The 140,677-nt window shown below is 43.3% G+C and overlaps 12 protein-coding genes across 15 annotated transcripts; 9 read left to right on the plus strand and 3 right to left on the minus strand.

The window, feature by feature from the left end:
* The first annotated feature begins 12,783 nt into the window (after positions 1-12,783).
* Positions 12,784-13,817, plus strand: LOC137894184 (parathyroid hormone-related protein-like). Its single transcript, XM_068739662.1, has 2 exons — positions 12,784-12,887; positions 13,427-13,817. The coding sequence occupies exons 1-2, from the start codon at positions 12,784-12,786 to the stop codon at positions 13,815-13,817; spliced, it is 495 nt and encodes a 164-aa protein (XP_068595763.1).
* A 2,698-nt stretch (positions 13,818-16,515) lies between these two features.
* LOC137894392 (galanin receptor 2a) lies at positions 16,516-17,439 on the plus strand. The gene has a single exon (XM_068739873.1). The coding sequence runs from the start codon at positions 16,516-16,518 to the stop codon at positions 17,437-17,439; it is 924 nt and encodes a 307-aa protein (XP_068595974.1).
* Positions 17,440-26,531: 9,092 nt separating this feature from the next.
* Positions 26,532-29,499, plus strand: LOC137893486 (shaker-related potassium channel tsha2-like). Of its 3 annotated transcripts, XR_011105456.1 has the most exons (3): positions 26,532-28,020; positions 29,127-29,177; positions 29,374-29,499. XR_011105456.1 is itself a non-coding variant. In XM_068738893.1 (2 exons), the coding sequence occupies exon 1, from the start codon at positions 26,557-26,559 to the stop codon at positions 27,988-27,990; it is 1,434 nt and encodes a 477-aa protein (XP_068594994.1). In that variant the 5' UTR covers positions 26,532-26,556; the 3' UTR covers positions 27,991-28,020; positions 29,127-29,499. The 3 variants fall into 3 exon arrangements, 2 of the variants coding, with proteins under 2 accessions (XP_068594994.1, XP_068594995.1); XM_068738893.1 differs by having other exon boundaries at positions 29,127-29,499; XM_068738894.1 differs by lacking the exons at positions 29,127-29,177; positions 29,374-29,499 and having other exon boundaries at positions 26,532-27,423; positions 27,786-28,012.
* Positions 29,500-31,963: 2,464 nt separating this feature from the next.
* Positions 31,964-33,439, plus strand: LOC137893618 (potassium voltage-gated channel subfamily A member 1-like). Its single transcript, XM_068739031.1, has one exon. The coding sequence runs from the start codon at positions 31,964-31,966 to the stop codon at positions 33,437-33,439; it is 1,476 nt and encodes a 491-aa protein (XP_068595132.1).
* Positions 33,440-43,783: 10,344 nt separating this feature from the next.
* Positions 43,784-53,949, minus strand: cnot4a (CCR4-NOT transcription complex, subunit 4a). The gene is made up of 14 exons (XM_068739213.1): positions 53,882-53,949; positions 52,183-52,405; positions 51,715-51,912; positions 51,471-51,557; positions 51,016-51,117; positions 50,733-50,858; positions 49,950-50,074; positions 49,182-49,388; positions 49,033-49,090; positions 48,699-48,954; positions 47,738-48,220; positions 47,322-47,555; positions 45,812-45,814; positions 43,784-45,644 (listed from the first exon to the last, which is right to left on the minus strand). The coding sequence occupies exons 2-14, from the start codon at positions 52,354-52,356 to the stop codon at positions 45,316-45,318; spliced, it is 2,382 nt and encodes a 793-aa protein (XP_068595314.1). The 5' UTR covers positions 52,357-52,405; positions 53,882-53,949; the 3' UTR covers positions 43,784-45,315.
* An 896-nt stretch (positions 53,950-54,845) lies between these two features.
* Positions 54,846-59,044, minus strand: zgc:136858 (uncharacterized protein LOC678543 homolog). Its single transcript, XM_068738901.1, has 18 exons — positions 58,966-59,044; positions 58,783-58,897; positions 58,538-58,712; positions 58,313-58,424; positions 57,968-58,074; positions 57,511-57,637; positions 57,291-57,411; positions 57,122-57,207; positions 56,830-56,969; positions 56,688-56,747; positions 56,531-56,594; positions 56,325-56,419; positions 56,108-56,236; positions 55,860-55,974; positions 55,636-55,773; positions 55,345-55,511; positions 55,183-55,265; positions 54,846-55,041 (listed from the first exon to the last, which is right to left on the minus strand). Exons 1-18 carry the CDS (start codon positions 59,042-59,044, stop codon positions 54,846-54,848), a joined length of 2,109 nt encoding a protein of 702 aa, XP_068595002.1.
* Positions 59,045-63,246: 4,202 nt separating this feature from the next.
* LOC137893491 (troponin I, slow skeletal muscle-like) lies at positions 63,247-65,193 on the plus strand. The gene is made up of 5 exons (XM_068738902.1): positions 63,247-63,294; positions 63,384-63,515; positions 64,076-64,165; positions 64,314-64,487; positions 64,875-65,193. Exons 2-5 carry the CDS (start codon positions 63,405-63,407, stop codon positions 64,959-64,961), a joined length of 462 nt encoding a protein of 153 aa, XP_068595003.1. The 5' UTR covers positions 63,247-63,294; positions 63,384-63,404; the 3' UTR covers positions 64,962-65,193.
* A 464-nt stretch (positions 65,194-65,657) lies between these two features.
* bpgm (2,3-bisphosphoglycerate mutase) lies at positions 65,658-68,477 on the plus strand. The gene is made up of 3 exons (XM_068739189.1): positions 65,658-65,715; positions 66,117-66,740; positions 67,187-68,477. Exons 2-3 carry the CDS (start codon positions 66,140-66,142, stop codon positions 67,360-67,362), a joined length of 777 nt encoding a protein of 258 aa, XP_068595290.1. The 5' UTR covers positions 65,658-65,715; positions 66,117-66,139; the 3' UTR covers positions 67,363-68,477.
* A 6,109-nt stretch (positions 68,478-74,586) lies between these two features.
* cald1b (caldesmon 1b) lies at positions 74,587-85,430 on the plus strand. 2 transcript variants are annotated; one of them, XM_068739245.1, is made up of 17 exons: positions 74,587-74,730; positions 75,004-75,097; positions 76,599-76,724; positions 77,074-77,368; positions 77,450-77,491; positions 77,571-78,296; positions 78,568-78,603; positions 78,689-78,756; positions 79,029-79,275; positions 79,362-79,487; positions 80,522-80,565; positions 80,661-80,739; positions 81,318-81,449; positions 81,537-81,683; positions 82,869-82,940; positions 83,092-83,128; positions 84,162-85,430. In XM_068739245.1, exons 2-17 carry the CDS (start codon positions 75,024-75,026, stop codon positions 84,176-84,178), a joined length of 2,268 nt encoding a protein of 755 aa, XP_068595346.1. In that variant the 5' UTR covers positions 74,587-74,730; positions 75,004-75,023; the 3' UTR covers positions 84,179-85,430. The 2 variants fall into 2 exon arrangements, with proteins under 2 accessions (XP_068595346.1, XP_068595347.1); XM_068739246.1 differs by having other exon boundaries at positions 77,074-77,362.
* A 209-nt stretch (positions 85,431-85,639) lies between these two features.
* tnnt2d (troponin T2d, cardiac) lies at positions 85,640-88,879 on the plus strand. Its single transcript, XM_068739249.1, has 12 exons — positions 85,640-85,748; positions 86,180-86,240; positions 86,479-86,504; positions 86,599-86,620; positions 86,701-86,758; positions 86,874-86,990; positions 87,064-87,141; positions 87,225-87,335; positions 87,686-87,798; positions 87,882-87,972; positions 88,134-88,171; positions 88,726-88,879. Exons 2-12 carry the CDS (start codon positions 86,197-86,199, stop codon positions 88,769-88,771), a joined length of 744 nt encoding a protein of 247 aa, XP_068595350.1. The 5' UTR covers positions 85,640-85,748; positions 86,180-86,196; the 3' UTR covers positions 88,772-88,879.
* Positions 88,880-89,224: 345 nt separating this feature from the next.
* Positions 89,225-96,505, minus strand: dnm1l (dynamin 1-like). The gene is made up of 19 exons (XM_068739247.1): positions 96,350-96,505; positions 95,405-95,549; positions 94,575-94,621; positions 93,983-94,054; positions 93,781-93,867; positions 93,501-93,663; positions 93,242-93,362; positions 92,936-93,067; positions 92,618-92,824; positions 92,370-92,490; positions 92,141-92,296; positions 91,962-92,051; positions 91,792-91,884; positions 91,560-91,613; positions 91,380-91,451; positions 90,780-90,956; positions 90,545-90,654; positions 90,278-90,437; positions 89,225-89,499 (listed from the first exon to the last, which is right to left on the minus strand). The coding sequence occupies exons 1-19, from the start codon at positions 96,449-96,451 to the stop codon at positions 89,443-89,445; spliced, it is 2,166 nt and encodes a 721-aa protein (XP_068595348.1). The 5' UTR covers positions 96,452-96,505; the 3' UTR covers positions 89,225-89,442.
* Positions 96,506-97,618: 1,113 nt separating this feature from the next.
* LOC137893909 (calcium-independent phospholipase A2-gamma-like) lies at positions 97,619-110,640 on the plus strand. The gene is made up of 9 exons (XM_068739362.1): positions 97,619-98,551; positions 99,081-99,230; positions 99,810-99,961; positions 100,199-100,293; positions 100,984-101,155; positions 101,544-101,601; positions 101,788-101,982; positions 108,594-108,789; positions 109,057-110,640. Exons 1-9 carry the CDS (start codon positions 97,634-97,636, stop codon positions 109,320-109,322), a joined length of 2,202 nt encoding a protein of 733 aa, XP_068595463.1. The 5' UTR covers positions 97,619-97,633; the 3' UTR covers positions 109,323-110,640.
* The last annotated feature ends 30,037 nt before the right edge of the window (positions 110,641-140,677 follow it).

Here is a 140,677-nt window from a genome sequence, read left to right on the forward strand (position 1 = left end):
TTTTGCTCATTGGCTTCCTCTCAGTCGCAGTCGGGATTAAAACATCTTCAACAATGTCATAATAATTGAATTGTATTAATTTTCTGATTATGCCATGACTGAACGTGAGGTCAAAGAAGATGTCACTGAGCCGAACGGTCCAACCGCCACCCTGGATGAAAAAAAAAGGACATGGTGCTAATATTAGGGGGGAAGACAGATTGCAGTGCTACTATTAGGTTTTGGCGTTGATTTGAGTCCAAAGTAGGAACGCCCTCAGCACTTCATGCCCTCAATCCTCAATGGCACACTACATGATATTATGAAGAGCCAGACCAAACATGCCGAAGCAGACCACAGGGTTACTCACAGCCCCTGCACATTCTTTTGAGGCTGAAATGTGACCCGGTCTTATTTTTCAGCAGCTTGTCAGACTCAGTGTGGTGCAGGGAGGTAAACTCGGAGGGAAAACTGTTGTCACCTTTCTCTAACTCTTACTTTTTTTTTTCCTGACTTACAAGATGGCAGACTCTGGAATTAAAATGAGACCAGATGGGTGGGGTTCCTTGAGCCCTGGCAGTCACCATGGATATGAAAATGTAATTGCAACATCACCACTGGACAGTAAATGGAAATTAGTTTATTGGTGAAGCTTTTAAAAGTGATGGACACATTTCGGTAAGGTAATAAGTGCGGCAACCGCATGCATTAAGCCATATAATGCCATATGTAAGACTGGAACTGAAGTGACAACATAATGATTTGGGGTGAATTCAATGAAAATCTCTGTAACAGCACGAGGAAGTCTTGCATACCAAATTGTGCACAAGTTATTTAATACATCGCTGTCCAGCTCCATTTCCAAAAACATATTTTACCGTTTCCTGCCTCTATACAGTTGGGAGCAAAGTCTTTGTTCGGCAGCGTCATAAGAAACCCGGACCGGAAGAAACTGTCGGGCATTGAATATGGCATATACCGAGCTTGTCATCGGGTGAAGTTCATTTTGAAAAATGCTTGTTATGAATGCTCAGAACCATATCCACCCAGTCTGTGCCCATGCAGACAGACAGCAAACAGGAAGTCTTTCACTCATCTGGGCCATACTTCACCGACAGCAGGCTATTGACCTAAAAGGTTATGACTACATTAGAGATTTTGACCTGCAGTTCTTTGGGGTTTTTTTTTCCAGATGTTTCCTTTATTGTCTACTTTTTAAAAGCACTTTGAAAATAAATGTTGTTAGGGTTAGGGTTTAGTGTTACTGAGAGCCAACTTACCCAGTTAAATGTTGTTAGGGTTAGGGTTTAGTGTTACTGAGAGCCAACTTACCCAGTTAAATCTTTGCTTTGTTGGGATAACGATGTCAACATCATCTTCCTGCGCCAGAAAAATGGCAACTAATGAGAATTAATGAGATTGGTGCAGCTAGCTGTGCAGGTTGAAAGAGCAATAACGTTAAAATCAGTTGATGGCTTCTGGAAACTGTCACCATTAAAGCAGAATAACCCCACAGCGCATTGTGAACCACTGAGGTCACGGTTAAAAGAACATGAAGAAAATGGAAATTCCTGATAGATTTCTCCCTGTAACTCAAATAAAAGTCAGAAAAATACAATCCTGGCGGGTTTATTAGTACTGAGGCCTTTGATGAATCTATTTTGTGCTGATATTACACCATTCTCTAGTCAAATTGATCACAAATGGATGCTCGGTTGACTTTTTAGCCACTTACTGCGGTAATGAGAATGTAAGTATTTTCATTTGAAACATGAAAGACCTCGAATCATTCCATACCTTCCCACCGGCCACAAACCTACACATTCCTCCTGGTGAGCACAGCCACAAAAACAGTTCACCTCCTCATTGACCGAGACTCACCGTGCAAGGCTTGACTCCCCCCAACACAGCCAACTCTACCGCTCTGATGTATTTCAATAAATGTTAATTTCCGCAGTCACTTCTGCCGGGTGTTGAGAACATAATTAATTAGCAAACAAAAGCCTGAGAAGAAGCACCCGCCCTGTTCCTATCTGCTCACTGATTTACCATCGGCCGCAAAAGGAAAACACAAAATGGCCAGTTTATTTTCCTGTGGTAAGCTCATTTCAACAGATCAATTATTCACTGAGACCATCTTCAAAGTTTCCCCAGTTAAAGGCTTCACAGTGGGAACATTCCTGTATAATACACTGCGAGATAATAAGTATAGTTAGCAACTGTACATGGGGTGTTTTGCTTTTTCCTTCTTCAGCAACATTTAAATGAATTAGAAAGGCCATGCACGCGATGAGCCGGCGACTCATCCCAGGTGTACCCTGCCTCTCGCCCGTGGCCAGCTGAGATAAGCTCCCACAAGGCCACATGAAACGCTGCATACAACTGATTGGTCAATGCATGCATGGAATCTCCTGCAAGCCACTTTAATGGCAGTAACAGTTTAATTGCAGCCACTATATTGAGGAGGTGCAGCCTGTGGAAGAGAAGATCACAAGAGGTGTTTGTCGCACTGAAGACTAGGTCACAGACGTTTGTTCGTCTACTCTGAGGACGCACTGACCTGTAGTGGAAAATAACCTGCAGACAAGTACCTGATACCAAGGTGAGTTCTGCACTGAGCGGAATCGCTACTATGCTGTGGAAATGAGGCTAAAGTCAACCATTCACACTCACATTCACACCTGCAGGCGGTAGGGGGGGATGGGAGACAGAACACCTGGAGGGAACCCACACACACTGGGAGAACATGCAAACTCATGCACAGAGATTTGCACAGGGTCGGGAATTGATCCCACAACCTTCGTGTTTTGAGACAACAGTGCTATCATCACACCTTTTCATGTAGTAAAAAACAAACAATGGATGTGTACTTTGTGCAGTCTAAATACGTACATATATACAGTATACATACTTGCGTGTGTGTGTGTGTGTGTCTGCGTGCGTATAAGTGGCCTGTGTGTGGCCAGACTTGCTGGGCTGATCTTGGCCCCTGGCTGCTGCTGGCGTTCAGCATGTCTGTAAAGAAACAGCTGGAGGCAAAGCCAACACCAGTCCCGTTCAGGTGCTCGGGGGCCTGCCAGCAGCGACAGATTCCAGAACTTTCCATGGTCCCACGTCTTGGCACGGCAGCGCTGTCCTGATCTGTACACCTGGCCCACCATGAGTCCAGAATCACCCTCTCCTGTCACCGTGTGATGAACAGGTCATTTACAACCCAAGTGTTTGTGTGTTTTTAAGCGCTACGGGCCCAGGTAAAGAAAACACCGTGGCAGCAGACCTCCTTGTGTGTTGCACTAATCAAACAGAGCGGAGAACCTCAGCGCCGTAGAACAGCCGGAGTTTGAATTTGTTCTGACGTATAGCACGGAAAACACACTTGGAGAAGACATCCAAAAAGAAATTGCATTGTAGAAATGGAGTTAAAAATATTTGTTTTTTTTGGTTTGTCTTTGATAGTCTAACAAATGGACTTTAGGGAAACCAGGGGAGCTTTTGGAAATTCAGTCCTCACAAATGATGCGACGTTAGAAAGTGATGAAAAAGTCAATATATGTTTTATTGAATATTTGTATTCATAAACTCTTGTTAGTTGTGAAAAGCACACATTTGAAGCTCTATCCTAAATGCAGGTCGCATTATTTCAGTTGAGGGATAGGATTACCCCAAAGGTACTTGTAAAATATGTCATTTTATCTTTAAAATAAGATCATGCCATCTGCACTACCACTTCTATTATGATAGGAGATTGGTGTTTAAAAAAAAAAAAAAATTCAGAACGAGATAATGAACTAAAACTGTACTTAAAGTGTAGAGCACTTGAGTAAAAGTGTTGTTACCTTAAAAAAAGAGAATCTTTGATATGTCCAGGGATGAAAGTCTCTTCTTATATCTGTGTTGAACATCAAGAGGAAACATAATCTCAGTCACTGTTTGTCCTGCATCTGTAGTGAAGAGAACACGAAGACCAGATGATAGGAAAACAAAGATTCACTGGTTTCTGCTGAGTCTTGCTGGTATAAACTCCCTAAAGTAAGAAGTGAACACGGAGGTTTTTTTTTAAGAGGGAATATTTTTTTTGCTCCGTCTCCCAGGATACAGTTTGCTTCCCACAATATCATACTCTGAGCTCTTACCTCAGACACACTCTCGCACGTCGGGAGTGGAGTGCGGGGAGAAAACGGATGTGAATAGATGAATGGCATGCGAACATTCTGATTGATGGGTGGCTCCAGAACACGGGCCGATCCTTATTAGTCTGGAGCCTGCCAGCCCTGGGATGCGTGGGCAATGTCTTTCTTGGTAAGTGATCAGTTGTTTGACTCTGTCTGGTAGGAAGGAAGTCCTTATTAATGTTGAGGAGAAGGCCGAGGCCCAGCAACCTCAGGCATGCCCTCACACACACACACACACACACACACACACCTACACACGCGCACGCACACACACACGCACACACACAGTGAATGAATGCTCCCACTCTGGTCCATTACTAAAGAGCAGGCCTGCTTTTACATGAGAAATGCAGCAGACAGTGGCGTGTTTGGATGTCAATGAGATGAGCAGCTACATCAACATCCACCTGAAGTCGTGTGTTTTTTTTTAATCATTATTTTTAAATCCAGCGTCCACATGTCTAAGAATAGCTCCACATATGCTACATTTATTTTCTTGCCATGAGTTATATATACATAGTTCACCACCTTCATGGCTTCAAATTAAACAGGAAACTGAAAATACACATCTTCATCTTATCATTACATAATAAGAAATAGTGTTTATTCGTGAGCTACAGAGGTGCAGACGGGCGGATTTTGTGGATATCGGCTAGTCTTAGTTAAATGGTTGCTTCATATTTATGACCGTGGAGGTCAGTGGGATAAATCCTTTCATCCCATTCTCTTCAGAAAGGGATTCAGACATGCCACACATTTTTTTTGTTTAAAAGAAACTATCTGCCACGTTAGCTGCTTAGATGCGTCTGCCTGCTGTGTCTGTAAAAAGGTCAATGAGGCAGCCCAAAATGAACCAAAACGGTAAAGCAGACAGCAGAAAGATACCGAAGGCTCTGCAGAACTGAGAGATGTCGAGTCAGGGATAATTCTGGGTTCAGTGAGCAACACATTCTACACACAATCTGCCACGTTGTGAGCGTAGCTTTAAATTCCCAATCATTGCATAAACAGCACTTTTTGGGCTGGTGTGGGGTCCCCCCCCCCCCGTCTCCCTCCATCACCAGGGAAAAGCCAGCTACCTGTGAAACGAACACATCACACCTACGCAGCCACTTCACTCCCACCATTAACACTGAACCTTTAAAGGTCTACAACAACTCCCCCCCCCCCCCCCCTGTAATCCATCTACACCACAGAGCTCAACTCTCCTTGGGGGACAGTGTAATACAAACATATGCCGCATGCCTCACTCTTTCCGAAGCCACCTACACGAGCCGTGTAGGGGATGTGAGTCTGAATCAGTGCCGCTTTATTTACTTTTAAAAAACACACTTTCAAAAACTAATTCTTTTTTGCTCATGCAGTGCAGAGGCAATGAAAGCCTGGCCTTATGTTGCAGGGCTGTGAGAGCGTAGGCAGCACAAAGCAAACAGTTCTGAGCTCAGCCTTCCGTCCTTTGCTTTACAAGGGGATGCAGATTGGAGAAATATGTTGGCTGTTGTGAGCAAATCCGCTTCATGGATTTAGACTGTTGGAAAACCACAGTCGGACAGAAAACAAGATGCCCGGCCAAAAAACGCATGTTTAAATTACACTCAGTGTTGATTTATCTCCTGCCCAGAGTAGGTAATCGAATGTCCTAATGGACTCACTGTTCATTAGTGAATTAACACTTGCAAACACTTACATCATCAACGGCAAGCATGTGTTTCCAATTTATGAAAGAGAAAGTTATTAGATGTAGTTTTTTTTTGCTTCAGGGTGGGGATATTTTTCTGTGTAGCAACCATTGTGAAAAACATGGAATTACACAACCAGCTTCATCAACTAAATGTCAATGCAATACCAGCACACCTCTAGAAAATATAACATAAACAATCATAAATGTGGCTCTGAGGTCTCTGTTGAAACACCCAAACTGATCAGAGCACAAAACTTTACTGTGTCTTTTTACTGTTTAGCTAGAAACTAGTTTATGCACAATTCACTTAAATACATTTTTCATGGAGAGTATTGAGTTGAAATTAATTTTTATTTTCCATTTCAGCATCAGTTGAATTTTATTCACCTCCCCCCCCCCCCCCGTGTTTCTTTCAAGAGACAGTTTATCATGTTTGCTTTAACATTGAGTTATTTCAGTCAATTTGCATGCAGAAAATAATTGGAGAATATTTGTGGCATGATTTTAACAGTGAAATTCTCCCTTGTGCTTCCTTTTCTTTTGCTGCTCCTCTTTGTTTCTTTCTTGTGCTTGACCCCAATTCAGCAAAGCGAAAATTATTCATAAACATCTTAAATGTTGCAGATGACAACAATTTTCAGTTCTGATTCCTGATCTATAATATATATTTTTTAATGAACTGATCTATAAATGGTCAGACTGGTAAACAGTGTGAATGCAAATAAATACAATTTGCTGTCACCTCACAGTAAGACAAAGAAAAAGACCTTTGTGGAAATAGAACTGCGACGGAGGATGACCTCAACAGATGGGATGATGAAATCGTCACATATTTAAACATGACTTTGACATTAAATAAATTGTATTTGAAACAACATATTATTAATAGCCCCATGGTGCACCAGAATTATTATTTTTTTCTTGTTGAATAACATATTCTATTGATTTTGAGACTTCCTGTTCTTCCTTTGGCCTTGATGCCCTTTCATGCCGCTTTTAAGCGTGAACAGTGTTCTCTTCTCTAGTTCTCCTGGAGAAGCAGAAAACTGAGAGGTTAAAAACGGAGGCCAGGGAAAATGCCGTGCCAGTCACTTTGCCCTGGCGAGCTCGAGGCGGGTGGCCTCGTTCGACGAAGGATAAAGTTGTCCAGAGGCTGCCTTCAGCATCCGTGTCTGCCTGCCAAGCGTTGCGAGCATGTCCCAGGGTAGGCTGGGAGGACAAGACCGCTCAACAAGGCCGCTGCATTGAGTGCAGTCCATTTAAAATAACCTATGGATAAATAAATACAGGACCTAAGTTCACTGTACAGTAATTGGTCAGGAAACCAACAGAGACAAGCTCATTTACGGTAAATGGATCAGCTTTGAGTTGGTGAAGTGCACTTGGCTCACACCGTGCATTATAACGATTTGGAAATTTCGAGTGAAGCATTTTTCTTCGGTGTTTAAATATTCACTGAAATGTCTCATAGATATATGGAAATACAAACAAGCTGTGTGTCGGAGCAGGGGTAAATATAAAGTGACGTTAAATATAGAAGCATTCGTGCTTATGGATGATGTAAGAGCAAATTAACACAAGTGAGGAAAAAAAGTCTGACATATTCTGATAATGTTATTTCAGTTTCTCTGTGTGTGTGTGTTTTTTAAAAGTTTTCAAGGACATGCAGAGCATGAAGACATACTCTCTCTCTCTCTCTCTTTATCACACACACACAGACACACACGCGCAGCGGTTAGTCTGGCCAACCTTGTTTACTTACTGGCTTAGCTGTGGTTACACACTTGGACGCGAAACACTCATTAAGGATTTGAGCCTGCTCTTCACTTATGCAAACAAACAGCACCGGCCCGTTATTACCGTAACACCGTGCGTGTGTGGTCTTCTCAATCAGACCCCTATTGATTCTTTAATTCTCAAGGCCGAGGCAGAGCAAAAAGTGGCACGATTTGTCAAATGAGTAACAGACTGCCAGCACACGGACCTTTGGCATGGGTGAGAAAGGTTCACGAGACGGAGGACGCATTTTTGGTTGGTCAGACAGAAACACTGCACAGTAGTCGCTGCAGCGGTGAGGAGTCTGCACCACAGGCGAATGCCACGGCATCACCACAAGCCACAAAACATAAAACACCACGGGGGGGGGGCATGTCGCGTGTAAAATGACATCATAAGCGAGGACGCGTAGCCCTTTCCACCAGCTTTAACGTTCCGCCTCAGAGCTGTTCTGTAGTCTGACTGGAAACGTAAATTTATGGTAATGTTTTAGGGCAGGAGGGTGGCAGGCGGTGGCGGTGGCTGTGTGGTGACTCTGTGGGGTTTTTAGCTTGTCCAGCTGTGCCTGGGGTCTGCCGCTGAGGTCAGGAGAGTGAGAGGGGGGCATCAGTCAGGGGGCAGCTTGTGGTTTTGGTTTCAGGGAGGGGGGGTTAAGTAAGGAGTATGTAGCCCCCTCCCCTGCAGACAGACACATAACCCAGAGCCTGGAGCACAGGGCCACCACAGAGAGGCCGGCTACTGTCAGACAGCCCACCGCCTACAGCATGGCTGCCAACAGAAAAATGCTAATGTGGCGAGCGCCTCTAAGACTCGAGCCTCGCTTTGGGCTTTTTTATTTTAACCTCCAAGGAGTTATATTTTCACCTCCGTCTATTTTTTAATCAGTTTGTTTGTTTGTTTGTCAGCAGGATTACTCAAAAATTTGAATACCACATTGCACAAAATTGAGTAGAAGGGTAGACATGGAACCTGGGACAGCCCCAGTTTTATTTTGAATTAGGATCCTGACCCAGATCCAGGGATTGGGGGGTGGGGGGCATTTCCAAGATTGTGCAACTGGAGTCATCAGTCTACCACATGAACTGGTTAGCCACCAGAAGTACTGGTTTAAGGATCTTAGTGGTCTCAGAATGCAGATGGATCTTTCTCCAGAGAGTCACAATAAAGATGTGGCAAATGTCAAAATCTAATCTAGATATTAAAATGACAGCATAAATAGAAAATGTTAGAAACACATTTAATGGAGATTAAATGTTTTAATTTTTTCTTTATATATAAAAAAATGATCTCCAAATTTACATTTGAAAGGTATGTAAATGAATGCCTTCGTTTGGTTTATGATTTATGAAGGTCACATATTGTATATTATTTATTTTGTAATGAATTTATGTGATATATGAAGGCCACATAATATTCTTTATTTTATTCAACTATACAATGAAAGATAACTTATATTGATGTAAATGTTTCAAGTATTTAGACATATCAACTTTTGCTTATGCCTGTTTTGGTTTTATATGAGTGCTTTACATAGTCCATTAAAATCATTACAACAGGGTGCAGCAGAAGAAATAAGAAATATAGATTTAAAAACAAATAAACACAATAAGACAGATAAACAAAGTAAAACAACAACAACAACAACAAGTCTAGTCCCAGAATTTTCCAAGTCTAGCCCCCCCCAAGAAAGAATCGTATTTAAAATTATTCTCTTGAGCTTTTATTAATAAAACATTGTCTCAGGAGCAAAGCTGTTGCAAATGAGAGGGCTAAAGACCAATCCCGGGATGACAGTCTTGATATGGCGGGTGTGAATGATTTCACAAAAACTCTTCTACAGCCCACAATGTGACTTTATAAAGCATTTCTCAAATGAAACAACCGAAGCAGTCCATACCATAACTCACCCTTAAAAAAACCCATTAAGATGGAAAAATAACTCTGCAAAAGTCATTTTGCCAGTGAGGTTTTCCAGGATAACAAACCTGAAGTTCTCATGTGAACAAATGGTCAAGCAATCAAAGCCGTTACTTTCTCATAAAGGAGCCATTATCAAATACACTGTGGAACCTCTGCTTCTAATTTGTGTGCCACCTAAAGTTTGTTGAGTGTTAAATTTAATAGACACTGTAAAACATTGGATATTTTTTATATTCACTTTGCTGCCATCCTCAAATCTAACCTAACGCTAAGGCAGCGCTCCCTGCTAAAGGGGAGTGGTACTATATTGGTCATAAAATGATAGAGAACGCTGTCAGCACCAGCGTGACTTATGTGGGAATTAATACTGACTCACTGCCGTGGACAGATTTGCTCATAGGAAGTACATGGTGATCCTGAATGTAACGCCGCGACAAAAGGAGGAACTGTTGCTGCAATTAAAGCCAGGATTTATGACATAATAGGGCGGACCAACATGGGGGGAAATGGTACGACACATCCAAAAATAGATGCTGATCTCTGAGCTGATATGTAGAATGAGGGCGTTTCATTGGATTCAGAGTGTGCATGAGCTGAATGTTTGGAACAGTCGGGTAAAAGGTTTTTACCACTGGGCTGGGTACATGTTTATACACTCTGTATGTGTGAATGTGAAGTAGTTGCAGTGTAAAAAAAGGATGAAAAATGGACAGGAATACTGTTCTGTGTTGAGAGTGCAATTTAGCATGAATCAAAAACAGCTTTCTTGGCTCCTGTTCCATTTGCTGCCGTCTGCCAGGAAATGGGGATTTTCTTTTTCTTTTTTTTTTCACATTTTTTGCAGGTAAAGTCTTTATAGAATGGAATCAAATGAGGTATTTTTTTCCCCCTACCGAACATTAAAGTGTTGGAAGTTTGGGGCAGACTCCCTGGAAATAGAAGAAAGCTGAGTTTTGGAGACAGCAGGGGGGGGGGGGTCTGCTGAATTGAATCATGGCTGCTTGAGAAAATACTGGGTCCTCTATTAAACATGTTGCCACCGACTGGTTGAAAGTCCAGCCTGAAGTGGTTCTACTAATCATCACTACTCACAGAAATAAATTATGGGTTTTATTTATGTGGAGTCGTGAAAATTATTCCATGCACTAAAACTGTTAACTACATGAGTGGTCCAGGATTTTGAATGGACTGCATTCATCTCAATTATCTCGCAGCCAAATTTAACAGTTCAAATCTCAGAACAGGCAGACAAGGATCTCCACAGTGTTCTCACATTGTTTAGATCTTATGGGATCACAACTATATCATATCTAACAATATCATTGTTCAAGGCTTGCGTCTTTATCTTCCAGCTGTGTCTAATTACATTTCATGCAAATAACCCTTTGCACAAGATCCGGAACGACATGTTCACATTGAATTAAACATGAACGATGCTGCGGACGGAGCTGCCATCTCTCTCATTCAAGTTCCTCAACGCCTCACAAGAGAACATGCGACATAAAAACATGGCGGTCAATGTTGGTTGAACTGTTCGGTTCAGGCGACTAAAGGACTGCTCAGAAAATTATGGTCCCCAGATGATGAATTCAAATGTGCACCGCCATTAAAACAATCAAAATTGTAATTTGCCCAATATTTTGTTGAACGACCAACCACCTGGGAGACTACGGAGAAGAAACAGGTTATCTTAGGTGCTGCACACAGGAGCTGTTAATCTTAATCAACCTAAGGATGCTATCAGCCTGCTCATGTTAGTATTTGGCTGACAACTAACTAACAATTTGATGTTTTTGGTGGTGGGAGGACGGCGGAGAACCTGGAGAACCCGGAGAGAACCCACGCAGACACGGGGAGATTATGCAAACTAGTCGGATTCAAACCCGCGACCTTCTTGATGTGAGGCTACAGCACTTACCGCCATGCCACCGTGCTGCCCAATACAACAACAGACCTGTACAACAAGCATAGAGTATATGATAAAAAATGATACTAGGGGGGGGGGGGGGCTTGAGACTCCTTTAATCACTTAGACATACACGCTGCAGCTGGGAATCAATGCGAGGCTCTTCACTTTCCTTCATAGCTGAATATGAAAGCTACCTCAGAGCCCACTGTAACCATTCAGCGGTGAGCTGGCTCGCTGAGGGGAACTGAATGGTCTGCAGTGAGAGGCTGTGGGTTGGGTTTCTCTGAGGTTATGGTCATTCCCCCCCCTGGGAAAGCGGTTGTGCCTAGTTGTGTACTTTGGAGTAACTCTGCCCCTCCCCTTACACACTCTCTGCTCGGTAAGCCTTGATTACCTCCATTGGTGCGCACCTGCCACTTCTGACCTCTTCGGTACATAAATTATTTAGAAATCAGCGCTAAATCAATTTAAACCTGATCAGAAAATAATCCGTTTTTCCTCACAAGCGTTTGTTAAGCGTACTTTTTGTTGTGTGGCGTACGAGCGTGGGTGCCACCTTCTTGTCACAGCAGGTGTGTTTGAAAGGGTGGGGGTGTGGAGGTTAGGGAGGGTGTTAGGACTGGACTTAATGGGTAGAGGCTGAAGGTAGTGAATGCATCCTATCCCAAAGAGCGCTTTCTCTCTGTGCCACTCTCAGACAGGCTCACACAGCTTCGCTCACAGAGCTGCACCGAGAAGCCGCTCAGTTCTGATCTCCAGCACCAGAGAAGATGCCGCATCATCGCTCTTCATGACATTACTGCACGACTAAGTGGAGGGGGTGATTCCACAGCCGATGGGCTGCTTGCAGCCACTCCATCTTTATCTCTTTTAAATTGGCACGCTTTCGGAGAAGCAAATAGCTCAGCTCGCACCACTGAAAGGGAAATATATGGAAGACTGACAGGGGGTTTCCCCGGACTGTCTTCACACCAATGGACCTGGACACAGATTTTAATCTGGCCAAAGTCTATTTGGCTGAATATTTTTTCTTTTTCTTTTGAAAACCAATTTCTGCATTCCCGCACAAGATATTCTATTCAGAGCTTGAAGACATTCCTTTGTGGGGATTTTCCTGGTGAGCCGTCGCATCATGTAAGTCCAAGTTTTTTCTTTTCTTTTTTTAAATATTTTAACGGCATGTGTTATACAGCTTTGGAAGATGTCACATATGTTCCGTCGTATTTACTGTTACTGACATAAGCTTTTGAAATATGAATAAACAGTTCAGCATTAATTCACATAAAACGTTCTGCTTAACTGGAGTGGCTGATTGAGTCTTTCTTGTGTTCTCCAGAACTTGAAGGATGTGCGCTATAGTCATGCTTCAGCAGTGGAGTCTCGCTGTGTTCTTGTTGTGCTCACCAGTGACTCTTTATGGGAAACCAGTCGATGCACTTAGTAGCAGATCGTAAGTTCTATTTTATATTTATTGAAAAAAGGTCATTCATTGTTATGAAATGTGGATGTTCAAAAGTAAAAAACAAACAAAACCTAATTGATAATTGAGCATGATGATGGAAATGTTGGAACGGCTCCTGTATCTTGGATTTAAAAAACACAGGATTACCTGTAAAAATTAAATTCCTAAGTACAGAAAGTTGACTGTTTTAACTCATTTTGGGTTCAGGAACTTATTTATACTGCCACCTACTGGTAGTCAAGGTTTCAGATGCATGCAACTCAAATTTCAGCTGACATCCTTTCAGAACAGTTAACAAATGAACTTAACAAAAAATTATATAAAAATACTCAACTCAGATACGAGGAATTCTAATTGTATCACTGTAAATAAGAGCTTTAATAGGACAAAACTACACACATTTCTGACAGACTTATGTGAAAGATAACATAGTAGCACTCTTTTTTTATGCACAGTGCTGTTTTAGGGTGATGCAGTATTTGCTTTGTTGTGCATCTAACTCTGTCTCTTAACGTCCATGCTTTAAGGAGGAGGTCAGTGAGCCATGCCCAGTTGATGCACGATAAGGGCCGCTCCTTGCAGGAGTTCAAGCGTCGCATGTGGCTGCATGAGCTGCTGGAGGAGGTGCACACAGCCGGTGAGCGCGCTCCACCTTTGCAGAGCAGAGTTCCGACCCAAACCTTCAGTGGGAGTGCTCTGCACGAGAAGCCTCCAGGAGCCACCAAGAACCTCCCCGACAGGTTCGGCCTGGACGGCGAGGGCCCCAACCTCCCCCAGGAGACCAACAAGGCCATGGCTTACAAGGACCAGCAGCTAAAAGTGGCCATTAAGAGGAAGAAAAAGGCGAGGTTGGGCCGACGTAGAGAGAATGACAAGAAGCGCAGACGGGCACGTTCTGTTGCAAGACAGGAGCCGTGAAGGATACAGTACCCTCGCTGAGTGACTCCTGATAGCCCGCACATGGTGCTGCACTAAGACACTGACATCGGCTCAACCAGACTGGAATCTGAGAGACTCAACCCCCAGCGCTGATTTGCCATTTCATATCACGGCCGCTGGGTTGGGCTTGTATGATCATATTTTTGCTCTGTGTGTCTTTTCAATGTCTTACTTCTTGAAGTATCATCAAGACATCTTCTTATTCCCATATTTATTTGGAGAGTCCGTAGGCCTCTGTAACCCGTACTTACACCGGCTTCTCGAACCTGGGAGGCTGCGTGGTCTACTTTTGACTTTTGTGCGGCTCCACACGCGTCGACTATCGTGGACAGAGTTAAACACAAAACTGTTCACCGAATACATCTGTTGGAACTGTTCTGCAATAATTTATTGAAAGGTGTGTATTTATTTTTGTGAATGTATCACAGTGCTGCTGACTAAATTCCATTATGCACTTTAGTTATATCATGTACATGTTCTTTTGTGGTTTAGTTTATTTTGGAAGTCTCTGCTTTCTTTTCCCACCTTAGCTCTTGTAACTTATTGGAAGCTTCATCAAACCCACTCTCACTTTTCTTTTTTTTTTTTTTACATTATAGATTATTTTTATAGGACAAGCCCAACACAGCGGCTCTCAGACTCATTTAATGTTCTTCATTTGCACTGAGGGCATGCTGTACATGTTTCCAGTTAATCAAACATTAAAGTGTAGTGTTTATATATTACCTCCTTCCTGCTTCTCAAATATTTGCTGCTGATAATCGTCTTGTGTTTTTTTTAACAATTGCTTTGTCAAAATGAAACCAGACATTTTAATCCATTTATTTTCATTTTTTAAACTCCTTAAAAAAATAATCTTGACAACAAACTGCAGTTTGTTGTTATTTGGGATATAATATATTTATATATATTCAATTCAATTCAATTCAGTTTTATTTCTATAGTGCCAGATCACAACAGAAAGTCATCTCAATGCACTTAGCAGGTAAAAGACCTGCAGGGAAAGACAGAACCCAACTTGACCCGCAAGAGCAAAGCACTTTGGCAACGGAGGCAAGGAAAAACGTCCCTTTTTTTCTAATATATATATATATATATATATATTTATGATTATGATATTAGCATCCTAATGTCATAAATGTTCAAAAACTAGTCCTACATTTGACACATAAAAATATAAGTAAAAATGCACATCGCGACATCTCTAAGCCCAAACTAACATATTTAGTTTTCTTTGTCCAATTAACAATCCAAAACCAAAAGACTGCTGATTTCACATCCTTGAAAAATTACACAAACGTTCAATCAGTTATTAAAATAGCTGCGGGTTAGTTTTCTATCAATTCATTGGCTGATTAATTGACAAATCATTACAGCTTCAGTGACATGAGTTTATTCAGCCAACCTCACTACAAAAAAGGAGCAGGTCCCCCCCCCCCCAGAAAATGTGTGTTTTTGTTGACTTTGGCACAAATGGAATACGCTGAAGCTGTTACCGTCCTCCTTGAGGACATGGGGCATTTTTAACAGCCTCTGACTGGCATTAGTAATGGAAGGGTTGGCAAATGCATCAGCATCAAGCTATATCCTGTGCTAAGAGCACCGGTGGATACCAAAGGCCATTAACTGACACGGAATCATAAATGCTGTGGAAAGCCCGATAAAGCCACCATCAGGAGCCGGCGGCTCACACCAAACAAATCAATTAAACAATGGAGAGAGACGTTAATATCTCCAAGAGAAGGGGATGAACAGAGAACATAATCAATGGACCGGTCTCCTGTGGACGGTGCTCTGAAATTCATACAGTCCCAAAACCGTCTCCACGGAAAGAGACAACTGCAAATGGTGGGGGAAAGTCAGTTTCTACAGCAACACGATTTTATTATACTGTAGAAACACAGGTCGACAAGTTAATAAAGGTTAAAAGTCAAGTTCAGCCGTTACTAAAATAAGAAAATTAAAGATCAGAAAATCAAAGTGAAAAGAAATATACACAACTATCCTCTAATAATAACAAAATAGGAATGTAGAGCACATCAGTGTTCTGTCCGCAGCTGGCTCGAGGCCATTTCTCTTTAAACCCAGCCAGGCAGAATCAATTTGGCCCAGGAGATGTTTGCCTTTCTTCCCTCGGCGTCCAGCAATCACACGTCGTAATGAGCCCCGCGAGGCTGTCACCTCTCCCGTCTTCAGTCCAGCTTCATAGGATGGCTAACGGAAAACAAGCCGCTTTACTTTGCAGTATGAGGACAGTTCACAGACAGACATGAGTCAGAAGATCCAGCTTTGAGGAAAGACGATGGTGAGTGCATCAAAAAGGAAGGACAGCTTAAGCCAAACTCCTGTTCCAATTCATTAAACTGTTAGAAGATGCAGCAGGTAAGAGTCAAATGTTAATTGGAAGGTATTTTGTCTCTCAGCAAATGATCATATGTAAAAAAAAAAAAAAAAACTTTCACTTTAATAGCTTTCTTGCCTGTTATTTTGGTCATATTAAATCACGAGTGCTTTTAATATCTGCTGGGTTATAAACCTTTTAAGCAAATGACCATCTTTTTCCCCCGAGTAGTCTAACATGATCAATGGGATAATGTCTCATCAATCAACTAATCCTAGAACTACATGAGGAAACCTCTCTTTTTAATTTGAAAGGTGATGTCATATCGGTGACGTAATGGCTGCGCCCAACACGTATGGGCTGATCTTCGCCTGCACGTGTGGAGTGATCCTGGGCATCGGGCTCTGTGCCAACCTGCTGGTCTTCTCTCTATATGCCAGACACAAAACGCTGCGTAAGAACCGGCTGGACATCCTCCTCTTCAGCATGACGCTGGCGGACTTCCTCACCCTCCTGCTCGTCCCCTTCACCTTGTACTCTGCCGTAAGCCACTCCTGGCCTCTGGGTAACACCTCCTGCAAAGTCTACCAGTTCCTACTGGCGTTCAGCCTGGCAGCCAGCACCTACTCATTGTGTGCCGTGTCCGTGACCCGCGCCATGATCATCACCAACCCGTACCAGCCGCCCTCCACGGATGTCGTCATCCTCATGTTTGTCCTCGTGTGGGCCCTCAGCTTCTTCTTTAGCTTGCCACTGCGCATGTTCGCTACCAAAAAGAGCCTTGGCCCAGACCTGACAAACTTCACCTTCTGCCTTCCAACCATTCATGAGCACCACTACCAGGTGGTCCTAAGCCAGTTTGCACTTTATTACTTTGTTCCAATGCTTGTCATCGCCTTCAGCTACATCCGACTGGCTCTCTTTCTCCACAAGAGCCCGGTAATGTCGGTGACCAGTGCCAGGAACACCCGCAGAGCCTCTGTCATGGTGTTCCTGGCTGCTGCCACCTTCTCAGTGTGCTGGCTGCCCGGTTACATTTTGGAGCTATGTGTGTACCTGGACCTTTATCACAACAGATACGCTTGGGAGACGTTTTACTTCATCTGTACCGTACTGCAGTACCTGCACCCCTGTATTAACCCCGTGCTGTACGTGCTGCTGTCGAAGCGTTACCGCCACAGGAGGGCAGCCTGGCTCTTCAGATGCAACAGGAACCGAGTGCAGCCTCAGGTCATCAGCGTCGCCACGGACAGCCTGTAAGGACAGATTCGTCCAGTCATTGGGTTGGATGTTTATGTGATTGCTTTTACATATCTGAGGTGTGCAGACAAGCAGACTACAATTCAGTGCACTCATTATTCTAACCAATCAGTACAAAAGCAGAACTAGCAATCAAAATTAAATAGTGTTAATTTGTGTTTATGATTCATTCATTCATTTTCTTAACCGCTTCATCCCCAGCAGTCTACGAGCGAGAGACAGGGTACACCCTGGACAAGCCGCCAGTTCACCAAAAGGGCCAGACATAGGCAGATAATCATTCATGCACACCCTCAGACCTACGGACAATTTCACCAATCCACCAAAGTTGCATGTTATTGGTGGTGGGAGGAAGCCGGAGAACCCGGAAAGAACCCACACAGACACGGGGAGAACATGCAAAGGAAGGAAGGAAGGACGCAAGTCGGATTTGAACCAGTGACCTTCTTGCTGTGAGTCAACAGTGCGATCCACTGTGCTGCTAAAATATTACTATTATTTTAATAATTATCAACTTAATATATGGCAGCAGCAGTTATTATGGTTCTCGTGACTACTTTCATCACCCCCCCCCGAAGATAACCAGAGAGGCTGCTGTCACCTCACTCTTTGTTGATAACAGAACTATCCTAATTTGCTCTCAAAAACATTTTTATTGTTGTTGTTGTTGTGTCATATGTTGGGGGTGCAAACAAACAGCACAGAAAGGTGCAGAGCAAAGGGATGAAGTGAATGAGTTTGAGAACTGTTCTTCATTTCAGTTGTAATAGTGATGTCAGATTATTAGATTTTTTGGGGCAGAGCAGCAGGATCTCCAATCAGCCACCTTTGCTCTTCACACCCGGAACCTTTTTTACCATCAAGTGTCTACAAACTACAGATTCTGAACTTTCTTTGAAATAAAATGAGAAATCCCAGATTATTGTCATCGGTCATGTGGTGGTCGTGGTCATGACATTTGGTTAATATTATTTTCAAATATTGTGTGTCCCAAATCCACAGTGAAACCTCACTGTGACAGGGTTTGGTCACCCCCCCCTCCTCAAAGTAACTATACGCTAAAGGCTTGGGAGTTGAGAGGAGTGAGCAGAAGGTTGTACAGTCGGTGTAGTCGATAAACAGAAAGCAAAGGAATTAGGAAAGGGAATAACAAGAGTGGATGGGATCTGGCGGCTGCTGCAGTAACAGGAGAGCAGCTGCCCCTCCTTCTGTCAGCTCACCCCTTGACTTTTGGCCTTCTCTTTAGCATACAGCCACAGCAGCTGGCCTGACTCACACAGACCGTCTTCTGAAGCCTATCAGCGTGTCGGATATGGTGAAGCAATAAAGAACACATGGTCCGGAGCTTCAGGAATAAATACTGAGCTCACTTTGGGCAGAGGGGATTTTCTGGAGAGCTTGAAACGAAGCAAGTTTATCCACAAACAATAAAAGCAAATCTCAAGTGAAACTGAGTCTCGTGTGTTTAAATGCATCACAATTTCCCTGCATCCAAGATGTCATGCCGGTGAAATATTTGATCAACTAACCATACAAATGTTTTATTTTTATTTTTACATACTGGAAATAGTCATAGTAAACAAAGAGGAAAAAGGTCTTGTTTGGCATTTTGTTTTTTGAATAAAAAAACTGAATGAGAATTAAAAACATTATTCATAAGCAATTTTCCTTTATCTGCCATGAGGCTGCTGGGCTCTCCAGTGAACACCAAAAGTCTCAGGTGCTCAGGGTTTAGCTTCACAGTTGCAGTTATTTAATAGTGATGTTTTTGTAAAGGTGACTATTTTATGCACCGTTCTATTTCCTCACAGTGTTCTTTGTTTCATTGCAAGTTTAAATACAAGGAAAACTATTGGGTCTAGAGCCTGTAATAAAGTTTATATATATCTATTTCCTGACTTCCAGTTTTGCATTACCCCTATTCTTTTCCATGTGAGGGAACGTTAGAAATGCAGCGTCGCTATTTTCCATTATCTCTGTGTTCTGCAAACGTGCCTTCGTCATATTTGCATTAAAATGTCAAATGCGAAACATTCTGTTCTTTAGGTCAGCACATCCACGCTTTCTCCAGTCAGCATATTCCTACAAAGATGTTTATTAAATACTACGCTAAGAGGTCGTACCTTGGAGTCAGGAAAACCCAACTCAGAATTCAACAATTTCCATAATGGTTTCCAGAATGTCTCCGCTGGAGCTCCTGCCAGACTGTGGTTGAATTACGATGTCGCTTAAAATCCCTTGCCTGGTCATTATGCGTTAAGCAGCGTGAAGCAGCGTTCACACAGCCAATCAGCAAGAACGTACAAGAACGTTCTCTTTTAAGAAAATTGGCACAGGTTAAACATTGTATCTGCTAATTAACATATGCGTCTAAGTCACTGCGACAAGGCTGATATTGTATTGCTAATTATTCCAATTAATTCAACTTTAAGCTCCAAAACAGAGCATGTTACATTAAGACTCTTGGCTATAGTGGTTGTAAAAACCATCTTGTGCTGAGTTTATACTAATTCTCTGTGCCTGTTATGCTATTTAATGGTGTATAAATTAATAATAAAAGCAGAATATTGTTTATTACTGGAATAGAGTATATTAACTCGTGCATTGGACTAAAATCTATTGTTTTCATTGTGCACAGCATCCAAAGGGCTTCTTGTTTAGCAGACTGGTTGAATCTGTCACAGTGCTTGCTTTTACAACGAGTACTATGAAGCAAGAATTCATATTTTAAGTATATTCTGATGTACAAACAATTTTGCTTTAATGTAACAATGAATCTGAATGCAGGACAAGGAGTATTTTTACACAATTGCATCACTGACAGATTTGAATATTGCTTCCGCCACAGGCGTGTTCGTAGAAAATGACAAAGTCATAACAAATCATTTCACTGATAAGATCCAAGTTCCTTATGTCTCTGCCACTTGGGCTGAGCTTCTGTTAAAACACAGTAATTTGTGAAATATAATCAGCATTGCATCCATACTGACTCTTACATACGAGCATTGTTCATTGCAAATGACTCTTTTACAGCATCATTTATCATTTATAATACGCAGACGCTAACATGCGAGGCCCATCTACTGTACAGGCTGACTAAATTTTGAGAATTCCTAAGAGACCACATTCTTAACACACTCGACCAGTTACATAGCGGACAGAAAATAGTTGTGGGTACACTCTGTAAGATCAGAGCGCTCTTGCCATGAGCTAATCATTCCATGTGCCATATAGGCAAGTGTTGAAGGTTTATTTATAGGACTCGCTAAGGTTCCACAGCAGAGGGTTGCTTTTTGAGCTGGATTCAATTACAGCACTGGTGAGAGCTGAAAATACTGCATCTGTATGACACAAACATGAGTACAAATTCTTGATGTGTGCTTATAGGCATACTTTCTTGTGTTGTATTTACTATAGCTGAAGCACAAGATAATGACGATGTTCTCTCTCTCGCTCTCTCTCTCGCTCTCTCTCTCTGTCTCTCTCTCGAAAAGCAGATTGCCACTGCAATATTAAACACATAAAGGTCCCATTCCTACATCTGTTCCTTATATGCCGACTGAAACCAAGGGAACTCGAAGAAGAAAAACATTTGATCAGTAGCAACTGTGAAGTTGTAGCATAATAGTTCAACCCAGAAAGTGTTATTATAATACACAATTCAGTTCATTGGTGGCTTTGCGAGAAAATTCTCCACGATCAATAACATAGTATCGCGCTAAAATCTGAGGCTAGAAACACAAATTAAACAACACGACCTTCAATTCATCATTGCTGGAGAGAAACCTATTCTAAACATGGAAGACGATTTGTCAACATGATTTAATGTGGTCTAATGAGGAAGGAAGCAATGAAAGATTTATAAATGAGCAGGCCCAGGTTGGATTTCAAGGAAGCTATGGATTGAGAAATCAGACACATGGCAACGACGCCCAGCCCAGATGGTCAGCACCAGCTTCTGTCTGACCTAATATCACGGTTCAGCGGTCTGTTTACGTAGTGGAGCATTAAACACTGGCGGTAACCTCCGAGATTCTGTGTAAATGTGGTTCTTCCTAGAGAAAGGGAAACCTGCGCTCACTCAAAAAAAAAGATATTATTGGAAATTATTTGCACATGCAGGCTTTTTTATTATTTTTATTATTAGTCTGTTGAGTCTTCAGCAGCTTGCATTCTTTCACACTCCAGTCATTTAACCACATCTCACATAATTCAGGAATTCCTTAACATCTCCATTTGATCACTACAATAATGCAGTGAGATACCTGATATTTTTACACACTTGCACTGAGCCTCCCCAAAAACCGTTATAAAATACCACACTCTAAGGAAAAATATATGCATCAAACGTTCCTACAGCTCCGAAGTGTCGAATCAGCAGGGACAAGAGGATGCGTTAAGTGTTTGTTTTTGTATTGCAGTAGATGATTTGACCTAATTTTACTTTGACTGAGGGTTTTTGGTGCTTATATTTCATGACTGAGTGGTGTCTGGTCTGCGTCCCTTATAAATCCAGGCAGACGGTGGTGGTGGCCAGTGACTCTGCTGGGATGGACAAGCAGGTAAAATGATGAGTACCTGCAGAAGAAATTAATTTGAATAGTTCCAATCACGTATAATGATTATGATCTGGAACGGTATCTGAATCTCATTCCGTATTGTGGAGCGGGATCCTGAGTTATCAATGCCTGTTTTGCAATTTTATATTTGCAGTTAACTCTTCCATGGCCCAAGATACACGTGAAAATCCACTGACGCATTCTCCAAAATTCCATCAGGCAAATATATATATAAAAAGACAAACAAAAAACAAATAAACAAATATATATATTAAATGTATATTTAAACATGTGAAGAATATGCTCCTATAGCTGTGGCTCACCATATTGAGAATGAGGAGGTCAACTGATATACTGATGGAAGCCAACAGGCTCTTTGCCAGCCTGCAATGGGTGTGCAATAAATGCCAAGAGAGAGAGAGTAGAATCCTATAAACATAAAGAGACCAATAAAAAATAAATGTTAAGATCTTTGAAGTCATCCTTGATGAACAACCCATATGTGCTCCTCCTGTGAACTGATCCCGGTGCCTGGATTTTAGACGAGACTGTCTCCTAAAAAAGGGAGAGGCTTGATCAACGGGTGAAACGATAATCCGAGAGAGACATGGGACGAGACATGGAGAGGTCATTCCAAGGCAGCCTGCTTTCTGGATATGAGGTATCCAGTTCCGTCTCTCGCTCACATGCCCGGTTACCTATGAGCAAAAACATGAACATCATCTTCAGATGACAGCAGGCTAAAATTGGGGGCGATCAAAACCCAGGAACTGGCTCGAGCTCGACCGGGGTATCCACTTTCGAGAGTGGAAGTCCTGGTGAGGAGTCCTCAGGGTGAGGAGCCTGCACGCTCCCTTCTCTTACAGAGTGGGTAAGAGGACAGTATCAACACAGATTAGACTTTCTAAGGCTAAAACATTGACATTGTTAATTAAGATTATATGCTTTACACTTTTTTTACACTCCAAACAAAATTCAATTTTCACCCTAGTATAAGGGGGCCCTTGAAACAACCACACACATCATGCATGTACGACCCAAGCACGTGGAGAGGGCATAGGGTGAAGCCGCTGCCATGATTGGCACACCTGGAGCAATTGGGGGGGAAGTGCCTTGCTTAAGGGCACCTCGGCAGTGCTCTGAGGGTAAAACTGGCCCCTCTCCAGCCACCAGCACACATTCCTCATTTCGTCTGCGCTGGGACTTGAACCGGTGGACTTCTCCGCTTCCCAACCCAAGGAAACCACTGCCGCCCATGCAGCTGCAGACTTCGTAGCCATATGCTAATGAGTAAACATGTTAAAGTAAGACCTAGAGATCTTTAAATGATGATGATTGTTACCTCAAACAACGCGGTAAAATCTCTGGCAGACTAATTTACATCCCGTCATTCACCTGAAATTCCTGCACCACTGCAGATTTTATATGTTCTCCTCTGTACCATGGCGATGGAATGAACCCATTTCATTTTCTAGTAGATCTATAGCAGCCATTTAACTCAAGAAGTCATAGTTAGACCTGCCTGAATCTTATAGATAAGCAATGGGGAAGAGAGCATGTGATTGAATCTGGAGAAGAATACAGCCAATCAGAAAAGGAAGCATTAACTCTATAACAGCCGTGTTCTCTGTGGCAAATAGATAAGAATGGCTCTTAGTATTAGGTGTTTCTTTTTTCCTGGTCAAAATGACAAAATGACAACGGATGGCAACTTGTGGAGGGAACGCTCAGCCTTGCAGCGGTTCTCTTTCTCCAAATGCTCTTGTTTTAAAGGAATAAGCAATCCATACTGTAGATTCAAAGTAAATCCGATTGAATAAGAACACCTCCCACGAGTAGCTCTACTTTTATCGAGTCATTCCAGCATCGGAGTCGCTGTCATCACCAGCCCTACAGAGCATACGTCAGACCGGGTCAAATAGCCCTATTTCGTTTCATGCACGGTAGTCGCTACTAGAACGATGTCAGCCAAAGGAGCTGCTGACGAGCACGGCTGACCCTCTAAAAACTCCTCTTTCAATTTATAACACACTCTCACACATACACAAATATGATATGCACATGTGTTCATTCACCAATTGCACTGATAGCAACGCCTCATGCGCTCTCACTGAAATACACGCACACACACACACACACGTTGTAAGTACTTGGCCTGAGGTTTAGGAGGAGGAAAGCCAAGAAGAGTCAGTGACACTAGTTGCTGCTGCCCTTACCCCACGTCTATAATGGGTTGGTTCTTTGCTTCGTTCTGTGAAACAAAGCTTCTGAAAATAAAGTAAAATAGCCGTGAGAGTGTCTCTCACGGCTATAAAAAAAAGATGCATTTGAGGACACTTTACCTTGTGTAATAAATTTGAATATTGCTGTCATGTTTGCTGACACCATAATAAATACCTTTCTTTGCGCTACTATATTATGACAGATCATTTAAAGCTGTTTCTTTCATTATACACTTGTTAGATCACAATAATAGAAACATGTTTTGGTGGATGGCAAGGATGCAGATGTTTTGTCATGGTGGGTGAATGCACAGTATCCTGTCACCATGGGGACGGGTGTGTGTGTGTGTGGGTTGTCTCTTGCATACGTAGGTTGTGCCATTTATAATGATGGGAGGTTCCTCGCTGTCAGCATTCCTGCAGCGTGCATGCTTTGTGGCATGTCTGTCTCAGGCTTTGTCTAATTACACAGGGTCCTTGCTAAATATGCACGGGCATGACAATCCACACAAATCACATTGTATGGACCCGCCAGCATGTACAGTATATATATATATATATATATATATAACTACAACACCATTAAATCAGCAAAAGCTAAAAGGAATAATGTGTTTTAATAAGATTACTAACTCCACAAGGATGAGTGGGAAAAAAACACTAATGAATTCTGAGTATGAGGCAAAGGTGACACATGCCTTACATATTTTTTGTATGTATTAAAGTCAGGGGCCAATTCCTCGGCCTGTTTGTTATTGTTTGTTTCCTTGGATATGGTCAAGGCCTGACAACTCGGCATGGCCCAGACAGTCATTTGGTGAATGCTAACACATTAGCAGCAGGTGGCACCATGTCCATGACACTTGACATTTGACTCTGAAATATAAAAAGCCTTTGTTTAGCAATGGAAAGACCCCAAAAATAATTGCTCTCCTTAGTTAACATATCTGCAACTGAAAAAAAGTCAATATGTGAGTCATGATAAGAAAATCTCCAGGTTGGTTTTAGTAACTCTGATCAGCATCATTTTGCTGTTGCTGTTCTGTTCCTGTGTCTAGAGCTGCACTGACTGATATATGGGATAGAGTTTTATCCTGACTACAAACGAATACAACTGCATCTTTCTCCTCACAAAAGTCATGATTCCCACTGTATTTTCACTCTGGTGATCTTCCTGTGTTCCAAGTTGTAAAGGAGATTATTTTTTTTGCATCAGAGTACTCTTATTTGTCTCTTATAAAGGACAACATTCACGAGTGTTGCTGGAGCCCATCCTAACTGGCTATGGGCGAGAGCCGGGGATGTGCTGGGATATTACATGCACCACGCCAGCCGGTCAGAGCGATGCTGGACAGGCATCCCCTTAGTACAAGCATCTTCTGTCACCCTTGCGATTTGTTCCGATGAGTGCTCTGAACAGTTAATATGATTTTGGCTGTGGCTCCCTCAAGACGCTCGCCTCTCAAGTGTCAGTAAAGCCAGCAGTTTCCACTTGCTACTGTGGGGCCAAGAGGGCCCCCGGTGTTACAGCTCCATGCTTCACTGCATTCCGATTATTCCATCTTATTTATTCTGAGACACATTTAACAAGTAGCTGCTGAAATAAGCCTCACTGCACTCAACAAGCTGGATGTTTTTGCCATGGTCCTCTGCACCCCTCTTTCTATAACCGTAGACACGGGATGGTTCCTGGAGGTTTCCCTTGTGATAAGAATAGCACCATGATTTCATGAATGAGAGACCTGCCGGGCGAGAGACTCCATTTCGGAGTGGGCTCCAGATCCGGGAAACACATTTGACTTTTCCTTGAATTTATCAAAACTGGACACTTGGATATGGGATAGCCGACATTTTTATTATTATTTTTTTTTATATAAAGCAATAATTTGCAATTGGAAACATTTGTAACACTGTGTTTACTTGGAAACCACTGCACAGCTACAGCGAAGTGAGCGAGGGGTAGAGGGACAGCAGCAGCAGCAGCAGCAGCAAATGTCATCTGGTCATCCAGCATGGGGAGGGCTTTGGAGTTTAAAATGGTGTGAATATGATAGCCATGGGTATAGCTTATGCAAGTGCAAGAGAGCTGCCTGTACCATTGAAAGCTGACATTACAGAAGCACTAATCTGACCAAAGGAGGGCGAAAATCAACAACAGCGCGACGACTCTGGATACCAGCGGAGACAACTGTTTGGTCGTGGCGAGCAAAAACGGGACTTTGCCTGGAAATCAGGCGGCTGCATGAGAAAGAGGGTCGACCGGACGCACGGGGAAGAGGGCAAGAGGAAGTGTCCGGGGAGGTGAGAGAGGGATTTACCCTCGGAGGGGTAAAAAGATGACTGTGGTGTCCCAGGAGAACCACGAGGAGACGGTGATCGCAACTCCTTTGTTACAAGACGCCGCTGACTTGGAAGCAGCAGAGCAAGAGTGCAGCGAGCGGGTGACCATCAACGTCTCGGGTCTGCGTTTTGAGACGCAGTTAAAGACCCTCTCCCGGTTCCCGGCCACGCTTCTGGGAGATCCACGTAAAAGGATGCGCTTCTTTGACCCCCTGAGGAATGAATACTTCTTTGACAGAAACAGGCCGAGCTTTGATGCCATCCTGTACTATTACCAGTCAGGAGGGCGGCTTCGGAGGCCTCTGAGTGTTCCTGTGGATATATTCCTGGAAGAATTACGATTTTATGAATTTGAGGAAGAGGCCATCGAGGTTTTCCGCGATGACGAGGGCTTGGCGAGGGAAGACGACAACCTGTTGCCCAATAATGAGTTCCAACGGCAGTTTTGGCTCCTGTTCGAGTATCCGGAGAGTTCAGGACCCGCACGGATAATTGCCATTGTGTCAGTCATGGTTATCTTAATATCCATTATCATATTCTGCTTGGAGACTTTACCCGAATTCAGGGAAGTCCCCGCCGTGCAGGATAATATTGTCAATGGAAGCGCTCAAGGCAAAGCGCCCAGCGCGTTCACAGATCCGTTTTTCATGGTGGAGACACTTTGCATCGTGTGGTTCTCTTTCGAATTCACCATGAGGTTTCTGTGTTGTCCCAGCAAACCAGCTTTCTTCAAAAACATCATGAATCTAATAGATGTGGTGGCTATAGCTCCGTACTTTATCACCCTGGGCCTTGATCTGGCAGAGCATCAGGGCAGCAGTCAACAGGCAGCCTCTTTGGCCATACTGAGGGTCATCCGTCTGGTGCGTGTTTTCAGAATCTTTAAGCTTTCCAGACACTCCAAAGGTCTCCAGATCCTTGGCCAAACGCTCCATGCCAGCCTCAGGGAGCTGGGACTGCTCATATTCTTCCTGATTATCGGAGTTGTTTTATTCTCCAGTTCTGTTTATTTCGCTGAAGCAGAAGACCCAGAATCTGGATTTTCAAGTATACCTGATGCGTTTTGGTGGGCTGTGGTGACCATGACCACGGTTGGATATGGAGACATGTGCCCCTCCACCATGGGAGGGAAATTTGTTGGATCTTTGTGCGCCATTGCCGGAGTGCTAACCATAGCTTTACCAGTACCCGTCATAGTGTCAAATTTCAATTATTTCTACCACAGAGAGAACGAGGAGGAGGAGAACGTTCAGTACGTACACGTGACGTGTGGACAGCAGCAAACATCGTTTGGGGAACGTGGTTCAAACAAGAGTAGCAGCCAGTCGCTCTCCATAACGGAATCCTTTCAGGGGAGCGACCTGGAGGCACTGACAGAGCCGAACGTTCACCCCGAGGAGACATACACTGGGAGACTGACCGACGTGTAAACGCACCGTTGGAGGACTGTTTTATCTCTGGTGAGTTGTTGGGCAATGGCGCACAATAGGCTCCTTGACATATCCTGTGGTTCCCAAAAAAGGGAGGCCTCAAATATTTAGTATGGGTTGTCGTGTAGTTGTATTCACTCAATTACAAGACAGAACAACATCACCGCAGTGCTGCAAACCTTTTTTTTTTTTACTCTCTGAGGGGGAGAAAACAATAATGAATCACCGGCATAAAATCTTGAGGTCGTAAAATACGTGTCATATTTTAAATACCAACAGCAGGGATTGAGTCACAGTCTGACAAAAAGGGGGGAAGCTCAATAACAAAACTCGTAATGTCATTACGCACAAGGAAACGAACTGATTGGCTGTTTATTAATTGCGTCAAAGCGCATGACGCACACACACACACACACACACACACACACACACACACTGATGAGCTCCGCGCACGGGAGTACGCGCAGAAAGAGTGACGCGTAAAGCAAGGCGTCATCTCTTCTCTGTCACTTTAAGGTTAGACTGAAGTTTACTCGGGGTCACTCGAGGTCTTGCGCGTGTTTGAGGGTTCAGACATTTTCGTTTGTAAAAGCTATTTTGGACGCAGATCTGCAACCTTCCCGTTTTAGCAGCTGCCAGCCTCAAGAAGGTTTTGGGAGTTTACATGTTAACGAGATTTTGTAATTCATGATTAAAATATCATATTTGGAATAAGGAGTTTTACAACACCAAGAGATGATTTTCTAAAAAAAAGAATAGCACTACTGTTCCCGAAAGGCGCTTTCAGAAGCATGAAAGACTCGAGAGCGCGTCTCAGGTGCACGGTTTTTGGTTTTCCGGGTGTTTTCTGCGTACTTTCCGCTTGAATCTGATCGGATCGTTCAGCACAAGCGAGCTCTGAGCGCCACTCTGTGGAAAACGACGAGCCATGCAAGAGGCAACACTTTAAATCATGATTTACACACACGCTCTGTGCAGCATGAAGCTTGAGTGTCGTTGCGCCCTGAGATGATGACGCGCTTTTATTTACACCAGGATGCTTGTGATGGTTTCCTAGCGCACCAGAAACTTGACTATATACTTTCTCTTACCCCCACATGTTAACTCAGTGAGTTTTCTTTTCTGTTTACTTGCAGGATGCAGATGATTAAGTGAAGCTTGTTTCTCTCTCAGAGTCGCAGCGAAATGCAAGTGTGGAATTATCGTCTCCAAAAATATTGGATAATTTCCCCCCCATGGATTATGAAAGACCAGAGCCTGTAAAAATGTCCATTTTGCCTTATTGGACATTATTTGTGTCACCAGTAGAAATCACCACATAGCCTTGTGTATAATCTGTGTTTTTTTTATTTTATTAAGAATTGTTTCCTTTTTCTTATGCAGCTTAAAGTCTCTGCAAACATTCAGATCGCCTTGCAAGCAACAGCATAGCCCAGAACGTTACGATGCAATGTTTGCATGACAATGAATTCATTGTGAATTATGAATGGAATAAAATATTTATTTTTTTAATGTATACGTGAGAACTTAACTTAATCATTTTTTAAAATAAATAAACGATGAATCTGAAAACACACATTTTATTTTTTATTTTACTCGTATATAGACAACAAGACGACAAATGCAAACCAGATGGGAAAACACTGAAAGCATTTATTTTCAAAATTCCCCAAATACATTTCTATTAATCATTTTAATGTATGTGCTTTTTTTTCTTTCTGAAAGACGAAAAAAAAAACAAAAACACAGAACCAGACCGGGTGGTTCATACAAAGCCTATTAACTTAATAAAATGCCAGAGTGATAAACTCGGCTCATTTATTTGCTCCGAGTGCAGATTTGAACTAAATAGACAGCGCTTAGTTTGGTGAAGCGAAAGGAATTCTGGAAATCCAAATATATTTTCTTCGAGTCACGTCGTTCTTTGCTAAGTTATGAACCAACGGCAAAATACGCCTGCAGGTCATGGAAGTGGAAAAAACATAGAATATAGATCCTTTATTTGAGAATATTCGCTATCTGAGATTGCAAAGTTGCTCCTGGGACTTTGTTCTGTGAGTCGCGTCAATCATCGAGCGCTGTCCGTGGTGCTGAAGCCGACACGTCGACGCGGTACGGTGCAGACTGAGGGGTGCGAGAGCGTGCACATCCTGCGTGCACATCCTGGGCGCAACCCCCCCCCCCCGATGTGACGTCTATGACGGGATGCAAACACGTTTGAAAGATTTGCCCTTTGCCGTGGATCACAACATATTAACGCTGCGAAGTAAAGTTTGCGCTCAGGCGTGCACGCGCGTTGTTCCCCGGATGGAAACGTGATTTCATGTCTCACCCATGCACCGGCTGTTCTCTCTACTTTCTAAACGACAGATCAGACACACACTGCGGAGTTTTGCGTGTTCGCTGCTGCTCTTTGCGGCGTGATTGCGCCATGCTGGCCACACGCACGCGCGCTCCTGTTTTTGGAGGGTGTATGGAGAAGTTCTGGCAGCATGCTTTAGTACAGTCGGTCTGCATTGCGTCGAAACCCTCCTCCTCCTCCTCCTCCTCTTTCTCCTGCTGCCCTCCCTACCCTCTCTCCCCTACCTCCCCTCCCCTCCCCTCATCCGCTCATTGCCTTGCCTCTCTATATACTTGTATGTCAAATGCACAGCAAAACTTGCTGGGCATCGTGGAGGAAAACACATGGACCTATATCTGCCGTCACGTCTCTCCATTCCGCCCTCCGCGTCCCTCCCGTCGTCTTGCCTGCTCGTGGGAAGCAGCAGATTCCTGCGGATGCAGTGATGCCTGGGAATGCCAAGGGCTCCTTTATTGCCCCTTAGATCCCCCCCCTATGAATTGCACCTACGGGTTTTCTCCTGCGGTGCACTCTTGAGCTGCTTCCCACCGCGCTCCGTCTCCGTCGCAGCCTCCCCTTCACCCGGACTCACCTGCATCCCATCGCGCGTTTCAGACCGATCTGGGGACAACTTTGTGGGACGGCGATGACGAGTGAAGGCGTTTTTTGGGTACGTGCGATGGGAAGTTGCACATGACAACCTCCGGTGGCCTGCTGTTGGATCGTTTCGCACCCGAGAGCTCAACCCGCCACGGTAAGCGCCGAAACTGCTGACTTAGACACTAAATGACGTTTTCGATCTGCAGCGGCTGTGACTGTAAAGATAACTGACTGTGTTGTTTCTCTCTCACGCACAGTGGCTTTTTACGATGGTTTGCCCGTCGGCTGCAGGCGCGTAGAGAGAGACAGTTGGCACGATGTCAGTGTCAAATTATGCGTCACATCATAATTCAGGCCGTTTAGAGTGCAGTGGGACGGATCACTGCCGCGCAAGCGTTAAGACACAGAACTGGGGTTTCTGTGTTTAACTAAAAAAAAAAATACAAAACGGGACAGAAATATGTGTGTAACAGAGAAGCAGGAAGAAAAACTATATATGATGAGCTAAATGAATGAATTTAAATCATGCCAAACAGACATAAAGTCAATCATGTAGAGAAATGATAAATGTTTATATTACAGATATCTCACAGACATGCATCATTGTGGGTATTTATTTAACCTCTGAATGCACTAATTGCTGGCGGCTGAGAGAAGTAAATAAATAAATAATCTGCAGGAAATGCTGAGCCAGCAAATATCTTGGCTGTTTGATCCCATTATTTCCTCCTCCTCCTCCTCCTCCTCCTCTCTTTCCCTCTCCTCCCTCTCTCTGTGGGTGACAGAGGCAGCAGTAACAACAGCAGCAGATGTACTGGGGAGCAGCAATGGTCAAATCAGCGAGAACCGCAGTGGAGCCGCACTGAGGCAAAGCAGCCAAACCCGCCTGCTGATATCTGGGGACATCTCCAACAATTTAAAAGGTGCGGGAAGCTAAGGAGTGGAACGTTTGCCCCCCCCCCCCCCCCCAAACCTGAATGCCTGCTCAGTCAGACTAACCGCTATCCCAACACAACTCCTCCTCCTTCAAAAATGACCGTGATAGCAGGAGAGAACGTGGACGACACCTCCGCTGTCCCTGGCCACCCTCAGGACACGTACCCCCCAGACCACAATGACCACGAATGCTGCGAGAGGGTGGTCATCAACATAGCCGGCCTCCGGTTTGAGACGCAGTTGAAAACGCTCTCCCAGTTTCCAGAGACGTTGCTGGGCAACCCCAAGAAGCGGATGCGGTACTTTGACCCGCTGAGAAACGAGTACTTCTTCGACAGAAACCGCCCCAGCTTCGATGCCATCCTCTATTACTACCAATCGGGAGGCCGCCTGAGAAGACCGGTGAACGTCCCTTTGGATATGTTCTCAGAAGAAATCAAATTTTATGAGTTGGGAGTGGACGCCATGGAGAGGTTTCGTGAGGACGAGGGTTTCATCAGGGAGGAGGAGCGTCCTTTACCTGAGAAGGAGTTCCAGCGGCAGATCTGGCTCCTCTTTGAGCACCCGGAAAGCTCCGGGACGGCGAGGGGGATCGCCATAGTGTCTGTGATGGTCATCTTGATTTCAATAGTCATATTTTGTTTAGAGACTTTACCACAGCTGAAAGAGGACCCCGCGGGCCGAAGGATTACCGTTGGGAACACGACGATATATTACAAGCCAAATATCCTCACTGACCCCTTCTTTGTCATTGAGACACTCTGTATAATCTGGTTCTCCTTTGAGTTGATCGTTCGCTTTCTAGCTTGCCCGAGCAAGCCGGCCTTCTTCAAGAACATGATGAACATGATCGACATAGTGGCCATCATCCCTTACTTCATCACGCTCGGAACCGAGCTGGCCGAAGACCCAGAAAAGGAGGGCGTCGGGGAGCAGGCAACATCTCTGGCCATACTCAGGGTGATCCGTCTGGTCAGGGTGTTTCGGATTTTCAAGCTGTCACGACACTCCAAAGGACTGCAGATTTTGGGGCAGACTCTCAAGGCCAGCATGCGAGAGCTCGGATTGCTGATCTTCTTTCTGTTCATCGGAGTCATCTTGTTTTCCAGCGCTGTCTACTTTGCTGAGGCGGAGGAGCAACAATCCTACTTTGGCAGCATCCCCGATGCATTTTGGTGGGCCGTTGTGTCTATGACAACTGTGGGCTACGGCGACATGGTGCCGGTCACTATAGGAGGCAAGATTGTAGGGTCGCTATGCGCCATCGCCGGAGTGTTGACAATTGCACTCCCAGTGCCTGTCATTGTGTCCAACTTCAACTACTTCTACCACAGGGAGACCGAGGGAGAAGAGCAGGCCCAGCTGCTCAACGTCAGCAATCCCAACATCCCCACCGAGTCCAACTCCAGCCGCCGTAGTTCATCCACCGTCAGCAAGTCGGAGTACATGGAGATTGATGGAGACATAAACAATAGCATCGACAACTTTAGGGAGGCAAATCTGAGAACTGGAAATTGCACTATATCCAACCAAAACTGTGTATATAAGAGCAAGCTGCTTACAGATGTTTAGACACTAGTTAGGAATTTTGGGATCTCTTTGGACTGTAATACGTGGGAGTAGACGATGAGTAAGGAATGCTTCATTTACCTACCAAAAGCACTTGATGGCATTAGGCCTGCAACCATGCTCAGCTATATAGAGAGGACACTGGGAAAAAACAAAGCTCTTAGAGTAACTTGACTGGTAGGTAGAATAATTAATTCTTCTGATTCAAAAAACCTATAGGTACATCACATAGAGAATTGTTACGCATATACACGGCTCCCTGGAATACGCAGAGCACATCCTGCCTCACCAGTGGACAGCGTGGTAATTAAAATCTTATGCATGTACAAGTACATATAACATTTCAGCAAGTTGCACAATCGAACGGAAACATCTGCAGAGGCACGCAAGCGCCTGCAGAACCGAGACTTTTAGGTTGATCCTGCTCCTTCCTCCTCTCTCCCTACAAAAAAGGCTCTTCGATTCAAGCAAAGCACCTTATAGGAGGAAGACTGATCTCTCTTGTTTGGATGTAAACAGACGGTGATCTACGCGCTTCACGGATATCTGCAATGCTGCTGTTTTCCAGCAGATGCTGTAATTGTGATATCACCCAAGTGATTCAATGCCATGCCCTTTAGAAGCAACACAGCACAATGAGAAATCGAGCTTCACACTAGCATGATTATAGGCTTTCCATTTTGATATTGGCGTGCATGACGACATAACTCACGTAACGGGAAGAATGTTCTTTTGGATACGCCCCCTTCATCCACCCCCTTCACGTCTGATTTCACGCTGATTTCACTGGATGAGTTTTTAATTTGAAATGCTAATCATTTACAAGTATAAAACTGGAATGTTAAATCTTAAGGGAACAGTACATAAACAAGATCATAGCATGATAAAAGTAACCTGCATTATGCCCTATTGACTAAGATACTTTCGTGTTTTTTTTCTTTTTTTCTCTCCTGGTGTATTTAATGCATGACATGAGTATTCCAGCTTGTTGCAGTTCAGACACTCTGCAGTGCCCGAAACTAAGGAAATGAAATTCTGGATGTTTCTGAATTGCGATCAAATATATCGAAAACCCACCTCGAGGATGCAGAAGTTTCTAATTTAAAAGTAGTCAAAGTAAGCGAATAAATATTATCAAAAATGCATTTAAACCTAATAAGCACCAATTACAGTATTAAGTCAAAGTGCATTGCATGGTCCTTCTTTGAATGATTAGTCATGCTTCCATATCCCACACCAGACTGGTTTGGAATCTGCTAAGACGGAACAAAATGTCACCTCGTTTTCCGAATAATTATTCTGATATTAGTTGGTAGTGCCTTTATCCCTTTCACCAACAGGAACAGTGAAAGTGCCTCTGTGTACGCTGGGATTTGTTAAGGTGAGCAGAGCTGGTTTACCTTCAGTTCAAGTGTCGCTCCCTCTCTGTTGGTCATGATAATGATGCCAGATGAGCAGGTGTTTGCTGCAAACAAAGGGGAAAGAAATTCCATGGCTGTTACGTACAACCCAGTTTTCATGCCGTCATGCACTTACTTATGCCCTTAAGCAGCAACGCATTGTACTCTGCATGTTTACCAATCCGGTTCATGTTAATATCCCACACATATGTCCTTTATGTTGTTTACGTCCGTACATCATGCACACTTTCAGGGTCTCTACCTCAGCGGGGTCATTGCAAACTTGCTGCAGAGCTGCAAATGTCAATGCAGGGCTTCCTATACCATAATTGCAAAATGCAACCTTAAGTGCAAAACTGCAGTCATGCAACATTGAATGTGGGCATAGCTTTCACACTAACACTTAGGACGCATAGTGTACCTCAATCACTTCCCTTTTTTTCCTTCTTATTTTCCCACTTAAAGCTACGCACAATCAGAACATTCATTTGTAGAGCACGTGTAGCGACTGCTTGATTCTCCTCATGGGATGCGATAGACTGTTTTACATGTTCGTTTCTTTGAAACAATGGTGCCTGACGTGACAGTTGTGTCAAAGACACATCTGGAATACATTTCAGCACACAAGCAGAGAAGACAGTGGAGACGTCAGTTGTAGTTTGTCTGTCGCAAAGCAAAGAGCAGGCCCGTCTCTTTGCAAAATCGGTTTCTTTCTTCTCTTTTGCTGCTTGAAACCATGCGTTTGCTCGTGAGATTCTTTTTCACTGTGCTGGCTCACAAGTAGTAGAAAAATTTTCAGGATTTTGCTCCACACTGATTAAACGTAGATAGTTTTGGACAGACTGTAATGATTAATCTCCAGCTACTGTACATCACACTCAGTAATGAGATGAATTTACCCAAATGATAGTAAGATTTTATATTGTTGTGTGCTTTATTAAGTGCTCTCCTGACATGGTCACGTAAAAAACAACAACTCTACTGCAGTCATTTCCGTTCATGTTGGTGCTCGTACAGGAATACCTTTTTTTCTTTACCAGAACCATCAGCCGGTAGCAAGTCTGCATCGTTTTTGTACTTGATTTTCTCCATTCTGGCTGGTTTGTTTAGGGGACATGTTGTCATTTTATTTGGAACTGATCTTTGTACTGTACTGCTGACGAGTGTCTGCCTCAGGCAAAAATTCAGAGCCCTGTTAGATGTCAGGAGCTTGTCATGAGAGCAAAAAAAGATACACAATTGTGTCAGGGATCTTCAATTTCTATAAGGTATAAGATATATATATATATATATAATGACAAAGGAAAATAAAATTACAGTAGTCTTATAAATGCAGCTATCAGGAAATTGCTTTGATCACAACTTTTCCATGCAACTCATGCCTGAACGTAGCCGTGTGTGTGTAACGTCCTGCAGGAAACAGCTGAAAGTGAAGGGAAGATGCGAAGGACACCCCCTCGTGTTAGCAGTGCTTTTGCTACTCTAGCTGCAAGGGCATGTTTGGACGGTGCTTTGCATCCACTTGCCCAAGAGAAACGTGTGTTCTTTACAGCAATAGAATATAAGAGCGCCTGTTTCTTAGATGCTTTTTGTAAAAAAGAAAAATAGTTAAACAAATCTCTTCTGAATGTCAGAGAAGCTGTGACCACTTACAACAGGGCTGTTTATGTACCAATCTGTCGCTCTCTGGTCTGTGATTTTGTAAAAATGAAGAGGCTGGTATTTTATTGAGAGAAACCTTTGACAAATCCAAACATCGGCTTTTTAATGGTGGCAGCCCCTATTAACTACCTGCCTCAGACTTGACCTGGTTTGCAGTCCAAAAGAAATGTAGCGAAAGGTTGCAGTCGATAAATAGAACCCAGCCCTGACAGGGTATCCCATAATGCACTTAGTGGCGATGTGTCATCAGTTAAGAGAAGGTGCCTAAAGTATTTTATATAATCATATTTAGCTTACTATTAAGATATTTTATGCCTCTGCAACAAACACAGAGAAGATCCAAAAAGGACTTTAATCTAAAAACAGTGAAATATGATTAGAAAAAAATAACAATTTAGCCCCAATAAGGTAGAGAAATTTAAATACTATATACTGCAGTTACTTATTACAAAACCATCTTAACATGTTTTTATTTTCCTTGTGCTTTTTGGTGTTACTGTAACACGACATGACATAGGAAGAACATGCCATATACTGGGATATCAAAGACAAGCCATGGTCACGAAAGTACTAGAATAGGATCAACTGCTATACACTAATTGATAATCAAAAGAAGTGTACTGTTATTAACAACATACAGTGTGTTTTTTTTTTGGGGGGGGGGGGGGGGTTAGAAAGCTTAATTCAAACGCCAAATTCACTTTTTGTTTTACAATCTCCACTGCTGAGCCTATTCCTATAATGTATCTCCACATGAATCTACTACTCGCAAAAAACTGCATGGTCGATGGAAGACTGCATGAGTTTTGCCTTTCAAACTATGGTTCAACTATAATACAGTTGCATCATTTTTACAAAAGAAACCCTTGCTTTCATCCTCACCAAGGCTTCCTCAAAGGCCCTATTCAGACGCACGCTCTGCCGGATTTCTTAAAAGCACCTTAAAAGCGCTGACGTCGTCATTAAGGGGGCGTCGGGTATCTAAGCCGTTCTCAGAGTCTGCGTGTGAGTTTCAGGTTGTGCTTGCTCGGCTCTAAATGGGAACAAGGACATAACGGGCAGGGGTTCCTTGATCTTGATCTCTGTTCTAGGACTGAAATGCTCTTTTTGTTGCCCATCCTCACCTCAGCCGAGAGCGCAGTGATGCAGTGATGGCAGGAAACATGCCTGTCATATTCCAAACAGCGCCTGAACCACACACACACCCTCCTTTCTACTACTTGGGTTCTTGTTTCCTAGAAGTCTTGATGGGGGGGGGCACTGAACGGGAATGTTGTGCACCTGACCCGTTAGTGATAGAAGCTTGATATTTTCCGCCAGGACCGCACAACTTATTGCCAGTGAGGACATTTTGGAACAAAGTTAAAAGGACTTTCGAACTCTTCCTTTCATCCACAAGCGAACCAAACCGATGTTTTGTCTAATCCCAGCGCCATTGTCACGTTGTGTTTACCAAGGATTATGCTGAAAGCTGTTCAGTTTGTCAGATGATGACAAAGGCATGGTCTGTGATCTATGCAAGGGTTATTTGTTCCTTTTTTTTTGTATCACTTATGATTTCTCCTTACATTAACGTCAATAAATTTTTAAGGATCTGCTGGTGTATGCTCATTTCTGTTTGGGACAGGGGTGTAAACCTGCAGGATGGACCCACACAAAAAAAAAAAAAACTGCATAAAGAAATATTTTTCATTCAACTGCTGTTGTGGTTTCTGCATTGCCAGAACATTCAAACAATGTTTGCAGAGGCTGTAGTCTCTGTCTAAATACTGTATGTCCGACCTCTGTAGTACAGTTACCTCACTGAGGCCATTAGCGGTGATTCATGTTGCTAAGGTAATGGTTCTAAGCTCGTCTCAGGAGGAGCCTTCTTACCTCTGGCATTCCCTGATAGTTGCGATGAGCCTCAAGCGCTCCCTTCCTCTCACTGCTTCCTCCTGTCTTTGCAGTTACTGTATATTCTTAAGGCCATACGCCTCTCAGGTCTGTGCCAAGTGAAAAAATGCTGAAAATATTAGGATTATAATAAGATATTATTTTCACTTGCCACCCAAAAAAGTATGAAAAGAGCATAAAATACTTTTCCAACTAAAATCCCAAATCTGTAAAATATTAAGTGCAGAATCACGTAAGAGAAAGAAAAGCAGCAACTACTGATGCAAAATTAATATGATTCAAGTTACAATATGAGCATAATAGTTCCTGTCACTAATGTGATGGATTAATTAATTTGTAGAAGTAATCAAATTCATGGTAGATTTGAGACAAGCTTTTCAACAAACCCCCTTTTTTGAACTGTGATTTTTGCTGCCAGGCAAACCCCTCATAATGAAGTGGATTTTTTTGCATCAAGAACACACAGCTGAGGCTAGTTATTGAACAGCCAAAGTGCGATGAAGCTGTTAAAGCGAAACATAACACTGTGAAACTGATTCATTGCTACTTCTGTCCTCTTATGAAGGTGAATACTTGTGGCGAACACTCGGCAATCTCTGCATTCTTCTGTCTGTCCTTAACACAAGTGAGACTGTTCTTTGTCCTCTGCATTGCCCTCAGGAAATGCAACACTTCTCACTCTGCAGGCAGCAGCAGTAACGGTGCTGGGTGCTGGGTGCTGGCATCGCTCCCGCACACATATCTTCCCTCCCTCCGTCTGTCATTGTCTCTCGTCCTCCGGGAAACTGACCGAAAGGACAAGATCAGAAGGCTTTAAAAGAATGCAGACGTCCACTTCCGTCACCATCACCATGTTGAAGAAAACTGACTAACAGTGAGGATCATATGTCCTCCTCCAGCTCTCATTGGCGGAGGTAAATATATATATAATGTCCCAGGACATCATTGAGAGCGGTGACTTTACAGCTGGATGTCATTGGACGTTTCAGTCCCACCCACATCAGTCTCTACATGCAAATGAGAGGATTGTAATTGAGAATGTGGTTTAAGACACTGTCTTGGTAATCCCAGATGAGCATGTTAGACGAACTGAGGTGCTGTCGGTCGAGGGTAAAGCAGGCCTCCATCGAGCTCGGTGCCCCCCCCGCCCTCCTCATCCTCACTCTGCACTCCATCTTACAAATATCTGAACTTTATGAATGAAAAGTTGTCCATCAGATGTTTGACACATCGTGTTCTAAAGGAACAACCATGGCTGTGTGAAGATGTGACGTGGCTGCATGGGTTCAACCCTCAATGTCTTTCATTCTCAATAACACACACACACACCTACACACACACACACACACACACACACACACACACACAAAGGATGGCCCATTTGCCTGAGTCAGGCCTCTGGCTCACTTGATATTCCCCGATCGATTTCTTTGAAGGCAGACACTCATCCAATATCCTTTGTGCAAAAATGCCATGACATTCCTGTTGACGTCATCCAAAAAGTTTCTCAAGGGCATTCTCTTTGTGCCCCAATTAGCTGTGCATGCACAGCATTGTATGATTCCTGTATATCAAATCACAAGTGTCCTCCGGTTTTGGCTGAAGCGCCCGTGTTGTACTGTAGTCCACGTTTAACAGCCCCATCTACTGTCGGCTCCAGAATGTAAACGGTGGGCAAAATAGCTTTGCCAGCATTATTGGATCCACCATGCTTGAGCCAAAGCCAAAGCCCTGCCACCCCCCCCCTCCCCGTCCAAGCCCACCAGCCTTTCCTATGCCTTTGATCCCACAGGCCCTTTCTCGGGCCCACTTCCTTTTTGCATTACCTCCATCAGGCTGGGCTGCTGACACACTTGCTTAATAATTAAGGGCACATCCATAATTTCCTCATCCTTGTGGAAGTCCACAAATGGTCTTGATGAAACAGGGCAGTCAAATGGACCACTTGGGCCACAGAAAAGATGATATGAGCTCAAGAATTTTGCAATTATCATTACAATTATAGAGAAATTGATAATTTACAGTGGTGCTGGATTAACGCTTTCATTTTCATATTTAATCCTTCGGGTCAAGGAAGACTAAGAGATCTATTTTGAACAGCCAAATGTAAAAGTTAAGTAATTTCTCAGACTATGATAAATACGTCTACTGGACGTATTTTGCGTTTCTATGCTTAAATAAATACAATGAAAGTTGGGGTATTATTTCTGTCCATAAATGGTCAATTTTGGGCCTTTAGCTTCGTAGACCCTCATCAGGTTTGGACTATATCTCAAGAACCCCCCCCAAACACGATCTGTAAATTCTTAGAGTGGCATATCACTAATTCAATTAGAGTATTTCTGATGTATCCAAAAATGTCATTGGGAACGTAGACATTTGCTGTGTCTTGTGTGAACTATGACAAAAACGACCCCACCCACCCACAGCAATTTGGAGTAGAACAGCACCATTTTATCAATACCTATAAACTAACCCTAACCCAAACCCCCCCCCCCCCGCCCAGCGTGCAGTATCAGCTTTACATAACTTAACATCAACAGAACTGCTCCTGTGACCTCCCTGCTTCGGCTACGCCGCCACACAGCGCTCAAAGGAGGGCGGCGAATACACAACCACAACGGCGATCACCACGATGCACAAGGGCCTTGTGGCTGGAAGCGACATCACACCAGTGCTGGAAAGGTTGTCTACTAATCACGGGTGTGGGAAAGGTTGTGACCAGGAGCTGTTCAGCATTACATGACTTACTTTTATCTATCTATATTCATGTTGCTTAATAGTCTTCTCACAATATAAGGGCTTATCTCCACAACACTAGTGTAACCGGCTGCCTGAAAATAACCCGTGCATGACACATTGTGTTGTCCATGATGAATACTGAGGATTCATGAATAGCCTTTGGGAGAAAAAGCCACATGAAGCACATAAAAACGCCGTGGGATGCTTCTCTTTCCTGTGCAGGAGACGACACCACTGTCCACGCTGCACTACATAAAGACACCCCCCCCCCCCCCACTCACACCCCGGTACAGCTATAATGTATTGTACAATGATGGAGGACGATGTCAGCTCTCCTGTCCAGGACACATTAACTGGACTGCTGGTGGAATTTACAGGAAAGGCTTGTGTGGGTTAGCTGAGAGTTACGCACACTGCAAAAAATATCCACCTCACTGTGACTCAACCTAATAAATTATTCTATATTATAAGAAAGGAGGAAATAATACAAGGTGAAATAACTGCATGTGTTTTACATTGATTAGCATCGTCTTCCTTTAGTTTTTTTTAATTATTAATTAATAAATGAAAGCTTCTCCCATTAAAATAATGCAAAATCGTACAGAAAATACAAAGAAAGCGATAATCTTATTGTTATTTTTCCAGTTGCACCAGTGTCACAATTATATCTGCGACTGATGAGCTGAGCTAATCAAATCATTTAACAAATCAATCTTACTTTGAATAGCTCAATCTGAGAGTGTTCTGTCATAACATACATTTTTTGCAGTGCATTGCAGCTCCTGTCAAAGGAGAGAAATGGAGAGTGCTTTCTGCTGAGAGACGTCCCTACAGGGTTTCTCATGCAGGCAGCCGAGGGCCAGGAAATCCATCATATGTGCATTTCTTCCACCGTCATGGTGCTTCCATAAAGAAATAACATGTATACAAATAACCACAAACTCTTAACTCAGATTGTCCTTTACTGTGACACACATTAAGGCCTGAAGTTAAAGCCCTCGAATCGTCTGTCAGGATGTGTAAGACAGGCCCGTGTCTCTGCAGAACGCTGGAGAAAATAAAACTCATTCTTCATTTGGACTGTGTCTCTGTTGATTTTTGTTTGTGTTTATCCTTGTACATTAAATCTTACTGCGACTGTGAAGACATAGCATCCTTTGAGTGTCCTTTAGGTCAGCTCTGTGGAAGTGTGACAAACCCGGGCCTTCTCTGCCCTGAACATCCCACCATTGTTTAAAACTCTTTGCACTTATTTGCACTATTTTATACTCCAATGAGCCCAATATCTGAGGCCAAAAACAGAATAATAAGCAAGTATATGTTGATTCATCTCTGAGTTACATCCAATATCTTTTGCTCCATCATTCGACTCCTGTCCTTCCCTTCCCATTAGGTTATCAGCATGAAAAAACAGTTTCAGCTAAGCAAGCAAATCAATAAACTAATAATTTGTTTCAGGCAATATTGTCTGTCGCAGAGCACTTAGTAATCAGGAGAATTCTGCGCCAGTGTTTTCTCAAAAGCCCTGAACACGAGTGATTCTATTTGCCCGCAGAGAGCAAACAGATGCTATTCTGGAGTATGACAGGTTTGCGTCATCAATAAGATAGCCCCGTTATGTTTCGGTGCTGCGTCTGCACGAGTGCGTGCTGGTTCAGGAACTCTGCACAGCTTGCTCCCCTTCTGTGGCTCTGCTGACTTCTTGGTACGGAAATCACAAAATCTGCTGCCTGCTTGTTTTCCACACACACTCACCTTTCCGCTTCTGGTGCCTCCTCAGCACCTGGGGACAGATGCCGAGGGAGGAAGGGGGTCGGTTTCATCCAGGTGCCCGTTTACAACAGGCACACAAAAGTCAGTAAGGTAACAGGTAACACGTCCCGCCATTCATTAAAGAAAGGGGGCAAACATTTGTTTAGAATTCTCTGCTAAAAAATGTAATTTGCTCCTTTTATTTTTTTGTAATTGACTTACGGTCAACACAACTTTAAGCCTCACATTTGAGCATGTGTAATTCTAAAGTATGAATAATAAATGGTTTATAACAAGTAATGTATTTGGTCCAACGCTATAACTCACTGTTGGCATAAAACACAGCGCTAATCTGTCATAAACAGTAAATCTGTTGCCATGGTTATTTTTCCCAGCATATATATGTGACCCCACATCATTGTACTTTGGCAGTGCATTGACTGACGTCCCATTCAAAGGGGACCTGGTTCAGATGTCCAACTAACAGAAATACCTAACATACTGTGTGATTATCCCCCCTGTCGGATGTCCTGCAGGACAGAACGGGTCTCTGCTGCATCGCCACCGAGGGCTGCACCGTCCTCTGCTTCCAGCATAAATGCACCTCATTATTCTGTACAATAGAGTCGCATCCAGTCACTAACACAATATTAAATCAGAAAATGTGTATTATTACCTTTACCTTTAGTGTTTTACTGGAGTTTAAGTGCAGCACTTCAAGGACGTTGATCTGCCCCCTAGTGAAAGACACCGGGATGACGGTTGTGATTCTAGTGACCTTCAGTGCACACATATCGCTGCTCGCCAGTACTTCAAAGTTGAAATATTACTGTATTTATCTTTGAATCAGTGTTGAGAACACAACAGCAGACAAACACAAGCTCTGAATATTCAGTTTTATTTAAGGTTCATTATTCCAGACCTGCAGCGAACAGATCACTTCCTTTAAGCGCCTTAAATGTATTAATTTTCTTTCTTTGCAACGTCACGTTAAAACCAATTGTATGACTCGTGTTGGTATCTCCTGGATGAGTTTGTTCATTTGTGTGAATACTGTTAAATAGGGAACAGCAGGAGAGGCGGGGGGTGGAGCTGAGATGGGGATAAAGAGAGAGAGAGAGAGAGAGAGAATACAGATCGGAATTAAGACTTCAAAAAGAAAAAGGCGGTGGTCGCACAGGTCAAACTCAAATCCCTAAGGATGAGGGCTCCTCAACCAGAACTACAGTACTTTTTGTCTTGCAGCACCTCCCTTTGTGATGAATACGCACACACAATATTGCATATTGTTCAGCAATCACTGATGCAAGTCTAGCGTTCCCATCATGCGAGCTCCTTTTTCCACATCCGTCCATTGTAAGGCCTCGTTTACGCCCTCTCGGGTGGAACAAATGGACCATTTCGGTCCTGTTGCTACCCTCGCTTCACTCGTCCATCCTAGTCATCTGCATCTACTTTGTGGCTGTCCATGTTAGGGCTAGCTACTGCCGGTACCACACAGTGGCACTGTGAGTAAAGAGTCTAACCCTAGTACTCTCCCAAAGCCCTGCCTCCCCACGTTTAGGTAGTGCTCTATTCTCTGATACAGAGGTTCAGCAGTACTTTCCCTCCAGTGGGATGGGACAAGCGGGATCCCTCCACTAAAGGGGAATATGGGCCATCTGTGTCCCGATCCAACAGGGAGCCCATGCATAGCCGGTCGGTGCCCTCAGCTCCACCGCGTTTTATGCATTCACTCCCTACTAGACAAATCTCAGCTTTATTTTTTAACATTTTTAAAAACCACTCTCTGGGGGTGAAGAAAAAAGAAAAAGCCAAGTGCCAACCCCTTCACTCTCTCTCTCTCTCTCTCTGCACCGTATTCTCAACCGGTCTGTAAGGGCCAACCGTTTCACAGTCTCCTGCTAAAGTGGGGAGGATGAGGGTCTTTGGGGAAAAGCTTCAAGAGCAGATTCACAGCTTTCCTTCATACCAAGAAAACTTACTCGACTTCGACTTTCAGAAATGCAAATGTTCTTCATGCTTAATCATTAGTTATTTAAAAAAAAAAAAAAAAAGAAAGACCTCACCTTCTACTAATTTGTTTCTTCACCAGTTTGTGGCGTTAACCCTCTCGTCATCACTGGGAATGAGCTACAAGTTTAATCCCGTGTTACGCCCAGAACTAGACGCAAGGAGCGGTGACGGTGGCAGACGAAGAGATATCGATGACTTGTGTGCCACAAACGAAAAATAAAAACAGAACAGCCTAAAGGGAAGGAGGATGAGAAAAGAAGAAAGCATGTTTTTACTTTGTTAATTATTTTTCATACTCTGCAGATTGCCGTGAATTGCTTTGGGGGGGGGGGGGGGGGGGAGTTACAGGACGAGTGGGTATAAAGTGGTATTCGGGGGGGGGAATGGATGGGCGTCTGCTGTCATCAGTCTTCAGTGGCGGTCCACAGTAGCACTCTGTAGCAGCTCTGTGTTAGGCTGTCCCGGGGGTCTGAAGGCGGCCTGGAAGCCGGGGGGAGGGGAGTGGAACTGGCTGGCGGGGTTGGCTGTGGGAGGGGGCAGGTAAGGAGCCCAGCCGCCCGCGGCTCTGTGGTGGAGGGGAAGGTGGGCGTCCAGGAGGCCGGTGTGGAGGGGCTGGGGAGTGGGCGCCGCTGAGCCTGCCGGGCCGTCCATCTCTGTGAGCGCATGTAGGGACTTGAGCCAGTGTGGAGGGTTGTCATCATGAAGACAGTCTAAACTGTTCCCTGCTGAGGCTGGGATGCCTGAGGAAAGCAGAGAGGGGGGGGGGGGGGGGCACACACAATAGATCCAGTGAGCAATGGGAACACAACAAAATACAAGGCGCAGGCAAACACACTGCAGTAAATACAAATATTTTTTTAAATGATTTTGCCTCAATTCATTGACACAAAACAAAAAAATACCGTACTCCCTTCTTCAAAGCAACTTTTACAGGCAGAAAGACAATATAAAGTTTTTTGTTCTAGTTTTCGAACTGAAAACACAGGAGGGGGGAATTACCTCCCCCCTCGGAACAAATCCAGTATCGTCTGATTATCTGCCCTGTTTAACGCAAAACGCTATTAAACACTGAATGGAATAATAAATGACCAACTGTTCAACATTTGATAGTTTGTGCTTCTCCAGTGAGAGATTTAGTCCGATCAACAGCCAAAATGAAGTCAAAATTAAACAATTTAGAAAAGATTTTGTCCAACTGGTGGACCTTTTTCCATATACATTACATTTTCATAACCCAGGTCTCTGAAAGAGAGACTTCGGGTCTAATTCAAGTTACAAAAACTTTACCTAGAAAAACACTCAGAAAGGAGCTCATTCCCCTCCTAATTGGATTTACACCGTCCACATGGTGACGTGCACCATCATCAAAAGGTTCTAAATTGTTCCTGGTATCTTTATACACCAACCACAAAAAGTAAACGTAATTAAATACATAAATAAATGACTAAAACTATGAATGGAAAGAAAAATGCAAAGTAGCAGACAGATCAGTTAGCAATCTTTAATAAGAATAACAGTGTTAAAATCGACCTGTTAGCGAGAGGACAGGCAGGCCGTGAAGCGATCCAACATCCTAGAGCCGCGGCCCCCTGCCTTCTATTCTTGTCAACATAATCCCATGGCGTTTCATTTTCCTCTCCACTCATTAAGTTTCTGGATAGAGGGTGCTTTCCGATATCTCAAAATAATTCCAGCGGCTGAGTGAGCAACTTCGGAATTCCTTTTTTGTCTCCCAAAAGGCAGAAACGTGGAGACAGTGGCAAGGATAGTCCTAGTTCCTACCCATGCCAACATGAGTTTAGCATAGAGCGTTCCCCGTATATGATGTAGGAATGTGCACACCTCTTTCTTGCATTTCCAAACATGTGTCGGCATTTATTAGTCCTGCTCCGAATAGCCGACACGGTGTCCTATGAAACCGGCGCAGAATTTTATACCCTACTGTCCTCAATATATTTACCATTAGCAGGTATAATCTGTCTCCATGCGTCTCTGGACAGTCAAGGTCTCTCTGCCAAATTATTACAAGAGCTGCAGGTTAAACAGATTGAGTTAGGATAGAATGCTGATTGTTTAAGGGTGAGTGAGCCTTGAACTCTGGGATTATTGGTTTCAATGGGCTGAAACGTCATTAAGCAGCGTCTAATCTGCAGATATTCCCAACATGTGCTGAAGATTTTAACCAGATCCGTGCAGAACATTTTGAGTTATCTTGCTAACAGACGGATGGACAGACAGACAAACGCACGCCGTTTACATAACCGTCGCCTCGCCTCACGTAATTAGCAGTATTCAGTACCAGCTACCATTTTTACTTTAGAAACAGCTTAAATGATTGGCTGCATGTTAAATTAATCTGTCGTTGAGTGTCTGCCACTCGCCACAGGAAGTGCTTGATAAAGTGACGAACTCTCTACCTGTGATGATAGCAGGGTCCATCCAGCTGGCTGTGCCGTCCCAGCTCAAGCTGTGTGAGAGACCTACTGGCCCCGCCGGCCCGCCAATGTGGTTAACACTGTTGGAGGATGAGGAGGAGGAGGAGGAAGAGGAGTTTGGGAGGCCCCCGAAGTTGATATTGATGTTGGGCAAGAGCGCTCTGAGGCCGTCCTGCCACTCTTTCACATTTAAGCCGTCTATAGAGCCGCTGTTCTCTGCAGGACAGGATCACAGACTTGTGGTTAGCTGCAGCGCTGCGTCCAAAGGAAGCATCACAATTGCCAGTGGGCGGGTTACATAATGCCGAGCTATCAAACGCCGCCATCATCTAGCACGTGTGAAGTATGTTTTGATATGGGCGCAGCCAAGGTGCCTCAGTGACAGAGGTGCGGGTTACCTGAAATGGGTATCCCTCCTAGCCCCGTGTTGTGTCGAGAGGGCAGATTCAGGTCCAAGAAATGACTGTGTGAGGCAGCGCTGGCTGAGTGGTTCAAGTGCGTGAGGTTATTTCGTGTGGGGACGCCCATCCAAGGATGTCTGGTGGCTTGCTGCTGCTGACCGGCCTGACTGTTCTGACTGCTGGGGAAACTGAAGGAGCTGTAGATGGCTCTGTGGTGGACTTGGGGGAGACGTGGCAGGCCGCTGGGGAAGTGGTGTGAGGAGTTGGGGTTGGGGGGCAGCATGCTGCCCCCGTGGCCGAAAGGCCCCGGAGACAACGGGCTCTGGTCCTGCACCGACAGCTCCTTCTCTATCAGGTCGGCCAGAGCCTTGCGGGTAACGTCGAAAGGATCGAAGCCGAGATCGTCGTCCTGTTGTTTGCTGGATGAGCCGAAGCCGAAGGCGGCTTGCCAGTCTGTGGAAGAGGACACCGGTATCGTGTCTTAAAAAGGAAAGGGGGAAAAGTTAAACCAAATGCTACGCATGAGAACGTCCGGTCAAATAGCCACAGGACCTCTGACTGGCTAATGACAAAAGGCCTTTAGAGCCCCCAGGGTGGCGCCTCTATTAACTACTATGTCATTACTTTGTACATTTCTCAAGGTTTTATCTTTCCCTTCTCGTGACTTCATTTCTATTCTGAATCTTTCTAAGATGAAGGCTGCAGCTGAGAAGTAGCTTAAAGCCTAAAGCTTAACACGACAGTCAACACTGCAGGGATAAGAGATTTAGATTCTATGACTTGTCATTTTATACAAGAAAATATTTATTGAACTAGAGTGGATGAGGTCCCAACAAGAAGGGAGCTACTTACGTACAGCGCCAGCTCCAGCGTTACAATAACTGGTTAGAATATAAGCCGCTGCAGGTTCATGCGTTGTTTGAAAGCACAAATATAAGAAACACTAAATATCGTGTACCTGATGTGAAGAGGCTCTGTGGTTCAGGGGTCATAGGCCAGTCAGAACTGCCCCGGGGGGAGCTGGGGAAGGGGGGCAGTCCGGTGGGGAGGGGGTTTGGATGTCTGAAATTACTGTTGTCTGAAAAGAGTGACTGGGACTCCGCCGCCGCACCCTCGAAAGGCGAACGGGCCGTGAGGTCCGACACGCTGATGGGCACCACCAGGCTGGGCTTGGTTAAACCCGGGGGAGGAGAGGGGGAGTCACTGGCGGGCATCTGGAAGGAGAGGAGAGCGAATTGAGACAGGCGCTACATTTATAAGCGTCGTAGCACAAAACAACTTCAAGGTCTCACCTGTTGTAAAGTTTCACCGTTCACCATTCCGATCGACTCGGGAGGTTTATCACTGGGACTGCAGACAGAGAAGAGACAGGAATAGACACATGGAGCGAAGATGCACGGAAGAGTCCTTGTTGAGTTTCCAGAAGGACAGCTAAGATTACCTGTTACTGTCGCAATTAGAGGAGAAGGGAGATAGGGCAGTGCACTGGCCAGAACACAGCTCTGTTTCTAGCCCATCTGCAGCGATAGCTTCCTGATCTAGATAGTCCAGTAAAGGGGGAGACCTGCGGTCTTCTGAAAGCCCGTTGGCCAGTTTGCCATGTCCTGACAGTGTCGGCCACCCATCTTTACCGTTGCTACTGTTGGTTCTGTCAAAAGCAGGAAGAGAAAGGAATAAACATTAAACTTAGCACAATTCTCAATTTAGATTTTAAAGTAAGTAAAAGGAGCAACGACTACTACTACTACTACTACTACTACTACTGTACTTTCAGCTTGTCCTGTGAGGGGTCGCCACAGCAAATCAATGTTCTCCACTTCACCCTGTCCCTTGCATCGTCCTCCCTCACTACATCCATGTATCTTCTCCTGGGTCGACCTCTAGCCCTGTTCCCTGGCAGTTCCATCCTCAGCATCCTTCTACCGATATAGTCCCCGTCTCTCCTCTGGACATGTCCAAACCATCAAAGTCTGTCCTCTCTGACCTTGTCTCCAAAACGTCTAATCTTCACTGTCCCTCTTATTGTCTCATTTCTAATTTGATCCAACCTGGTCACTCCCGAGGAGAACCTCAGCATCTTCATCTCCTCCACGTCTAGCTCCACCTCCTGTCTTTTTCCTCAGAGCCACTGTCTCTAAGCCGTCCATCATGGCTGGCCTCACCACTGTCTTGTAGACCAAAACGAAGGAAAAAGAAAATAGCAACGCACCTCTGTGCGGAGTTGGTTTTACTTTTTGACTTCTCTGTTCCACATCCTGGAGGTTGTAGAAAGCTAGGGTTAATTTTATAGAGGTCTTGGAGGAGTTTCTGCTCATACTCTTGATGTTTCCCCGCCTAAAAAAACAAGACAAAAATGAAACAACACAAGTCAAATTGAGGGATGCACCAACACCAGTATAGGGAATCCATCTGAGAGTGCCGAAGCTTCTCATCGGTTGAACTGTGCAGTGAATTGATGAGGATGTTTCTCAAAGAATTGTTCTCCACAGGAAAGACGTCTGGGTCCACAAACATGCTGGGGAATAGCTTTAATGAAATGCTTCAGACGTGAGGCATTCTGAAAAGTTTAGTTCACTTTGCGTTCCGTAATACTGATAAAAAGCAAACAAAATGTCAAAGCCCTAAGAGATGCTGGACACCCTAGCGTGTCGTGTATGGCAGGGGTCCCCAACCACCGATCTGCGGCAGGAAAAGGGTCTGGGATCGCTGGTGTATTTGTTCAGAACCTCCAGCTGGTTGTTTACAAGAAGCTTTGGATTCAGAGAAATGTTACACATGGCCTAGTTGCTCAGAAAAGTACAAGTTGATGGAAAAAAGTTGCAATTTTATTATCAAGTACTCATATTGGTACTCTGTATCGTCAAGTACTTGTACATGGTCTGACAGGAAGCAGTATGACATCATTATGAGTCAAATTCTCATTTTTGTAAATGCAAAAGACAGTTACGGTCGAATCAGAGTCATATTTCACAGAGAGACAGAAACACCGTACCTGCATCTCCTCCTTAGTAAAGCTAGCCGCTTCGTCTCCCAGCTCGTGTAGATACATACAGTCAGGTTTGGGACACTGCATACTCTTGAGGAAATAACTGCAGTATTTCGTTGTGCCTAAAGAAGCCTAGAACAGAGAAAGAAAAACAAGATCTGAAAAAAAAAATGACTCAAGATTTCTTTTTTTTTTTTTAAGAATTTTTAGATGCTAAAAGAAAATATAATAAAGTTATTACAGCTTTAATGCAATAAGTCATGCGCGCCACCACTGGCTATGTTCCCACCTTCAGTGTTCTGCCATCAACTACCACATTGTTGACACACTGTATTGCTCTGAGGGCGTCTTCTGAGCGGATATAAGTGACGTAAGCACTAGCACTCGGCCCCTGGTGGGAAAAAAAGAAAGAAAAACAGTAAACACACAAGTCAAACAGAGCCTCTTGTGCTGTTTAATTATGGTTACCGTCTTTATACGACAGCAATAACTAATTATTTCCATTACAGATAACTCATTTTGAATCTGTTTTCATTGTAATTTTCATCTGTCAATCATGATAATTTGAGTTTGCGAAACATTAAGTTAGTTTACGGATTTGAACAATATTTCCAAGCAAGTCTTCAGAAATCATAGATTTGTATCATCGTAAACATCACAAGGTTCTACACGTTTCCTTTGTAAAATAAATTGTTCTTCGACTGTTAATGTCAAACGTCCTGTCATTCTGGTGTAACCTCTCACCTGTGAACCTGCGTAAGATGTGCTATTGTTGATGACAACTTTATGGATTTTCCCAAACCTCCCAAAATATTCTGGTCGTTTTAGGACCTGTGGGCATAGTGCAATAAAGAAATCACAACATTTTGCGTCGTCTGTGAGCCTCTTTCACACACAATCTTTAAACTTGCAATTTCATTAAAATACAAATGAAAGTAATCACAGCAAAATGTTCTCTGCAGGTAGTAGGATAAGGTACTGGACTCACCTCCGGGTCAGCAAGCCGCTGTGAGAGCCCAACCACGAACACCAGGTTTCTCTGGACCACTCTGACGCTGGCCAGGTGCTTGCGGTTTTCTGTCACCTTCTGCTTCTTCTCGTTCTGTTTCTGCTTCTTCTCGTTCTTTATCCTTTGAATCTCTTCCTGTGAAAGAGGCTTGTATACAGCTGGGTCCTCTGGATATGGCTAAACAAAAAAAACACAGGCGTAGTTACAAGCTGAGATACCTAAAACATCTGGTTCACATCATAGGACATTGGGTATCTAAGGCCTTCGGGTGCTAACAGGTAGGTAAACAGCTCAGGTTATAAACTGAAAGGTTTAACCAACAAAGCCATTTTATAATTGGAAAACAAAAAGGTTATCCTCCACTTAAATTATCATTCTGATACTTCAACGTCATCATATCCTTTTCCCCCAAACAAATCCAAACGATGCTAATCTCATCTTCCTCACCTTTCGGCATGCAGGACAGAGGCCATTCTCGTCTGTGCGAATGCGGTGCCAACAGAAGCGGCAGATCTGATAGCCGCAGGTGCAGGGAAAAAAGTTGACGTCATCAATTTCCAGCGGCTCCATGCACAGAGGGCACTCCATGGGGTCGTCCTTCATTTCAGGGCTGTGGGACATCCTATGGCGCAGCGAGGGTGAATGTTGAAACTGGTCACAGAGAACAGGGCTACAAAAACAAACAACGGCTTAGTATTTAAGCTACATCATTAAGTGAATGAAGATAACAATCTTTATAAATCATTTCCACAAATTACACTTGGCAGGACGGTACAGTGTCTGTAAGAGAGTACATGATCTCCAAGGTCACAGTATCAGACTACGCACACGCCACAATGTATTTATACAATACATGTATTTGACCTATTTACCAGCAAAAGAAACATCACACTCAGCTGTCAGTTTTCTGGTTTAACTATTTAAGCAACTACAATCTGAATCAATGCCACCAATTATCTTGCAAGTTAATGTATTTGCATGCAAATGTTCACTGGTTTCGACCCAATTAGATGTGAATATTTTGGTGGTTTTCATAGTGCTTTCTTCTTATCTTGGGAGTTAACAACTGGTTGTACAGATCAAGAATTTTTAGGAAGTCACCTTGGGCTCTAGGAAAGTTTTAATGGGTTGCAATACCCAAAAGTAACAAAGTTATTAAGCGTCTTTCAGTATGATTAGTTTTTAAATTGACACAACATGACAGGAATTTCTCCCGTCTGCCTCTCAAAAACACAGTGTGACTATTTCAGAGACAACAACCCAGGTAGTCAATCACGTTCAAAAGGATGAATGAAGATGCTGTGCCATCTCTCAGTATTAAACAGCGTCATGATGGACGGTAAAGGAAAACACATCAAGCTTGTATCTAGAAATGCTGTTCAACGTGACAACAATGCTGCTAACAAACCAAATCAATGACAAACCAAAGATTGGTAAACCCTGAAAGTTGAAATAAACGATAACAGAGAAACAGCAACATTTCTCACAGTAGCATTTGCTAATGCATGACCACGGTGCGGAGGCTAGCGGTATTCCCATTTCTTTTGCAGCTATCAGCTGATTATATTTGCATGTGAAGACACAACACATAGTTAGCGAGGCTAGTAGGTTTAGCTGCTGTGGCTCCTGGATCGTACATTATGACAGATGCTGTTGACTATCGTCAAGCTAAGCTAATCTTAGCCGCGAACTGTGAAAAAAGGCCGGTCCAACAAATGAGCAAATGGGAACTACTGCAATTTGAATCACAACACTAAAACATTAAGACATTTAAATGAACTAGATAATGACATTAGTTGCTAAAAACGCACAGCAAAACGCCATGCTTCGGTATTTATGTTAATTGACAGCTTGCTTTTTTGCTAACCGCTAGCATCGGCATAGTTAGCTTGCTACATTATCGTCGAAACGTACGGGGTTTTGGAGCAAAGCTTACAAAGCGGCCTACACAAGCTAATACTGAACTGGACGCGAGTTTTTGGCACAACAAACAACTGACAATGTTCTCACGACATCATGATTACCTTGATATTGTCCTAAAAAAAACTTGTATCTGTTCTACAGACAGAACTATCCTTTATTCGTTGAAGGAAAATCAAAGCTGACTAGCCCAGCAAGCAACCAGGCTATCGCTAGCGTTACTTACCCTGTCCGTATTTAGCTAAGGATTCCACTCCAAGGGAGTCACACCAAATTGGGCGGGGACTGTGAGCCAATATATTTGAAATGCCAAAATATCTATAATCGGTCATATATGATAACCGTAGAAGTGTTGTTCTGCTGTTATTAAAAGGCTGTTATAATGTTATGCCCCTTTCTTTTCTTGGAAATGTAGAGACAATTTACGCTCTAACCACCATCTTAGCTAGCATTAAAGTAGGGAGGAGGGAATGGGACAAGTGTTCAGAGTCGCTGAGTGTGCGCAGATGCACATATGCATTATGGGAAAGGGAGTTTTATAATTTTGTTAGGCGACATAGAAAAATATTATTATGGTATAGCAATTTTTCTGTTTGCTTAGAGTTCACTAGAAGTGTTCTGTTAGTACAGTACATGCCTTATTTCTATTGTGACTGAGAAAATAGTGTTACTCCACTTTACTGCTTTGTGCATGTTTTAATTTGTAAATTGCTTTTACATACAGCATATAAGAAAAGGTTATTAAATAGGTACATTGACCAGTCGCTGCAACAATACAATGAGAGTTACATATTAAACCCAAAGTAATTGTCCTACGCACTCTGAGAAGCGGACATATATCACAATGAGCATTTCTTTGAATTTTCATTGTGTTTTTACTTGGCCAAATATTTATTTATTAAGTTGATAGATTTTTTTGTAATGGAGTATTTCACCTAAAAAAAGGAGCATTTCCTCAACCACCAATGCCAATATTGACATTTATTATGATATCAAAATAGCAGAGTATCTTATGTTAATATTTTATAATTTATCTATTAAAATGTAGAAGCATGAATGGGGCAAAGTTTAGTGAAAAGTAGTTCATTTATTGAAGCAACACAGCAATAATATAGGATAATATCAACAACAATCAATACCTTATCTTCAGACGTTCCTACTGTAATTTTTCTAAGCATTTTTTTCTTTTTTTAATCGATCCACATGAAAGTGGGTTTGGGCCAGTCCTGAGCATGGACTTTGTCGGGATTCACAGAGTCTGAGTTGAGCGTTTGTGCAATAGGATGTGGCGATAACAGGGAGAGTCGTGCAGCCAGGAGCCCCATTCGAACACATCTGTCTGTGTCCTTCTGCTGGTGAATCCCAACCATTATGGCACCAGCGAGACTGTGAAAGGAGCGGAGATACGCGTCACTTGTATGAATATTGTAGCCTGATGTTGTGAGTAAGAGAGAAGTATAACTGGGACAGGTAGGGTGAAATGAAAAATCGAACTATAGCAGAGGAAGGCCAGAAAATGTACAGAACCTATCTCCTGCTCCTGAGACGTTCACTATCTCCTCCGCAGACACAGTCAGTGCTGGATAGTGCAGAGCACAAAGTCGCCTCCTCTGCAAAGAGGAGAATAAAGAGATCAAACATCTTCGTTGATACAGTATAAATATCAGACTAAATAGAAGGCGCTCTTACCTTCTTCTGTATTCTTGGCTGCAGGTTGACAGAGCCTGAATCATGCTCGCCACACACCAACAGTCCGTTTGCCCCTAAAGTCACCACCAAACAGTGGAGATGCTCCAAGAGGGGGCGTGAGAGAGTCACAGCAAGACTCAGAGCATCGTCAAGAGAGCTTGGCAACACTGCCACCCACGAGAAAAGACATTTCATATGAATACCACGACTACCTAACGATGGCAACAATATACTGTATGTCAAAAAGGTCTTTGAGAGCCTGAGGAAGTAAAAAAAAAAAAAACAGTTTACCTTCAGGCGTTGGGATGCCAAGCGTTTTCGTCATGGCGCACAACTCTGCCAGGTTTGGGGATGCATACGATAGAGACTTCCAGGTGTCTGAAAGGAAAGGCTTGCAAGCCTTCTCTGAATCCGTGGGCTCGTACCAAACTGTGACACACAGTGACTGTATTGTGTTAAAATTTAACAAAGCTTTAGTAATTATAGCATTTATTAACCATCCACACCATGTTTACCATTTACGTTGCGACTAGAGGCAAAGGAGCAAACGTAGTCAATGGTGGAGACGGGAATGTTTCCATCAAGACACACAAGAGTGGCTGAAGAAAGCTGCTTGTCAAACTGGGACACCTTTAAACAGATACTCCCAGTTAAAATGAAGAACTAGAATACATCAAATATTATCGCACCTATATAAGAATAAGAATTCAAGGAATTGATAAAAAGAAAATCTAATGTAATAAATAATTCCAAAATAACTTGCACATCGCTCTGTGATTTGTCCATGAATGTCCATGTCTCCCAGTCCGAGTATCATCTCTCCGCTCTCAGCAATAACAACACAGTAAGTCGCTGTGCTCTGTCCTTCAAGCCGGCTCACACCACTTGTATTCTTTTCAGCGATAAGGAGAAAGGTAAGAGCATACAATGCATGTATTAAAATAAAATCAATCATTTATGAACTATAGATGCTGACGTACCATGTGTTTGCAGTAGTTGAAAACTGCTTCCCCGTGTGAATCAGCTCCAGTAGCAGAGATGAAGAGGGGTGTCTGGCCTAATCGACTCAGAGAGTCTTAAACGTTGGCATGAGAGAAGCGTGTGCGTGAAACAGTAAATATTATTTACAGCGAGTTATATTAGAATGAAAACATTTGCACAAACACCAACAAATAAAAAAACACACCAGCAATGTTGCGACCTACGCCCCCAAACGATTGACAGACACGCCCTGAGTTCGTCTGTCCAAACTGCAAGAGAAAACAAGCCACGGTATCATGCATGACATGGTTTACCAGGACCAAGAGGAGTGTGGATGTTTATTGCTATAAACTAAAACTTACAAAAAGTTTCTTTATTTTTCCTTTTGCAATGAAATCAACGTTTATGCCTCCGATGACCACCTGCAAAAAGAGCCAGGTTTTGAGTTCTGTATTGTCTCAGTATTTCAGTGAATTCTGGGCCCTCATGCATATTAATACTCACGACATCTGATTGTGAGACTGACGAGTGGTTTCCGTGACGATGATCAGACTTTCCTTTTAACTTTTTCTCATTCGCCTGTTTGGACAGTGCACAGGCTACCTGACTGCCGACTTTAGCATTGTTGCAAATCAGAGCAATGTCTGAGAACATGGAAGGTTAAGGACATTTTGGTTGTAAGGTACCTCAGAAACCATTCCTTTGAATCACTTTCTTTATCATTTGTTGTCGTCGTCATTTGAATGATCGCGATCTCTGCCTCTGAAATCAGTGGTTTAGGTTTTGAGCAGGATACTGGCCTGGAGAGACTTCCCTCTTGTCAGATCATTGACCTTTTGAAGAATGAATGGGGTCACATCTCTTCCTCTTATGCCTTTAGCGCTGCATAAATCAAAGCGAGAACAAAGAGGGATCAAGTTCTCCAGGGCATTTGATTCACAGCTGATAAGTGAGGCTCGGTGCACCTTGACTCTCTCACTGCTGCCTGTATGGCTTCCTCTATCGGCTGTCCGACTGCTGCATGCTCCTCCGGGATGGGCACCGCTAACAGGACGCCGCATTGAAGACGCAGTGACAGAGCACTTGCTGAAATATGCATAGCAACAGATTCGCATGCATAAAATATGTGTGTGTGTTAACGGCAAGGACAACGTCACTGTTGTCAAATATAAAATGCTGATATACCAATGAGCTTTGCAGCCTCCTCAGGGTTGCGGACTTGGTATGGAGAAATGAATCCACTTTGTGGAGAGAAGAAGGCTGGGAAATTGTTCGATGCTCCATATGTGGCCACACAGACACCTTGCGTCTCCTAGTAACAATACAGAACAGAAATGTATGGGCAGACGCCGCACACCCACGCTGTGCTATCCATATCTTTGTGATGCACAGCTTGTCTTTCTGTATGTGGGGTAGGGGGGGGGGGGGTTACCCCTCCATCTGTGTTTAAAGACATGCGTTTAAACATTTCAATGTAAATCTGGAACCAACCTGCGGCGAACCAAGCACAAGTCAAGATGCCATAAAATATTTCTGATGCGCTTTGGCTGCTAAACACTGATTCATGTATGTGGGAGGTATCAGATCCTGCCTTTGTGCCATGACAACACGACTCAGAAGAAAACTCTGTTAAGAATCTTACGAGGAACTCGAGGGTGCGACCGATGTCCAGAATAGACTTGACTCCAGAAGAGACAACTGCAATGGGAGTTCTGCCGAGCTCGGTCAGGTCTGCGCTGATGTCCAGACCTGCAGGAATAATCATTGTATTCAAATGTTCACACAATACATGTCTAATCATGGAGAGTCGTGGCAGTTTTGCTGTTCTTGTTCTATACAGAGGGAACAAGCTGTTCAACCCCAGGTGGCCTCTGACAGCATGGACACGCTCACTGATATTCAGGGTCTTTGTTACGTCATTAAAGCTAGTTGATTCAAGGACAGAGTAGTATCAGTAGGTGTATAAGTCCCACCAAAGACCGCTCACTATTTTCTCCATCTCTATGAACTCCTCCGATGCCCCCTGTGACAAAGACAGGGATGCCAGCTCGATGTGCTGCTATCATAGTGGCTGACACTGTCGTCCCTCCGGAGAGCCCCTCCGAAATAAAAGCAGAGAAAAGAGCATTAAAACAGCAGCACGGATGACATCACCAGGCAATCCAGCTGGACAGACCCAGATAGGAAGTCGACGTTTGTGTTGTGGACTGACTTTACTGATGACATAAGGCAGATCGCGACGGGAAACCTTCAAGGAGCTCTGGCAGGAGGCGAGGCGGTTGAGCTGCTCTGACGACAGGCCGACATGGACTTCACCCTCAATCACTCCCACTGTGGCCGGAGTGGCTCCTTCTGCTCTCACAATGGCCTCCACCTCCCGTGCTGTGCTGCATTAAGTCAATCATGTATGAGCTCCTGGTGTCAAAGTCCACTGCCACTTGAAGGCTGTGATTGTACCTCAGGTTGTGCGGATAGGGCATGCCGTGTGTGATGATCGTACTTTCCAGTGCAACCACTGGCTTGTTGTCTGCCAGTGCCTGTGACACAGACGGATGAACTCTGATGAGGCTGTCTAAGAGAAGACGTCATGGTTAATAATCATTATCCATCTGTTGTGAACTGTTAAGGACATTTATTTACCATTTTTGTTCAGTCTACTCTGATGAGTCTGAATTCCTCTTCTCAGGATGAGTGCAGCGACTCTCTTTATTATCCTCATTCTATGTAGAAACCCTGAAAATATAATAGACTGTGTTAAATTATTATTTTCTTTCATTCAAATTTGTATCATTTAGTTATAATGATGACTTTTGTTTCAGGTTGACACATCGTGGTTTATCTAGCGAAGGCTATTGTCATCCTTTCAGTGTTGCTCCTCTGGACATCATCAGATATGAGCATTTACTGCACATTTCAGCAATTCAAGTTCAAGCATTGATCTTTGAATTAGAATTAAAATGTGAATTTCATAAAACAAAATACTTAATTTCACTGTGCTTCAATTTGAATGTCAAGTTGTAAGAAATTACGTTTTTGTTTCATTTATAAATTTACATCTCCCAACTCATGTCTAGAACGTATATCCTCTACAGTCAAGGAAAACCCCAACCAGTGTTAGAAAATACTGACAATTTAATCAAAACATGCAGCAGCGATATTAAAAAGCAGATAGTATGCTGTATCATTGATTATACAGAAAACCAGCGTTCAGTGCTTACCTTTCTCCATGTGCAGGAAACTTTGTACAGATGAATGAACTTTGACCCAAACACTGTTTACACAGGCCCCAAACAAGGCAACACAGATCGCTGTGGCGTAAAACCGACTGGAATTTAACATAACCCTATCCACGACAGATGGATTTTGTCCCAAGGTGTGTATACTGAAAGTTGTGAAATACTTGAAATAAAGATTTGTACTGTCAGGATGAGTGTCTCCCTCATCTGATCGCGTTCTCTCTCCAGCATCATTGTTTGTGTTTCTGTTGGTTGTTGGAGGGAATTATCTTGTCGTCACTCTTTGCTCAACGCACCTATTGGAAGTATGTCAACAACCTGGACAGGTAGCAGAATCCAAGTCACACTTTGAGTGCTCAACCGGTGATGTGATAAGTAGCTCCTGTGTGATCGCCTTATATGTTTTACATATTCAAAATGTAATACAGTTAATGTGAAAGCCCTAGCTCTGCTAAAAGAACAAACAGTCAGATAAAAATAAAATAAAAATAGCTCTTAGGTACATACTCATACTAATTGGAAAGTCAACATTCAAAAGCACAGATTTAAAAAGCTTTTTCTGCTATAAAGACACTGAATTTACTTGCATGAAGAAACATGTGACACAAGTTTAAAAAAGCAAACATGCTCAGGGCAACTGATACTGTATCTGCAGAGAGGATAACCCAGCTGTCGGTGAGGTGAGGAACATGTGAGGTACACGCTTATGCAATCATGTGAAATAATTATGTCACGGGTTGAGGTCAGATTAAAGAGGGTTGCATTGTGATGCAGGAATTGCCAGGTGGACAGATCTATTTTAGTGAGCCTTTCTAATCAGACCGAATGCATAAATCTTCCACCAATAAGCACATAATGCCCCCCCCCCATGCCACCATTGTCCCTGACCTCACTGAGTTCCTCTCAAAGGTATGTTAAGTAATCAACTTATGATTTATGTCACAATTACTCTTTATATCTTACACGGATAGTATTTGTCTGCTGCTCTGCTACTTTATCAAGATCTTTGAGCAGCTGTTTGAATGTGTCTCAGTGCCTGACTTCTTCGGCTTCTCGATAATCTCTTGATCCTATAATGAGGCTTAACCTGGCCGTCAGAGATTACCGGCTCGTAACGGCCGGTTTAACACATTGACTGAAAAGATGGTATAATAAGTATCGATGGTTTACTCAAAGACAAAACTTTCTGTGAGAACTCTGAGGCAAGCCAAATCCTGTAAAAACTGGTTTAACTTAAATTGAATCTATTATTATGCTTTGATTCTTAACTTCCACGCTCATCTTTTAATATATAATGTAATCTCAATTAATAAAGTAATGCTGTGAAGCCAACACATGAAAGCCAATAAACTGTTCTAACATGCTTGGCACACACTGATAAATGTCATTAACAAACAAAATTGGAACCCAAATAATCAAAATTGAAAAGATCTGAGAATATATATATTTATATATATATTATAAATGTTCACAGCCTCCACAGGTTTGATTTTGCTTCTATTTTGGCTGTCAAACCTTTTTGCTGCTTGACTTTTGATCGAATTATCTGTGTCCCAGCTGTTGGGACACAGTAAATCAATGTAGCCAAATATAGATATACAACATGTAGTCAGTAGCAAAAAGATGATGATGATGATGATGATGAATATATTGTCTAGTCCTTGAATAATACCGAAGTGTAATTGAAAGCCTGAGCGGAAAAAGCTATTAAACAGTTAAGTAGTTTATGTATGATTTCTCAAATACATTAAGTGGGAAAAATACTACTGAGAATGTGATATATACACTGATTATCAAGATTTATATTTGTGAATAACATAATCTGTTAAAAACAGAACTCCAATGTTTTTGCTTCAAAAGAACAGAAAATGTTCGATGCTTCTGGCAACTGAATGAATTCTCACTTTGGTTTTCATCTTCTTCTAATAAATTTGTACAAATACTTCTTATCCATATAAAATTGGGTTATTGGTTTATGGGTGGCAAAACTTTTCAAAAGAAGAACAGTCTTTGTTTGAATTGTATAGACATAGTCGTAGTAACAGATATTTCTTTAAAATGAAAGTAGAATAATCATGGGATGTGGAGCTGAACATACTGTAGTACTCTTTGGCAGACTTGTGATGGCAGCAGAACTCTTTCTCACTTTCACAGGATACTCAGATCTAAAGTAAAGAATGATGAGTGTGGGGAAATACTCACAAATAAACAATGGCTTGTGTATCATCTGCTGGTTTTAATCTAGCCTTATTTGTTGTTAAGATAAAGATGACATATTAGAATTGCATTTATGCAAGTTATTCCTGTGGATGCGTTTTATCTTTATGAAAGCAGCAGTAATCGCTCATTAAAAAGACAATCCTGACATTTTATGAGACAATGATCATCTTGGATTGAACATGGGGATCAACTTCAAATTCACACGTGACATTGGACTTCTCGCTCTCCTTAACAGAAAGATGGAGACACAAGGATTGTCACACATGACGAGGGACGTAGTGCAAGAATGGTGAGACCAGCGGGGCTATTTCTGTGAGCCACTCACATGAAGCCTAGAATCTATATATCTACCGTCTTTCTGTCCTTCTCTTCTCAGGAAAAAAAAGATACCGCTGAGTATTTACTTATTCCATTTACGGTAAGGAGTTTTACTTTTAAAATATTAAAGAACAAGAAAGGATAAATTAAGATTCACTATTACAGTACTTTTACTAAAATAAAACTCAAGCTGATCTGAACTGACCAGAATCAAAGCATGGGTCTGAAGCAGCATTTATGTTGACTCTATTTACAACTCCCAATAAAGACTATGTGAAAGTTGAGTCATTATGAGAATTCTCCTTACAGGAAAATCAAGGAAAGGTGACTTTTTTATGGCTTGTTTTCTCTCCTCCTCTAATCTTGAACAGAAGTCTAATTATATCTTAAATAAATACTATATTGCAGTGTGGATTTGATTTGTGCGTTCATATTCTTTGCAACCTGTTGCTATTACTTGTGCTTCCGTAGAGTTGTTTCAAAATTATGCGAGTCATCGAGTTTATAGTACTTAATTGGTTGTTAGTGTCATAAAAAACATTTTTGATTTTTGTTTTGGTGTTCTTTAAGTCATACAGGAGGTTTGACCTTTGACAATGTCATACATTGTTGATGTCCCTTTAACCTATGGTGGGATATATGGGTTATTTCAGTCTCAAGCAATGCAAACTTGAAAGTTTTTATTTGTTTTTTACCATTTCTAGGAAATGAGCTAACACATGTGTGTGTGTGTTGCATATAAAAATGATTGTAATCTTCTTTTTCTTGTGTAGATTTAGCAAGGAGTGACACGTCAGCCTGCAACCATATCTGACATGTAAGTCCCCCCCACATGATCTGTACCCTCGCCACATCATAACTCACAGTTTAGAATTCAAAATTTCAAACATTTAACAAATTTCACCTCTTTTTCCCTTCTCTCGTTTTAATCATGGACATGATCTTCAGGTCTGCGGTGAGTGGAATCCATAATAGAATGTATAAAAAAAAAAATTAAAGTTGTTATTTAGATGCATGAGTTGTAGCAGTCCAATCTACCCTATTGTAAAAGGATTTAATATTCCACTCTGTGCATCTAAAGTATAAACAATTACTATAACAATATGAGGAACTGATTGGCAGAATTTAAAATACCAATTGCCTTTTACAGAAAGCAAAGTCAAAGATCTCTGCATCTCGCAGACTTTTCTTAAAGGTAATTTTTGCTACAACTGTGTCTTACTCTTGAATAGCAAAGCTTTAAATGAGCATTTCTAAAGTGTGGCTGACGTGTGTGCTTATCAGACTAAACTGCTGAAGAAGGCGATGACGATGCTGGAAATGGAAAAGCAAGACAGAAAAGATGAACGAGAGAGAATCCTCACTGAGAAAGTTCCCAATCTCCAAATGTCAGGCATGTCTATGCAGGATCTACAGGTATATTTGATCCAAGTTTTGATGCAAGTTTTCATAGAATTTTCAACATCAACTTAAACCCGTTATCTGCTTCAAGCAACTCGATGGTTTGTTTGTTTGTTAGTTTTGTAGAGAGATACAGTATCTGCCAATGAGATTTCTGCTGCCACTAAATGTAATCTAGACGAAGGCAGAAATGACATTGAAAACCTACAAAACTGTCAGAGAAAAAGTCAGAATTGTGATTTTATTCTCAGAAGTCTGACTCTAATATTATAATAGATTTACATCCCATAATTTTTTATACATTATTATTTATACAGCACTTATACATAACTATCTATGTAGCTATAACTGAGGCCACAACAAATATAAGAACAAATACATGAATAAAAACAAGACAGGGGTACCTCAGAGGCCAATCAGATTTCAGATATTTTCCCTCTGGCCCCACCCATTGATCTGTCCATCTACATATTGGACTAGGATTATGTTTTGTTATCTTCTGTCCCTGTATTTCAATAGTAATCTGGACCAGTTACATTGAACAGGTTTAATAAAATAAAGGTTTCTGTCCACAGAATCTTTGCAAAGAGCTGCAGCAGAAAATCGACGTGGTTGATGAAGAGCGGTATGACATTAATGCTAAAGTGCTGAAAAATGAAGTGGAGGTAAGCAACATTTTTTTTATCATCTTTAGTTGAGACAGAATTATGCATCTTACAAAAACATGCATACTGTATGAAACTAGTATTCACTGGTAATTTACAGTATTTAAGGTACTTGACGCTGAGGCTGGGTTTATTGTGTCACACAAAGGTACATAACCTGTCTCAGAAGATCTTTGAGTTGAAGGGAAAGATGAAGAGACCAAACCTGAGGAGGGTCAGGGTGTCAGCTGATGCCATGTTGGGAGCTCTGCTTGGCGCCAAGGTTAAAGAATCTGTGGATTTCAAGGCCAAACTCAAGACTGTAAAGAAGGAGGAGGAAAAGGTACGAGCTGCAGGCTCAAACTTCAGATTCAGAAACATCATGTCACGCTCAAATTCAGTTGGATTCATACATATTTACTGATATCAAAGAAGGCAGGGTATTTAATGCAACTCTGTGTGATGCCTCAATTGATACGCTGATGTAAAGCATTTAATAAAACTGATTGAAGAAATTAGAAAATACGCACAAACTTTCAATGCATTTGTTCAGAAAAAATAGGGAGATGCAGAGGTGGAGCCGCATCTGTCTGTTGCACATCCCTGAGGCTGGGATGTGCAACAGATGAATGGCATTCTTCTCTCAATACCCCCCCAACATTGTAGTCTTACTAGAATTGATGCGATCAATGAAAATAAGATGATGCAAAATCTTCTTTTCATCCCACAGAAAGAGGAAGTGACTGACTGGCGTAAGAATGTGGATGCCATGTCTGGTATGGAGGGCCGGAAGAAGCTGTTCAATGCTGGGCAATAAATTTTGTGATGAAAGTGTATCACACATACATATACTATGATGCAATTTGTTTTATGTCATGTATGGTGTATTAGTACAAAACATATAACAGGATTGTTCTTTATGGTTTTTAGCATCTATATGAACTGATGAACTTCAACATTAAAGGGTGTTCTGATCACCGCTGATCAGTAATGTTGTCGACATGCACTTTGACCTCTGCTACATAAAATAATAAACATATATAAAATAATCTCGGACTACGTATGTAAAGCTCTGTGTGGGTCCCTGCAGGCCTCTTTGAATGGGCGCTTTAATGGATCACCTCTGTATTCTGATTCTGATTTCCATCTTGAGAAATGATCTGATGTTTACTGTTAATGATCACCGAAAATTATTAGATTTAGAAAAAGTAGCATCATATTAGATGCGCCCGGCTGACCGGAAGTCATCACGCGCAGTCAAACTCTGAAAATAATAATAAAAATAATAATTTTTGACTGCTTCTGTGTCCAAAGTGAGGACTATTCATGTCACCGGAAGTTAACACAGAGCTGAACACGCAACACACACGCCTAAATCTTACATCTCCTAATATGGGCATAACCTTCGAAGGCGGCACCGCACACAAGAGGCATCAGCCACTGTGATTGGAGAAACGGAATGTCAATCATTCGAGGTGCAGGAAAGACATCTTCTCCATGCTCTGCTAAATATAACGTGAACGCTCTCGTCTGTTCCAGCTGAATTTATGCCGGATTTAAACCCTCGAAGGGTAAGAGGACATTTTTAAAATATAAAAGAACGATAATATTTGAATGAATTTGTCTGTGGTTCCGTCTGTCCCCGATGTGGGCGGACGCAGCAGACGCTTTATGAACGACGTGTTTACATAACAGTCCACGCATCCTGATTCAAAGCTTTGCAGGAACGTCGGCTGGAGTGTTTGAGTTGATGATGTTATCTATCAGCGTTTTATGTGCAAGCCTGTGAATAATGCAAGTTAAAGAGGGTGAATTCTGCAGATGGCTGCCCGCCTCAGGGTTCACCTTTAACCTTTTAACTGCGGCTGAACTCAGATCAGATTCACTGCCCTGCGATTCCGTTTGGATCTGTGTCACATTCTCATTAAATGCTTGACTTTTGAAATTGGAATGACTTGCTGAATGTGTGCAGGTTCCTGCTCGTGGTAGCTTCTGATGTCCAAACACCAACTCTTTCTGCTGAGGCACGGGGAGGGTGCCTGGAACAAGGAGAACCGGTTCTGCAGCTGGGTGGACCAAAAGCTGAGCGCGGATGGGGTGAAGGAGGCCCGGGACTGTGGCGAGCTCCTGAAGGAGCAGGGCTGCCAGTTCGACTTGGCGTTCACCTCCATCCTCAGCCGCTCCATCCAGACGGCGTGGCTTGTGCTGGGGGCCATGGGTCAGGAGTGGGTCCCGGTGGTCAAGACCTGGAGGCTGAACGAGCGCCACTATGGATCGCTCATCGGTTTGAACCGTGCGGAGATGGCTCTGCAGCACGGAGAGGAGAAGGTGAAGTTGTGGAGGAGAAGCTATGACATCGCTCCGCCAGCGATTGATGAATCCCATCCTTACTTCCTAGACATCTACAACGACCGCAGGTACACCACGTGCGATGTGCCGAAGGAAAAGCTCCCCCGAGCGGAGAGCCTGAAGCAGGTGTTGGACAGGCTGCTCCCTTACTGGGACAACACCGTTGTGCCGGAGATAAGGAAAGGCAAGACGGTGCTCATTTCTGCCCATGGGAACAGCTGCAGGGCTCTGCTGAAACACCTGGAAGGTACGCTGCTGAAGCCACCCAAGCTAAACGTTAAACGGATCCCTCCCTGCGTTTGTGTCCCTGCATTCGGTTCGTTTAATCGGCAGTGTCTGCACACGGCCGCTGTAGCTGAATAGGGAAGGACACGTCGCACAGTGCCAGAAATGGAAGGCTGAACTTTTGCAAAAAGGCCAACGAGTTAAAATTACATTTGGTTCTTGCACATAGAAGTTCACTCTGACCTTTCCATCACACTTCATCCAGTAAATCCACACATACAAACTGCTGCTTCATATTTTGCAGCATCTGATATATGCACACGGACCAGAACTTTTGTGATTGTCATTTACATTAACACGAACCTAATTTCCTGAAAAGCATTTCATTGCGTAGCAAAACGGTGCCAAATCCAAAAATGAACAGCAAGCTCTGGTGTGATCTGCAATTCATTGTCTTGAATTCTACAGGTATGTCTGACGAGGACATCGCCGGGGTGACTTTGCCCACGGGGGTACCTGTGCTGCTTGAGCTGGACGCAAACCTCAAGCCTGTGAATCCTCGACAGCTCCTGGGAGACCAGGCAAAAATTCAGGCTGCAATTAAAAAGGTCGAGAACCAAGGGAAAGCCTTTCCATCAACATGAATGGGCGGAGCAAGGTCCTGTTCTTTTTGCCTGCGTACACTGTTAGTAGATACCATTACTTACAGATAACAAACAGTTGTTAAAACATTTTAATGCTGGCGTATCTCAATGTGAAGCTGCTGTATATGTCGTGATGCCCTGATATGGATAAAGAATGTCTTGTCACTGGTTAAACTGGTCCTACAGAGGCAAGGGGATTTCCTCAAGGGACTGTGAACCTTCCTAGTTTTTATTTATTAATTAAAAAAAAAAAAAATTGGTCTTACCTTGCATATTTAAAAAACAAATATGGTGAATACAGAAAAGATATATCAAACATGTTCTTTCTGATTGATGTTTTTCTGCTGCATCGACATGACTGGCAGATATTCCCCTCTCTTTTTTTATCCTCTTTTAAATGGAGGATCAGAAAGGTCTTGTCATGATTGTATTTCAAAAACACTCGGATAGAAAACATGACCTTTATAGAAATGTATTTTTGGCCACAGAAGTACTGCCATCGTGTACTTTCAAACGCTCCACTCGCCATGAGTGAGACGGCTAAAGCTCTTTTTTTCTACATGCTTTTTTTTGTTGTTGCTATATTTGATTTTTGTTTCACTTGTATAGTTTTGTAATGTGAAATTAATATGAAAAAGATCCCCTTCCTAAATTAATGAAACAATTGTGAATTCTAAATTCCTTTTTGTTTGTTACTTTTATGTTTCCATTGTTCCATTCTGAGTTTATGATATATTTTTTTTGTAACTTATTTAAAATGAATAATCTGACTTAAGATATTACAGCTCTTGAATCTGCGCTTGCTCGTCCTCTTCTGTTACTACTGCTCGTGGCGCAGGCTGCTTCATTGCTCTGTACTGTGTTGTATTGGCTTCCTTGTTTGTCCAACACTGTACTTTATGTTGCAACAGTTTGGCTGCTGGGTTTCGTTGTCACTAATATTTTGAGCACTGGTTTGCTTGGTCAGCAGGGAAAAAGACACAAGTTAAGTGCACACAGTTACTGATACTTACGGTACAGTAAAAAAAAAACACTGTGATAGCTGTTATTTGAAATAGGTTGATTTTATCTGCAGCTCAAACCCTATGAATGAGGGAAATAAAACTTTACTTGAACTTTTGTGTAAATGTCATGCTTTATTTCGTCAAACATTGTCAGGTGTCAAATTGACATGAAATGGAGACACATCAGAAAACTAGCAGCGCTCACAGAGCTGCCTCCACACGGTAATACCCCAATAGTTAATTCAGTCAAGCCTCGGCAACTGTCGAACCCACAGCCCTGCAGCCATGATTCAGGGGCAGACTACCTCAGATGAAAATATAATTATACCTGGTGGATCTGGGTTTTATTTTTTTTAATTTCTTTTCTTTTTCTTAAACCTGGATCCTTGTCTCTGTCCAGATCAACACCTGAATTTAATGGGTTTCATTCTCGTCTTTCATTTTTTCTGCCATTTCTGCAATTTGGTTAAGCCAGAGGGAAATACTCTCAAATAGACATGCTTCTCATTTCCAGATATATACGCTGGTGAAGATTCTGTTTTAGCTGTTGCAGAGAGTTTATCTCAGAAATGATTAAATAGTAATTTGGGCACGTATACTGTATGCTGTATGTGAGGAATCAATGGATGTGGCTTGAGTAGGCGGGGCTGAACCCTTCACGCTGTGCTTATAAAACTCTGGTTGCTCTTCCTCTGCTGACTTCCAGCAGTAAAAAAAAAAAGTCACTGCGGATCTGTCAGCCTGGTAAGTTTGATGATGATCGTGTGCAGATAAGGTTTGAATTTTCTTTATTGCATTCAGGGTGATGTTCGTGCAGATTTTGCTATTTTTATTTACAGTGTCGAGCAACTGATGAATACTTGAGTCCTGCTTTTCTTCAGGCATCATCATCATCATCATCATTAGATGGAATATTTGATTATGTATGGGCTGCTGTGCATTTAGCCAGACGATTCTGAGTAGAGATGTTCTCCAAAGACTTGCATCTGCAACAAGTTGTGACAAATTTCTCATTTTCCTTTCATGAAGTAATTGTCAGGTGATGCATGTTCGTTTCTCTTCTCCCTCTCTTTGACACTTAGCTTTTGTATCTGCTCTGTCCATCGCAGCTTTTAATAATGTATTTGACATTGGCTTCTGTGACTCGTACACTGAACAGACCTCTGGCTGTGGAGAAGCTGTTTGCAGTTGTTGACATGCCAAAGTGAGACTCCTATTCCTTAGATGGTATTGAAGATAAAAGGGTGCAACAACATGGGGCTGGGGTGCGTGATGTTATGACCGTGAACTCCTCTCTTAGGAGACTGGAAATTACTTTGAGCTTTGAGAGCATCCTCTCCTCTCCTCTTGCTCAGATTGAAAAGCTGCACATGTAGAGTGAAACATGCAAAAGCATGAGGAGTTTTTCATTCGAGAGGCTGATTTCAAGGCTTCCATACGTGTTACACACACACACACGCACACACACACACACACACACATGCCTTTTCAGCAACCATAAAGAAATCTGTATCAAATTAGTTTGATCCAATGTTGTCTGTAATAAGAGCGAGTATCACAGGAGCGATCTCAAGTTGTCATTAAATGGATTTGTTCATCAGCAATCACTTTTCCATCCAGTCTACCTTAGATGTGAGGAAGGCACAACATTTCTCTAATTAACACGAGGGTGTTAAGAAGTCGATTTAAATGTTAAGAGTAATTCAGAGTAAGATGTCCAGGTACTTTTTAAACTTTGGATACCATTACCATGTAGTCGCTGTGTGTTTTCCTTTGACAGCAACAATGGCAACCAGCCTTTCAGCCGCTGTACTCTTTTCATCCCTGTAACACTATAAGGAAAAGGGATTAATAGCAATCATAATGGAAATACGTTACTGTTGGATTGCCACTTTGTACAGCAGCAGGTATTTTCTAGAATAAACCATGCTCATTGTCCATGGCATTGCTCTTTGCCAAGCCCGGGGGACGCTACAACTAACACTGCCTGTGTACTTCCTTAAAAGGAGGCCGAGTACACCATCTCAGCTGATGGTGTGCAGAACAGGGGAGTGCACATAACCGGATCTATTTCTATTAAGTGCCCATTCCAGAAGAAAACTGTACCTCAGTTTTGAAGCAACTTGTGCCTCTTTTGATGACCAGTCAAATTTTAAATCCTTATTAAAAGCAAGCGGGCAACAGTTCACTTTTTATGGCGCACCTGTCGGTTAAATGATGACGTCTCCCTGGGGCCACTTTTCTTATTAGGACAAAGAGCGACTGAGTGGCTCGCTGAGACGCATGCATGCACGCCTGCTGTGAGACGATTGGATGATTTATTTTCTCTTGGTTAGCTGATGTTTAACTGATACAAATCAACACATTCCTTTACAACCAAACTGACCACAGACATTGGATCAGGCAGCAGAAGGTCACCACCACTGCACAGTGTGGCTTGTAAACTGCGTGGAATTTGTATCCTGGTAAGGGACTTTTTCCTACACGACCATGTTTGGTCATGTGTGGAAGTTAGCAGCTGGAGCTCCTTGATTGATTGCAAACACCTCTCAGCAAATGTTTATTAGCCCATTAGCCCATTGCATCACTATCTGTGATTTTTTCCCGTGAGACGCACGTCTGATTTGATCTGAAAATGAGTTTATTTGAGGTCATGCGTTCCTTCCAACTCTACTAAATTCGTGCACACATTCATGCGCAACTATGCAGCTAAAATAGCTTAAAAGAGGTCTAAAATAACTGCTGGCATTTTTGCAGACATTGCTTGCACGTCTCCTGATTGAAGAGGCAGAACGTATCGCATCTTGCCAAATCAGTTGTAAATCGTGCATTTGAAACGTTCCTTTCCAGAATATAAAGCCGTCCTCGGCTGCCTTTTGATGTTTGATTAATACATCGGCACGCGGTCCACTTCTCAAGCACTTGATGTTATTATGGAGATTTATTTGGAGGCTTTTGCTTCCCTTCCATATCAAGAAATAATAATAAGGCTTTATAACCTCCAGTGAACCACGTGAGGAATGCCTGACGAAAAACATCAGTTGACCTTAGAAAAGGTCAGAAACATTCAAATTTAACTACCTGTAGTAGTAAAGCAGCATAAAATGAAAGTGATGTAAACCTGAATATAATATTATCACTGTGTGCTCAGCAGAAACCTGCTTGTATTTACTGAACCTGATGGAAGCATGCTGGGGCGTACAGCTCCAGAATATTTCCTCGGTCTAATCCTTGTGTGAAAATATGACTGTTCATGCTGTAGCTGCAGGGTTAGGGCTAGGGTCTATTATTCACTTGGATCTTTGCGCCTACATTCGAACTGCGCCATTGTCAGAGATAAAACAGAAAAATCGTTTAACCTAAAAGTTCATGTAATGACAGTGATTGTGTCTTAGAGAGGTCAGATTTTGGAAATCAGTTTATTTACAATATCATTGTTGGCTTTCTTGCAAACCGTTGGATGAGTGTCAATACCTGTTCAATCATTTTCTTCAGGATCAATCAGCGGAGCTGTTTCAAGCTTAAAGGTTGTACCGCTGAAGACCACAGGAAGTGCAGGAAGTAATATGGAGGAGGCGCGCTCCAGGAACAATGACAAGATTAGATGTTTTAATCACAGCCAGGTAGGGAGTGAGGGTTAATCATCTCACTGGCACCGGTTACAAGCTGCCGGGTGATGTTTTACGGTGTTTATTGTGTTGAGAGCGGAGTGGCCATTCAGAAAGAAACGAGGCAGAACGTTCATCCAGATGTGCCACAGCACTTTTTGTCTGTGTAAATTTAAAATTATCATGGACAGCCATCATGTGGGAAAGATTTGTGAACTTGCACCACGTAACAGAAAGAAAGTAACAAGCTGTCTGCACATAAATGAGGAGATTCTAATAATCTCTGGCAGTTTAAAAGGTTGTCTAAACTAAAATTCCAACATAATCACTGCTTCATTCTGAGAGGGGATTTTACATTTACAGGCAATAGCAAATGTAATCCCTTTAAATGACCTGCCTGGTGACTGATGGGACAGCTCCTGTTCAGTGTGTTCATCCGCAATGGTGGACAAACTCAGGGGGGGTAAAAAGCCATTCACCTCTAGCTAGTGGGGTGTTTTCAGACTTTGAGAATGCCGAACTTTGTCAGTCCTTTTGGACCAAGGCCAATCCAAACAGGACTGGATCCCGACTCGGACAGGGCTGCAGGTCAGTCAGTCTTTGCTGCTCCATTATGTCCATCATGCTACAGTTCCTAGCCCAGAAACAGACCGACATTTATGGCGCTTAACCCGTCGGGTCTGGCAAGAACCCTAAACCTGTCCGTCCTTGTTATACTGCATTAAATAATGGTTAACATGCCAATGTTTGGGATCTTTCTTTTCCCGGCAAGTCACCTCTACGACCTGACAGTTATGTCTTCACTTCTGTATACAAACACACTGAAGCCTAAAGCATGCCGTGTTAGTGTTGGGTTAAGTTGAGTGGCGGGGATCCCATAGTAGTGGAACTCATGCACTGCAGGCCACACACACACACACACACTCAGAGTCCTTTATATACTTTCAAATAGAAACATTGTAAAACTTCTAAATCAACTCACCCAGAAGAAAAAGTTAGGGATTGACTAAGTTTAAGAACATTCGAATTCCAAATCAGTCAAATGTCAGGCTGGAATAAAGGGGCCTGATGGCGGCACAACAGCGATCTACTAGACTTCTATAATTACACTGTGGAGATTATGTTTGTCTGTTCCTGTAGAAAAGTATGGACCAAAGACCAATCCATTCGATTTAGGTGGTGATCGGTATCATCTGCACCCACCTACATTTTTTTCAGCTTCTTTTCCAGGATGCAGAACATAAAATATATTTGAATCAAAAATGCATGGGGGGAAAAACACACAATATCCTTTAATGACACATTAAAAGCTGACCTCAGTCAGTCAGTCTGAAATGAGAATAAGGTGTGATCTCTGACTGATAAAGTATAATAGTTGAAAGAAATAGGACTGAACCGGCTTACTGACGTGAGGCTACAGTTTTAACTGGTCAAAAGGTAACGCTAACATTCCTCGCATATGGTTAGTCATAAGCAGCAAGATGATTTCCGGTAGATGTTTATCATATTAGAACATTTGTCAGTTAGAACTGATCTGGCAGTGCAGAGAAGGTAATCACACTAGTTTCCAGGGCCACAAACTATACTGGAAAAAGTTCTAACCTGGGTGAAAAATAGCACGTCATTCTGAGGCGGACATGATTCCGGATTTCATCATCTAATTTTCTTTTATTGCAAAATGTATGGCAGCTTTCAAGAAAAACAAATGTGTGGTGGGGGGGATCACCAATATTTTGTAATTTAGCCTCTGGGTAACATAAATATCTGTGCCACATTTCACAGAAGAGCATCCAGTCGTTGTTGAGATTAATCATTCGAAACATAAACTGACCAATATCTCCAGCGCTACATTAGCTAAGAAAGAGAAAACACACTCATCTTCCCTCTGGGTTTAAAATTCTTTCATTCCTGGAGTACATGTTAAAAAAAACAACACCGCAGTGAAGAGATTTATACGACAGTTCCATCCTTTTCCGGGAAACCTTTTGATTGCCTGGTTGCATTTCTAGAGAAAGAACATATTCTGATAGTTTGTAAGCTCTTGTGGCTGTAAATGGTGTCATCCATTGTAAAGGCTTAACTGTTCCATCTGCCTAGTCATTGATGAAGAAGATCAATGCACAGTTTGATGCGAGAAATCGTTAATACTTCATCCCTGAATCTAGCTGTGTTTGGAGCATGCTCCTCGCAAAGGTTTGACATTAAATCATGCACTTCATCTGTTTTTTTTGTCAAACACTCCTCAGCAAAATACAATTTTACTCACATATTTGTCACTTGCTGAATTTGAGGCAATAGAGAATTTCGGGTGTGAGCTGTGGGGAAAAGTTAAAAGGGCTCTAGAGGACGATGGAGGCGGAGGGGGTCAGGGTGGCGGGTATACTTCAAGGGGAATGAAACGACTTGGTCAGGACTCAGGAAGCTCGGATCAATTAAAACGAGATGCTTTTATCAAGAAGTAAACACACCAGACATTCAGAAAGATAGCAAGATTAAACAAGACAAGAGGAGAGAAACGGCTCGAGAGCAGGGAGGGGAAAGAGGGAGGGAAGGAGAGAGCAGGAGTCAGACGGAGGAGGAGGGAGACGTGGAGAGAGAGAGGGGAGCACAGAGGCAGGCTTTGCCTTTTCTGGTAGTTAAAGTCAGTGAAAGAACAAGAAGGAATTCTTTGTGATGCAGAATGGCTGAGATATAAACCAGACTGTAGAAGAGAGGAGACTCTGCTGTCCATGGACTAAACATCAGCTACTGCTAAGGTACTGCAAACCAACAGCAATGGAGTTCTTGATGTTTCTGTGCATGTCGAGAAGCTGTCTCGGGTGGTCCCTTCCACTTTGGTGCATTGCTTTTAAATTGCTTTTTAAATCGAGTCCATCTTATCATCTCAGCTTACACGGCTGGATAATTAAAACAGCGATGAAGTGAGAATTATCTTTTGTTATCGGCATCCTTCTGTGCTTAACAAATGTCCCATGCATGACTGATGGATTGGACTGAACGTGACGCGACATCACAATTGTGTCTTTCAGTGAGCAACTTTCTCGACGCCATGGACGATGATTTTGAACGCCGCATGGAGCTGAGGAGGCAGAGGAGAGAGCAGATGCGCCTCGAAGCTCAAGTGTGAGTGAAGCGTCTAAGAACAAAAACATCCCTCCACTTTTATGAACCGCATATGATGTTACCAGTAATTACGCATCGATATAAAGGCCTACGGCGCTGCAGTGTTCTGTTTCTAAACCCAAATAGCAACGAACAACATTACCATATTGTAATACAAGAGTTCCACCCCCCCCCCCCCCCCCAATGACCCCAATAATAAAGGAGCCAGGGGTTTGTCAATCTTAAGTACTTCTGTTTCCATTGATTCTTGAGGGAGACTCTCAGAAATGTGTCTGATGGATGTCTGACATTATATTATTATTATATTATGACATAATAACAAAAATACATAAGTTGTATGTACTTGAACTTGGAATATTTAAAAGTTGGCTTAATAAACTCTATTCTCAGAGCAAATGTCACATGATGTCACAACCACAAGTACTTTAGCATTTAGCACAGTTGCTAAGCCTGATCCAGGTTTTGACATGCCTATCACATGGCAGGGATAGGCATGTCAAAAAAAATTATAATGTTAATGTAGAACAAAATATTTTTCATTATTTTATATATTAAAAAAATAATATAGGCTATTGTTTAAATGGGTGGTGAAATCTTTGTCACAGCTTAACACAGTATAGGGTTGTTGTCGTTGTTGTTTTTACTTCAGAAGTCAGTAGCTGTCATATCCGATGTCCGATCAGAGCCAAAGTGGAAAAGAACCACATTCCTGACCATTTTCTCACAGGCCTGCAGCCAGACCTGCCAGTAGCACCGACCCAGCCTGCCAGCTCCCGCTGCAGCCAAGGGAAATGCTGCAGATGCTGGAATGCTTCGACTGCCACTTTTGTTTCAGCATTCCGAAGCCTTCTGAGTTTAAGATATCAGATCATTAGTTTTCTAGTTAGCCAGTCAACTCTCAGCATATTTTTCCTTCATTTATTCATTTAGTTCCTCCATGTCCGCTGCCCAGAAATATAACCACAACGCTAATGGCACTCTCACAGAAGGCTGCATATTGTTGGGTGAAGTTGCATAACACAGAGTTACCCCCCCTCCTCAAAGATTTCGGAAGGCAAACCAGGCCTAACGGTGGATTTTTGTGGTTTCCATCAGATCGTCATCTTACAACATCTGTAAAGCATTGTGTAGCAGATTCAGGAAGAACAGAGCAGAGGTAGATCATACCAAATGAACCATTCAAGCCCTCCTGGGCGTCCGACTGTCCCACTGTGGAAGTACCGAGGACGGTTGCTGTTTCTTTCCCTGACTTCCTTTCTTCATCTTTCTCTTTTCCATCATGTTTTTTCTTTGACAGCACTATGTTGCCATGGGGATCATTCCTTACACCTCAGTTTTAGTGCTTTTTTTATTTTTTTATTTACCATCACCTTATCTGTTTTCTCTCCATCTGTTCCTCCCAACGTCAATAACCCATAGCTGCATTTGAATCTGAATGCCTAAAAAGGTTTTCTTTTTTTAATGGCAGATACTGTCTATTTGTTTTTGTGATACCCCCCAGTACGGGTTACGCTAATGATGATGATGAGGAGGAGGCTAAGGAGCGAAGAAGACAAGCAAGGGAGGAGAGGAAGAAGATGAGGGACGCAGAGGAAGCTGGGACTGCAGAAGTGATTGACACTAACAGGTAGGATGTAAATAATAAATGAATAGAGGTCATTTGGAGCAGCTGTATGTTACTGCCAGTATTGCTCATGAGCCGTGTCCTTCTGTCTCTGGAAAACTACTCTTTCAGCCTTACCAATGTCCCAGCATCCACCAGTAGGCTCTAGTTGAAGGGGTTCTAGATCATTACTCGTCACTCCCAAATATTTCTAGGTCACCCCATCCGTAGGGAGTGATGTGGTCGGAATCTGGACACCGAACTCCAACTATGTTCTGCTAAATTTTTTGGGGAAAAAATTAAACTGGGAAAGTGATTTGGAGATTTGACGTTGATCAGATTTGTATTTTGTGCATATCTCACGTCCCCACAGTGTGACGGAGTCCTCCGCCTCAACCAGCGGCGATGACGATCAGGCTTTGCTCGACCGCCTCGCCAAAAGAGAAGAGCGCAGGCAGAAGAGAATGAAGGAGGCTGTGGAGAGACAGAAGGAATTAGATTCCATGAATGGCACCAGCAATGGCACAGAGGAAGAGCAGTCCTCCATCAGCACCAACAGACAGGAAGAGGAAGAGGAAGAGGAGGAGGAACCAGTGGAAGAGGAGGTGGCAGACACAGATCCAGACCCCTCAAGGAAAGAGGAAGAGGAAGAGAAGGAAAACGTGAGGGTAAAGTGAATGTCTGATGTTACCTACAAGGCTGGAGGGAGACTCTGCTTTCATTGATCATGTTCTTCTTTCTCTTGACAGGAATCTGTTGAGGAATCAGAAACAGTGAGTTCAACAAAAGAGGTTTGCTGTTATTTTACTTTTTCCGCAAATTTGATTTTGTTGTATCACTGGTACAAAAGAAATGTCAATTATTTTATAGGAGGAAACTGAGGAGAAGGTTTCAGCAGCAGAAGATGTGGAGCAACCCTGTTTAGGAATAAATGATACCAAAGAGGAAATTGTTCCTGATGTTGACATGGATGAAGAAGAACGGAAGAGGAAAGAAGAAGAGGAAAGACAGCAAAAAGAAAGGGAGGAAGAGCTGAGGATGGAAGAGGAAGAAAAACAAAAAAGGGAAATGGAGAAGTTGAGGATGGAAGAAGAAGAAAAGCAGAAAAAGGAAAAGGAGGAGAAGCTCAAGAAAGAGGAAGAAGAACGACAGCTAAAGGAGGAAGAGGAAAAGACGAAACGGGAAGAAGAAAAAAAACAAATAAAGGAAATGGAGGAGAGGCTGCAAAAAGAAAAAGAAGAAAAGGAGAAAAAAGAAATTGAGGAGAAAATGAAAAGGGAGATGGAAGAAAGACAGAAAAAAGAAGAAGAGCAAAAGCGCAAAAAAGAGGTGGAAAAGAAGAGGAAAGAAGAGGAAGAAAAACACCGGAAAGAAATGGAAGAAAAGAAGAAAAAAGAGGAGGAACAAAAGCAAAAGAAGAGAGAGCTGGACGAGAAGAAGAAGAAAGAGGAGGAAGAGAGACGGAAAAGGGAAATGGAAGAAAAGAAGAAGGAGGAAGAGGAAAAGCGAAAAAAAGAGGCTGAGGAGAAGAAGAAAAAAGAGGAAGATGACAAGCGCAAAAAGAGAGAGATGGAAGAGAAGAAGAAGAAAGAGGAGGTATTGTGATTTGGTATTTTCACCCTCAGCCAAGGACTCTGCTAATCAGGGATTCACTTCATTTCAGAATGACACAAACGTAATGCTCATGCATGCGGGATTTTTCCTTTGCATATATTATGGGATGGTTTAGAAGTACGGCAACAAATACATTCACTTTTTATTATCTGCAATATGGATAACATGCAGGGATTGAAAATGCAGCAATATTATTGGCTTTTAGGAACCCAGCTGCCCATAAATTCCCTCTATTTCTGTCTTTTGTCTAAAGGAAGAAAAACCGAGGAGGTTTGGATTGAAAGAAAGGGTAAGATGACACAAAGTAATGCATTTTTTTCTTCATTCTTCATTTGTTAGATGACGGCTAACGCGGTTTCCTCTTTTTTTACAAGAATGAACCAACAAAACAGGGCGGAGCTTTTATTGAGAATAAACTCAAGAAAATAGAAAGGACATCCAGGTACAGTTGGAAAGTATAAATCTCATGTAAAGTTACAAGAACTTCAAACTAGTTTCTCTTTTAAACTAGCTTATAAATCATGTATTTATAGGGACTGGGTAAGAGACAGTTATTTATTTATTTTAGCAATTTTAGCTACGTGGCTCTATGGGAATGAAATCAGTCCAGATGAAATAATCTATCTACCAAAATGTTGTTGAGGATGCCGTGAAATGATTTGTAGATATTCATAGTCCCTAGAAGAGGATGAATAACCGTGTCTTGGTGAGCAGGGACAACGCGCCCTCCGCCAAGGCAGATGAAGTCGAGCGGCGGGAGGCCGAGCGAAAGCTGCAAGAATTGAAGCGTCGACGAAACAATGCAGAAAGTGAGGAGCTTGAGAAGATGAAGCTGAAGCAGCAGGATGCTGAAGCTGAGCTGGAGGAGCTGAAGAAGAAGCGAGGGGACAGGAAAAAAATAATGGAGGAGGAAGAAAGGCAGAGAAGACAGGAGCTGGACGACAAGAAGGCCAGAGAACAGGTGACGTTCTCCTGAGAACCGGAAGTTAGAAAGCACACGTTTCCTGTGGTTTGATTGTGGGAACTAAATGTTGACGTTCGTTACAGGAGGAAAGGAAAACGATGAGGGAGGAGATCGAAAAAAGAAGGGCAGAGGCTGCCGAGAGGAAGAAGCAGAAGGAGGAAGAGTCGACAAAGCCTGCCTTTGCTATCAGTCCCAAAGGCTCCTCGAAGGTGAGTTCTGGACCAGAGCTCTCACGAGTTCCAGAGAAGATGCTGAGGCCAGTTAAACAAAAAGCTTCTACAGTGAATGGAAGTCATCCTGAATGGCTGAGCGCATAAACGCCGTAGCGCGTTACAATCGCTGTACTTTATACAGACGAATCCGCCTGTATTAATGATCCCCAGTTACTGAACAATAGGACAAACTATTTACCTTTTTTATTTATTAATTTCATTAAACCCTTAACCCTCCTGTTGTCCTCAAATAGTACTAACACACAATCTGACACCATAGATATTTGCCTCCAGAAAATGATTTAGAGAAAATTGTTGACCAAATGTTTGTGTCAGGTGCTTTATTATTTGTTGAATGCATATATAATCCCTTGGTAATGAAAACCTTGACCTGTCCTCTAGAATTAGTCAAATATTAGAATGAATTTATCTTGAAAATAAAAAATATCAAAGCTTATGATTGTTGAAGTTTCAAAATCCTGTAAGGCCATTCATTCATTCATTTTCCGACCCGCTTTGTCCGGTACCGCTGGTCGTGCTGGAGCCTATCCCAACAGTCAATGGGCGAGAGGCGAGGGCTACACACAGACAGACAATCATTCACACCTATGGAAAATTTCGTGTAACCAATTCACCAAATTTTTATTGGTGAGAGGAACCCGGAGAACCCGGAGAGAAGCCACGAGGAGAACAAGCAAACTCCTCACAGAAAGGCCCCAGGTTGTATTCGAATCTGTGACCTTCTTGCTGGGAGGCAACAGCGCTTACCACTGCACTCCTGGATTAATTGTGTGTGTGTGTCTGAGAGAGAGCGAGAGAGAGCGAGAGAGAGTATCCTGGCTCTGTGACAGTCAGATGTTCACACACATTATCCAAATACAGACAGACTTCTGCAGGAACGGATCACTCTGCCTCTCAGGGAGGTCACACTAGACCCTAGGAAGGAGTCAGGATGGCTCGATCCTGTCTAAACTGATTTGTGTGTGAATGGGAGGCTGATTTCTAACTTTAAATTCTGATTCTATGTCCAGATTGGGGAAAAGGCAGAATTCCTGAGCAAATCAGCCCAGAAAAGGTGAGCAATTACAGATACTTTAAAGTAAAATAAGAAAATGAATCAGTCAGTCTTATATTAGGGACTCGTATCCAAATTGTTCCTCATCCACACAGCACCACGTCAAGACTGCCTCACACCCCAATCGTCTCCAAGATAGGGAACAGAATGGACCAGTACGCATCGGCCATACAAGTGAGATTCAAACCTTTTACTCATCATCTTCAGCTGAAGACCTACCGCAATGCTTTACTGAAGTAATATATAACCATGAGAAATACTCGATTACATGTAGCAATCATTAATTTGAGCTTAAGTATTACTATTATTAGCTAAATATAATTTTTTCATTTTTTTTTGTATATGCCATACTTTACTGTAAGAGGTTTGAAAAAGTTTGAAAAAAAAAATACAGAATATTATTATAATACTATATAACTGGTGACAAATAAGAATTTAAGAAGCTCTTTAATAAGAACTCACACACATCTTACAATTAAAATAAAGAGCTATTCTAAAATATTGGAAGCTCAAACCACTGTCTGTATCTTCACTAGTGTATTTTCTAAATTTATAACGGTTTTATTGTGAAATCTGAGTGATCGGTCCATCAAATGTTATTTGTCTACAAGCTGCAGTGGCCTACAAGTATAAGGTAAGTATAAAATGAAACTACTTCTTAAATCTTAGTTACTTTCTACCCCTGATCCTCAGTTATTGTCTTGTTGTTTTCCTCCCGTGTAAATCTTAATCTTTTTTGTTTTTATTCACAGGGAAACAAAGAAGTAAAATCTCCCAAGTCTGCAGTGGTAGATTTTCCTACAGGAGGCACGCGAAGCATCAAGAACATGTGGGAGAAAGGCAACATCGGAGGTTCCTCTGAAAGCCCAGCCCCCGCCAATAAGGTGAGGGGAAGAGAGACAGGAGGGGAACTCCGTGATAGTATCCATGTTATTGAGTGCATGAGATGTTTTGGTTTTTTTTCTTCCCAGGAATTGGTCAACATCAAAGGAGGCGTGGCCGGGCGTGTCAACAGGTGGATGGCAAAACCTGCAGAGGAAGAGAGGACAGCGGCACCAGAACCACCAGAACCAGCAGCAGCAGCACCAGAACCAGCAGCAGCTCCAGCAAAGCCAGCAGTAAGGCCTGATAAACACGCTACTGTAAATAAGGCACGACATCAAAACAGTAATCCCTTGATATTCTAAACTTGCTAATGTGCTCATTTGCACATCAACATGCTGCTCTTTTATTTGGATGAGCTCCCACGACTCCAAAGGTTTCTGTCTGGACTTCAGTGACACCACGTGGACAATTTGCAAGCACAGCTCCGAATCCGAATCACAGCTCCGAATTGGAATCACAGCTCCTGATTTTCACTGCTCGTCAAAGTCTTTGACTACTTTGAGTAGAAAAACAATATTCTACTCAGGACGATTGTTATCCGAAACAGTCAAACCACAAAAGGAAGAGCAGCAGTTACAATTTTAGGTATTTCAAGAATAACTGCAGCCCAAGAACTTGCAGTATAATTTTTTTACTTTGAGCAAAGACATTTTTATGCACGACGATAGGGACGACTATCTTATTTTATCTTAATTATTTTATCGTACGGTTCCGGTGGGGTAAGATCATTTGTAACCTTGAACCTCCAAGACATTGTGTCCTTTTCTTAAAGTAGAACGCCGTCTGCTAATCCTGCCAGGCCTTCTGGAGACATTACACTATGTCCTCTTTCAATAGCGTCCCCGGACGACGTGTGACATTGTCCTGATGTGAAATTTAGGAGATGTCTCGCATGTCACATGTCTTGGCTGGATGAGCAGTTCTAGATCTTCACTTTACTTACGCTGTGACACCACCTGATGGGATTAACATGTAGAGCAACTTAATGCACGATCGTATCCCTACACATGTATTCTTCTGTATTTATGTTCCTAGTCCACTATATTTCAAAGACACATTTATTTTTTTAAACTCCACTTCATTTATTTGGCAGCTTTATGTACTCTAATAAATTATTACACATAAATCAGAAGTAAAGATAAAGAGAAAATACTTGAAATTATTATTTACTCCAAGCGGTTTTCTCTTGTGACTTCTCTGATTATATTATTTACATAACTGTTACTCCAAACAAAGCAAAAAGTGTTTTCTTCCTGAGTCTGGCGTATTAATATAGATCCCAGAGATATCCAGTATCAAGTATAAAGAAGCTAAAGTTAGCTCAGAATTCTCAACATGAGACTGCGGTTGCGTATTTCAACGCTGCCACGCAGCTTCTGTCACCGCCGCATTGTCACGGCTGATCTTATTTGTGGCAGGATGTGAAACCAGGTGAAATCAGTAGCAAGCGTGGAATGTGGGAAGCCAAGAAAGGGTCTGCACCTGTCAAGGTAACACACGCACACACACACTCACACACATTTTTAAGGGTATGGAGACATTTTCCCAACATGTTTGATATAATATTAATTCATCCCAGTCTCCAAACTGAAATATGCATCTTTATTCTTACCCCCCCCCCGACCTTTCTTGTACTTGCAGGTTGCAGCAGGAGGCAAGGGCAAGTTTGCAACTAATGGTAAGTTTCTAAATTGACCTGTGTTTGTGTTTAAATGTAACCAAACACATCTTATCATTTAGTATATCAACAGTTACTCTGAAATCATATACTTCAGCATAAACATTGTAGCCAGTTATCTTAGCTTTGAGTTAAACGTGAAACTGCAGCTGTTACTGTGGTAGTAAAATCTGTCTTCCAGTGCCGCTGATGCTCACAGTTAAAACATTATTTTTGCTTCTTTCATTTGTACAAAAACTGAAGTATTAAAACATATAAGGTTAGACCTTGACTGATTTATCGCTCCCTGTGTTCTCATAACCACTGGAGCTTGCCAAACGTTCGTTGTGCCAGACAAGCTGTTCACTGTAAATCAAGTCTGCTGTTGGAAATCTCGGGTACAGTCTGCTCTTCACCCTGACCTTGTTTCCTGGTATAAAGAACCTTGCTGACTCCCGTCGTATCGTTGCAGCCCACCGCCCACCCTGTGGCACCTTTAGTTTGTCCAATGCCACGCAGTGTGTCATCGAGATGTTGGGCATTCCACAGGGCAGCTGCCTGCTCGGCAGGATTACTAATAATTTAAGCAGCAAACCAGGCCTGATCACTGGGCTTATTCACTCAGTGCCAATGATCAGGAGCTAACGCGCCCCTGCAGTCCACATGGATGGTTTAAAGGTGTTCTAATCCTGAAAATACATTCAACATTTGCTGTTGATCGCTGAGTAAAGCTGTCTTTCACCATCTCCTCCTGAGGCTTGAGCCAAAGCACAAGTATCTGAGTTCCAGCTTGAACCCTAAATAGCAGTCCTCTTTTGCGACCTCATCAGAAATAGACCACTGTGGTATGAAACAAAGGGCAAATGACACTGACTCTGCAGGGTTCTTATTCTAATCTCCACACAAACATGCACACAGAGTGGTATAGATTAAAAGATTTGACGAGCAGCACTCTGGCTTGTCTTATTAAGCATGTAATAAACTTTTTTCTGTACATTTAATTGATGGATTCATCAACTCATATATCTTTTATGTCTCTCTTTCTCTCCATTAGCATGGGTGCGACCCTAACCATCGACAGCCCTATGTAAATGAAGGCTTAAAGTGACCAATCACAAGGCTCTGCTACCGTATGCACATCCGCTTCCTGTCGTTATTCTTGTGTTTCCCACATCAAGATGACCGGGGTCGTGAAATTAAAGGATTCGAGCATCAGAATCTTCCAGTGATATATTTCAAATGTAACTTTTTCATCGACCACAAATGCATGAGAGTGACAGCCTTCAGGCTTTAAGGACTAAGCGCCACATGTTAAGGCTTCATAGATAATTAGGATTAGGTCATGTATGTCTGTCTCATCAAGGTCAGCACCTATGCATTTTCACATGGCTATCCAAATGCTTAAAATTGCATTGCTTTCGAGCAGCTTATACCCAATAATAAGCATTTGTGTTTTGCTGCCGTACACATTCACTGCTTTTTTTTTGAATAATGTTCACCATTTTGACTACATTTCTGAAGCAATTTAATAAGTTTGTCTGTATTTAAAAAAGGTTTAAGACCAGTAACTGATGGCCTCATTAATGATAAATGAATACCAGAGTTGTGGCTTGAGGATTGTAATGTTATGTCTGTTGGCAAGTCTCTGGTCATCCTCTTTTAGCATCACCATCTCCAAGTGTATTTTTTTTCATCAAATACTTTATGAGCAAATGCAGCGGCTGCAAAAATTACATTCCGGTAACATCAGATGTATTTTCTGTTTATTAGCATATATTAGCTTGATAACAAACCTCTATTAACATGAACTAAAATGCAATTGTAAAAACGTCTGGATTACGGATTAAAATAATTATTTATTAATGACTCATTAGTGTTAGAAATTGAACTCCTATGAGCCCTTCATAAAGGGTGCTATTATAAAACAGCCTGCATAAATGTGCCCGTTCCTGCAAGAAATCTGAACCACGCACGGGTCCGAATCCTTTTAAGCAGTTGAACAAGCCTGTTATTATGCAATATAAGCAGCAATAAAGTCTTTGAGGAGGTGTGTGAGTGATAATGCACTGCAAACTGTAATTACTCAAATGCAATTCCATTTCGCAAGCAGGGAGCAGCCAATGATGAGTTTACGTGTCACTAACATGCCTTGCAGGAACAATAATGATTTACAATCTGTTTAAAGTAACGATGCCTGTAATCGGCCTTAAATTGTATCCTGGTGTTTCTGTCAGTCTGCAGTGAGTCTATCGTTGCTTTGTTTGAATGTTTGGAATTATAATTTGTTATTTTACCCCCCAGCAATAAAAAAAAAGGAAAAGGCTTTGTTCTGTTTTTTGATTGGAGCTGTTTTGTGGTTCGTGTCGCTCCTAACTATTACCAATGAAATTACGGTGTGTAGACACAGAGGGGCTGAGGAAAGCTTGAATGGATGTGATGCATGACATTTTACCAGGGCAGGCATGTACCAGCAAAATGTGTGTGTGTGTGGTGGAGATCCAATTGCCTGAGCAGCCATAGGGTCCTGCAGTCACATGAGTGAGAAGGCTGGACTATGTCTCCTTGACACTCAACTTGTTTGTGAACTTCAAGGAGCTGAAGTTTGCTGCTCATTTCTGAGCTCCCTCGGTCTGGGTTCCAGGTAAGGACTCTTTATGCCACTACTGCCAATTAAAAATAAGACTTTATTTAGTCGTGATTAAAAGGTTAGATTTTTCATAGTGGACACTGCCTGCTAAGGTCACATTCATCATTTAATAGAAATATATTTGTGTCCCATGATTGAGTTTGTTCAAAGTAGAAACTTGAATTAACAGCCCTGGGAGTAATCTTATTTAACACAACATAGACAAAACATTGTTTTGTCTATGTTTGTCATTGTTCTTATTCCTGTAGTTATGTACAAATTAGATTTTCAATTTTTATGTCAGTTTACTGTTTTTCCTCCTCTAAATTCAAGAGGGAAAAATAAATAGATTAATTTGATAAATAAAATAATACAAAATACAACATTTCCATCCATCTGTCAAAAGTATGTTAAACTATCGGATATATTTGCCGGTCATTTTGCAGAGTACATCCAGAACAAAATGTCTGACACAAAAGAAGTCATGGAGGAAGAGGAGGAGGAAGCTCAGTAAGTATTTAATTTCATGTTTTGTATTGTTATGAAAAAGTAATTAATGTCAATTTTATTCCTCAAGCTAATTAATATATATTTTTTGACCTTCTCTTATTCCCTGCTGTTATTCTAAAGCGAGGACGACGGTAAGAAACTTGAATCTGTCAGTGTTTTTGTTGACTAAACTTCAATATGCATCTATAGAAACTTTGAATTTCCAAAGCCTTATATTAATCCATAATTATTCCTGATCACCAGCACAAGAGGAGGCGACAGGTGAGAAAACAATGCTTTATGTTTTAGTTAAATACCTTTCCTTCTTGCTTTTCACTAAGTTTATAATGGCTGCAATTAATTTGCTTTGTTCCAGATGAGTCAAAGCACAAGCCAAAGTAGGTCAATAGGTCTTATTTAAGGATTTGGAACTCAATTTAAGGCAGATATAGTAACAATAAAGTGTGTGCTTCCACAGGTTTATGACAAATATCAGTGTCCCAAAGATCCCTGAGGGTGAAAAAGTGGATTTTGATGTGAGTAGACTCAAATGTCCCTTTCTTGATTAAAAATAAATAAATAAATCCTTTAATTGAGCGGAATTCTAATAATATCTGACTCTGAATTATTTAAAAACAAAATTTATGGCAGGACATCCAAAGAAAGCGACAAGAAAAAGATTTGTCTGAGCTGCAGTCTCTGATCGAGGCTCACTTCATCCAAAGGAAGAAAGAGGAAGAGGAGCTCATCGCTCTCGTAAACAGAATTGTAAGTGATGATTAAAGAGAAACTATGTTTATTCTGCTTAGGTAAAAATCACCATGACTTGTGTCTTTGACAGGAGAAACGCCGGGCCGAGAGAGCAGAACAGCAAAGGGTCCGAACAGCGATGGAGAAGGAGAGGCAGGCCAGACTTGCGGTAAATACTTAAGTGTACATTTATGCCATACGAGAATATACATACAAGTATACCTCTAAATGACTCATCTGTTTTGCATACAGGAGGACAAAGAGAGGAGGGAGCAGGAGGAGCAGCGCAAGAAGTTCGATGACGATCTGAAGAAGAAGAAGGTCCTCTCAAACATGACTCAGCAGTATGGCGCCGGACAAAAGGTCATTCTATACTTCTTTACGCATAATGTTTGAATGTAAAATGGAGTCAATTCAAGTCTTATTTTATTCATTAAGTCCAAAATCACAACACACATAAAATATATGTGTGTTGTGTCGGGTTCAAATCCATTTTCTGTGTGAGGCGAGACAAACCAATGCTAAATGTCAGCACGTTAACAGGTTCAGAGTGATCGTCCCAGCATGCTGACCTTTAGCAGGAAGGCAAATGTAAAAATGGGAGGACATCAAATCAAAAGATTTTGCTGAGCCTGGAAGGAACAAACCATCATGAATTATTTCAGTAACATTGGCACGTGTGTGTGTGTGTGTCCTTTATTTAACCAACACAGAATGAAACCAGAAAAGGAGGTAAGAAACAAACTGAGAGGGAGAAGAAGAAGAAGATCCTGGCTGACCGAAAGAAGCCTCTCAATGTTGACCACCTGAATGAGGAGAAGCTGAAGTACGGCATCGCCGCGCAGGGTTTTACTTTCATGCATGTGGCGATGTCCTTTTCCGTTTTTAATCGCTGATCATTTCGTGCAGGTTGAAGGCCACTGAGATGTTCAGTTGGCTGCTGGAGCTGGAGGCCGAGAAGTTTGATCTCAGTGAGAAGCTCAAAAGACAGAAGTATGACGTAAGTCAATCAACGCACAGCGAGAAGCTCCACAGGAATGAAGTGGCAAAGGGAAATCACATCAACACAAATCATGTTTATTTCATTCCATCTGCCGCTTTAATCAAAGTTTCAAAGTACTATTTCTGGAATGTGGTCTTTTCATTTTTATGTCCTACCAGATTCATCAACTTCTTGCACGAGTCCATGACCACCAGAAGTAAGTGGACAAACACATGTCAAGGCCGACGAAAGTCATCTTGTTGAAACGTTTCTGTCAGATGTGTTGGCAGTATGGGAACCTCTGCAGACAGTTATTGTCCTACTAACCGTCCCTGTAGATCAGTTACTTAACATTGTTTAATCTCCACTTAATGATTACTTGATTACTTGATTGCTTTTGCAATTATCAATTATATAATTGTCATTATGCTTAGTAACTATTCTATTGCCAATACGCAGATAATGCAACTGGCTCAGAAATAAGCACCGTTTGACCTTTGGGAAGCTTCCTGAAACTGCCGATCTTTAGTATCCGAAGGGAGTTTTGATTTGTATTTTTTATAATTCCACTTAGACCTTATTTTACGGGGAAGGTGGCTGAAAAACTGAGACAAACAGAAATAAATAGAATCATGCCACCATATTTGTAACATCTTTGCCTGTTTAGGACAGAATTGGTGAACGCTGTTTTGCGTGGTCTTTATTTTTACCATCTATATTCTAACAATTCCTGTTCATCTCCTGCTGACTGATCTTCCTGCACATTTTCAGCGCCAAAGGTCGTGGCAAGGGCAAGATGGGCGGCCGGCTGAGGTAAAGGAGCAGCCAGACGGGGATGAGGCAAACAGCGGCACCTTTATTGTTCTGTTGAAGTTACATGTGAAACAGCTGGGGTGTCAAAACAATAAACTGGTCACCACTTCCACTCTGTGTAAACTGTACAGGTTGTCTGTACCTGATATTTAGACACAAAACAGCAGCTCGATCAACGTCGTGAACACGACGTGTAAACATGGACAAATATGGCCATCATACAAAGAAATGTGCCGTGTGTCTAAAATAGATGTCGTGTTCCCCAAACATACTCTACATGCCTTTGTCAAAACAAGAAGCAGCAGATATCATTTCCCAGCATCTAATAAAATAAATGAGATCAAGCCAACATCTGCATGTTGAAAAGTGGTTTTATTATTATTTCTAGCTTCAGTTCACAGAGAAATTAAAAACGCTTTCCACCACGTAGAAGTGTCACATAACCGTGTCGAAGTATTTCTTTAATTACATATGAAAAATACAATAATCTAGAGCAGGAGAATGTGATGGTGTCGCCCTCCAATAACTCAAATCTGTGCCTCGATATACACATTATCCACATCAGTGCATTCCCAAGTTTGTTCGCTTCGGCGGTCGGAGGTGTCGCCAGAGTCAGCAGGGGTTTGGCTGGTCCGAGTGGATGAGGGTCCATGTGAGGAGATGAGAATGCCTCCCTCACCACATGTGGGTTTCTCTGATCTCTGCTATCACCTGACTGGCTTTCTGCAATGCCTGGAACGCAGGAATCGTAGTTATATGTATATATATTTTCACATTGCAAACACACATTTTTGGGCGTTTTGTAGGCAGCAAGCAAATCAGAACAAAATTCAACTCCAAGTACTTTCTGAAAAGAGCTGGTCTGGACACTCGATTCTACAGCGACCCAACAACCCCCCCGTGAGCAAGAACGTGGAGACAGTGATGAGGAAAAGCTGCCTTTAAACAGGCAGAAACCTCAAGTAGATCCGGAGTCAAGGTCCCCTGCTTTGACTCAGGCACGTAGGGATGGGAATTGATAAGATTTCTACAAATCCAAATCCATTTTCAATTCCATTTAACGATTCGGTTCGCTGCCATCCTTTTTTGTGAAATAAATAAATTGGAGAGTTTGTACCGCCAAGGCCCCATGAATCCTGCTGGCTGCCTGATAGGTGAGGTCGCTTCGTAAGCTATGAAACGTGCGTATCAACGTCATTCACGTCATTTACTATGAGCTCTCTGCGCTCATTCATTTTGCACCTACATCTACTGGAGGAGCAACTGTGCACTGAAGTCTACGCCTTAAAGATGGTTTGTGCTGCTGTATGTTTCAAACACGCCGTTTCTCTTTTAAGGTTTTCACCATAAATATATACATCTGTACAAGAGCCTTGAAACGTTTGATGATTTGCTATAAATAGTTATTTTTATTCCAACAGTTTGATCTAAAAAAACAACTGTCCGTTTTACAAACACACCTGATGACGTATTGATTGATTGACGGCGTGTGAAGCTTGATCCTCTTTACCTTGAGCATGTCGGCAGCCTCGCTGCGCCTCTGGGCCATGTCCTCAGACTCCGTCAGCAGGTCCTTCAGCAGGGCCGCCTTGTATAACTGACCCACCAGCTCGCTCTGCAGGCAGTCCTTAACATGGTTCACCAGGAAGTGCATCACTGCCTTTGGCACACTGAAGGCCGAACAACAAGAGGCAGACGAGAGAAGCACGTGAAAATCATGACAGAATCTCAAAAAAGGATTCGGCGACAGATGAAAGAATACGAAGAGTATTTGTACCTGTCCTGTATGTTTTTCCTAACGATAAGGAAGTACGACTTGATGAGTCTCTCGATGACCTCGCAGTCCCTCTGCTCCCGAGACGACAGCTTCCTGGATACCGGAACAGGCTGGCAAAGAAGGAGGGACCGAAAGTTATTGAACCAAGATCCAAAGCTGATACACAAATGAAAAGCAAGGTCTGAATGAAGAGCTCTCGAAGCACAGCAACACATTTATGGATGGGAGAACCCACCACATCGAGCAGGTTGACAGCGTGACCCTTCTGTGGGCTCGAGGGGTAATGGTGGTGGGGCGCGATCCTGTCAACAGCAGCACCGTCCTCTCCCCTCCTCAACATGCCCCTCCAGCTCCCGGCCCCGCCCTCCGCCTGTTCGCCGACGGAGCCGCTCTGAGAGCCGCCGGGCGCTGCCTAAGAGGAGGGAGAAAGGACTGAGGAGGGCTCCAGATTTCAACTCAAGGCTTAATGCTTTAGTGACAAAGGAAGGAGCGCGAGATGAATCAGCAACATACCAAAATGCATTCAGACAACAAGCCAAAGGTTTCAATACAACACAGATTGTTCATCGCTCCCAAATCTAGGAAAGGATTTCTATTTTTAACATTTAAATGCAAATATCAACTGGTCTGGGGTTGTTCTTCTGTCAGAGAAACCAGCATGCAGCAAACGAGCAGAGAAATGATTATTATAAGTGGACGTCAATGGCCAGATCATCTATAAAGGGTGAAACACATTGCATCATGGGACGCTGAACACAAACACTTGCAGCGACAGAGGTTTTAGAAATCAACAGATGTGGGCAGAGGTGGCAGGCAGTGACTGAATGACACACACCTTGGTGACCTCGCCCTCATAGGCAGGAGGCTCAGAGGCGGGCAGAGACGGCCCACCTGGGCCTTTAACAGACTAGAGAGAGACAACGTAAGAAATGTGCCGACTCATTATTTAGCGAAGGTGGACCGGCTTCTTATGTGTGGCAGAAACTGCATTTCGAAGGGGGAAGCGGACTCTAACCTTGTCTCTGGGAACGGCGGCAGGGAGGTCTCTCATTCTGTTCCGTCTCTGCTCCTAAAAGAGAAGAAGTTTTACGAATACCCAAGTAAACGAGGGGAAATTAACAAATATTTCTCATAGATTCCAACAACATGGTTTTATTTATTTTCTAGCACAGTGATATGATAAGCTCTCATAAAGTACGTATTTCGACATTTAATATTAGAATAACAGATAAAGGCTCATCTCTTACTTCTATGTTATTGTTCATGAGGCCACAGGCGTCAGCGAAGTCTGGGTGTTTGGTGTTGATGTAGGCCAGTTCAATGGCGACCAGGTTGTGAACCTGAAGACAAAATTATTGAAGTGATTCATCCGTAAATGAAGATCCACTGTGGGTTTTTATCCCGCGCCGGTTCTGACCATGTCATTGGTGACGGGGAGCCTTTTCCTGAGTAATGAGGTGACCACTTCCACTATGGCGTCATGGAGCTTTGGAAACCGCAGCAACTCCTGCAATACAATACAATACACATCGACTTGCATTCCGTACTGTGTGTTTTAGCTTTAGACGTCATGCATGTGCGGCTTGGTTTGTCCACCTGCGTGCTGTAGTTGCTGCAGTGCTGGATTATCCTCTGCATTTCCTCGTGGACCAGCTCCACGCAGCGCAGACTGGGCTCCTCCAGACGTTTGACCTGCCGCTTCACCAGCAACTCGAAGGAAACCTCCGGGACAAACAAAGCCGGCCTCGGGCCCTGTGGAACATACATATGAACCATAAGGCTTTCAGAAAAGGCTTTACTTAAGGCGGATTCTCCAACAACCCACCGTTGCATTTCTGATTGCTGTGAGCACATCAATGGTCGTCAGCCCCCCGAGAGGATCGACTGACTCCAACGTTCGACCAAATGTTTCATGAAATATGTAACAGATTCTCGCTCCTCCGCATCTAGAAAGAGAAAGGCAAACTTAGTTTCATATACAGGCAGATTTTGGTTAGAATTGCGCATCAAGGTTTTTGACACAAGCACCCTCTAGTGGTGCATGAAAAGGCAGTTCAGAGATGCACGACTCACAGCTCAGCCGTCTCGATGTACTTGGCCGTGCCCTCGATGGTGCGACAGTACTCTGCAGCAAACTTGGTGATGAGCTGCAGCAGCGTGGCGCTCTCATCGTCGACAGGTTCGCCGTAACTGTTGAGCAAAGACTGGTACTGGGCGGCCATCACGTTGATCCTCGTCTTCAGCTCGGGGAGACAGTCTCTGATGTGGTGCATGAGTAACCTGTCAGGAACACAGTTTGCATTTCGATTAGAAAACAAAGACAGAATGGAGATATAATTTCAGAAGAAAAAAAAACGTGTGAAATTTGAATTGATCATTCTAAATCCATACCTGTTCAATGTTCTGGCCAGATATTTGGTTCCATTTCGGTTTGCAAGGGAGGGGTACTTCTTTTGTAGGAAGGAATGTTCATCACGGACTGCATCTGCCACCAACTTCTTTTTGTTGATATCTAACTGACTTCTAAAAAATACACACACAAAAAGGATTTAGTCAGTCTTACTACAGGTTTAAGGAAACCTATGAACGCAACCAACCCTTTAAAAATAAATTACTCTTTAGTTCAAGCCGTGGTTACATCATCTCTTCCTTCCTTCCTAATTAGCAAAGATAAGAGGCTCAGAAGTGGCGAGTTACCTGTTTACCACTCCAATGATGCCCAGTTTGACTGGAATGACCCTGCCCATTAGTACATCCATGGCGTCTGTCCCCGCATCCATCAGATCCAGCTTGGTCACCACAGCTAGTGTCCTCCTGCCTGTGCACAAAGACAAACACACAATGGGCTACAAACAAAAACCCCCATCACTGCTTCTGGGAATGCAATGAAAACATGAAAAATAACACATTAATACAGACAAGCTGAAGTGGAGCAGCAATAAGCACGGCCTCTCACCATCGATGTCGACCTCTCGGGCCACTTTAAGAGCCTCTGAGGTTGCCATGTCTGTATTGGCAGCAGTGACAGCCAGGATGATGGAGTTGGGGTTATAGATGTACTTGAAGATCAATTCTCTGATCTGGATCTCTATGTCTTTGGGCTGATCTCCAACAGGAACCTGTTTAAACAAACGGACACATCACCAAAACACCGTGAAAATCATATTCATTCATTCAGTTATTATAGAGCATTGGCATATCTGTGTGACAGATTCGGTAAAGGAAACCTCCCTCACCTTTGTAATGCCTGGGAGGTCAACCAAAGTGAGGTTCACAACATGTGGCGAGAAGATTTTTAAGTGAATTGGTTCATCACTAATACCCTAGGGAAGAAAAACTGTTGCTCAGTTACACTTTAAGGCGACGCTGACTGTCATATCTCGCTTCATGTATATGACAAACTGTTGTCAATCCCTCTTAATGAGCGCAATGACCTACCTTGTTATTGCCAGTGACTCTTTCTGTCTCCGTTTCAATTTCTTGCCTGATCTCATTCAAGTCCGTGTAGATCTGAGAGAACAATTAAAAAGTGAACGGTCGAGGCAAGAAACAGTAACAAACAAACAAACAACACATCTGTCATCATGATCATACGTTTAGCGACTGATGGACTGACTTTGTGTTAAACTGCAATACTTACAAAGTATGGATTTAAATGGATGCTTCAGAAATATAAGTACCCATTTTGGTCATAGAGTTAGATCAAAGCCAAAAGTGTCATCGGGCTCTCGGCACCTCATAAGGGAGTCTTTGTTCAGATGCAGGGATGCTTGCGGAGCTCAAAAGGCACAACGCAACATCCGAGGACTTTTACCCCACAGACCGATAAATAGATTTTACAACTGAGAGGGTGTGGACACGATCGCATTACAAACTACAAGTGCTGATGTTGTAAATATTACAATATTCAATCCAGAAATGACCATGACTCAAGCAGGAAGACACACATCAGGACCCTACTGCGTTACTACTACCGGCATATGCAGTACAGCAGTACTATTTCTGGCAAATAGTGTGGAAATAACTGCACCTTGTTTTTGGTGTGTAGGAATTTGCCCCATTCCTCCCCATCGATGCCTGCAGACACACAAAGGTTGCAGACAGATGTTTCTGTTACCACAAGAAGAACATGCGGCCCTTAGATCCCCGTTACTAGGACAACTATCATTATGTCTCATGGGAGGATTTTCTCTGTTGGCAAAGATGGGATGTAAAAACTCCTCTGAGAAATGAGTCACAGCAGAAAATAAATAAAAAGAACAAGCTTAATGTGAAACATGCATTTTGGGATGTCAGACTTCTTTAAAAGACAACGTAAACAGTTCAGCTGCAATAATCAACATCGCAACAACAAGGAGATAAAATTACTAAAAGAAAACTTAGAAGACGCTGGTATTAAGGGGTGAGTTTCAAAGGAAGTACTGAAATAAACATAAGAAATCTGACAACTTAATAAACACAACTAATGATACATTTATCTGCAACAGGAATATGTTAAATTCCTCTGATTTCAAATGACAGAGACGAGCCTAAGGAGGGAGCAGGGTATGAGCTGAATGAAGCGAAGCCGCGTGGTTTGAGGGAGGTGAACAAAGAAAAGGAGACCTCTGTAAAGGTGCCCAATATTCTTGACTTCTGTAGCTGGGAAGAGACGACAGGAGACGGAAGCGTTAGCCTGGCTATCTGCAGCGATGCAGAGTCACTCTTGGATGAGACACAGATCTTAGGCAGATTCCATTGCCTTTATCCAGACATCATAACATGAGCTCACTAAAAATCAAGTAATTTCCCCCCCATCAAACATAAACAACACGGTACCGATCAGATCAGATCGATCGAAGGGGGCGACATTGATGTTACCATTCTCTTCGCTGGTTCTCCGGCGGTCCTCCGGGTCGATGTGCACTAGCTGCAGGATAAGAGGCCGTCGCGTGACGATGCCGGTGCCGCGTGGCAGGATGTCCTTGCCGACCAGGCCCTCTAAAACAGAACTCTTCCCGCTACTCTGAAACGAGAATTTCATTAACATCATCATAAATGGGTGGACTCATGGGACAAGAGGAGTTGGTCTTTGCACTGTACTGCTGTAGACAGATAAACACTAATTTGATGTCGACTGTATTTGACACCACTTCTTCATGCATCACTCCAAAGCTGCAAAACTCTTAATCACTGCAGGCTCCATTCCAGAATGGGTTTAGCTAGTTCTGGGATTGGGAGTTAGTAGTTTCAGGCGACACATGAACTAACACTGTGCCGATGCAACTAGGAACACGCATTTTGGCTTCCTGATAGCAGACGGTCACCTAACGAGATCTGGTGAACTAAAATACATCAACCAGCTTACATGACTGGCAGATTTGTCTTCAATGGACTGATGCTGTTTTCCACAGCAGGAGATGAGACTAAGAAATGAAATCCGATCTCTCCTCGGAAGCAGTGCCGTTTTGACTGACACAGCTGGTTCTATTTATAGGCCTGACAGCGACCAGTAATTGATTTCTGGGCATCGGGTCTCTGTTGCACTTCTTCTCGACGGTAAGCCGAAAACATTGACAGGCTTAGTTTGCGTTAGCTTTCGTGGTGCTAACATTAACCTACCTACCTACCCCCCCCCCCCCCACGTTTATTAAACTGCGTAAAGGCACAATGTGTGCAACGCTAGCCCATGTAGCTCCGCTGGCTTAAATACGTGAAAGCAGGAGGGAAACTAAGGTAGTTAAAGGAAGACGTCAAAACAAGAAGTTTGCGCTCGGCGACTGTTCGTTTGCTAGCCTTGAAGCTACAGAAAGTGACGTTTCTCACCTGAGTTCCAACAACAACTATCTGCGGCAGTTGAATTATGTCTGCGCCGACTGTGTTGAAGACATCTTGTAGCTTGTTAATGACAGGTATGAGGGCCTCCATGAGCTCCGATACAAGTATGGATCTGCCAAATATCAAAAGATCTATTCAGCGCCACACACAAGACACAAAGTCATTCAATGCCCCGCAGCTAGCTAAAGCTACAAGGGTCCCTGATCCGCCAGGAAACTAGGATCGCAGTTGAATCATGGGAGTTTGAGTCCCGCGAACGTCTCAGCGTTCAGGGCCTTACTTTTACCGAACTACATTTCCTAGAGGTGACAGCGTACTTCTGTTGTACCAATGAAAAGAAAGATTGGCAGAAAGAGAAGTACTGTGCAGTAATCCAGTATTTTTATACTCTATGTAAACATCTCCTCTGAAACTACGAAGTAGAAAAAATACCACTGACATTGAACTGAAACAACAGACGGGCAGTAAGTAGTTTTGGTAAATAATATTGTCACACTTGCAAGTGTCAAAGAAAGTGCTTCATTTTGCTACATTGAAATCCCCTTTGTAGTTTTCAGTGGACGGTGCAATAGCCAATTGCAAAGTCCGTAGGCTGCACGTGATCATTGTTATTCTTTTGACTGACGTCATCGTTCCGTGATAGCCAGGTTCTATGCGTTTCCAATACGTTCTTACACGTTTGTGTCAGTGTTGACGGCGATGGCGACTTTTAGATCATTTAAAGATTACCGACGTTTGTGATACGACGACTTCAAACGACTGGTACGGTCCGTTATTGGTTTTGCGTGAAGAGTTAGCTATGAAGCTAGTAGCTACGTGCTGCTGGTGCATTGTTGTTCTCCACTTAATAGAGGTTTTACTAGAGGCATAATATATTTAGCAGCAATGCTAGTATTTGTAGTTCACGTGTTATTTCCATCCTTTTCGTTTTTCTTTCATTCATGCATATGTTGTATTTTTGTTGTTGTTGTCGTCACCAGGTTAACGGAATGCAAGAGCATCGACCAAATATGACTTCGGATAGAAGCACAGACTGTGTGATCAGTAAGAATGACTCGTAGATGGTCTCTGGTTATCTGGGTGAACACGTGTTCCCAACTCGGCTTTATTTATCACTCCCTTTGTCTGGTGCCTCTGTCTTCAGGTATCTGAAGATCACTGGGCGCAAGCGATGGAGGAGAAATCCGTCTCGACTTAGGCAAGGTCTCCACACCAGCAACCTGCCGTTTAAACACTCCGGCCTCACGGTGGTCTGCGACTCTCAGCCAACACATGTCACGGGTTCGGAACACGCTGGACACGGTGTCTAAAGCTGTGAGCGGGACACACGCAGAACTTCTCACAAGAATTGCCAGACTCAAGCCGAATGCTTTAAAGGCTGGGAAAAAGTCTGAGGCCAGCGTTGAGTCGGTGAAGAAAGCCGAGGAGCGTCTGTGCACGCCTACGCCTCCTCCCGTGGATGATGCTCCGCGCGCTGCACCCGGTGTACCCGACACCACATGTGACTCGTCTTCGTCTTCCTCTTCTGCTGCTATTGTTGATGGAAGTTGCACGACCTCCAATCGCCCTCACAATTCCTCTCGAGCAGCTGGCTCTGGCACGCTTCTGTCTGCGCACGACCTTGGGGAGAAAAAGCTCAAGCGTCCTATTGTCAAAGCCAGTTGTGCCAGGAAGCAAGAGGAGCTCAAACCCTCGCCAGCCGATAATGACAACACCATCACAACTTCTAAGCCAACCACAGAGCTGTTCCATGCCAGCCCGTTTTCAGTAAACCTGGATGAGACTTACAACTACTTGGCCAATCACATCAACTCATATTTTGGCGCCAGCACAAAGACTCAGAGCAAGAAAGAAGAGAATGGCAACAATTCCCCTCAAAGCCCGCAAACAAGTGACCTTGTGCCGGTGCCTGATGGAACAGACTCTGCTGCTCCAGCTGCAGTTACCCCGCCAGCCTCCAAGAAGGGTTTAGGCCACTACCTGTCTTACTCGGCTCCCACTGTGCAAGCCTTTGTGGGCAGTTACATCGCTCCCCTTGTCCCCAAGTTCAAGACGGCAGAGTCCAAGAGTGCTGCATTGGAAGAGAAAATGGCTGCAGGTGCATCGGTCAGACACGCCGAGTCTTCGGTCAGTAAAGAGCAAAGGGCTGCAGAGGAAAAAGCCAAGAAACTTCTGCTTCAAAGGGAGAAGGTAGGAAAAGCAAATGGCAGTTTCATTTTCATTTACCCAATATTGGATGATGCAAACTGAACGCGAAGGAATAAAGTAAATGAATCATTATCTGTCTTTAGTATGTTGCTCTATTTATGAGTAATCTTGCAAACAGCTTCATATCAGTGCTGATCATGTCACTGATTGTTATTGATCTTGGCATAATTTGAACGCAGACATTCTGCCCGAGTACTGAGAATGTGTTTTCAAATATAACTCCCATCTCTACTTAAAAAAATGTAATATTGCAGATAGGCTGACAACTGACTTTTGCTCTATATTGTTGGAGTTATTTAAAAATGAGCTAGCAGTTATCACTCTTTTCACTAAGTGTAGTGAAAAGCTGTACAGTGTATCTGTTGACAGTATCTTTGCAATGGATGCTGAGTGGCAGCTTTGTTTCTAGTTTGTTCGTGCTCTAACGATCCTCTGCAGAATACATTTAGATGGCGATCCACATTTAGCTAGATTTATTATTATGACTGGTTGTACATATTTTGTTATGTAGATCATTGCCAGGGTCAGTGTGGACAATCGAACCAGAGCTTTGGTTCAGGGTCTCCAGAGGGCATCAGATGTACGGGTCTACATCAACCGGGTGGAGGACCTCAGCTACCATCTCCTGGAGTTTCCAGAGACTTGTGGTGTCGCAGTCAAGGTGAAAGACCTGAACAAACCGGCGATTTTCCCTTCTTCTTCTTCTTCTTTTTTTTTTACAGTGTACGGCTGTATTTAAGCTTTGTCAGGCAAATGGCTGACTCAGCTTAGCATATCTCATGTTTGCTGCTTGCTCATGGGGTCAGGACTCTTTGTTTATCACGGTGTGTTTTTTGCATACATAAATGATTGTTAAAGAGCTGCAGCATGTAAATATTGCAGATAATGGCCTTCTGTTTGTGTGTGTGTGAATATTTGGAAGGCAGGCAAAATGTGAAAAGCGCTACATAAATACCGGAGTCTCAGTGCAAACCACCCTCGTTTGCATTTCTGCAGGTATTACATTTGAACTTTGATTTGCAAAATGGGAAATCCTGTTCATTTCCAGCTAACTCCAGAGAGAGGCAGTGGGATCGACCGCTTCTTCTGAATGCATTGATTGTTTTGCCATTGGTTGAGTTAGTGCATGCTGAAAGGATACAGTCAGCGATGTAGTAGGAGAAGAGAACAAATGGTTGTTGCTGCTTTCAAATTGTTGTTTCTGACTGCTGCAGCACGTTTTATTTTTTGTGTTCCGCAGGAAAAGGTCATCCCTTGCCTCCTGCGTCTGAAGCAGGCCAACGATCCAGGCTTGAGTGCAGCAGTCAGAGAGGCACTGGCTCTAGTGGGCTATCATACACCTGTTAAAGGCAGAGGAATAAGGATCCTGTCTATAGACGGAGGAGGATTAAGGTACACGTTTAGTTTTTGTGTTTTTCTGGATTTTCGGAAGATGAAAACAAGTCTTTCAAGTAGATGTATTCCAAAACATTTAGTTAAATAAAAGGGGATTTATTCCCATTTGCCTTTGTTATTCCAGTTTAAATGTCAACGAGTTGTCACTCTTGGTTACCGGTTGGCGTGCTGCGGTTGTCAGTTTATTGCGTAATGCCTCACTGTGTGTGTCTATTTTTGACTTTCAACTTTCAGGGGACTTCTTGCCCTACAGACGTTGCACAAACTGGAGGCCCTGACCGGCAAACCCATTTATAAACTGTTTGATTATATCTGTGGCGTCAGCACAGGTGCGTAGTTCTCCTTGCCCCATTATATATTTATGTCTTCTACTTTTTCGCTGCAGCATCACCGCTAGGGGGCGCCGTGGACCGTCCTCTGCATCTGCCTCCTGGTTGATTTCCTTTTCTTAGCATATTGCAGAACCTGCATTTCCTTTGCAGCGCGCATTGGACATTTCTGTGGACCCCCAAATCAGTGATCTCAGTCGTAATCACCACCAGTTGGAGGCGTTTCATTTTCAAACCTAATGAGTGTTAAAGTGTAACGTAATCCCCTTCCGAGATCAAATAACCTCCACACATATAAAACCTATCTGGGTCACATCTGGCCGGTCTGATCCACCTGGTACATCCTGTCTCTGCCCTGTTGTCGCTTCAAAATCCTGTCAAAGACCTGTAATCGTAAGAAGAACGTAGATGAAAAGTGGTTAATCCCATGTAATGAGTCATCTGAATAATAGTTGGTTTTAACGGATAATCCTTGTGGCAATTAATTTTGCACCAGCATGACACCTTGAGAGTAAGAGAACAAGAATACTTGTCCGCCTGTTTTCTCGTTATTTATCACGATTACTTGGCGATACATTCTCACAGGGGTAACTGACGCTTTTACACTTCCTGTTTGCTCGGTTTGTTCATGGGCAACTATCGGGGGGGGGGGGCATTTCCATCTTTGAATGTTTTTTTTTTTTCTTTCAGGTGCTATTCTAGGTTTCATGCTGGGTGTCTTCCAAATCCCGCTGAACGAGTGCGCCGATCTTTACCGGAAGTTGGGTTCAGATGTTTTCAAGCAAAATGTCATTGTTGGCACCGTGAAGATGGGCTGGAGCCACGCTTTTTATGACAGCGAATCATGGGAGAGCATCCTCAGGTCAGTTCGTTTTGTCATTGATGGCCCGGTGGTTATGGTGATATTTCAGTGTTTGAAAGTCAATCGTTATTTGGAGGTACCAAACTAAAGGTCCTAAAGCATCGTGCCTCTAACTGTTTTTGTCAAAGTTGTGTGAAGTGTGTGATATTACTTTTAAAACTGTGGCTTTATTCACATAGTCAGATAATGCGCAGACTGTTTTAAATGGCTTGAATGCTTTTTTTTTTTTTTTTTTTTTTTTTACAAGTCATTTATTTCATATATATGCTAATCACAAAATGATTTCAAGTTCCATTAACTGATATGCACGAGGATTTTTGTAAAGCTTGCAGAAATAAATCAGCACCGCCTTTCAGAATTCACTCGTTCTCCTTCTACCATTCCACAGGGAGAAAATGGGCTCCCAACTCCTGGTGGAGACTTCAAGAAACCCCGAATGTCCCAAGGTGAGATTTAGAAGACAGTCTTACTCGTCCGTCCATCTTGTTCTGTCCCAGCAGCAACTCCTCTGAGACTTAAAGAGCATATTACGCTGAGCTCTCGGAGAGACGAGCCACATTTTAGACAGGTTTACTTTCAAAGTTCTGCTTCATGGAAAAAGGAAAATATCTCCTCTTTACCTTCACCTGCAGGTGGCAGCGGTGAGCACCATTGTGAGCAGGGGTACTCCTCTGAAGGCGTATGTGTTCAGGAACTACAACCTTCTGCCGGGGGTGCGCTCCCACTATCCCGGGGGGTGTCGGCACCAGCTCTGGCAGGCCATCCGTGCTACGTCGGCTGCCCCTGGGTACTTCCAGGAGTTCTCCTTGGGGAATGACCTCCACCAGGTCAGCCCCAAACACACACACACACACATGAGTAACTGAGCAGTCTAAATACTGAATGCGGTCCTCAGCTGACTGAATGTCTCACCTGTCCCCGTCATAAGAGGCGTCTGCGTGATGCTCTTCCTATGCAAAGGTCTATTTTGTGCTAATGCTCTTTCACACACTGTTTCGCTGTTTTCCTAGTGACAGTTTAACGGCAGTGCTCTGCTAAACCAATCGGTCGACTGTTGTCGTGCTGGATTTAAATACCCGGTACAGCCAGCGGTTGACGGTTTGAAGGATTTCATTAAGCCTCATGGGTAAAATCCTCTGCACAGCAGCAGCAGAGCGGGCGGAACCGCGATTCCATCCTGTCGGTGTTTATCTTCAGTCGGTTGCATTCTGACAGGAGATTGAGTCGCCGTGAGACGCACTTAAATCCATCTCCGCTAAACAGGTAATGCATCAGCCATCAGTAGCGCAAACCCCCGGCCCACTCTGCAGCTTTACTGATCGATGCACGCATCTCCGTTTGCCCTTCCCCTTCGCATGTCAGCAAAAGGCTACAGAGGAAAGCGAGACGCCGCGTGTGCAGGAAGGAAGAAAACGCGTTTGATTGTGTTCAAAACAAAGAAAACATCGAGGCCAGTCGTTTAACGGCACTTCTGTGTTGGGCTTTTAGTGTCTCATTGAATTGACATCCGGATGCAGGCGGAGGATAAAGACGAAACTCAACGGAGCCACAGCGTACAGACCGCAGCTCCAGTTCGCATCAAAGGCAGCGTCCCGCGTCGGCCCGCCGCCGCCGTCTTAATTGGACGGCGTGTTAGTTGTGTGTGTAGGTGAATGGGGTGGGGGGGAGTTCAGGGGGAGAGCATGAAAGAGATTTTTTGATGCGGCTCCACCTGTCAGGGGCGGGGGGAGATTTTCCCAGCTTGCCATCTAGGAGGTCTCACTGCATAAATTAGCCCGATTCAGTGTTTTCTTCGCCACACACAGTTTGACTGCTGCATCTGGCTCGTTAGAATGAAAAGACTGACAGTCTAATTGTGGAAGGGCTTTTCCAAACTTTTCCAAGCCGTCGCCGCCAGCGGGAGCGCTTGTACTGGTGAGACAGCGAGTAGTCAAATATATTCAGCGCATTTGAGGAGAAACCGCTAAAATTCACTTTTAATCTCCGTTTAATTTCTGCTTGAAGAAACCTTCAAACAAGAAACGAAATAAAATGAGCTTCAGTTTCAATTTGACGGTGGCTCTTTCTTTCTTTCTTTTTTCCTGCTCGTGTTTTTTTCACGCTGAAGAAGCTTTTGAGGGTTTTTTTTAAGGAGGTGTTTTGTCTTGACTGACAGCTGCTGTGGGATTTGATCTTTTCTCATTTGCTCTACCTCCATATGTTTTGGTCTTCAACCACGACTGATCTATGTTTTGCTGTTTCGGATAGCATACAGGTTTTATGCAGATGTTCAAATCAACACATGAGATGAAAGAAGGAAACAAATCTCTGTGCCTCGGAGTCGCTACAACTTCTTTAACTTCCATAACTTTTGCTTGTGAAGCATTCTGATCTTCAGGATTTGGCAAATATGGATGAAAGCGTTCAAGCAACAGAAGCTTGTATCTTTATCAAATGTAAAATTCCATTCATGAAAAATAGATGAGATAACACAAAATAAAATGTGTGACATGCTTTCAGTAATAAACACTCATTTAAACCAATTTAAGCCTTTTCTACCACTTTACCCGGCCATTTTCAGAATGCCACCCAGCCTGCCGGCTTTACAGCACAACACGCCGTCTGTGTGACGTCAGGATTCCAGAGCCGGAGCGTCTCCTCGCTCTTTTCCTCTAACGCCCACAGAGGTTTCCACTTAATTCAGGATCCAGAGCAATCATCGTTTCATACAGCGAATGCAGGAGAGGTGCCATCCCATGTGCTGAACGAATGCAGGAATTTTCAAGCAGAATTCCCCCCCCCAAAAAAAGTTGTGATTGTTTGCTGATGATTGCAAAAAAGCTGCAATGAAAAGCTGGCAAAGGCGGATTCTGTCTGGTAAGCAGAGGAAGCGTCAACTCTGAGGAAGACCTTTGAGGCACAGCAGCCATTGTTTTATCAAAGCCTCGCACTTGCTGCCGTAGCCATGGATGGGATGGGAAGAGAAAGCAAGGGGGCAGGGGTGTATAAAGGAGATGGAAAGGGGGAGTTTCCACATTAAAGTGCTGTCAGTTATCTCCATGCTGAAGAACACAGAAGTAGGAGACAGACGTTTCACAATGGATTCCAGGGCAAGTGCGAAATGGTGAGGAGGGCTTTGTTTTTGTTTTTGTTTTTTTAAATGTTTTTTTCTGCCGAGTTGCCATAGCATCTCCTGAAGCCATGGGGAGGAATGGGAGCATGTTTTGTGCCCACCTCTACCATGATGGAATGTATGGGGATCATTGGACCCCCCCCCCCCTCAGAGCCCAACATGGAACGGTAAAAAGATGTCACACAATCTGAAACGGAAGCCATGAATGACAGAGGAAACAACTTATAAGTGATTCTGAGGAATGTGTGCTGGTGGCTGGAGAGGGGGCAGTTTTACCCTTACCCTTGAGCAAGGCACCTCCCTCCCCCCAATTGCTCCGGGTGCGCTGATCATCATTTTTAGTGCATGTAGTGTCACTGCTCTTTTTCTTCTGCTCTACACAAATGGTCTGGCACACATTTCCTTCGCCTCGAAGCCCCGTTGCCCCCCCCCCCCCCCCCCCACTGCACTGCACCACACTCTGCAAGCCTCTCGTTGCACCGGCTGCAGGTTACACTCCAGGGGAAGTAAAAATGTGCATGTCAATATGTAGAGTCATCTCTCGTGCGCGTAATAAATAGCTTATTACTTATTGTGGACAGTTTTGATGATTGACAGAGGAAATATGCTCTCCGAAATGAAAGTGTCAACTGTGTACAGAAAGCCCCAAGGATTATAGACGGCATAAATAAAGAGAAGAAAGGGGATTCAGCACGCATTTATATCACTGTGGAAATGAAACCTGAATGACGGCGGGTGGCGGGGATGCTGCAGTGTTCCAGTAGTGAGCGGAGCGGTGTGTGGCCGTGTTGTCACCAAATCTGTGGGAAAAGGTAATTGTGCACACTCTATCTCAAATTCTTTACCTACCCTGGGGCAAACGTTTCCCTCAAAGATGAGCCACTCTTCTTTTGTCAGCTTGCGAAGATGACTTGACACCCAAAGGTCGTCTTTGGGACATGTCAATAGACCAAGGCCAAAGAGGAGGACTGGTCGTCAAGAGTCATATAATGCGGCATGCAGACCCCTGACTTGACCTGGACGCCACTTAAGAGCTCCCACTCGCCGCTCGAACACTGCTGTCATTCTCGTCTTCCTGCCCTGACAGTGGTGCCCTTTATGTGGGCTGGAAGCCATTTAGGCAATTCATTGTAACTCAATGAGCAGATTCATTTTCCAGATTGTGAAAAGTGACTTCAAGTGCTTTTTGTTATTTGCAAACCGGACTGGAGATTTCAAAGTATCAAGAGTACACGAGATTAATTTTTTTTTTAATAGCACCCCAATTATCTACTTTATCGATTGAATGACCATCTCTGGAAAACAGTCTGGTGATTGTGACGGGCACAATCAGACCTCCATGGCTTATGTAATTCTTTCCTAATTAATCATTTTGAAAGAGAAGGGCGCCTCAGTGGCAGAGCCTCCTCAATAAATCATGACGGATCTCCTGTGTCCCCATGTCCAGCCCTGGTTAAGGAAGCCAAAGAACAAATTCTAATGACTGCAGCAACTCAATGGGACTGTGATGTGAATGCAACCCCCGCAAAGTGTGTCAAAGGTTTGTCTCATTTAGATTTAAGTGAGCACTCTGTCCTTTTCCTTGGTTTTCCTTGATGCGCCATCCACACCAGACGGGGCGGAAACTTGCGGTTTGGAGGAATAGGGCGGCACACATTCGGAATGAAGAGGATGAAGTTTGCTGTCCCTGCTAATAGCAGCCGACACACATTGGGGCGTGAAATGACTTCTACTGATCCTGACGATAGCAGCTCCTTCCCATTCAGGTCAACTCTTCCCCCATCAAACAGACCGACTATAGATAAGTGTGCAAAAAGTTAGCAGCAGCAGAGACACTTCAAACAGCAAGCTGCACCTCTAACTATCTGGTTTATTTATCATCTTAAATCATCGAGGGTAACATGTCGACTTGTGTGATCGCAATTGTTTTATTTTGCAATACAGTATACTGTTAGAACGTTTTGGTGTTGTTTTTTGGAACCTTAAATCAGCATAATTGGCACTCGGAGGAAGTGAAAAGTTTTCTTCCAGAGGTCCCGAAGCCCTAATTAGTTGAGCGCCTGCTTTATTTCGGCTGCGGGGAAATGCAGAGCTGATTGGATACTGCAGGGCAAAGCCGAGGCTTGGGGAGCCACGATGCTCCGGAGTATCGGCACACGAGCTGCACCGGACTTGAGAATCGCTGCCGAAGGAAGGCAGGATTCAAACTCGCCGTTTCAGCATCCAGTCTCTGTTTACTCTCTGGTCGTATCTCTGTTGGCCGGCCGGGTTGTGCCCTCTGAGCACATTTATCTTGACACATGGCACGTTTTCTGTCTCTCGGCTGGGTGTAGTCGGTCTGTCTAAGCCGCAGCATTACACCTGACGGAGACCCGGCTGTAGGAGCAGCTTCGGCGGCTCTCATTGGGAGTTTAGCCCGGTGCAGCGATCCTCAAGGAGGGAGGATCTTTGTGCACGGAAGAAGATAACAGACATGACTCATCTTCTGAATTATTGAGTTCTCTGAATCGCTGGGCGTCTCACGCAAATTGAACCCACAAGTCATCCGGTGGCACCGCTCGCACTTGTCACTGCCAGAGTTTGCCTTAATTATGTTCACCATCTTTGAATCGCCCAGGCAGGTGCAATGAAATGGGAGACGAGCTTCAGCAATCGCTCCCCGGTTAATAGGTGCATTGTGCAGCTCGGATCGACTATCAAACGCCTCTGCTCTGCGAGGCAGGCTACTCTTCCTTCAAAAGCCCCCCCCCCCCCAGCTATGAGTACATAGACCCTCAGAGTGGACCCAAACTGTCGCTGTAATTGCCTCTGAGTTTGGAACATGCAGCGACTGATAAGAAAACTGCTTGGTTGTTTTGTTTCCTGCTGGCTTATTCCCGTGGCTCCGTTCGGAGCAGCGCTGATCCAGGCGGCTCTCCCTTTTCCGTGTTCACTTTCTAGCTTGCCAGACGCCCCACTGATGCATAATGATGTGCTTTATGGACAAACGTCTGTCTCAGCAGTTCTTCCATGCGTCATGGCGGAGCGAAAACCTCTCTGAGTGACATCAGTCTGAGTCGGTGAGATGGATGCCGGGCAAAGACATTCGTCAGCGCTTGAGCCAATTGATACGGCACATGATCGTAATATATCGTTCAATGAGTCATTGAACGTTTCTCTGTCAGGCGGTGTGACTCAGAGGGGCTGCAGACGTTGCTTTTTCGCCACACTAGCGCCAAGTCTCAAAGGAGGGCAGCCTCAGTGCGATCAGCACTTGGATCCAGACTGAAGCGTCGGATCTTTTGCGCAGACATTCATACAGAGGATGGAGAGCAAACATTTTGTTGATCCCCTGATATTAGCGGCACCGCAAAACAGACATTTGGGATTTTTGAAGTTCCAAAGTTGTCGTGATTTTGTTGTCTCTCCTGATCAGCAATTTGAAACTTACAGATATTGAAAAGATTTATGAGACTAGAACATGTGCATATTTAAAAAGCTGGACCCTCAGTTTTTTTAAGAATTATAATAAAAAAAATATATACAACTCCTCACTAATTATAATTAGTGAGTAGTTAGTTATATACATATTAATTTTTGTTACTTTTATTTTTGGATAATTAGCAAAAGTATTGCCGGTTAATTCACTGTATGCACGGTAAACACGATCAGCGTATGCACGGTAAACACGATCAGCGTATGCGTTGTCATTGAGAGCACTTTTGCTCACTGATTGCAACATTTAGCTCCAATATTTTCTCTTTAGGGTTATAATTTCACTTTACACTTTACTGTTCCATCAAACATACTGTGCACCAACATATTTGTGCAGTAGTATCACATCACCCCCCCCCCCCCCCCCCCCACACCCGACTCAATATGTGTGACTCCATGTGACATATGCTGTCAGAAACACCCACATTGTTGCATGCATTGACTCTAAACATGCATGAGGATTCGATCAAACGCACATACTGTAGACACATGAACATCTTTCCCCTAGTGTGTCCTTAGACACTTGGGCCCCCTTGTCTCACAGCCTGGCCTCTTTAATGAGGTGTGGCCCCTGTGTGTTTGATCCTTCTGCCAGCCCGCGGCTCCTCAGCCTCATGCCTATTCAACAGTCCTCATAGCCCCTCCAGTTACTCCCACATTGTACCGGGTAGACTCTGGTTCCAAAGCAAATGTACTCCTGGCCAGTTGTTCAGTATCAAAGTCAGTCAAAGTTTTGAAAAGCCACTTAACTGGTTCCACAGATTGTGGGCTCGGTGAATAGAAAAACAACAACAAGCTTCCATTGCCTGTAAATGGAGTTTCTAACTGAGCGCTTCCTTTGTTTGTGCACAGGATGGAGGCCTGCTGATTAATAACCCCACAGCGCTGGCTGTCCATGAGTCCAAGTGTCTGTGGCCTGATACGCCCCTGGAGTGCGTGGTCTCGCTTGGTACCGGTCGCGTCCAAACATTAGGCAAGAACGGCATCACATCCACGAGCCTCAAAACGAAGCTCAACAACGTCATCAGCAGCGCCACAGACACGGAGGGTAAGTGCACCCACTGCAAAACGGGAAAGGTTTAGATTTAACGTTCGTGTTTACACTTACCCTGTCATTGCCTGCTAGTTTTCAATCTGCATGACCTCATGCTCCACTTCCCTGAGCGCCGCCATGGAGCTGACAGATCAGTTCTGACTTTTCACTCCCTTTCTCCCACATGCTGGTTTTAATAAGAAATGAATTGTTGTGTTTATAGTGCCGGTCTTTGTTTGTTTTATCACATGGCCTCTCACTCGCCTCTCTTCCTTCATCCAGAGGTTCACGCCATGCTGGACGCCTTTCTCCCTCCCAACACTTATTTCCGCTTCAACCCCTACTTGAGTGAAGACATTTCCATGGATGAGAACCGGCAAGAGAAGCTCAACGTGCTGCAGGCTGAGGGCATCCAATATTTAGAGAGGAACGAGGAGAAGCTGAAGAAGGTCACTCGCATCCTTACTCGGGAGAAGAGTTCCACCCAGAGGATATCAGAGTGGGTCAGGCTCAGGGCGGACATGTACAACGGTCCGTCCTTCCACTAGTCCAAGTTCTAGATGCAGCCCCACGTCACACCGGAACTCTTTCCTTATGAGCTCGGCACTTTAACATGATTGCTGTGTTGGAACTGTTGACCTCTGTAAAAGTAGCCGGATAGCAGTAGCTTCTGAGCATACGGGTGGAAAAGGAAAAAAAAAAGGGAAACGGGTTTTTATTGAAATGCCACTAAAACGTCCGTCCAAAAATGTTGTGCTCAAGTATCTGTTTCCTATTTCCTGACTGCACGCTAAGCTAAGCTAACCAGCTTCTGAATCTCAATGCATTTTTACTATACAGATGTGAGATTGATCATTTCGTCTGTCTTTATTTAAACATTTTAATGAACAATCATATGCTCGCTGAAATGCTTGTTTACGGTCACAAAAAACAAAACTTTTGCTTGTTTGTTATTTCAACTAAGATGGGACATCTTCCTGTAACACACTGAACGGTGATGTGTAGAAATTAGAAAAGAAATCCTGACTTATTCCAGTTAAAGTTGACTTGATCAACTGGTAAAAGCAGCATTTCTCAGTTCTAGTGACTCCATTTAGTCACTTATCTATGCAGCTACTGTTCAGCTGTGTAATTGTGCACTGATTGTTGTGACATCGGTACGTCAGGGCCCACCTCAAGCTCCAACGTATTGCATATGTTGTTTGTAAAAGATTTAACAAGAAAAGATCATCTAGAATAGAATAGAATAGCACTTTATTGTCATTTCACATGGTGATGCAATGAAATTAAGTAACTAAAATATAACCCTTAAAATAATTGAAAAGAAGGTTCAAAGATTTAAGTAGAAGTAACCAAACTGAGCTTTCTCGCCGTTAGGTTGTAACTTTCATGCGTTCTTTAAGCCTTGCCATGTTTTAAGTTCACTTGTTCCACGTGCTTTTATCATTATGTGCGTGTTTGTTTGGTTTTACGGTTTCCCCATAGGCTACAAACATTTTCTGTTCTGTTCTTCAGGGCATCCGTTTTCCTTTTGATGTCACTTTTCCAAAGGCCTCTTCCCCCCCCCCCCTTTCTTCTTCAATGTACTGCGTTTCCTTCTCAGCTCTGCCGTTCTACGAAGTTTGTAGAAGCCACTCGGCTCCGAGCCGAAGGGCTGGTTTTTAAACAAAATGCTGCAAATTGATTTGTCGTGGCTGGAAATGATGCCTGACCCGTGTAGCTGATGCGGCGTTCCATCTTTGGCTCCTGGGCCCCGAGGTAAAACGGAGACAGATGTTACCCACATGAATATGATTCCACTGCTCTGCTGTTGGTTCTGTGTAAAAACTGTTTGAGAGTGTATCTAATTAAAACCCATCACTGCTGCTTATTGCCTCCTAATTATATAGAGATTAGATAATTGTTATCGCTGGAAATCTTCCGTGGATCATCTCAGGAAGTGTGTATGTGGATATTGCATCACTAACTCATTATTCCAGCATACAACTGGACTGATGCACACTTTGCCTTTCGCATGGCTCGAACAGCACCAAATTTTAATTTGCCAACTTCTTCCTGCCGGCACATCCACAGCTGCCGGTGGACATGTTCCTTCAAATGTGCGAAAGCGGGGCGCCATATTTCAGAGGAAGGTAATTTGAGGGCCCGACCCTGAGCTGCATGTCGCTGGAGAGAAGGTGGGATGAGATGACTGCTCTCAGGCGGCGCTGGGTAACGGCGCTGTCCAATGATGGATTGTATTCCCCTCCAGCATAAACACCATCCGCCGACACAGCTCTCCGCCAACTGCTTGTTACAGGCAGGGAAACACTCAGAGGGTTGCAGGAGGCGGAGGACGCGGCAAAGTCTGCATGCAAGACAGCTTGTAGACCGTGCACGTATGTAGTTTAAGTCAAAATGTATAAATCTTTTTACAATAATTTGAGAAAGGAGAAAAAGATTTGATATCTATATAAATTGTGTATACATTCTGGCTTTGCATATACTGTAATATAAATCAAATCCATTTGCCGTTTAGCTGTACATACGGCAGTAGTGCAGAGGGGCGGTTCTCTAGGGGTTGAGAACCTGCGGAGAACCTGCCTACTTCAGATTGTAGGTCAGGGAGCTGCACACCAATGATCTTAGAACAAGTTCTCACAATGCTGGACAAGCTGTTTTTGTCTTTTACTGAGGTTAAAGGACTCAACAAAAGAACCATAAAAGAGTTCAGTTTCCGTAAACAAGTAATGTCTTTTTGGCTTTTTCTTGGAAACAGCCTCAGTGTTTGTATCCAATTTGAGGTCAGTCAAATATGGTACCTAGATATTTGTACATCAATGTTTGGCATCTTTTTCCTGAAGTCAGTTCTCATTTCTTTAGTTTTTTCTTGCCACATTTAGGTCGAGATCATTTACTTCACAGCATTCAGTGAAATCAGTCAGGGCCCTGTGGAAGGGACAATAAAACACTGTCATTTGACCAGATATAGCTGCCCTCCTGGGTGGCTCTGCAGGCGCCTATACATAATATACTGTACAGAACGGGTGACAGCACACAGCCCTGGGCTGAACCAGTGCTGGACATGACACAGACAGGCAATTTACCATTTACTAAAACACTCTGAACTCTGTCAGTTAACAAACGTAAAAACAACAATCAAATCTGCTCCTGCTAAACGTTCAATTAAAATATGTGGTCTTATTAACCACATATTTTAATCGCATCCCGTCATCCTCACATCCTAATGGATGAGCTGGACCATTCCGATGTCTGCGAATAACATGAGCATGGCCTGATTACGAGCTGTGATCTCATCTTGGACCATTTGCTTTGTGAACAGGAAAACATATCTGATTCAGCAGCTTCTCCAGTGATGAGAGATAAGAGTTTTTGTGGAAATATAAGTTAAAAATTACACTGTTGATGCAAAAAACAGCCAAATTCAGCCGTAACTTTTTTTTCAAAGTTGTTTCATTACTTTTGTTGTGTAATTGTGTAAAGAAATGTTTGAAACTGACTAGAAAATAAATGCCCCCTTGGTTTAACATTGATAATACAATACAAACAACATATCTATTGAGAGTCAGGAGCTCCATATCCAGCTGCTGTATTTAATGGAATCATGCTAGGGAAGCTGCCCCCTTTCAATATGGAATAGACATAATATAATTACATGGCAGACAGAGAGGAAATACATCCTCTCCTGATGTAAACAGATCTGACTCATGAACTTGTCCTCCAGCCGTAATCACATCAGTAATTTGATTTATTTTGCACTTCAGGCCAAAACCTTCCAGACTCTAAATATAAATAAATGTCAGGAATAGATTGCGAGGTTTTTTTTGACAAGTATCACCTTCTCCCATCTTCGCTGTAACAACTGTTTATCCTTGAGGTGGCTACATGCTCAATTACAAATGCGCCCGCCTCATTAGAATTTAATTAGTTTTAGAGTGAGAGGAAGATAATGAGACAAGATGTGAAGAATTTAATTTCAATATATGATTGCAATTTAAAAAAAAAAGATGAAAGATAAATAAATGAACAAATCATGAATGACTGAATTCGTTTTAAATAAAAGTGTGAGCTTTTACATAAAAGATGCACAGTGATTTAAATACAAATTTGTTTTTTGTCCAAAATTAATACTGCGCTTTCTGATTTTATGCCTCAGTTTTGTTTTAAATAGCTGTATTTTCTTATAAGTTCTGACGATGAAGCGCAGAATGGAATCTGTTGGTTTTATCATGGTCTCTGCTGGGAGCCAAGTCATTTCATGGTTGGCTTACTGGTGCTGCTTCTGGTTTGAAGATTGTTCAGAATTTCTTTTTTCTTTTTTTTAAACAGAATAACAAAGAAGCAGTGATCAAAAAAACAACAAAAAAAAACGTCTCTCTTGCGCAATAGCCATGCCAGATGTGAAGTTTTGCATCTCGGAGGACTTCCAGAATTCATGGCAGGAATAGACGCGGTAATTGGAGTGAGGCAGAGATGATGTCTTCTCCGGTGTTTTTTTGCATTTCAACACAAAGACCTGACAAGATTCACTCTGCAACTTTACAACTGCTGTATACTTGGTCTCCTCGGTGCTGTATCCGCTGAACTAATAAAAATCCCTCCGAATATTTTATAGCTTGTATGCATGGCTGGAGGGACGTTAAGAGAACACATTAATGAGACTGAAGATGTATGCAGATGTATCTGGAGGCAGTCTGAAATGAGAGGCAGGGACTATTATAATATCAAATAATGTGGCAGTGTAAGAATCCCACTTGTCCCTTCCGATGGTGATGAGTGAAGCTGGCGCTCTTTACACCTGGAGATTACCTGAAAAGGACCTTGTCTTCACGGAAACCCCTCTTCCCCTTTTCATCCTGGCTTTGTTATATTTTATTTAGCAAAGCATGAATGTTTTAGGAAAAAACTTCGCAAATAAAGCAAATGAATAATTGTTGGATTGGACAGAGGCGTTCCTTTCTTTCTTCCACTCAGAATGCTTGTCTTCTTGTCAAACCAGGCGTGTTCTGGCAGGAGAGCACTGCTGACAGGAAGCAGATTGAACAGAGAGGAATGTCACATGACCTCGTTCACCAGGTCTTTGGTTGATCTCAAAGGCTACTGTGCGATTATTATTTCAATCCTGAAAGGTGGTGCAAGTGGATCAGGATGTGCAAATGTTCTAAGTCCCCAACAGCTGGAGTCCAATGTCTGAAAGACATCCAACCATCAATCCATCCATCCATCCGTCCATCCATCCGTCCGGATCGCTTTATCCGTATTCGGGTTGCAAGTCGTTCTGGATCTCATCCCAGATGTCTCTGGGCAAGAGGCGAGGTGTACGCTGGACAAGCAGCCAGTTCATCGCAGGCCCAGTTAGACGAACAGCATTCATCCACACAGTCACACCTACGGACGACTGTAGCATAAAAAAAGGTTGCAGGATTCAAACCTGCAACCTTCTTGCTGTGAGGAAACCACACTATACTCACAACGCTGCTCTTGGTCTGGTTTTTGGATTTTATGCCTCAATTCAGTTCTGTTCCCATTTCTTTCTTTTTTATTTTAGTTTATGATTAATGGAAATGTTTGGGATTATCAAGCCTTTAAGAGCTGGGATTAAGCCAATGCTGAACATTTACTTCTGCTTGTAGCGTTTTCATCTTACTTACATTGAGCCTCCCCGCTGGTAAATTACGCAGTGGCATCGCTGGGCATTAAAAGACAACTTTCAGTTCGCTTCATCCTAAATCTCATCCAGCTGTTGCCCATCTGTGCTTTTGATCCCGCTGAGTGCCAAGTGCTATTTGGATTCAGTGCCTGGAGGCCACCATACATCAGCAGCGGCGCTGTAGTGCGCGCGCAGTGGGCGTACGCACGCCCCGGAGTGAAGCTGCGCGTCCCCGTCTCTCTCTCTCTCTCTCTCTTTCTGTGTGTGTGTGTGTCGTTGAGCTGCTGGTGGAGGAGAGGACCAGTGACAGAAGCAGACAAGTGCAAGATCCTCCTGGACAGGACTCCGCGGTTGTAAACACAGCAGGCGGGCATCGCTCTGTCGCGGCGGGGGGGACGGAAGAAGCGCTGCGCTCTGGACGCAGGAGACAAGGTGAGCGAAAGAATACGATTCACAGTAAACACGTGTCACTTTGGCTTCCCCGTGAAGAGTTAGGGTTAGGGTTAGGGTTAGGGTAGAGAGAAGCCGAGCAGTGAGTTGAAATTCAGCACCGGCGTCCTCCGTTTACAGCTTCACGCGCAGAGACGCATCTCTAAGAACGCACATTGTATCTGTCGGTCAAAGGGGGGGGGGGGGGGGGGGGGGCAGGTGCTGATACTCTCGGGCTGTCAGATGAAGACTTGACTCATAGCCTGGTGTGTTGCTGAAGAGATCTATATATGCTGCTGGTCTCCGTGACTCCCCCACCCTGATCTGCCCTTCATGACGCGCTCCAGAGATGGATGGATAGATCCGGTAGTTTTAGTCTGGTGCGGATGGAAGACTCACTTTTCACTAAACCCCAAACAGATTTCCTCCTCGCACGTTTCATTCCGGCCATATTCGTATAACAACTCTGTTCTTTTCACTGATCAATCATTTCATTCAGTCTTATTTGATTGAGATGTTGTTTTCATCCTGTCGTATAAAAGTCAAAACAATTCATTAACTGAAGGAAGGTGTGTGTGTGTGTGTGTGTGACGGGGGGGGGGGGGGGGGGGGGGGGGTCATATCCCCACCCAAATCCTCTACTTACCCCCGCCCATCCACCCCCAACTCCCTCTCTCTTCTTGCTCAAAGCTTCAGCCGGGCGGTGGGGGGGGGGGGGGGGGTCACCATCATGCAACAACACCGCCTCCCGCTCTTCCTCACTCATGTCCAGACTCTCACTCTCACTCACACACACACGCACACACACACACACACACATGCCGCGGCTGCACACTTTCTCTGCCTGCTTGCTTAACACAATGCTGACCAGCCCTGCTTTATTGTCTGAATCTCTTGTTGTTGCTTCTCTCTGAGGGGGGGCTGACACACTTTCTAGTGATGCTCATTCATTCCAGGCATTAAGCCTTTTAAGAAGAGAACAGCACACCCTCATCCCCGCCTCATGTCTGTATACTTTGCATGTTTTCAGAAACAGGCGGTAAAATGTTGCAGCATCCTCGTGTGCTTTCTGCCGGTTGCCTTCCTTCCCAGGCGCAGCTTCAATCCACCGAGTCGGGGATGCTGCGCCGGCCAAGCGAGCCACGATCCCGCCGCTGCTGCTGGAGCTTCTATACTGACAGGACATTTCAGGCTCAGTTGACAAATGAGGAGAAATCAGGACGAGATAGTGACCTACATTGTGGGAGCTTCTTTTCTCTCACCCTCGGCACCAACGGCAAAGGGCAGGGAGATTTGCATAGCTCAGGGATTACGATGGCACACGTTGGGCTGGTTTTAGAGCACACCGCTGACCTAAAACCAGCGGCGGGCAGCCCTGCCGTGGGGGCTATGGGAAAAGCTTGGGTGTCGGAGGGAAAATGCCACCAATGTCACCCTGTGGGCTGCAGAAACATGCCGACTATGCTGCGAGGAGTCGTCAACGCTCCTTCTGTCAGCGGCCGTCTGCGACACTGTGAACTCCAGGATGTGGAACAAAGTGTCTCATGGAGAGAGAAAGGGCTCTTCTGTGTCACCGATGACATCATTTCATCGAGAAATAGCTGAACCGGCTTCACATTAGCTTCATTTACGTGTCGCAAATGTTATTTCATCCATTTAAAGGTGGGAATATTGTTTGGACTGCTGGAGTGGGAATAAGAGATGCGTGTCATTTATTAAACTCAAAGCCATCTCTGTTGAAACGCCCGACTTTTTAAAGCCCCCCCCGCATCTGGTTGGTTACAAGTTGTGTCTCACTTTGTCTCATAAATATTTCAGGAAGGACTGAAATGATTTGTTAATTAAATGATTCTGCTGAAGAGAGACTGAAAAAGCAACTATTTTGTTAGTCAAATTATTTTCAAACTAGTGTGTTGTCAAGAAGGACCTTGAAGTGAAAGTGACTTTATCAAAATCTAAAATAGACAATGTGATAAAACGATTAAAGGGATGATGATGAAATGATCGACAGATTAAACAAAAATACAAACATGATCATTGACATTTGGTTCATACTTTTGTATTCTTTTAGCTTTCGCGACAAGATAATTTTGTCGAACATAAGATTTGGTTTAAAACCAGCCCGTCTGACTGAATCCTTGTTACTGATGTTGCCACATCCTCAGATCTACATCCAGGACAAGTGGTCCCCTTGCTGGTATAACAATTACCGCCCAGATTACCTACATTTGAGGACAGCATGATTCTCCTTTTTAATGAGGTGCTGTAATAAACCCTTCTCCGTCTGAATGTTGCACTATCATGGTGACTCCGGCTGATTGGCTGAATGATTGAGTGTGTTCTAGTGCTGACGATCCAGCAGCCATTGTGAGAAGCAGTCCTGTGCTGAGGCCGGTGGTCTCTGGGGGGCTGGTGCAGTCCCATGCCTATCCATTAGTGTCACATCATTTGGACCTCCTTGTCACAAGCATGTTCATTTCATTTCAGCACAGATGAGCACCTCATTAGTAGACCATGGAGCGCTGTCCACACACACACACACACACACACACACACCCGCTTCACGGCTGCCAGAACACTTGCCTTGGTCATAATTTGGTCAAATGTTGGCAGAGGCTGTTTGGCAAATGCAAAGAAGCACACACATGTATGTTCCTTGCCCTTACTCCCATATTATATGTAGAGTATGTGTCGCTCACAGCTGCTCTCAGAAATAGGGCTGAAATGATTTCCTCTGCCACGGAGGTTATGCTTTTGGCGGCGTTTGTTTGTCTGTTTGTTAGCAGGATTATGGAAAAAAAACAGCTGGATGGATCCTGATGGGGGGAAAAAAATGTGAAGATGGGTCTTGGTCTAACTTAGATCCCATTCAATTTTGAGAGGGATCCAGATACGCGTCTGGATACAAAAAAAATCTGGATTAAAAAAACCATAAATATGCATTCACTTCACTCACCAAATATTACAGTCATATGAACTATCATGCAAAATGTCTTCTGGATCTGATCCAGAATGAGGTCAGGAAACAATATTGCATTTTACCATTACAGACTCAAAAATCAATAAATAGGAGGGGAATGAGCTGCTTGGAGGAGGTTTGTGCTCTCCAAGTGCTTTTCTAGTAAATGAATTGATCATCAGGAGTAACCGCTGACAGTGGATCATTTAATTATCTTGTCATTTGTTTATTGACAAAAAAATACCAAATGTGTTCCAATTTTCCAAATTGGAAATTTTGCTATTTCGTCCTCTTTTATATTATTTCAAATTGACTGCCTTACCACTCTTGGAAAAACAGACGATTTATGATGTCACTTTGGTTTCCTGGACTTTGCGGTGGGTGTATTTTTTCACTGACACTGACTCAACATCAAATTAAATTAAAGTGCAACAATATAAATGTCGCAGCCTGATGTCAGAACAATTTTTTAGCAATAGGTGTGTTAAATCCTCAGAGAAGCTGAAATAAATTGTTGCTAATAAATTAGTATCTGAAATTCGTCATTTGCAATTTTGCTTTGTTAAGTGCTGCTACAGTCCTGCATGAGTAAAGGTTGACGTAGATCGGATCCCCTCTGGGCAGCTGATCGCGTGGCTGGATGGCTGATGAGTCGTGCTCAGTGCAGATGCCCCCCGAACAGATGAAAGCGTTACACCGTGACAGTCATCGAGTTCAGTCACTCAGTTTATTACGCCCCTATGTGAGAACAAAGCTTTAAGGAATGGCCTTCTCAGTCCAAATCACCTGCCAGGGAGTGGCAGTAATGGAGCCCCCTTTTGAAATGTGAGGTTTTGGGTAATGCAACCTAACCTTATGGGGTTTATGTTACCTGCTCTGCTCCATAAGAGCACACCTGACAGGTAAGCCAGTTCCATGCCCCCGCTTCTTGAGGCTCCCAGTTAACCTTGAGTTAACGTGCTTCATGTGTGCAAAAGGATGCTGATGAGACTTTGGATGTGAATTCTCATCTTGAACTCTGTGGATGATCTGCTGTCTGGCTGCACGGTAGAAGCGGCGGAGGGATGAGTGGGAGCGATTTAAAGCTTTCATTGTTGCAGGGAGGAGGAGGGGTGTGGATCATGTACTTCAGTCAAGGCTGAAAAGGGGCAACGGGAACAAAGGGGGTCTGTTTTCACTGTCTGCACTGACGGGACGGCTGTTCCCGGCTCTTTCTTGCGTTGTGTGTGTGTGTGTGTGCAGGGTTATCCCCGAGGAGATCCACAATAGAATCTCTCGTGTTGGCGTCTCTGTACGGAAACTCAAACACTCAAGTTGCTCCTGCTGAAGAGGACTGGAGGGTCAGTTCTTGCTATCTACCGGCCGGTTGAAGCTCCAGCCAACTTTAGATGGGCAGCAGATGTTTGGGGGGGGGGGGTCCAGTGGACGCAACAAGGACCATCACTTCTCTTTTCTGTGCTGAAAACAACAATAGGTGGGTATTGCTCCACCAGCAGGTTGCAGGCTTGCCAGAATTGCAGAGAATTTAGGCAGAGTGTGGATTTGAGTTCTTTTTTTTTAGCCGTTTCTCAAGCCTCCATCTTCCTTTTGTTTGCATAGAGCTTCACAGAAACTCAACCACACAGCCCACTCTCTGTTGGCACGGCAATGCAGCTCACTTGAGTTCTCCAATAGCTCAGCAACTACATCTCTGCTGCTCTTATTCTACTTATAACACTGGAGATTAAGATTTGGGTACTGGCAGGAAATCCACGAGAAGCCTTCCGACTCTTACCAGCCTGCTGTTAAATTTAATATCTAAATCAACTTGTAGAACTGGGGGGGGTTGCGGAGATGAGGCACCAGATTGCGTTCATTGCTGCAGCGCATGACGCCACGATGATTGAATCGACAGGAAAGGAGAGGACACTTAGCTGTCAGGCCATGAATAAAGTTGATGTGGATCACAAAGGGGCTTTGCCATGGTTCAGGATGCTGTGACCCCCAAAGTCTTATTTTGGCCAAGCCTTCTAATGCCCTTACCCTCTTCTCCCCCCCCACCCCCACCCAACGATGGTAAGACATCATTTTAGCAGCTCAGCAGCCTCCACTGAAGGGCCCTTAATCCAAGTGAGATGGCAGTTTGGCTCGAGATGCTGTTTCTTTGGTGCTGAGACCAATGGGATTTTCTTTCCCTTTTTTCCCCACATCTCTTAACCCCACCCCCCTCACCCAAAAACCTTCCTCATGAATCCTGGGAAGATTGGAGACAAAGGAATGGGTTGGTAAACAAATCCAAGTGTAGCGCTGATATACCTCCATCCAGCAGCAGATAAATATCCACGTCTTTTGAGATATCAAAGCACAAATTCATTCAGCTTTTGCTGCGTTGTTGTTGTTGTTTTTCTTTGTTTTTGTGCTAAAAACATAATCTATATCATATAATCTGGGAAGATTAAGGTCAGAAGACCATTAGAATCATAAAATGTGGTGCCCCTCTCAAATCAAAGCCCCTTTTCCTTCCTTTACACGAATCAGCTAAGCCGACATGGGGAAAGTGTTTCAAGCGATACAACAACGATCCGCACAAACAGAACCGTCTTAGACTGGAGGAACTGCCAGGCAGCAAATTCATCTTCATCATCTTCATGCTGCCAGGCTGATGCATACTGCCCTGAACAATTAGAACTGCTTTTGGTTTTTTTTACCTAAATGTAGGGTTACAGTTAAAGCGTTATGCTCTAAAACATTTCGCATGAAGAATGATAAATAAATGCCCCTTGCCCCTGTTGATGTGACTGCTGTGTGAGCAAACTTCATTTGGCATCCTCATCCTGTACACGGATCATACAGAGCTGAACGTTTTCAGGATTCGCTTTTATATCATTGGCTTCATATTTAGGACAAGAAAGGCACCTATAAGTCAGATTTATTACCAGAAACTGAAAGCGATTCACCAGGGAGCCGACTGCTCAGTCCTTGTGCCCAGAACTATTTAAGATTAAAAGCATGAACTGGAATAGGAATAATCTCCCTGTGATCAGTCCTTTTTCTTTTTCTCTTCTCCAGCTCTGAGCATCTCCGGGGGTGGGGGGGGGGGGGGGTAATTGTCACCAAGATAATTCTTTGCTGTGAACTAGCTTTCTCTGGCTACTGAGGACGGGCCAATGGCGGCTTCATTTGTCAGGATCTCCTCTGAGGATGGCCGTCCTGATGAACCCACTCAAATGTGTGGCTGAGCGCCGTCTGAGACAAACAGTGGGCTTTTTCACCCAATGTGGAAATAGCAACGAGGCTTTGTCGGCGCGTCATGGTCGACAACCAAAGCCCTACGGCGTTAGGAAATTGTCGACATCATTTTATACCACAGAATTATACCGTTCTATATTTGGATCTTGCCAAAGAGTGGCATATTGCTTGTGTTCTTGTAACAGAAGTTGAAAAGAGGGGTTTGAAGCAGACCTAATGCTCGGGTCTTCAAGGCTGGCTGGTCTTGGGCCTCTCAGGGCTCTCAGGGCACAATGACCACGTCTTTGTAGGAGGGGAGCCATGGTGGACATGTTACTCAAAGGCTTTAATGCATGACAGCGAGCACGCCTCCACAGATCCTGGGAGAGACAATAAGGACGCTTTCCCTTACTGGTCATTTGTGATGTGTCACCGAAGTGGAATTCATATAGTTTCCTGGATCTAAAGTCCACGTTTTGATTTGGCTCTTTAGAATTTCGCTGCTGCTTTCATGAAATATAGTTGAAGGGGAATTAAAGATGAAGTTGTTAAAGTACTGAGGCGATCAGTTTCACCGCTGCACTCAGTCATTTGGGCAACTGTCAGAGCAAAAATTAAGCATATATGAGCAGTTTTTAAATGATTTTTGAGCTCGCCACCTCTTGAAACCACTCAGTTCCTTTTTCATGGCAATAATTAAAACTGCAGTTGCACTTACTACACCAGCATTTGAAACGCACAGTGCACATTCATCCATCCATCTAATCCACTGCCAAGTAGAGAAATTCAAATGTAAGATTTTTCTGAGAGCAGCAGACCAATATTACAGTTTTTCTCAGTCGCTTTGGTGCTTTTCTCACATCACTGTTAACACTTGTACAGCAGTTAGTGCATTTCTCAAAACAATTAGTGCAAACTGCAAAATCTAGTGGAAAACCTGCACAAGCACGTCACCTGCTTAAAATGGATAGTCCATTCCTCCAAAGCAAGTCTTCATGTCATGTGAAGCTTCCAGTGTCATCAAGATGAGAAGTCTTGACACCATCGTTTATGAACAAGAGAGTCAAACGGCTTTGTCATGTTTTCATTACTACAGTTTATTCTCTCAGTGTTTTCAAATGCAGAAAATAAGGTCAGAACTCGGTGACACGACCTGAAAATGCTCCAGACAGCACTACACACTACTTGTGCAGCCATTTGAACACTACAGTAAAGTTACACATTGCTGCAGTTAGGGGAGTAAGCGAGTACAAGACACTGAATACGCACGTGTCACATCTTTACTGTATATGCTCTTTGCAATTCTATAGCATTGTGCAAAAGAAAAATACACTACAGTCACTTATTTAGACCAAACATAAGAAACACCCTTTTGCTAGAGCTGTGCATAAATGTGAACAATATAACGGTACATATTGTAACTGAACATGGGTCAATCATTCTGGCACATTCAGACGTTCCTGTCTGTCTGGACACATATTTTCATCCATCGCAATACAGCGAGGAAAGAATCTCCTGGAGTGGTGAATTCACCCTCTGCGTGACTCTGCTGTGATGTCACCACATGCTGATGACATCACAGCATAAGTGATGTGCATAAGGAAAGGTATAACATCTGCTTGACAGAATTTGGTAACTAGCTCAACAACTTTGTATGTAATGACTGAAGCAATGAAATTAAGACTATTAGTTTTATTGGGAACGACTATTCAGCATCCATGAGTCTAGTTCATTTTGACTGACATGACATTGTATGAACGCAACTGATACATTTCCGAAAGCTTTTTCAATTTGCTCAGAGGAAGGAGAAATTACTACTATGATGTGCACAAATGACTAAATGTTGTGGAGGTTGAACTAATAGTTATCAGAACTTTCATTCTGATCTGAGAAAAGCACCAAAGCGGCTGAGAAAAGCTGTAATAAAAACAGTCTAGCAATGCATGCAACCATAAAGAACACGCGTGAGGCTAACTGTTAGCATTCCTTATGTCCATAAGCATGTTTTATGAATTTATAGATTCCCTTTTACTGGGAATGTGTTCTTTCACTGTTCGCTGACATAGTGCCTGTTTAGACCAGAACTGGGGAACGACATGTAGGTCGAACCAATTGGATTCTCCACGGCCATCGGCGATGAAAGAAAAAAAATCGAATTAAGCTTGAGACATCTAATGTTCAACTCCTCAGGATTACCCTCGCCATGCACCCGAAACCCAACCCTGGGAGAGAGAGATAACCAGAATCCCATAATCTGAATCAGGGGCTGACTGGAGGGGGGGGGGTTGTCAGGTTCAGTAGTATGTCAGTCATGTCATCTTGGAAGCACTGGAACCAGCCATTCGGTCCAAATGAAACATCGCAGGGTGAGACTCACCGAAATGGACTTCTGTTATGTTCAACACTCAAGCAGGAAGTTGTGCATGCGGAGATATCTGCCGTCATGTCCTGAAAGCACAGTAACCTAACTGTGTTTTTGGGAGATAATGATAGATTTCATGCAGGGTTTTATCCCAGTCCTTCCTCTCTTTGAAGTCAAATTAGAAGTGTGTCTGCATGGGTGGAAATGACGGAGAGATTAGAGAGCAGAAAACATGGTGCCAACAAGCATTCAAACCCCCCCCCCCCAATCCTCAGATATGCCATTTGAGACAAAACACAGCCCTGCGGTCTGTCCTTTTGTCCCATGCTTTAGGATGTGGGCTGGATGCAAGCTCTGAATTTTTAGGGTTTTGCTTTTCGTTCGTGCTTTTGTTTCGGTATCAACTGAGAGAAAGTAGACATATCTAATGGTCGTTACTTTACGAGAAAAACTAACAACGGGAGGACGCTATTGATCAGGTGTTTGCCCAAAAAAAGACATGAGGGGAGTAAGAGGTGAGGGGCGGGTCAGGGGTCAGGATGGGGTGAGAGACAGTTACCACATGAGGCATGCTCTCTCTCTCTCTCTCGCCAGGATGTAGGCAATGCTTAAATATGGCGATTTTGTTTTGATCCTGCAGACAATGTACCTGCTGGAGGCCTGAGGATACATCCTCTCCCCATGTGCCCTTTGCCTTGTGTCCAGGTTATCAACCGCCCGGCTCCCGTGTGAATGCGGATTCTAACGCTGACTTTATAAAAGCGACTTTACTTGTACGATAGTTTATTTTGTGTCGCATCTCAAAAGTTAAAAAGTCGCTTGTCGGCTCTTCATTCCTCCTCACGGGAATTAATTGTGTGTTTTTTTCTTCCCAAGTCTTCCATCAGGATGCAGCCGGAAAGAGAGAGAGAGCTGAATATACTCAAAGGGGTTCAAAATGAAAGCCCCCCCCAAATTTGTTCCACTAGGTCTGTTTATCTAAGCCGAGTTTCATCTGAAATGGGATTTTGGATGCAAATTTCAAGTGGAAGCAGTGTTGGCAGGAGCGGCAGTGCGACGTCCTTATTGGTGCTGTTGCATTTCTTTCTTTCTTTCATACGGATGGTTTAATGTAGAATGAAAAGGGGGGGGGGTCTTGAACAAAACCTTGCATTCTTCCAATGCACTGCTCTGATAGAGGCCCATATTTACCCACAATGAGTTGTGAAACCATCACTTTCTTATATCTATGACTGGCATTGTGCTGAATTGAAGCATAATGGAGTAGCTGGCCACAGTCTAGAGAACACGCCCGTGACAGCTCGTCATAGCACTCCAGTTTGATTGACAGAGCACTTTTTTTTTTGGTGAAATGGTATAAAAGTCTCTTTTACATAACATTGGACAATGGCACGCCTAACCTCCTTCATTCATCACTAGGCCTCTGTGAGTTGGAACTGGTGCAACCTCAACCATATGTGCTTTGTAATGCTAAAATGATCAGAATCAAGACGCTTGATATGTTAATAGAGCAAGCAAAACGTGTTGGAGCGTTTGCTTGAATTGGCCTCTTGAAATGGAATGATTGGTAACTTATCCCAGAACTAGCAGACCCAGAGACGTTTTGGATATTGCTACCATGGTAGAAAAAGCATCGCAGTTGTTTTCATGTATTTCTATTGTCCCATAGTGTATGCACTGTGAAATGGTCTTGCTCATATTGGATGCTCAGTTTTATGTCAGTGAGGCTTTATTCCGTCCTAACTCTTGACTCTCATGGTATCACTGAACAAAGTTGATTAAACGTCATCAGACATGGGCAGATATTTGCTCAGCCCCGAGCACGGATCCATGTGATTAGCCCATCCACTCTGTCCATAGATAAGGAAGTGTGAGGACAGATAACATCTAATTAATCCCTATGCCCTAATTTAAACTGCTTCTGTAATTTTGTTCCTCCTCGCAGCTCCGAACCAAACTTTATTGGAGAGATAAATGAAGGGAAATATCCCACAGAGTCGCCCTCGGTGCCAAATGATTTATGATAATGTGGGTAGCTGTGCCATTATTGAACAGTTTTTGTGACACTGACCTGTTTTCCTCCATGAACTCTCATGGTTGCAGCTCTCGGCAGTGCAGAGTGCAGCTTTAAATGTTTAATGGCGAGTCAGGGGATGAGGGGCTCCGTCTGCAGTGTCTCGTTCCCACCTGGCCGCGCTCCAGTGCTCACTGCAGCATTCTGAGCCCTCGTGCTGTTTAGACCCGGATCCAAAGCCTAACCGGAAATGCAGTAAATTATCTAGCTCATACAGCACGAGTTTCTGTTCTCAAACTTTGGCCAGACTGTAATGTTTCTCTGACACTTTATGACTTTTATGCATCTGTGTGTCGCGTTCCGGTCTGGCCGTCTTCTTCACAACCTCAACGTCAGAGGAGCACGCAGGTCGTTTGACCACCACCCACCGGCTTGTGTCACGGTCACAACCTCAGCGGCAAAAGAAGCTCTGGCACTCGTTCAATGGCTCTTTCACTGCCGCTTGGTGACAATGCATTTTTTTTTCTCCATGCCATAAAGCAGATGCTTTATTATAGCTGCACAATGCTGGTCCCATCTGAGACTGTTTAGCATGAGAAAGACGCACTGGGATCAGGATGCCTACCACTGTGTGGGGCTTTTTTGACTTGCCACTCTATGATGAGTACATACTGGAAGGAAAAGGAGCAAGCGGCATTAAGTAGCATTGTGGTCGCCGCATAGAGAGCGGAAATGCGGTTTGAAGTGCTGATCCAGGCTATTCTTCTAAGGCCGGGACTTTTAATACTTGGAAAATAGAGATTACTGTGACAACAAATGAGTTTGTCAGCAGTCACACCCTCAACAGTGTTTTGACTGCTTGTTCAGTTTAAAAAAAAAAAAAAGAAAAATATTATGCATAAAGTGATTTTTGATTTGTGTGTGGATTTTTCATGCCGGCAATGTTTCTCTTGCAGCTTGTTGATTTTGGCAGGCGTCCTCTGTATGATCTTTTCAGACCTCATGACAGTCAGCAAATCAAGAACCGCGATGGTGAAGTGAGAACAGTTTGTCTTTAAAATCTGAGCCTGCAGAGCCGAAAAGCCAAGCAACTAAATGTTTATCTCCTTTTTTTTGCGTGTCTAGAGCCGGTCTGGTGTTTGTTGTTGCTGATGTGAAGAGACTTCCCTTGTTCCAAGTTGTTTGCTGTCAGGGCTTGTTGTATTATGATGCTGCCCTTAAAAAAAAAACTGCTTACACAGTGTTGAACCAGCACAGCTTGTCTGCCAGTGATGCTCTTATTCTCTAATTGAACACACAAGCAAGGACAGACCTTGAAAGTGCAGAGGTTTCCGGCCAGTCAGGCTGCTTGCCCCACCCCCCTTCCCACTTCGCATGTTATTTCAGGTCTTACAAGGACAGAGTGGAGACAGGCAGCACTCAGACCTTCTCCTGGAGCTCAGGTCCCCTTGCCCCCCCCCCCCCCCCCCCCTCCCGCAGCACTCAAACAGCTTATCTTTCCTGTCAAGAGCTTTCTTAGGTCTCCAGCCCTCAAGTGGTCAATCAAGTCAAGGGCACACATCCGTCATGTAAAGATCCTGGAGAAATAAGAGCACCCATACAAAAAAACCCAGATGGGTACATATTTAAGTCCATTAAACCAACTCTAGTCCTTTTATAAGAAGGACGTCACTCTGGGAAATTAGGAAGTAACCGTGAGTGTTTATGCAAATTACAGGGATAATGTAACAGAGTGATCACCGAGCATTGAGGGAATGTGTATATTATAGTTCGAAAGATGTTTTAGAAAATTAAACTTGGATTCTCACATGGTTGCTAAACGTAAGCAGCGAAGATATAGCAGCTGCACAGAAAAGTCTGTCTATCCCCAGGGTAGAATAGATTCCAGAGAAATCATATCACTGAGAAAAAGCAAGACAGTAAATGAGAGTGATGCCTCCAGAAAATCAAGCAGCTTCTCCTTATTGTTGGAGCCAGTTTCTCTGGCATCGTGCATTCAGGCAGAGCTTGTCTGTCAGCTTCGTTTTGTCACTAATTTATTCATTTAAGCAGTGGCAGCCACATTCAAAGACAATGGCACAGACGCTCTGAGCTGAATTAACCTCAATAATTATGCATATTTGGGGAAAGAAAAGCACAACTGTTAGACACTCCTCAAATTCCCACCCCCTTCCTTTGCTTGACATCCAAGTGAACAAATTAATTGGAATTTTTTTTACAATTTTGAACCCACAGATTTAGCTTACGCAAGACACTAATATTGCAAGAACTTTTTATCTGTGATATCGAAAAAGCATAGGAAATTTCACCGGATAATTTTGCAGTGTTGTCTCCTATGGCTTTAGAAACACATCCAGATGTCTGGAGTTTATTTTAAGATTTTTGGTGGGGATTCATACCTGGTGATTCTAAGATGTGGAGGAATAATTTGGCTGTAGTTGATGTGTGGACTCTGCTGGGTGCTGTTTATCAAGAAGCAAAGAGGTGGTTGAATATTACGTTTGAGTTCATTTGCTTCCCTGGGCATTGCCTGTGTTGCAGTGTGACGATTACACGGACACACACACACACACACAGCATGTGCTGTATATTGTACAGCTCTACTTAATGCAACACTATTTGTGTAAGAATGCTTAAGTTGTTGGCCAACCACTCCTGTTTATGTTTGCATTGCTGACCGTTTTTGTGTAGCCCTCATTCTAATGGGATCCGCTGTGAGTGCATTATCCTACATGCAAGTAATATAGGGGATCAATTGTCTTAAAAGATGTGAAAGAAATTCACTTTAAGCATTTCCAATAAAGACCTGCTTCAAAGTGCTAATGGTTCATATTGATCAATACCTGAGCTTCTTTGCTAAAAGTTGTTTGAACATATTTAAAGGGGAGGATTAGGATCCATTAAGTGTTCACTTGGATTCAAGTTAATGGATGTTACGTCACAACACGTCCTTTAGGCTTTAATCTATATACTGCACTACACAACAAAGCAGTTGAAATATTGAAATTATAACACTATATATTCCAATAACACAAATTTAAAATACCTTCAGAGAGCAAATGGCATCACTTTTACTGCAATTAGAGTCTCGTATGTTTACAGCTTGAATTCATTGTACCATATGTATTTTAACATCCTGAATATATGTGCTTTCTCTTTACTCCATTTGTTATTTGTCTCGCTGTTATTTACTCTCTGCAAACGCAGGTTTTGTTAGAATACAAATGCCAAATCAATTTATGGTAATGATGAGTGCTTCTTTGACCGTCACCCACTGATTTGTTTGTCCTGAATAAATATCTTGAGAGTCAGCCTATACTTTCTTCCATATCAGGTGACACATCTTGGATGTGGAAGCGTTAGCTAAAAACAATAGCAATGAGAAATTCAGTCTATAGTCTGAACATTGACTAATATTGTAATAAAAAAGAAGAAATCAAATGTTAGTCTAAATTAGGCCCGATGCTTCAGTTCCACATTTAGTCACTGGTTGAGCATCGGTGGGTCAAAATGGGTGATATGCTTATTTCACAGAAGGAAAATGTAATTAAAATGTAGAACGCATCATTCATAATTCATATATATAAAGTCACATTACGGGATCACTGCCACAGCAAACTGGCGTCTAGTGTTAGCAATCTGCAGACGTTCATCTATGAGGAAAAAAACAAACAAACAGTATTTGCATGAGCTACATGGCAGAGCCAACAAAACTGAAAATTAACTTAACGTGAGTGAAATTTATTTAGGGACCGGTGCCCAGAATGTAAATTTATTCATGATTCCGATGGAAATGGATTGTTTCCTGCCTTGATGCCTAACCCTATCAGTTACACGGTTTAAATAAGCGTGGAAAACCAAGTAGAATGACAATCATAGGGGCCTGTTTGCTGCGACAGTGGCGGCCGTGGTTCCACTGAGCAAACATCGGTGGAAGAGGGGAAAGCCTCCCTTCAGCGGCGTGCTGATGTGTGGTGATTCACGCCGAGGACAGCCAGCCCAGACATGCTGCTGTTACCATGCTGTTTCAAAGAACAGGACTTGTTAATTAAGTCTTCTCGTGTTGCTTTTGTTTGCACATCTTCGCTTTAATTGCTGCTGAAATGTGTGAGCAACTCGCGTGTTTCTGCAGTTTCTGACCACCGGCTCCTTAAAAGCTGTCACTCAAAGAATCATCTGTTTGTTTTTTGTCTGCATGTTGTTGGGTTTGACAATTTACTGTATGTGTGGCTGAATTATTGATGCTGTGTTAATCCAATCTGCCTCGTGGCAGGTGCAACATGTGAATGTGTGAGTATGTGTGTGGGTGTGTGTGTGCGTGTGTGTGTGTGTGTGTGTGCTAGACATTGTCAGAGAGGAGGAAGGCCCAGTGCTGTAATTAACAGGCAGTCCTTCCCACACATATTCAGCTGTCTGCGCACAGGCAGAGGTCTCGTGCTATTTATATGCACACACACACACACACAATAATTCTGCAGGGAAACTTGCCTTTTCTCCTCACTCTTCTCTTTCCTTCAGCCTCACTCGAGCAGCACGGCTTCTTTTTCCATCCTTCTGCCTCCCTTCTTCACCCACTGTCTTCCTCGCTCTTTGTAGTCTTGTCTCCGTCTCTCACACAAACTTTCCGCTGTGCTACACCGGAGCCGGGGCACGACTGTTACTGTGCAGCATGCAGACAAGCTGCTCGGAGGCGACCAGTGATATCATCCTATTGTCACTGTGCTGTCACCTGCACCATGGAGCATTGAGTCTGGGAAGGGAAGAGGGGAGGGAGATAGAGGAAGAGAGGCTTTTTTAGGGGATGTACAACTATGTGGTCTCCCTCCACTGAGCCAGTCGCAAACACCAACCTCTTTCAGGAGAAACATCGTTTAGGATGTTACAAACCAGCAATATAAAATGCTTTGCTTTGATATTTTTCAGTGATGTTAAAATAGTGTACATGAAACGAGACTATAAACATTAAAAACCGCAATTTAGGCTAATTACCTCCAGGCTACGCTCCACACTAGCGATACACGCATGGCAGTGTTATTATTGATGATCTCATCCAACTGTCTGAAAGAAAAGAGCATTTGACAAATTATGGAATAATGTCTTCAGGAGACAAAAACAGCGAAAGGAGGACAATAATTTGGGAGAGAATACAGCCGATCAACGGCGTGGCGATTGTGGCACAGTTACTATAGTGATTATAAGGGATAGAAATAAAGGCGTACAATATAAAGTACATTTTTATTCATTTGAGCATTATTTTTATTTATAAAAGATATATATATAAAATAATATAGGTATTATTTTATATAAATAATCCCTTCATCTTTGTCGACCCATTTTGTCGACCCCGTCTGTTGTTGTGGGTCATTTTACATCGATCAAGATTATTTTATCTGTCAAAAGTGCTGGCGTTGATGGAAGGAGCTGAAATTGTTTGCTTCATTCAGTCCTTATGTGTCATTTACTCACCGAGTGCAAGACGAACTCCACATCATGAGGAGTTCAAAAGTATGTTTATCTCCGTGCTTATGAAGGCAACCAATGAACATCAAGCATTCTTTCTAGGTGTTTAATAGTATTTCTACTCGGGTTCGCTTTTCCCACCTGTTTTATCTCAGTCCAGGCGGTAAAATGTTGGAGGTGAGGCTTTTGTTCTGCCTGTTGAAGCAGAATTTCTAATCTGTTTCTCTGCTCATTCATCCATATGCAGGTTTGTATACAGCTGCAGTCCCAAGGTGAATGGATGCACATACATTTGTACGTCTACACACACCTATGATTTCCTCTTAGTATTTTTTTAACGTTTATTTTTCTCAGATCCCAAGTTTTCACAATTATTTTACAGTCGTGGTTCTACAGTTATATTTAAATCCATTAACAATTAAAGGATTGCGTCCAAACTCTCCATTAAAACTCACACATTGTGTTTCCCTCAAGATGGATGAAGATCACACTGTTAACCCTTAAACTGTCTCTAGCATGATCATCCGGCCTTAATTCTTATTGTCTGATACATATTCTATATTACAGTACATCAGCTGTACTTTGAGTTAAATGAGAATTAACAAGTGTTAGCAAACTAACACACCACACTAAGACGATGGACATAAACCTCGCATCATCGCAGTGTTTACGCGCCAACGGAGCCGTTGACTGCCGGTCTTGTTTCACTGTGAATGTCTAATAACGTGTGCTGGCATGGCCGTGGGAGGCTGAGGAGGCAGGTGGTGTTAGAGCTGGACACACAGCATGAGTGAGGATGAAGAAGAGGAGAAGAAAGTGGGACACAGTAGGATTTTCATCTCCCCCTCCTGCTGTCAAGACTGTGCATCAAATATGCTTTAGGTGACGAACAGCCTGCCTCAGCTGATGTGGTGTTTCACAAATGAAGTCAAGAGAAACGTAACGTAAACCAGCGATGACAGTGGGAATAAATGGGTTGATGTTTCAGCACAGGGCTGAATGAATCTGACGTCCTTTCTTCTGTCCAGGACTAGTGTGTAGATGCGTCATGGGCAGGCTGTTTGTGCTTTTGGTTGCCTTGTTGCCGACAGTAATGAATGGCTCGGATGATTCGCCCTGCACGGCATCGATCGCTCACTCTCACACAGACGGAGGAGGGAAAATCGGTCCAGGTGGGGAAGCAGAGGAGAAGCACACATGCCTGCACCTCCTGGGCAACACACATGGATGCAGGAAGCAGCACTTATGTACATTTAGAGAGGGTGTCTGGGAGTGTGTGTGTGTGTGTGTGTGTGTGCTTATCAACGCATGCACATGTGCTTGCTGCTAACTGGACCGATGATGATCTTCTTACCGGTGGCAATGTGGAGCATGAAGAGGAGCAGATCCTGCTGCTTGGGTCTTCCTCTCATTGGAGAAACATCCTGGATCTCTTTACATTTCTGAAAAGACAAATGATGTTTTAAATCCATCTTGTATTTTAAACATCATTCTATGGAATTTTATAACATGTTCAACAAGTGAATGCTTCAATTCCTAGAACCCTTCATTATTGAAACACTGTCTGTTGGCAAGATGAGACTGGTTGCAGCCATGTCATTAAAGTGGACACACAAGAAAGGTCATTTATAATATTTCAGGGAAGACGTACGCCGCGATAAACAGGCATTAAGCAGACCAACATGGTTCCTGCGGGGAAATACACAGAAATATCGAGGAGGCTTAAACTGTGACGCAAAACGATGGTTATAACTTTGTTTTTCTAAGTCCATTCAAAAGCGAGCAATACAAAATGCTACATGAACGAAATGTCAGGATGAAGCAACGCAGCACATTCTGCGTCAAATAGCTCTCGACCTAAAACGCTGGTATTCCACAACCAGGGAAAGACGCAACAATGAAGTATTCGACTGGGCCTGACGTCTGACGCCATGTTCTGCCGTTGTGGTCCTCGACTACAATCCTTTTGTTCATGAGAGGAATTCCAGCAAACATAAAACCGAATTCTTCTTGATGCTGCAAACAATTAAAGGGAAGACAAAAAGACACAAGTGTCTCCGCGGCCTGTTAAGTTGGACTATTGTGTGTTTCGATTTGTGTCAGCAATGATCTTTCTGTTCAGAAGAAATACGGTGCGCGACACCGCGGGTCCTTAACCTCGCCGACGGCCCTGCTGCCTGACTGTGTGTGGTAAATCTCTCGTTCTGCTCGCTCTTTGTTGTTTTTTACTGCCCTCTCTCTGCTTCTATCTCTCCCTCTGTCCTTTTCTTTATTCTCTCCATCATCCTCTCTGTTGTCTGTGAGCATGTTAACACTTCAGTCCTGTCAGTGAGCCTCATGGCACCATGGAAACCAGTCACTCCATTCTTCACCAGTGTGTCTTCCTGCGTGTGTGTGTGTGTTTGTGTAGCAGAGATTGCCTGTGTGTGTGTGTGTGTTAATGGGTGGGATCGGGCTCTTGTTTAGTTTCATAAAAGCTGAGGAGAGGTTGCGGCCATCCCTCTGGGCCTCTCGCCGTAATTCATGTAAATTCCCTGAAGACTCTGAAGGCTTTGTTTTCGTCTTTGCCCCCCGATCTGAGTCCGATGCCTGAATCGTCGCTGCCTGCAGTCGACAAACAAATATTATTTTTCTTGCTGTCCGGTGTGAGATCCCTTCTCGTACCTCCTCTGAGAGTTAACGGGACACCTCACATCATCATAATGGTGCTGCCACGCGATACCTCCGACACTAGATGCAAATTGTGCTATAATGAGTTCAGCCAGAGTTAACAAGGCTAAAACTGATGGCATGGGTGAGGAGAAAGCGAGGCCATAGCCAGAGGAGACTTCTGTTCTGTTTGATCAGAGTTATCGGTTTATTACTGAAAACTGCATACAGGGCAGCGACGACTTCAAATCAAGATCACCATTATTTCGGATTCTGACAATTCATTTTATGTTCTTTCTTTTACATTGTCCGCACAGACCTCATCCCTAAAAACCAAAATCTGCATAGTCATTGTAGCATTCTCGCTAAGCTCGTTTGCAGGATGGAGGCACGTGACTGAACATGCCGCAGCAAAATAATTAATCAAATTAACTGAAGAGATTAAGTTGATGATGGTGAACCTTCGACAACAACTCTGATTATTAAAACTCTGTTTTTCCCCAGTGTCTCCCTCACTCTGCTTCGACAGCTTTGTGAACCCAACCTTTTATTGTTTCCCTGAGCCAATAAGATTCCACACCATTCACCTTTCTGAATAGGAAACTCAAAAAAAAGAGTCCTCGCCACGAACACCCACTGATTGACAAATGCATGCACACACACGCACACACACACACACACATGCAGATAGCGTGCAGCTCAAGGTAGGAGGGCTTGGTCTAGACCGCAGCATGAATTTTGTTCTGCTAAAACTTTCCATTAAAATATGAAGTTGCTATTGAAATATTGTTCTTCTATTGGGGATGTGACAAAGTTCAGGGAGGGTGTCGCTCCTAACTCAGTGTGAGTCTGAAGGAGCAATGGGTCGGCGGGAATGCCCCAGTGTCTCCACTCAACGGAGTCAGTGTGCAGAAATAATGCCCATTAGACTTGGTCAATCACGGCCCTCGCTCAATGAAATACGGCCCTTTGAGTCATTCCATACCATAATCTATACACCTCTCTGCTATCCATCATCTCCCTGAAAGATGTCTGCCACTGTGAATGCTTGTATTTATCATGCATTTTTCTTTAATTCATAGCTTCTCGGGCAGTGATGTGAGATGCTGAGAAAGCTTTGCATGATGACTTATGTTTACATGGAAACGTGTTCATTGGTTTTAGGCAGAGGTGAACGGTATCTTGACTGCCAACGAAGCCCCAACAAGCTGTAGGTCAGCCGGTTTCATCATGGCAGGTGGGCGGACATCATGTTCGCAGTAACGTGCAGCAAAGCCTGTGTTGTGAAGCATATCCCACCAGTGCAGACAATCTTGCAATAAGTGGCTTTTCCCAAACCTGTAGCAACATGAGAGGAAACAGCTGAGGAATATTTGAAGAAATGCTCACATCTTCTCCGTAAAAAAAAGGCCCTGGGGAGTTTTCTCCTGTGAATTTGAGAAATTCAAATTCTTGCAAAACCAACCTCTCGTAAGGAAAGGTCCTGCATTTTTTATTTTTTATCTATTTTTTCAGGAAATTCTCATTCTAGTAAACAGTTTCTGCAGCAAAATGTTTCTGCCTGCAACAGCGTGTTATGCAGTGCGCCACAATTTTACTGAAGTAAAGTACATCAATACATTTATGTACAGCACAACCTTTATTGCATACTGGAGTCTAACTCATTGTGAACGTTGATGGACAAAGCTCTTTGAGGTCGCTCGTGTTACATACTCCTGTAGCAGGAAGACCATTATTTAGGGCCGGACACAGAGAATAGTGACTCTTTCAAAGGGATGGCTCCCACCATTGTTGTCTTCTGCAACCATAGCTAACAGACGTCAAAGGGACCTTTTTCCACGTCCATTCTTTTTCAACGGGGGCTGCAATAATGCCAGCGAGGAGTCGGCAATAAATAAGCTTCCCTTCACGGAGTCGACTAGATTAGATTGCAAAGGGACATCTGTTTGAGTGTAGGTGAGCGCATTCTCTTGAGCTCACTGTAAGGGAAAGGAAGTCCTTGGGATGCGCCTTGAGGCTTTTTCCTTTCATCCGACTGGCTTTGCTGCTTTTCTCCAACCTCCACCCTCTATTGAACGTCTCAAAGCTGCATCCGGCCGAGCACAATCGGTTCAATGAAAACTAGGCTCCGTTTAATGTAACACATAATTAGGTTGTCAATTTTGCTTTCATGCAGGCTTAATTTCATATCACAGGATGCCGTGCTGTGTCATCGCCTCGTACTGCAGACACAGAGCAAGTATATTTATCATCCGTGTATATTTATTGCCTAAAGTTACACACCACTCTGCAACTTGTGCGGATTCTGTCAGTGGTTCGTGCGTTTTGCAGGACATGTTTAACCCCTATTGTTGTGTGACACAAAAGATTGTTTTAATCCCGCTGTGAGAGGGGAGGGAGGGTCGGGGGGGGGGGGGGGTGGCTGTGGGTGGGGATGATATTGGGTGGCGCTCCTCTCTCTGTACCGTCATTCAGTCACAGCGGACGCATCCAGGAATAAGCATCCACTGGGATTATCGTGTTCTCCACCTGCAGGTACACCCACTAAGAGGACTTTCTGATTCAGAGATTAAAGGTGATGTTTTCTCTCCGCTCTTAAATGTCGCTCTATTGCATGTTGGGTAGGAATCTAACCGGCGAGCATCTTTCTCGATTCCATGACTGAAACTCTTAAATTGAATAGATTACGCCATTGCCATTGTTTAAGCTATTTTATCAAGGAAGAATATGACAAGAAATTACTCTATTTTTGTTCCTCACAAAAGGAGACATTTTTTGGCAGCCTTTTTTTTTTTTTTATTACTTGCCAATATTTTTCTCTGTTGACCTGTTAAAATCCTGCCAAGTTGGCGACTAATAATAATGAGACATCTGAAAGTGTTTACTTTTGATGTTCTATGTATGAAATCAATTAGACAAGATGCTGCAGTGGGGTAAATCAACATTTGCAGTTTTAGATGATTTCAAACATATCTACTAAAACTGCACATCTGCTTAGTTTTGTCTGCTGGAGTCTGCTGGAGTTTCTGCAATAAGATGACCCTATACGTTTTGTCGTCTTGCAGTCAGCTGTTCCATCAGCCTTTTATATATGCAGTAATCGCCACATTGCATTTAATCTGCTGTTTATTCTGCTGAGTCTCAGTTTGACTTCGGTCTAATTGCATGAGGCTACGTCTGGCTATGCGAGCAGACGCGCGAGGTAACGATGCTTCATCAGGAGAGCAGCATCCTCTGTAGCCACGCGTATTCTCATTAAGCAAGAGTCTAAATTTAAACATATGGTCCTCCATGCTGGTGCTGAACGTGGATCCTCAGTCTGAGGACACACACACACACACACAGATATCAAAACAACAAAGTGAGGAGGAGAAAATCAGCATCTCATTATAGGAACATGTGACACCTCATTGCCAACCATTACCTGCAGTGGGCTTGTTCATTCTGTAGACATTTATTTGACAAATGGAAACTTATATTATTGCTTTATGTTTATTTTTCCAAATTCTATTTAAGTTTTCTGATTAGAATATCCCTTTTACATCCCCTTTAAACAAAGATTGTTCTGATTGTTTTTATTCACGCTCTTATTTTGACAGGCATGAGTAGATACTGTATCCACCTGCTAACTTAGTCTCTCTGATGTTGGATGGCGTGCAGTTAGACTGGAGGAACAACCGTGATGTGACCACCGAAATAGGAAAGTTATTTGAAATAAAAGTAAAAGACAAAGTGAGCTTAAACACAAAGACAGTAAAAAACTCAGCAGGTCTTACAGGAACCACAGAGGAGGAAGATATTACGCACACACATTTGATCCATTGTGAATGTGAGAATATTGCTTTGAGCAGTTCTAAATGTCAGGGTGATTAGAGCACTTTTCCTTCTGTGTTTGCTGGCACTTCTCCTTGGCATAACATGCTTTCTATCTATATTCATCTCTCTGTCTTGTTCGCTGCCCACTGTTGGCATCCGATCGGCTCGCTATTTTCAGTGTCGGCTCGCCATCCTCCTTCTCATCACCATGGCAGCTGAGCTGGACCAAGCTCAGCCTGGCTTTGGGGTGTCTAAGGGCAGAGGTTGATGCTGTCGCTGGCTCGACGTCCCGGGGCGTGGCAGAGGAGGGGGGGGGGGTTGCTTTTGATGGGATCAGCTCATTCAAACAGGATGCAGAAAGGTCATTTTGTTGTGTTTTGTTCAGCTCTAATCGGCTGTTTTGCTGCCATCCAGCCAACGCATGGCGAGCTGGAGACTTGAGCTCGAACTGAACAAGATAATCAATGAGCGGTGTGGAATAATGTCAGCGCAGGCGTAGGCAATAACATGAAGCTAGAGGAATACATGTATGCCTGAGGTTTTTAAAAGGTGGTTCAGGATCCAGGGCTGAGAAAAGGGCAGATTTCCATCTGTTCTCTGTTCTGCTGCTCTAAAACTAGAAAAGCCCTCAGATCGAACAGACCTCCGCCAAGCAGCTCATTCCCCTCCTAATTTGATTTACACCATCTACATGGTGATCTGGATCATCACCAAAATGTTCTAAACTGTTCTTAGTATCTTTATACACCAACCATGAAAAGTAAAAGTGAATCAGAGTTGATTTGTATTTTTAACGGATTTTTGAATCTGTAAATGGGGTCTTCAATGTTAAAATGTAGTTTTTTCCTGACCTCATTCTGTATCTGATCTGAATGAAATTCAGTGGTAAGATAGAGGCCCCCACCCTACGTGACTGTGTCAAATTCTATAAACATTGGCCAATAATCAACCAAGATATCGAGGAACACATTTGGAAGTTCCATTGACTGCAATGTTAATAAAACAAATTCAAAGTGATCCAGAATCCAGGATCTCTTCTGGATCATCACCAAAGTTTAATCATCTGTTCCTGGTAACATTCCCAACATTTGCAAAACAAATTCTTCAAGATCTATCTAGAATGTTTTGAGTTATCTTGCCAACAGACAGACAGACAAACATATAACTTCCGCCTCGGTGGAGGTAAAAACATGAAGCAGCATATAAACCCACAAAGGGAGCAGAATATCCACTGAGCCAGTAATCCAGTATGTCTCCCTTTGCTGTCGTCTTCATGATTAAATGCCAGAGAATCCATTTTATCCCTCTGAACTCCGCCCGAGTCACAAGCGTAGTATGAGTGAGGAGCGGTCCAGATTCCACCAGCTGACAGAAAGAAGCTTCTTAGTGCCCAGAGAAACTCAAACCTCTGGCGGCATTGGCGATGCAAAAACTCACTGCCATCCGGCAAACACTGCTGACACTTATCTTTAAATATGAACGATTGTTGACTGCATTAAAATGACTTAATAAAGAAAACAAAAGGACGGGATCGGTGAGGTGAAGGTGGGACATCTTAGCCGTTTCTGTCCTTCCTGAATTATCATACGTTGCTGAAGCGTAGTTCTGACTCAGGGAGTCAGTTCTGAATAAACTGTTGAGACATGTCGTTTTGCCAGCTTCTGCGGCTCCCTGCACGGCTGCTTCTGACCTTAATGCTAAAGAAAAGCCGACAAATAAGAAGGGAGGAGACGAAGAAGAGGATCTGAAAAGAAAGGCAGCTGAGGGAGGAAGATGGGGAAAAAAGGAAAGTCCTGTCAAACAGAGATTATTGCTGTTTCTAGAAATATGGGATTTATATTCTGTTAAAAATGCCTCGAGCTCTTCCAACACCGACGTCATCTTTTGACGCTGTAAAATTATGAACTGGCATGACAGCGGCAGAGTAGAAAAGAGAGATGGGGGGAAAAAGACAAAAGATAGTTGGGATGGATCGAAATGGGATTATCCGAATCCCCACGGGTCCATGTTCAGGCTCCTTAACAGCAGCAGTAAGTGGCTGACTTCTGTTCTCACTGGCGAACAAGGAGGAGATGTCAGAGGAGAGATGAAATGTGAGGTGACCATTAGAGAAGGAGGTACGAAGAAAAGGACGGACGGGGTGAAACAAGGCCTCCCTGATGTTTCCACGACCCTTTACTCCATATTTAGATCCAAAATGCTTGGCTGTGCCTGTTATATTGGAATATCGCCATGTGATGGGGACAAATAAATTGTCATGTACTGTATTTCTAAAAGTAATTAACGAAATAACGAACAAAAGAAAAGAAAAGGAAAATATGCCTCACTCTTCTATGACCTGAAGGGAAAAAATGATTGAGCTATAAAAGAATCAATGACGTGGGAGAGGAGAGGAAAATGAAGACAGTGTTATTCAGAGGAGAAGAGCTGAGAGGATAAAAGCAGAGGGCAAGAACGAGGAAGAGAGTAGACAATAAGGAAGGGAGGATAGGATGGGAACGACCGAGTATAAAGAGTGAGATGTCAGAAAGACGATGGGAGAGGAGAGACGAGGGGAGGATGCGTCTCCCGACCTGCTCTCATCCTCACCCCTCTCTGTCTGTTTGGATTACACACTCTTGCCTCTGATAAATCCATGTTCACACTTCCTCTCACACAGCGTGGATGTTTGCTTTCTTTTCACCACTGAGGCTTGCCACAGCTCGGAGTGTCGTATAATGCACTTCCAAACAGTCAACACACTCCCAGATGATTAGCCATGAAAAACAGATTCCTCTCTTCGTCTGGTGTTCCATGGGAAGGAGAGCTTTCTTGGCGGGATATCCCGGCGCGATGGTAACAGAGCAAGCGGTCATCTGATAGGAAAAGTGTTTTGGAGATGACAATTGAACTACACACGGACTCGCAGCCCGTCGATGGATGCGCTGCCTTGGATTTGTAGCTGCGTGCACACATTCCTCCCCAGAAATCAGATTAAGAAAGACTTTATTTATTTTCTGGTCGCTTTAATTTTGTTTCCCACAAACGGCGTGGAATCTGAACTACACTGACATTTGTTATTCTCTTCCATTTCTCTATAACCAGGTTGGAAAGCCACAGGAGAAGTAGAAGAAGCTGACTGCTGGCGAGTAAGGAAGGGGCGAGAGACACACAGAGAGAGAGAGAGAGAGAGAGAGAGAGAGAGAGAGAGGTTATCTGGTGAGTTGGAAGTATTTCTCTCAGATTTTCAACCTGGTCTTCTCATCTCTAAGAGAATGTGAATTGTGGCCTTTCAGAATCAAAGGTTCTTGTTCTCCCCCCTCCTGTGGGACGCAACGCTTGAAAGGCAACGCCGTTGCGTTTGCCCTGCCTGGCAAG

Source organism: Brachionichthys hirsutus, chromosome 5 (assembly GCF_040956055.1).
Source record: "Brachionichthys hirsutus isolate HB-005 chromosome 5, CSIRO-AGI_Bhir_v1, whole genome shotgun sequence".
Classification (NCBI taxonomy): domain Eukaryota; kingdom Metazoa; phylum Chordata; class Actinopteri; order Lophiiformes; family Brachionichthyidae; genus Brachionichthys; species Brachionichthys hirsutus.

Excerpts from the sequence above, each read along its gene's own strand:
- LOC137894184 (XM_068739662.1), top strand. The coding sequence starts at position 12,784 with ATGTGCGCTATAGTCATGCTTCAGCAGTGGAGTCTCGCTGTGTTCTTG. Across the intron at positions 12,888-13,426 it reads GATGCACTTAGTAGCAGATC|GAGGAGGTCAGTGAGCCATG; the intron begins GTAAGTTCTATT and ends CCATGCTTTAAG.
- LOC137894392 (XM_068739873.1), top strand. The coding sequence starts at position 16,516 with ATGGCTGCGCCCAACACGTATGGGCTGATCTTCGCCTGCACGTGTGGA.
- LOC137893486 (XM_068738893.1), top strand. The coding sequence starts at position 26,557 with ATGACTGTGGTGTCCCAGGAGAACCACGAGGAGACGGTGATCGCAACT.
- LOC137893618 (XM_068739031.1), top strand. The coding sequence starts at position 31,964 with ATGACCGTGATAGCAGGAGAGAACGTGGACGACACCTCCGCTGTCCCT.
- cnot4a (XM_068739213.1), bottom strand. The coding sequence starts at position 52,356 with ATGTCCCACAGCCCTGAAATGAAGGACGACCCCATGGAGTGCCCTCTG. Across the intron at positions 51,558-51,714 it reads AGCGGCTTGCTGACCCGGAG|GTCCTAAAACGACCAGAATA; the intron begins GTGAGTCCAGTA and ends CTATGCCCACAG. Across the intron at positions 50,859-51,015 it reads TTGATGGCAGAACACTGAAG|GCTTCTTTAGGCACAACGAA; the intron begins GTGGGAACATAG and ends TCTCTGTTCTAG.
- zgc:136858 (XM_068738901.1), bottom strand. The coding sequence starts at position 59,044 with ATGAGGATAATAAAGAGAGTCGCTGCACTCATCCTGAGAAGAGGAATT. Across the intron at positions 58,898-58,965 it reads GAGTAGACTGAACAAAAATG|ACAGCCTCATCAGAGTTCAT; the intron begins GTAAATAAATGT and ends GTCTTCTCTTAG. Across the intron at positions 56,237-56,324 it reads TCAACTACTGCAAACACATG|AATACAAGTGGTGTGAGCCG; the intron begins GTACGTCAGCAT and ends ATCGCTGAAAAG.
- LOC137893491 (XM_068738902.1), top strand. The coding sequence starts at position 63,405 with ATGACGATGCTGGAAATGGAAAAGCAAGACAGAAAAGATGAACGAGAG. Across the intron at positions 63,516-64,075 it reads TGTCTATGCAGGATCTACAG|AATCTTTGCAAAGAGCTGCA; the intron begins GTATATTTGATC and ends TTCTGTCCACAG. Across the intron at positions 64,488-64,874 it reads TAAAGAAGGAGGAGGAAAAG|AAAGAGGAAGTGACTGACTG; the intron begins GTACGAGCTGCA and ends TTCATCCCACAG.
- bpgm (XM_068739189.1), top strand. The coding sequence starts at position 66,140 with ATGTCCAAACACCAACTCTTTCTGCTGAGGCACGGGGAGGGTGCCTGG. Across the intron at positions 66,741-67,186 it reads TCTGCTGAAACACCTGGAAG|GTATGTCTGACGAGGACATC; the intron begins GTACGCTGCTGA and ends TGAATTCTACAG.
- cald1b (XM_068739245.1), top strand. The coding sequence starts at position 75,024 with ATGGACGATGATTTTGAACGCCGCATGGAGCTGAGGAGGCAGAGGAGA. Across the intron at positions 77,492-77,570 it reads CAGTGAGTTCAACAAAAGAG|GAGGAAACTGAGGAGAAGGT; the intron begins GTTTGCTGTTAT and ends ATTATTTTATAG. Across the intron at positions 80,740-81,317 it reads AGTACGCATCGGCCATACAA|GGAAACAAAGAAGTAAAATC; the intron begins GTGAGATTCAAA and ends TTTTATTCACAG.
- tnnt2d (XM_068739249.1), top strand. The coding sequence starts at position 86,197 with ATGTCTGACACAAAAGAAGTCATGGAGGAAGAGGAGGAGGAAGC. Across the intron at positions 86,759-86,873 it reads GTGAAAAAGTGGATTTTGAT|GACATCCAAAGAAAGCGACA; the intron begins GTGAGTAGACTC and ends AATTTATGGCAG. Across the intron at positions 87,336-87,685 it reads AGTATGGCGCCGGACAAAAG|AATGAAACCAGAAAAGGAGG; the intron begins GTCATTCTATAC and ends TAACCAACACAG.
- dnm1l (XM_068739247.1), bottom strand. The coding sequence starts at position 96,451 with ATGGAGGCCCTCATACCTGTCATTAACAAGCTACAAGATGTCTTCAAC. Across the intron at positions 93,868-93,982 it reads GAGTCACTGGCAATAACAAG|GGTATTAGTGATGAACCAAT; the intron begins GTAGGTCATTGC and ends TTTCTTCCCTAG. Across the intron at positions 91,614-91,791 it reads TCATGAACAATAACATAGAA|GAGCAGAGACGGAACAGAAT; the intron begins GTAAGAGATGAG and ends CTTCTCTTTTAG.
- LOC137893909 (XM_068739362.1), top strand. The coding sequence starts at position 97,634 with ATGTCACGGGTTCGGAACACGCTGGACACGGTGTCTAAAGCTGTGAGC. Across the intron at positions 99,231-99,809 it reads CTTGTGGTGTCGCAGTCAAG|GAAAAGGTCATCCCTTGCCT; the intron begins GTGAAAGACCTG and ends TGTGTTCCGCAG. Across the intron at positions 108,790-109,056 it reads CAGCGCCACAGACACGGAGG|AGGTTCACGCCATGCTGGAC; the intron begins GTAAGTGCACCC and ends TCCTTCATCCAG.